This window comes from Microtus pennsylvanicus, chromosome 18 (genome assembly GCF_037038515.1).
Source record: "Microtus pennsylvanicus isolate mMicPen1 chromosome 18, mMicPen1.hap1, whole genome shotgun sequence".
NCBI classification, from domain to species: Eukaryota; Metazoa; Chordata; class Mammalia; order Rodentia; family Cricetidae; genus Microtus; species Microtus pennsylvanicus.
The window spans coordinates 16,689,209-16,833,387 of record NC_134596.1 but is presented as its reverse complement, the minus strand read 5'-3'; the positions used below and the strand labels follow the sequence as shown (position 1 = coordinate 16,833,387).

At 44.1% G+C, this 144,179-nt stretch overlaps 2 protein-coding genes across 9 annotated transcripts; one reads left to right on the top strand and one right to left on the bottom strand.

The window, feature by feature from the left end:
- Positions 1-37,356: 37,356 nt before the first annotated feature.
- Lins1 (lines homolog 1) lies at positions 37,357-66,418 on the bottom strand. 6 transcript variants are annotated; one of them, XM_075952656.1, is made up of 9 exons: positions 66,185-66,369; positions 57,892-57,972; positions 52,197-52,488; positions 46,429-46,943; positions 46,254-46,343; positions 43,400-43,541; positions 42,037-42,624; positions 40,807-40,978; positions 37,357-38,988 (listed from the first exon to the last, which is right to left on the bottom strand). In XM_075952656.1, the coding sequence occupies exons 4-9, from the start codon at positions 46,837-46,839 to the stop codon at positions 38,118-38,120; spliced, it is 2,274 nt and encodes a 757-aa protein (XP_075808771.1). In that variant the 5' UTR covers positions 46,840-46,943; positions 52,197-52,488; positions 57,892-57,972; positions 66,185-66,369; the 3' UTR covers positions 37,357-38,117. The 6 variants fall into 6 exon arrangements, with proteins under 6 accessions (XP_075808771.1, XP_075808774.1, XP_075808769.1 ...); XM_075952659.1 differs by lacking the exon at positions 52,197-52,488 and having other exon boundaries at positions 66,185-66,331; XM_075952654.1 differs by lacking the exon at positions 57,892-57,972 and having other exon boundaries at positions 66,185-66,331.
- Positions 66,419-66,538: 120 nt separating this feature from the next.
- Positions 66,539-113,003, top strand: Asb7 (ankyrin repeat and SOCS box containing 7). Of its 3 annotated transcripts, none has more exons than XM_075952450.1 (6): positions 66,539-67,155; positions 67,351-67,493; positions 73,314-73,433; positions 75,842-76,103; positions 96,664-97,269; positions 111,254-113,003. In XM_075952450.1, the coding sequence occupies exons 4-6, from the start codon at positions 75,893-75,895 to the stop codon at positions 111,391-111,393; spliced, it is 957 nt and encodes a 318-aa protein (XP_075808565.1). In that variant the 5' UTR covers positions 66,539-67,155; positions 67,351-67,493; positions 73,314-73,433; positions 75,842-75,892; the 3' UTR covers positions 111,394-113,003. The 3 variants fall into 3 exon arrangements, with proteins under 3 accessions (XP_075808565.1, XP_075808567.1, XP_075808566.1); XM_075952452.1 differs by having other exon boundaries at positions 66,553-67,155; positions 73,314-73,428; XM_075952451.1 differs by lacking the exons at positions 66,539-67,155; positions 67,351-67,493 and adding an exon at positions 68,977-69,059.
- The last annotated feature ends 31,176 nt before the right edge of the window (positions 113,004-144,179 follow it).

The following is a 144,179-nucleotide window of genomic DNA, read 5'->3' as shown; positions in this document are numbered from 1 at the left end:
CGGCTGAGCAAGCCAGAGAAGCAAGCCAGTAAGCAGCTCTTCTCCACGGCCTCTGCATCAGTTCCTGCTTTCAGGTTCCTGCCTTGTTTGAGTTGCTATCCTGACTTTTTCTTTAAGTGATGAACAGCAATGTGGAAGTATAAGCCAAATAAACCCTTCTCTCCCAACTTGCTTTTTGGTCGTGGTGTTTCATTGCAACAATAGAAACCCTGCCTAAAACAATTATTAAATGCCATGAAGTTATCCTGAGAACAAGAGGAACTAAGTGAGCTTCCACATCCTAAAGTGTATAACTGGTATCTGTTAAATTAGAGATTATTTAAAAAAACATTTGTGCTACCTCTCATACAGTAACACTCTTATATTTATTTGTTAGTGGTGAAACATAAATTATACCACCTTCTTGGAAATTAAATAATTTTAAACCTCTAAAATGTTGAAGCCTTGCCTAGGAATATACATAAGAATCGATCTTACATAAAATATTAAAAATAAGACATAAAAATTGTCTTATTTTTCCCCTACTGTTGTTCAAATCAATGACCTTCTTCATACTAAGAAGTCTTACTTATATGGCTGAAGTTCACACCCAGCTCCAAAATTTTTCTTTAAAAAAAAACTATTAAAACTATATATCTAAATAACTTCAGTGTTAATAATATTAGGCTTTTTGTTGTTGTTGTTTTGTTTTTGTTTGTTTTTGGTTTTGGTTTGTTTTGTCATGATAAGGTGTGTCTCTGTAGCTTTGGAGCCTATCCTGGAACTAGCTTTGTAGACCATGCTGACCTCGAACTCACAGAGATCCATCTGTCTCTGCCTCCCAAGTGCTGGGATTAAAGGCCTGCACAACTACCACCCAGCATAATATTAGGCCTTTTTAAAGAAAAAATATTTAGTTAGCAAGATGGCTCAGATGATAAAAGTGCTTTCTGTGTAAGTCTAATGATTTTCCTGAAACCCAGGGTAGCAGGACAATCAACACCTGAAATTCAGAGTTTGACCTCCACATGAGTGCTGTAGTGGAATGTGTGTTCCCACACAGACCCTGGCACCACACACACACACACAGACCCTGGCACCACAAACACACACACACACAGACCCTGGCACCACAAACACACACACACAGACCCTGGCATCACACACACACACATACATACACATACACAGACCCTGGCATCACAAACACACACACACACAATGTTTTTTTAAACAAATTTGAAAATTAATTACATTTACATGTCTGTGTGCACGCGTGTACACACATGTCCACTCGTGCCACTGTGCATGTGTGGAGCCCAGGGGATATTCTTCAACCAAAAGTTTCTCTTTCCATCGTGGGAATTCTGGGGCTCAAACTCAGGTCTTCAGGTTTATATGGTGAGTCTCTTTACCCAGTGAAATAATGCAAAAATGTCTCCATTTGTTGCTGTTGGCTTAATATTTGAATTATTTCTCATTGGTTTATTGAAAGGTTCAAATGAAAGTCTTGTTTTATTGCTTCATCTGAGGAACCGGGCAGCTGGGACTTTCGTAGGCATTCAGTTCCCTGACTAATGCAGCCACTAAGAGGATCTGTCTCTCATGAATATTTTTACAAGATGCTAACTTTTAAAGTAAATGTTTCATTTACAGAAGTGAAAGGTTGACTTGAATAAGCCATGTTGGTTACCTATGTAAAAAGGTATCACATCCTTTTATACATTTAGAGTTAATGACTGCTGGAATCTTGTGTTCTGATGAGATCAGAACAAGAGAAAATGTAAAGTGTGTTTCCTTCCTACCTGGACAACACTCTCCCGGGATCTACCTACAAACCAACGACTGAAGTCATAACGAAGACCCGAAGTTCAAGAGCTGTTTTCCCAAACAGTCCTCCTGCGGGTCTTCCTCCTACCTGCTTGGATACTCTGGCTCATTCCTGCCCTGTCACTAACTGGCCAGACGCCAGCACAGTCCACTCAGGACTGAGGGAGATAAGTGAGCCACAGACTGAAGACAGGAATAGAAATCTGCAGAAAACAGGCACAAAGGAACCAGATGTGGGCAAAGCCAAGTTCCAGAGCAGAGCAGGCTCAGGAGGACGTAAATACCAAAGTTCAAAGACAAGACAAGCAGAGTGACTCTGAGCAAGTCCCACTGGGCTGGCAGTTTTCCTTTCAGGGCAGAGTTTCATTAATAGCTCTTCTTGTATTCTGCCTGCTAACTCCAGGATCCTAAACTGTAGATTAGCACCTGGGCAGCCGGACGGTGGTGTTAGGGCATTAGCACATCCCAGTCTAAAGAACAGCATCTTGTCAGCATTTTCTTTCCCACACCTCGTCCCTTTCTACAGGCCCTCCCTTGCCCCGTGAGTCATATCTACTTTGCAGACCATCCTGTTATTAGGCTCTGGCACAGAGAGTGGGTCAGGCAATGCAAGGGACCAGGAACCTGCTGCCTGTGATTCACACGGGGCCAAAGGTGAGTCACCCGCCTCTGCCTCCGTTCTCCAACCTGAGAGACTCCAGATCTACTTAATGTCTTGTCCTCAGAGATCCCGGTGTGCGCTCGAGGGTGTTTCCCTTCTGTTGGGTGAGAAGGAACTCAGGCAGTAAGGCTACCATATAAAAGGCAAGTTGGTAACATGAAAAGTAGCAAACAAGCCAACAATAATAAAACTGTTTGACACACAGCCTCAAACAACTCATTGCCTTTCTTTCACAGAACCTACAAATTAAAGAGATTTAAATTCTAAATGTGAATTCCCCCACCCCAGGGGAAATACAGTTTTAGGGCCAGGCCTGTTATTGAATAACTGAGTAAACCTGAGCCGCCCCATCTCTCTGAACTCTCATTTGCTCACCTGCTAAATTGGGTTAATTCTACTAGTGCAAAGACCTAGTGTAGGACCACGGGGGATTACCTATGCACACAGGCCTGGACACACCAAAGTGCGAGACAAATATGACCTATACTGGCAGCCGACTGCTCTAACCTACTGAATATGAAAGAGAATTAACTGTAAGTTTAGTAAAATACTAAGATTAGACACTAAGTTTAGCAAGATTCTCAAGCAGAATGATGGGACACCCCAATTCTCCATATCTCCCAGGCTGGGAATGGCCGACTGATTTTACATTCTTCTTACAGTAAGGGAAGCCTACATAATGGGTACCAGCTGTGTTAAGCAAAAAATCTGGGCTCAAGTCCTGGAGAGACTGCATATCACAGTGTAATGAAGTTTCGATCCTTCTAATCAGTGGACTTATTGAGGAGGGGTGCTCAGACCTCTCACCCAGCAAACTAGAGTAGACTTGTCAGGAACCAAGGCCCAATAGCATCTTAGAAACATGAACACGGAAACCTGATGGCCACTTTTACCTCTTCCTTGCTCTACAACCTAACGCAAGCAACATTTCCTGAGTTTTGAATTACTCATCCGTAAGAATGCAATTGTGTCTATTTTGTAAGATGTGGGTCAGGACTACAGACAAGGCCACCTGCCTAAATCACTTAGTGTAATGCCTGCCATGTAAGCATCCTATCTCGGGGTAGCACCTGGTTGATGTACTAAGTGCCCAGTAGACTGTAGGGGTCAGTATTGTGGTCACTCCCACCCTTCCTCAACAAAGGCCCTGTGGCCCGTCCAATGGCACAAAGGCCAGTCATCATCTCTGATCTGGGGAGTAACCAGGCCCGAGTTTAAGTCAACCATATCAGGTGTTGCTGGGGACAACTTTTGAATGACTTTCTCGTCACATGCTGTCAATGATGAGAAGACATTTCATATCATGGGAATTGTCTTGGACAGTGTCACCAAATGCATCCCTTTATAGAAGAGACGAGGACCCAGAGGCAGATGTAGGGGCACACCTTGATCAAGCAGGAATAGCAGCATCTGCTGGCAGACCTCTTCCTGTGTAGGAAGCTGAGTCATTTTTAGGGACTGGATTACTGAGGCACTCTGATGAAGTAAGACCCAGTTTTAATATTTTAAAATATGGGCTTATGCAATGCTTAAAGGCAGGGTTTCCTGCTGAACAGCCTGCTGTCCTGACTGCTGTCCCTGTAGAGTGAGGGGCCCCCTGGAAAGAAACAAGATGGCAGACTCTAGTTAGCTCTGATTGAGGATGATGTGGGAGGTGTGGACCCAAGAGGGAAGGCAGGAAAAAGAGAAGGGGGTGGAGGGGGGCAGATACACGGTTTCAACTGTTTTCTTCTTGGTCTGCTAAATCATAATAAAGTTAGAAAATGAAAAACATGATTTTCTTCTGACCCCAGTCTCTGGCATTGGGCCAAGGGACTGGGCTTCTGCTGGGACAGGGGAGGACCTGCCATTTACTTCTCTCCCTGGGCCAGGAGGCAGCTGCCTCCATCAGTGGCCCCGGCCATTAGTGTTTCTTTGCCAAGTGAAAATAAGAAGGCATGCTTAGAAAGAATTCCTCCCCTCCCAACCCAGTTTTAATGCAAGAGTTCACTTAAGGAAGAGAAAATGCTCAGATTTTAAGAAGGTACAGGCAAAGAGGGACAGGATATAAATGTTAGGGTGCTCTAAATAGTCTGGCGTATAGTTGATGTGTTTCCTGGCTCAGTACTCTTGGGAAAGGTCAGATCTATGGCTTTAAGTTTAAAGAGACTTTGCATACAAAAGTGTAAGAAAAAAAAAGCCTGGGTATTCTGTTTAAAAACAACCTATTACTTAAGAAAGAAACGTTTCTCTGGGTTGCCAGAATTTCTAAGTACGCACTTATTTTTAAAAAAGGAATCCTTCAATTTTATTAACATACATTTATATAATTTCTGTTTCATCTCTCTGTGGTCTGCCTATTAATGAAAATCAGCTGGCACAAATGGGGATAATGCTGGACTAACAAAGAGAATTCCCAGTTCAGCACATCCTGAACTCTACCAAGGCCCCTTCCCCGGGGAAGCAGGCAACACAGCACTGTGATGTTCTCATTACCACTCCATCAATACTGATTGGAGTCTAGAGGTCCCCATGTTTTCTTTTCAAAATTTATTTTTGGACTGAAGGTATATAGCTTATAGATAGCACATGTGCTTAGCATGTGTAAGCGCCTCAATTTCATCCCCAGAATTCAAAAGAATTTACTAAAATAAAAGTGCTTCTTTAAACAAACACTTAGGACTTGAGGAGCAGCCCAATGTGAAAGAACGCTCACACTCAGAGAGAACTGCAAGTCCATTCCCAGCACTCCCAGCAGGCAACTCACAACCACCTTCAAGAATCCAGTGCTCTCTTCTGGCCTTGATGGCCTTGTGTGTACACAAGTACACACACACACACACACACACACACACACACACACACACACATACACCATTAAAAATAAAGTAAGGCCAGGTGGTGGTGGTGCACACCTTTAATCCCAGCAATTGGAAGGCAGAAGTAGGCAGATATCAGTGAGTTGGAGGCCAGCCTGGTCTAGAAAGAGAGTTCCAGGACAGCCAAGACTGTTATACAGAGAAACTCTGTCTCAAAAAACCAAAATATAATAGATGAATAAATAAATAAAATCACAAACTGACTGAGTGTCCTTGAATTTCTTTTTCTGCCCAAATAAAGAGTTGGCAGGAGAGCGACTACAAATGACTACTGCCAGTTTTGCAGAGAAGGGACCTGCGTGAAACCCTTTAGGGCTGGTTTCCCTTCCGGAAGTTACATCATCTCATATTCCCAGGCCGAGGGACAGCTATAAGAAAATGGCTGGGGAAGAGAAGAACAGAGCACACACTGTGTATCAAACCGGAAACAGTAGCTGGGGGAAAGCACAGGGCTGGGCTAAAGGCTTTAAGCTGACATCAGTGCTCTGGCCCTGAGCTCTCAGTAGTTTTTATGGTGGGCCTACATAGAGGGCCCCCAAATTGGTCTGCAACTCCAGAAGTTTCAGGAACTTGGGATCAAAGATCAGTGCTATGCTCCAAACCCTCAGACTCTCTGATAAGCCAGCTAAACTACCACTTCCCAGAGAAAGTTCCACCAGGTCATCCGGAGCCCACTGCTCACTCTGTGGCTTCCTGGTGCCTCCCAGATCTTCTCCAGCATCCATCTCCTCACCATTTACTCTCACTTCCACCAGAAAGCAGGCAGGGAGACAAGAGGCTCAGGAGGCAGGCCCCTTCTGTCTGAGTTCTTTACTGACTCTATTAAGGGTTAGTTATGACTGGGCAGTGGGAGGGAAGACCTCGCTCATGTAAACCTGGGATAGCAGGCAGAGGAGAAAGTACAAGATGTGATTCAGCTCTCCAATGCCATCCAAGCCAGTTTTGCAGCTGAGAATCTGGAATAACAAACTGCCTTTCTACAGAATGCTAGATGATCATTACATGATAAGGAGGGTACAGCACATAGCAGATACCAGTTCCCCACAGTGTTCATGCATTACATCCTCCAGTAAGAATTATTCCTACCATTTGAAGGAGAGAATAAAGCTTAGAGCATAGAAGGGACATGCTCACGGCACAGATCAAATTTAGAAATCTGAGCAAATTTCATATTTAGGCATTAGGGGTCAAAACATGACCTCTTTGTGCATTGCCCAATTTTTCCTTTCATTAAAACAAACATCTGCATAGCTTTATACTGCACAAAAGACTGTTTTGTTTTTCTTTGCTTGGCTTGTTTGTTTTGCTTTGTATTATTACTATTACTATTATTTGGTGACAGCAAGTATGTAGGCAGCACTAGCCAGAAACTCACAGGTCCTCCTGCTTTAGCCTCAGCAATGCTGGGATTATAGGCAGGTATCATCATACCCAGCTCAGAAGATCCGTTTTCATTACCACATTGTATGGTTTTTGAAGAAAGTGGTTTTGAATGATCTTCTTGACAGATTAAAAACTGAAAGTCAGAAGCTCCCTGAGCACAAAACGCCCTTTCTGCCACAAGTTCAAGAAGGTCTAATGGAGTATTACCATTAGTGTGGCGGGTGGGGAGGGGGAGAGCTCAGAGCAGTCAAATGTCTACCTGACATCTCCCCTTTGAAAAAGACCACAAACCTCGAGAACCTCAGAGACAATTTTGGGTAGTTGCCTGGCTCAAATATCCCTCCTCTCCAGGATCTGAAAAGTAATGCTAATATAATCAACTTTTGAGTCACACATGTAACCCCCAAGAGTACCTCCAAATAGATACAAAAGAGGCAAAATAAAAATGCAAATGATTATAGTTACCTTGAGGGTATGTGATAACATTCTACCAAAGTATGTGAGCAGTGTGTGTATGTGTGTGTGTTATACATATGTATGTGTGCATGCTTTAGATGTCCTGTTTAAATTCATACCCATAGAAACAGAAAGAGAAAAATGTAATATGTTATGTTATACAAAAATATCCATAAGTTGCCTCCTAGCTTTAAATTTTTAAGTCAGAATTCCAAACTGATGGTAGAACTTGATGTGAGCCGACATTTCAAGCTCAGGGATTTTCACGGAAACCCAGAACTGCAGGAAACAGCCAACTGAGTGACAGCCCTAAATAGGGCAGGCACGCTTTCCTAAGCTGACCCACTGCTGACTCAGGACCTGCAGTTTTCCAAGGATTGAATCCTTACATTGCAGAATTTCTCCCTGTGGACGGAGTCCTCAAAGCCAGAACTTGAGCAACAGAGTCTTGCACGCCCAGGGATAACAGTGAGGGATTGGTCCCAGCAGTGGGCTTTCAAAAGACTGGTTCTCAGTCTCAGCTCCACGTGTGAATTGCTGGCAGACATTTTAGAACTATGCTCTTCCCTAATCTAGACCAACAGGTCAGGGTTTCTGACTGTATAGTCCCAGCATCAGCAACATAACTGTTGGAAAGCAGAGGCGGTAGTGTTGCCAACATCCTGTCATTCCCTTCTGTGCCCCTGTCCCATACTACCCCATCCCCCTCCTCATCTATCCCAACTCCCAGCATCACTGTGATGCTGACTGTGCTGAACACGCTAACAATAAAATCCTACTGAATCCATATCTCAGCTGGGAGGATTGAGATATATCCATGTAATCACATGCAACAGTTGGTCCGTTTCACTGGTGTTTACTATCTCACTATGTAACTTTATTAAAAACGGTTTCCCATACCTGTTACTGGTGCAAATTTGGACTGCTCTGAGTTTGGGGCTAAAACAATTAATGCCAGTATCTATAAATATTCTTGGATGTTTCTTTAGGTACACATATGTAGACATGCCCACAGGACATTATGCTCTAGAAGCAAAAATACCAGGACATAAATCATTTCTATATTAAGGTCCAATAGATATGTCTCAACAAAAACTTTATCCACAAGTGTTACTTATACTGCCACTTGAATGTCCCAGAGTTCTGCCAGAACTCCGTGGGACATTTAGATGCAAGCCTTTCTGGTGGGTGTACTGAAGTATAGGATGATGGTCTTCACGTTCAGTCCCAACGACAACACTGAGAATGCTTCGAGTTCTCAGGCATGCGGCTGCCTGTCTGTGGTGTATGTTTAAATCTCTTGCTTACTTTCCTGTTGTGTTGGCCTTTCAGAACGGACTTGTTTTAGGGGTATGTCAGCATGAGCATGTACGAACGAAGCCGTCATAATGCAGTCTACTAGTGTGTGTGGAACTGGAAACAGTCAAATGTTTTGAGTTGTCTGCATATGGAGGGCATCAGCCTATCGTTGTATGGAAGATATGCGTTTCCTTTCCCTCTGCGACTGGTGTTTCTGCTCAGTGGTATGCTTCAAGGGTCTGAACTTCTTCATCCTAACATAGTCCAATCTAAAGGGTTTTTTCATCAGGCCATTTTGATCCTATTGAACAAACCATGGCTCATGCCAAGGTCATGAACATACTCCACTTTTGTCATCCAGAGCAATGCTGTTCAATAGATGATAAAAATGGAGGACACATAGAGTTTTAAATTTTCTAGTACCTATCTTTTCCAAGTAAAAATAAACTGAAATTTAACATTTTATATAACCCAATACTTCAAAAACATTATCATTTTATGAGCAATCATAAAAATTATCAGTGAGCTACTTTGTGTTTTCGTCCATTTATTATTATATATTTTTATTCCCAGTATGGGTATGTATAATGTATGTGCATGATCATTCTGTGATATGTTTGTGGAGGTCAGAGAACAACACTCAGGAATTGGTTCTCTTCTTCCACCACAGATTCCAGGGATCAAACTCTGGTCATTGGCCTGTTCAGAAAGTGTCTTATCACTAAGCCATCTTGCCAGTCCCATGTTTTTTCTCTATAGGAACTTTATAAAATCTGTGTTGAAGGCCGGGCAGTGGTGGTGCACGCCTTTAATCCCAGCACTCGGGAGGCAGAGGCAAGCGGATCTCTGTGAGTTCGAGGCCAGCCTGGTCTACAAGAGCTAGTTCCAGGACAGGAAACAAAAAGCTATGGAGAAACCTTGTCTCGAAAAATCAAAAATAAATAAATAAATAAAATCTGTGTTGTGCTTTTTACATTTAAGCAATATCTTCGTTATTGGGCCAATCACACTGTTAGACCCACATAGGTCTAGAGGTTATTCTATTTGTTTTTCTACATCTAGATCAATATACAGATCTGCATACATTTTAGCACAACAATCTTTCTTTCCACATGGAGATCCAAACAGCTCCTAATTTCCCGTGGTGCTGAGGTCAATCTCCAGAGATGGCCCTCTAACACGCAGTCCACTCTAGTGCTGTGCTGTGCCTCTCCTCTAACCCCAGCAGATGTCTCCTTCCTATCTAGTGTTAAGAACCATTTCTATGCTGAGCAACTTTATAAAGTGAAAAGGAAGGTGAAAGTTAAGATCACTATGTATCAAGTGATGAAAGTTAAGATCACTATGTATCAAGTGCCCCTTTAGGATACAATTTCAGGAAAGTGGGGGGAGAGGCAGTGGGTTGGTCAGTAATTGAAGTACTGCCTGCCTGAAAAGTATTTCTTACTGTCAATAATGTTTAAAAACATTTGAAAGTGACAGCAACAGTGTATCCTATGAAACAAATGTTTGCCTGTTATTTTTCAGTCGTTATTTCGGGGAGCTACTCTGTTTGGTTCCCACACAGTTCACAGACAAGAATTCCCCTTCCAGCAGACAGTTCTTGGCAACCATCCAGGTAAAGGCAGTTGGAGTTAATGGAACCGGAGGAGCTCATTAGGGGACCCTATAACTTTGACCCAAAGTAGAACATGGCAAGGGTCCTGTAACGTGCACAGCGTCACAGATGAGCATAATTTCAGTTTTCTTCGCATCAGCATATTTTATGTTTTTATAGTTTTATCCCCAGGTCAAACAAGAAAACAAACTTTGAAGAAAAGAAATTGAAGCCAATTTAGATATCAAACTTGAGCGGTCTTCATTATTAAAAAAAAAAAAGAACTGTTCTGAGATTTTTTTTTTGCTTGAATCTTGAAATGATTAGTTTACTGCTAGCCTGTGTCAGGATCAATATAATCAACAAGTATTTATTGACTGTCTGAGAAAATAAGCCTGACAAAAGAATCAAAATAAGACAAATTGGCCTTGTTCCAGCAGACAAATACGCCACGGAGAAATAAATGGTTTATCACAAAAGTATTCCTCATAAAGTACTTCATTTTAGAATATAGATACAGCAAATAATGTCTCGAGCCCCTTAGTAAAATAGAACAGTATAATAGATAATTACTATTTCAAATAACCTTGTAGCAGCCCTGCTTGTAGGTTTTAAATTCTTCTCATCAATGAGAAATATACATATCTTTGGGGTTCCTTTTCTAGTTGTATATATACACACAGGTTGGGCTTGTATATACCAATATTGTGCAGAAAAATTTGAGGATTTTGGTTAAAAAAATCTTAGCTGGCAGTAGTGGTATTTGTTTGTTTGTTTGTATACTGCAGTTTAAGAAGTCAACAGGCTGAAGCAGGAGGATTACAATAAATAACAGGCGTAGTGAGGTCAAGGCCAACCTTAGATACACGGTGAGTCCACCTCAGGAAGCCTGTATGTGTATGTGTGTGCACATACATCTGTGCATGTGTGTGCGTGCGTGCGTGCGTGCGTGTGTGTGTGTGTGTGTGTGTGTGTGTGTGTGTGTGTAACTCAGGAGTACAGGTAAAGTTCAGAGGCAAAGTCATGCTTAGCATGTACCAGGCCTGGGGTTTGATCTCCACCTTGAAAAAAGCGGCGAAAGGACAAAAGGAATGAATGAATTCGGGGACCAGGCCAAGGGAAGCTTCCCTCTCAGCAGTGCAGTCCTCTCTCCACACACCTCCAGCAGGAATGCCAAAGAAAAAAAGGTGAATGGCCGTGAGAACAAAGCACACCCCTTAGCTTTACGTTCTGAGGAGCACGTGGGCCCAGACAATAACATTTTATTTCTTACGCTTAGGAAAGGTAAAATCTTTTGAAAGTCCCCCAAGGCAGGCTCTTTTCTCCCCACAGCTGTCTTATATTTGTCACCAGTCTTTCTTGTGCTCCCAGGTATCACAGAAAACTCTGCAGAGTACGCACTAGCTGGTGAGTCAGCCATCAGCAGAAAGCCCCGGTTCTGTATGAGGTCAAAGAATCTTTTGTGTTTTGTTTTGTTTTTTGAGACAAGGTTTCTGTGTAGCTTTGGAGCCAGTCTTAGAACTCACTCTGTAGACCAGGGTGGTCTCCAGCTCACAGAGATCTGCCTATCTCTGCCTCCTGAGTGCTGGGATTAAAGACATATGGCACCATGGCCCGGCAGAGGTCAGAGTCTTAACTTCTCCACTCCATCACTAGCTGGGGATTATCAGCACTATTTACTTACTTTAAGTAAGTTTTAGCTTAGTTTAATATGCCACAGTTTTAAAATGTTCAGCTATAAGGGCATAGCTTAAGTTGACAAGTTTAGTAAGGCGGGAAAATAAGTGATGGCTTCCCTGAGCTTAGGGAACGAAGCCTCCTTGTCACACAGTGACATGTGGTCAAATGTTGGTGAGCCTGTCTAGAGCAGCACAAAGCTCTAGACTTCCCTAGACGACTGAAGTAGGTGAACCTCACACTTGGCCTATGTGAGGGCAGTGTGGTACGTAACACTATGGAGGCTTTAAGGAGAAGGGAGAAAAGCAAAGTTGGGACACTGAGAGGATTTCCCCATCTTCCTCCCTTTGTCTTTTTGGCATGATACCTGCTGCAGCTCCTCAGGAGTTAAAAGTTAGGAACAGACTGCCAAAAGTACAATTCTTCAAAACATATTACATTTACTTACTCGTGTGTGTGTGTGTGTGTGTGTGTGTGTGTGTTACACACTCTCAAATACATCACAGTGCATCTCTGAGGGGTCAAAGGACAAAATGCAGGGTTTGCCCACTCCTGAGTGCTGATGGTCTTGAGGCTAGAGCACACAGAAAACATTCACCAATAATGACAAAATGGGAAACAGGTACTGTTTATCAAGAGCCACAATCGCCACGGAGAAGACACGTAACATCTGCCTTTCTATTCATTGTAACACCCAACCTTACGTGATAGACATTAAAATAGTATGCTTACAGATGAGGAAATCAAAGTTTGAAGAATTTTACTGGCCCAGCTAAGTCACAGTTAGCAGGAAACAGTGACTCACATTCAAATTTTTCTTGTCTACATTCTGTCTAGCACACCACACCTTCACCCCAATCTATAACAAAATAGGGTTGATGTTTAAGCTTTTTTTTAATAAGTTACTAAGTTGGAATGTTTTCTCATAAGACTCCAATATCTAAAATAATTGACAAAAGGGATTTCCCAGAATTGAAAGAGCTTCTTCACAGCAAGAAAACTATAGGCAGAATGAACAGGCAGTCTGAAGAATGTGAGAAACCTTTGCAAACTATATTTCTGGCAGGGCTAATGTCTAGAAAATATAAAGAACTACGGAAGTCAAATACCACAAAAATGTACCACTCGATAAGTGGGCTATGGAATTAAGCATACAGTTCTTATAAGAAGAAATACAAATTGCCAATACATATTTCCTAAAAGTAATCTTAATCCTTATTGATCAGGGAAGTGAAAATTAAAACAACTCTGAGATTCCCTCTTACCAAACCAGAATGGTTATCAATGGGAAAACAAGGGACAGCAAACACTGTGAGAGTGTGGGAAAGCGCCAGGCTTACTGACTGTTGGTAGGAGTGCAAACTGGTGCGCCACTGTGGAAAGCAGAGTGGAGGGGTCTCACAAGGCTAAAATCAGAATTACCACATGACCCAGCCTCTGGGCATGCACTAAAGGGTGCTATGTCCAGCCACGGAGACGCTTGTGCATCCTCGTTCATTATTGCTCTATCCACAATAGTCAGGAAATGGAACCAGTTGAGGTCCATCAGTATGAATGGATACTAAAAACTGATTCATACAGACAACAGGATTTCATTCAGCGGTAAAGAAAAGTAGAATTAAAAAATTCGCAGGAGGAGCTAGTAAGATGGCTCCACGGTTAAGAGCACAGACTGCTCTTGCACAGGGCCCAAGTATATTTCCTAGCACCATGTCAGGTGGATCACAACCGCCTAGGCAATCCAACACCCCCTTCTGGGCTCTGTGGGCTCCTACAGCTACATGAACATACCTTCATACAGATGTATGCACATGAATATAGTAGAAATAAAATACCCCACTAAAAATGCATAGATAATATTACATTAAGTAAGGTGACCCAGACTCAGGAAGACAAATACTGCATGTTCCTTTAGATGCACAGCCTAGCTTCATTTCTTATTTACACAGAGGTAATTTTGTGCGTCTGGGTGTGGACAGAGGGGTCAGAAAACTAAAAGAGCTGCATGGGAGAGGAGACAGACTAACGGTGGGAGAAGGACACGAGAACATACGTGATACGAAGGGGAAGGTGGAATTACTGAGAGCAGAAAGGGACAGTTCAGGAGAGAAGGGAGATGGCAGCGGGAGCCAACCCAAATTAAACACTCATAAAACACCAGAAGAAAAACTTTTACTTCTCATGCTAGTTTAAATTTTTTTTTGAATGATTCCAAGTTGGAATGTTTAAATGTTATCATGGGCTTTGAAAATTCCAATGTTAAGGACACAGGGAGGCTAATGGAATAAAGAATGAAAATCCTTGAATTTTTGGTATGTAAAAAGGCACAAAAGCTTCGCTTTCCTCACTGAGTGATGCTATTCTAAAACACATTGAAGCTAAACTTTCTCATGTGGAAGGTGCATATATTATAAACTCCATCTCCTTGAATTAAATGAGAAAATACATATACATATAGCAAGGACTGAATAACAAATAGAGATTGTAGCCAACGCAACTAACCAATGTTTAGAATTAATAAATCAATTAATTTATTAATTAACAGTAAACATAGACATTACCAAGAATCATCTTCAAAATTGTGTTACTCAAAAAAGTAAATAAATAAAATAAAATTTAAAAAAATTGTGTTACTCAATTTGGTTGCTATTTTAGAAATATTTAAATAGTTATTACCCATCTGTGTCTACTATTTCCTTGAAGTATTTTTCTTTTGGCCAGCAATCCTATGAATAAAGTTACAACTGAAATTCCCTTTGGAAGAATAAAAACAAAAAGGTTTTAAGGAAGACAGAAAGTAAGAAAGTTCAAAGTTTGAACTCTCGGGCATGGTGGAGAAAGCACACACAGGCTGGGATGTAGCTCGGCAGTAGATCATTTACCCTGCTTACATAAGGGCTTGGGTTCCTTCCCCAGCAAGACAGACAGACAGACAGAGCACACAAAAAGAAAGGGCCTGAGGTAGAGAAAGGGGACACTGAGCATCAATGGTTAAAGAATAAATTAATAATCACCACCTAGACAGTCCCAGAGGTTTCACTCCCTAAAGCTGTGTACAGATTTTCCAGAAATGATAATTTTTTACAAGAACTTCTGTCCTAAGGTTTTGTTCAATTTAGGAAAGACAAAGTTTTGTCTTGTTATGTTGTATGAGGCTAACTGCTTTAGTCTCCGCTAAATCTTTGGAGCCTGACAAGGAGTATTACATCCCTAAAGACAGGTCTAACTTAGAAAAGTTCGTCACGTCTGCTCTCAGCTGAGGGCACTGTGACATGGTTTGAAACGGATTTGACAGGCCACCCAGTCGGCACAGTGGCCACACTGTTCATGTCATCTTGAGTCAGGTTTTCCTAAAACCCAGCTGTGTGTGAGTTCAGTGCCTAAGCCATTCTCCCCATCCCTTTAAGGGATCAGCTGCCACTCAACCTACAGCAAAGTGAGAGAGCCAGGAGCATGGTCTGGACTCCAAGTTTCCTCTCCACTAAGCACGGCTGAAGTCAGTCTTCAAGCGGGAGGCTCCAAACCCCTTCCCAAGTCTCTCCCAGAACATCACGGCAAAGCCAGGCATTTTCATTCTTTCTCTCTGTCCGCTCCCTACCCTACAACCACACACACACACACAGTCCCAGTACCATCACAGAGCTGACACCTACCTTCCCAAAGCGTCAAGCTGCGAAAATGTTCCTCGCCTATGAGAAGAAACCAGAGAGGCTTCCCGTCCCAGCCAGCTCTGTTCCCATCAGAGAGCAACACACCTCATCTGTACGTGAGCCCTGAAATTCTTGCAGAGACCCACCCTCGAAAGTTGCAAGTCAAGATTTCTGACTGAGGGCAGTTAGTCACGTGAGGCAAAGTGACTGGATGGCACCGTCAGGTTCTTCCAGATGGGATGTCGCTTCCTGTTTCACCAACAGGAGAAGCAAAACCCGGAGCCTGATCAGACACTGACTTACAAATGCATCCATTGCCTCATCGCCTCTGCCTCTGGTGTACACAGGCATTAGTCAGCCGCGGAAAAGGTGGTTTCACTGTTTGCACTGAAGGAAAGGAGCTTAGGCTGCTGGCCACGGAGGAACCTGAAACACCGCCGACGGGTTGCACTCTGCTAGGAGCTGGTTCGACAACTATAGAACACTCCAGTAGCTGCAAATCCTAGCAGAGCTTTCAGACAACTAAACCATCACCACTAACACTACTACTGACCGTCAAACTCTTCCACGGAGGAGTGTCAGACACAGAATATGGTTTCTCTCTCATATTCCAGTGATGGGAGCAAAAGATAAATATTTAAAGAAAAAATACAGCAACCAAAATAAATAAATAGAAAGAGGGAAGAAAGGATAGAAGGAGGGAGGGATGAAGGGAGGGAAGGAAGGAGGGAAGAAAGGAAAGAAGGAAGGAAGGAAAGAAATAAGAAAGAAACCAGTCTAGCAATGCTTTCTTTTTAAGCAGTCAGATGTAATTCGCCTTGTTTTTGTTTCGGTCTCATAGAGCAATCACCATAGAGAAACAGGAGTCTAATAACAGGGATCAGGACAGGGCCACTATGCCAGAAGTGCACACATGGTAGGGTTTATTTGAGGTGGCTACTGTGGGGGCAGCTCCACTTGCTCTGGGCTGGCGTTGTTATTTAAAGGTGCTCTGACAGGAAGAAAGCTCAACAAGTTGATTCACGTAGCCTGTAAAGCAGCACGGGCATCCTAGGTGCTTCTGCAGCACCGCCCCCTCAGCCAGGGATCCCGAGAGCACCTCACCAGCTGCCAACTGGTGAAAGCCTTTCCCTTTTTTCTGTCAGCTGCTTAATGATGAGAAAACTTAAAAGACCAGAAGTGGAGATGCCAGTTTCAAATAAACAGAAACTACAAAGCTTCTTGAATTTTACTACCAGATTTAGTTCACGCAATTCTTCCTAGACTTTCTCTGTGCAGACGTTTGCTATTAAAAAGTAAATGAACTTAGCGAAATATTAGGGGTGGATGTGGTTTATGCCTGTAATCCCAGAATATTAAGGGCAAGGGGATCAACTATGTTCAAGGCCAGCCTGAGTTATATAGTGAGTTTCAGGTCAGGCTGGGCTACAGAGTGAGACCCTGTCTCACAAGACCAAAGCAAACATCTTTAGATAGGAGGGCTGAACACCAGGAGGTCACTAGAAGGGTAGATAGTCAATTCAAGTCCAACTGTCTTGACTGCTTGTCAGCTGTCCTCAGGAGACTGCTGTAGTCTTGCCTAGCTCTCTGGCATGCATGCCTTTCCAGATCTAGTCCAACTTCCCATTGCTCCCTTGTTCATGTTCCTAATTAAAGTATTTTTTCTCATCCCTTACTCTTGCTAATAGCCGTGACCTTCCGTCTAGAGGATCAAGAGCAGCCTGCTCCAGGATACCCCTCTGCCCTTTGCTCTCAGGGAGCAGAAGCAAAATGGATGCTTGGGGCTGCTCTCTGTGCCTCTCTCAAGCTCTCTTAGCCAGCAGACCCACTGTGCTTAGACCTGTATTTCCAGACCAGCTGACCTGCCTAACTTCTTCCCATTAGATCAGGGAGCCTCAAGCGGCAAGCCTTCCAGCTCTTCTATTTCCAAGGCTGAGAACAGTGCCCAGCTGGTCAAATACCCAGAAGTAGCCACGCCACACTCATCTTCACACCAGGGATATCTGGGGGACGACAATTTTCCTAAATATTTTTCTGGATCCTCTCCCCAGTTAAACAAACCAAAAGAGAATCACACTTTTTGTCTCTTCTATAATAAAATTTACATTATCTCCTAATGAAATATAATGCTCACATCAAGCAGAAATTATTTCACATGCTCCAGTACATCCTATATAATGAAAAGAATCTTATTAGTGCTATTGACTTTGGGAGTGGTGCTTGGGATTGAACCCAGGGACTTGCATATGCTAAATATGTTGTCTACCAGAGTCCCAGGCCCAGCACCAACTCCTGCCTCTTTTGAGTCACTGTCAAGGAGCAGTCCTGTCTTCCGCAGGAACACATTGCACACTTCACACTAGAGAGAGGAGACAAGAGGACCATGAGGATTTGACCTCTCTGGGGCTGAAGATCTAAGTGTCAGGGTTCTTGCTGTGCAGCTCCTCCTGAAAGATGCCCTCAGGGCTCAGGGGGAGTGTGGTGTGATGTGGGATTCCCTTCTGTATTCTGTGAATATGGTTAATTATCATTGGTTAATAACGAAGCTATCTCGGCCAATGGCTTAGCAAAGTAAAGCCAGGCAGGAAATCAGAACAGAGATAGAGAGAGAGTAGGTGGAGTCAAAGAGATGCCATGTAGCTGCCGAAGGAGACAGATGCCGGACCCTTACCAGTAGGCCACAGCCTTGTGACAATACTCAGATTAATAGAAATGGGTTAATTTAAGATGCAAGAGTTAGTTAATAAGAAGCCTGAGCTAACAAACCAAGCAGTGTTGTAATTGATATAGTTTCTGTGTGATTATTGGGGTCTGGGCAGCCAGGAAATGAATGAGCAGACTCTGCTTTACAGGGGTACAAAAAGGAATGGGAGCCTCTAAAAGTATCTCATGGGAATTCCTTTCTTTATTTAATTTCCCACTTGTGCCCTACTATAGTGTATTCAGTGGTTAGTTGACTGTTAATGGAAGAGAGAACCTCCAAACAAAGACAGAGAGAACAAGGTGCCCATGGGAAAACTGTGACTTAAGTGATGCTCAACTCTCTCATTTTATGAGTGAACTTTAAGAGTGGAGCCATTAAATCCAGGTTCTATTTTGAATTTTCAGTACAGATATTAAGTCATGAAGTCAAGGAGAATATTAATGATTTTAGAGCACACTTTAGAGGCAGCTATCATACCTCTGACAAATGAAATGTAAACAATGAAGCAGGGTTCTAGTGGGTCGATTTTACAGGAGCAAAAGGAGACACATTACAAAACTGCCTAGTTCTTACACAGAGAACAAGCCAATGGTCAAATGGCAACTTAGTTACTCGTGTGATAAGTACCTATCTAGTCCATTTACATAGCGAAGTAGGGAACAAAATAGGCCAACCAGAGGCAAACCCAATTAAGTTTCTGGCGGGCCACTTGTGAACTCTGAAGAACAGGATACAGATGGACTCTGGGATCCAGCATGGAAGAGGACAAGAAAATGCACCAAAGGCTCTGTGCAGGAGTGAAGAGCAACAGCTTCAGGAGTGAGCGCAGGAGAAAGCAGAGGAGCATGCCTGCTAGCTGCAGGTGATGCCCTGAACCAGAGGAGAATATGCCAGGTGAAGGCATCCTTGTTTCCCTGCCAAGACGCTCCACGGAGGCAGCTTTCACCATGCTCTTAATCTAACTGGGCACATGTTCTCAGCTGTCACCATCAACAAACTTGATCTTTGATCTTCATACAATGTTTAATCTTGTCGTGTTTTCACACTTTCAAATGCTAAGGTTTGTGCATAGACAAGACTTTAAATCAAAATGACAGGAGCCCCTGTATCCTGCAGTGCACACATGTGTGAGGCTCCTGCAAGACACGATGAAATGAACACTCTTACCATTAAGATTTAAAAATATATTTTTCGTTCTCTCTCTCTCTCTCTCTCTCTCTCTCTCTCTCTCTCTCTCTCTCTCTCTCTCTCTCTCTCTCGTGTGTGTGTGTGTGTGTGCCATGATTTATGTGTGCAAATCAGAAGACAACAAGCACAAGTCAGTTCTTTTTCCTTTCTACCACGTGGGTCCAGGGACAAAGCTCAGGCCATCAAGATTGCTGGCAAGCACCTTTCCTCACTGAAGCATCTCACCTGACCACAGGATTTCCTAAATGACATGCTTAGACACTCAAACCCTTGGATCAACATCTACACCAAAGACTAGAAAGGTTACATGGTATTGGCACAGACCAGTCACCTCTCCCATCGTGACTCACACAAATCCTCAAGCAGATTACAGGATTACAAAACCTGAATTTTGTCTTTCTCTTCCCACTGTACCCTGTTCCAGCACTTTCCTGGCCTGGTGGTGGAAGGCTCCCTAGCATATAATCCAAGAGGTCACTCTTTGAGGCACATTACCTACAGTCAATGAGCCACAGGAGAGAAGGCTCTAACTCACTCATCCTCCCTAGGGCACCCTCCCCGTCCCTCAGTCTCTCAGCACAAAGCCCACCCACTATCCGGCACCATTTCCCCCTAAGTTACCTAGCCCCATCTAACTTACCCTCTTCCCAGTTTATTCGTACACTCCCCATGTAAACTCTAGGAGGGCTGGGATTTCTGGCTGGCCTGCCTATGGCTGAATTCCTGGGAAGGGAGGAATAAGAGCTATTCCTGGCGGCCCTAGAGTGCACGTCAACAGAGTAGTGTATTTGTCTGGGTATTTCCATTCTACCCCTTCCTCTCTACCACAAACGTATTTGCTCTTTCAGAGGTAGCCACTGGACTCTTTCAAAACCTGAAGAGAGTATTGCACATCGTGAAGAGGGCCAGTTCTGCTGTAGGTTTCTTAGGAGGTGGGGAGATTTTTATCCTCAAAGAATTAAATCTATCACATACTGAGGACTTGGGAGAAATAATTTTTCGCATTGCTCTTCACATCCTCCTGTATATACCCTGTCAATACGAGCATCTCTGAAAGGCCAGTGTTTGGCCAGATGGTCACAGTCACTTGTGCACTCATGTGTGGCCATCATGACTGAAGAAGACATGGCTTAATTAGGTTCCTCTAGAAAATTTTGGCTGCTAAGGCCCACTTGATACAAAAAAAAAGTCTTATTTTTATTAAGTGTGTGACTAAAGATGAACCTCTTAGTTCCTCATACATTCATGTTTCCCAACAGGAAACCAGTATCAACAGCAGCAGTACTAGTGCTGTGAAACAGCAGTCAGTCTACATAAAATAAGCTCCCAAACGGTACTGTATGAATGGAAGCTGTGATTATAACTATCATAATGATTGGTACTCTTAATTTATAGGCTTTTAGTCTTAGGTTATTTTGTAACAGGTTTTAGTTTGTGCATCAAGAATTAGTTTATCCAGTTAAAAATCTTGAGTGTGACAACTGTGTAAAGTCTCCATGTTGCAACCACTTCTGGTCTCTGAATGTCACATTCACTAGCTAATTCCCTTGGCTAATAGTTATTAGGTTCATACTATGTGCCAGACACAACATCTGTTTTGAAGGAGTTATAGATCTCAAGAATAAAAATAGAGTATGACTACCAAACTAGACAGACACACAGTTCCATAGATGAGCAAAACCATTCACAGATATTTCATACAGAGGTGTAGAAGAAAATGGGGTGCATATATTTTTATGCTCCAACACAGCTGCGAAGATGGACTCTCCAACATTTGTCACCTTCAAATCCCAGCTGAAAAGCATGCTTTATGAGCCATGGACTTTAAATAAAGAACTAGGACTATATAATATGGAATCAAGAAACAGATGGAAGAGGGCAGATAAAGTTTCACCGCCTCAAATAACTAATTCCATGACTATCTCAGTATGTAGATGGAACTGGTTAGGGTGAGCATCTGTGGTCTTTCTCCCTGACTTGTGCTGAATCATCCCAGGAAACGTTCCTTGTGCTTTGGATGGACTCACGAGAATTGCATAAGCACTAGCCAGTAGGTGAAATGGGTGCTAAGCAAGGATTAGTGCTCGAGTAAATATTTTTGGCTACTCAATGCCATGTCATGGGTGAACAAGATGAAGAAACAAAATACATTGTATTCATTGTATTTACTGACCCATTTTCATGCAGCACAATGTACAGGAGGCCTTTAATACAGACAGAGATCAACGCAATGACTTTGACCTTGAGGAGATATGATCGATCTCCTCCCTCGTCTTCTCATTCTACTTCCTATCTAGTGTCCTATTATGCCACCTACGCGCACCCACACCCCCTACACACACAAACCAAAAACAAACCAAAACCAACCTGCTTGAGAAACCAAAGATCCCTAAGAACAGATACGTCTCTCTAGCCTATGGATTCTCTAATGAGAAAAAACAAACAAAAACCATGGAGAGCCTATGGAAAACACAAATAATATCATGTGTCATGATTAAAGCCATCCAGGATCTATTCCCAAGAACATGGCACCAATATCTGTTGACTTCTCACAAAGGCTGTGGTTATCCCAGAGGCCCCAAGAGAGCTTCAGATTCAGCTTGAGGACAGGGGCTGTTCAGTGCCTTCTCTCACTTTTTGATGACCTCCAAATTTTCAGGGGAGAGATCTCATTCAAACCTTTTCCCTCATTGGGCACGCTATAGCTTTTAAATATATATTTTTATATATATTCATAGTGACCTGAACATTCTAAGGTGAGTGGAAGTGATGCTGAGATAGATTCCAATACACAAAGTCGTTCCATCGTAAAGCTGCCCACACTTAAAAAACAGCTTCTAGCAAATTGCTTACTGCTGTAGAAGTTAGGCCTCTCTCTCTCTCTCTCTCTCTCTCTCTCTCTCTCTCTCTCTCTTTCTTTCCTTCTTTCTCTCTCTTTCTTCCTTCCTATCCATCCATCTTCTATCTATCTATCTAGCATCTAATATCTATTGCCTATTTCTAGTTATATCTATCTATCATGTATTTATTGCCTCTGTTTGTCTGTCTATCTATGTATCTATGTATGTATATATGTATGTATGTATCTATCTTTCTATCCATCCATCTATCTTCTATCTATCTATCTATCTATCTATCTATCTATCTATCTATCTATCTATCTATCTATCTATCTATCTATCTATGGTGCTGGGGTGAGAACCCAGACTCTTGCACATGCTGGAATATGCTCTATCACTGAACTATATATCCCAGCCCCAAAGTTACTGATTCTCTATGTCAGTTGCATTAAATCTAAACTTCTAGGATTGCTTACTTCTTACCACTTTATGTGATTTCCACCTTATTCCTTATGAGATACCAATACTAATCTCCCCTTTAGTTGATTCAGGGGCAGTACTCATTCTGACCTGGAATATCTCCCATAAGTGGTCCTTATCCAAGACCCTACCATTTCTTCTAGGACAGTGTCTCTTGAACCACCTCTCCCCTTCCTTGACTATGTCTTACCATAGATACAATGCATTTTAGATCATCCTGAGTACTACAGCATGAACTACTATTGTAACACAACTTGATCAGAGGGGATGTGTGTGCATAAATATGTAGGCATGTGCCCTGTCTCTACCAGGCTGTCATTACTGAACTCAAGAAGTCTCTCCCAAGAAATATTACAGGATTTGTAAGAAACACTCGGCATATATCAAGAGTATGAAAACAGACTTCTACCTAAGACAGCGTCATCTGTTATTTTATTTCATGGTAACCCATACATTCCTCCCCTGTTTGAAGCTTTATATTCTCCTTTTCCGCTTCCTCTCTCAGTATATTTCCATTCTTTTGAGAACTGTTTATTGAATGCTTCCCATGTGTGAAAGCAGGCAAACCCTACAGACCATACATTTAAAGTCCCTGCTTTCTACCTGCTTCGAGCTACAGCTTTGCCTCTGCCAATGAAAGGCAGTTGAGTTTCTTAAATGGAATTGCCTTGTTGAGCCTATCAACAGGCCAAGTGAAAGCCTTGGAAGGAGCTAAAGTATAGGAACAGAACTCTACATACCAAGTTGATTATGAGGGCTTCCTTATTGCCTTTCATGAAGACCTTAAGTAAGGAAATCTGTCCCATGAGACTGGTTTTGACAAAGAACTTCTGACATCATCTCACCTGTTTCCCTCTGAGCAGTGATAGAAAGTGTTCTGTGGAATAGGATGCTATAGCTTCACTTATCTTTTTTTAGATGGATGATTCTCAGCTTCCATGAAATAATATTGCCAAATGATAGCTTTCATAAAAGAAACCAGATGCAAAAACAAAGTTTATGGAAAGTGAATGTTCCTAACTTAGTTCAATAAATTAGAATATTTGCTCGTTTATACACTTATTCCACTCCTGCCACAACAGTTATGATATTAGTAAAAAGGGAAATATAAAAATAGTTTGTATGTTAAATTGTCTGTAAGACCCTTGTACATCACAAGATATTACATCACAAGATACTAGCCATCGATAAATAAAGTTCAGATTGAACAGAGTATAAGTAAATACACTAGAAAATTATCTTCTAGAAATATGGTACAAAGTGTTAGTTACTTAAAATCCTTAACATCGAAATTGATCGATGAGTCCATTAGTAAATAAAAATATAGTATATGAAAATAACTGGAGCCAAAGCCTTAAGTACATTAAACTTTAGTAAAAATTAGAGCCATCTTTCATTCACACTGATGTGAATCAGACACTCAGAAGGGGCAGACAGAAAGATCGTGAGTTCAGTGAGTTCAAGGATAGCCTGGGTTACCTGCTAAGGCTTTGTTTCAAAAATAAAATGAAACAAAACAACAAACTGAAATAAAGGGGGTGCAGGCGGGGTTGTCAATAGTAGAGTTCTTGCCTAATATGTGCAGGCCCCGCCCCTGAGCTCAAGTCTTAGCATCAAAGCAAACCGACCAAAAATTAGACTGCCACCAGTGAAATCCCTCAAAGCGTCCTGTGAAAGTAATAACTGGAAAGCAAAATTCTTGGAGTACTAAATGTCTTTACTGGGTTTCAGTGGAGACAAACCAGAGCAAAGAGGCTGTGTGGCCATACATGGCAACAAAAGAGGCAGTGTGCAGGTCATGCATGCTTCCACGGTAACAAAGATGGCTCACAGCTTCTGGAGTTGCCAACCAGCTCAGTGACTCACACACTCAAGCAGTTCTGCCATTCATTCCTCACACGTCCGAAATGGTCTGTACTGATGGTAATGGGTCAGATAACCAAAACCGTGCATGCCAACGCTATGAAGTGTCAGTATAAAGCCTGGAGTCAGCTGGAGACAAAACGCTCTACCTCAGTTTCAATCAAGTAAACGAGGAAGAGGATTACTACTGTAGAGGTACTTTCTGCACGTGTAATGTATTTATTCTGGTCAAAACAAATGACTTAATGCTGAATGCCTTAATTTCTTCAAAAAAGGTTTAAAGCTATTAAGTTTACCCACTGTTGATGAGAGGTGATTTATAGGGGATTAATTTACCATCTCTCCAATTCTATAAATCAACTAGACTTTTCCTCACTGATTCCAGTTGAGTTGAAAACATTTTGTTTTCTTTCTCTTTGGGGGATAGAGAGGATGGGGCCCATGGGGATCGTATCTGGGGCTTCCCCGAGCCACACCTCCCATTCGCAAGCCATTTTCCATTTTCTGAAAAGGTGAAAGAAAGAAGTGGGTAAACAGCAAGTTTGGGGATGATTTAGTCCTCTGCACTGGGACTACAAGCAAACGGGCACAATGTCTCCTTTATCTCAAAGGTCCCAGCACCTAGAATTGCAGTACGTCCTAGGAACATCCCGGGTCTTGAAGCATTTTGAATGAAGGGGTATGTGTAGTGGTGTGTGGAGCTGTGGCATAGGGAAGCTGAAGCGAGGAAATCAAAGCGCACCGAAAAGAGGCTTCGGGGCTGGAAGAAAAGGCCATTGGTGCCATGGAAATTCAAGTAAAGTCTAAATTCAGTCCACCTCCGTCAGTGTCAGGGCTTCCCACTAAATTCCACTTTTTTTTTTTTTAGCAATCAGAAGAAATCTGGGTTAGATCTGCTAACCTAGATGAAGACACAGCTCAGTAACATTTCATGTCATAAGAACCACAGCAGGTGCAGCCAAAAATACAAATCCCCAGGCACAATAGCCTGAGACGTGCCAAGGTCTTTCACAAGGTTGCAGGCGCAGTGGCTACAGAGAGAGCAGGAGGGCAGGCTACTGTCCGTGCCCATACTTGGGGCTTCGAACTGAACCCCAGCTCCCTCTGTGCAGCCACAAGGGCTTTTAGTCTTAGAGTGTAGGTGTTGCCGGCGTAATTTAGTTTGCGACGGGCTGGGGCACAGCTTCTAGCTGTTTAGGGAACAGGGGCCCTGGCCAACATGGACACAGAGCCTAGACATTTAGGGGACAGGGACCCTGTGTGGTATGTGTGGTCCCAGTAATTCCTGGGCCTCTAAGGAATCAATACACAATGTTGGCTTGTGCGAGGACAGGAATCTGCCTCATCACCATGGACCCAAGGACATCTGGGCCTTTTTAAGGACAGGAATCCTGCGGATTGGGGGTCTGAAAGCTGCCTGGCCAGCATAGGCCCCAAAGACTTCCGGTCCTCTAGGGAACATGGACTCCTGGCCCGGCCCGGTATGGGAAATGGGAAGCATCAACCCTAGTGTGGGTCTGAGCTGCACATATACAAGTGGGAGGGCCCGCGGGTGGCCCGTGGGAACATCTCACCTGCTCTAAACCCCTCGGCCTCCTCACCTCTCTCCTGGGCCCTGAGAAGCTGCGACTTGAAAGCCGCGAGGCGGGCTGTGCTGCGGTGCATTCTGGGAAGGCCACCGAGCCCTGGGCTTGGAAGGGAAGTGTCTGCACCGAGTTTAAAGAGGAATTGCTTGGTTTGTGAGTTCATCCCAATGGGAACCTGACTGGCTGACAGAGGCGTCATGAGTGAAAGCTCTCGCTCAAGCTAGGAAGGGAAGCAGCTGGGTTTAACGCAGTGCCGCTAAGTAACCTATTAGAGGGCAAATAACACTGTCAGTGGTCTAGACCTCTGGCAAGCTGGTGAGGAGAGGAAGAGAAGACATTCTAGAATAATTCCATAAGCATCTGTGTGCTCTCTTACCTGACAAACCCGAAAATCTCTGATTGCAAGGTTGAATTAACAGAGACGGGGATAAATAGAAACGGCTGCCGCAAAGGAGATTCTTGTTTTCCACAATATTTGGTTAAAATGAAAATCCCAAGCTATTTATTCAAGAGATAGAAAGTATAAGGGGAAATCAGGGTTAGAACATCTAAATTCTGACTTCACTAACTCTAGACTGTGCTGACCTCCAGCTTCATAATGTCCTTTTAAAATGACGACTTCCTCAGTAAAATGACAGCAACTAGCTTTTGTAGGTCGGGAGGGTTAAATGAGATAATGGTTAGAAAGCCTTAAGAATATTATTTAATATTTGGTGCCGGGCAGTGGTGGTGCACGCTTTTAGTTCCAGCACTCGGGAGGCAGAGGCAGGTGGATCTGTGTTCTAGGCCAGTCTGATCTACAAGAGCTAGTTTCAGGACAAACAGCAAAGCTACACAGAGAAATCCTAACTCAAAAAAAAAAAAAAGAAGAAGAAGAAGAAGAAGAAGAAGAAGAAGAAGAAGAAGAAGAAGAAGAAGAAGAAGAAGAAGAAGAAGAAGATGATGATTTGGTGAAATTGAGCACTCAGGAGACAGTTACTTTAGAGATTATGAGTATATAAAACATATCTGCTTTCTATGTTAATAAGCAGCCGAATTATGAAGTCTTGTTAAATCTCATCGTAAGTTTGCCATGGAGGAGATAAAAAAGATAAGAAGCTGGATAACTGGACAGACATGTCTGAAAAGAAATTATAAGGAAGTAGAAAAATCATGGATTTAAAACCAGCTGGGCTGGGGGGTGCAGAGCAGTTGGTAGAGTGCTTGTCTAGGGGGCATGAAGTCCGGGGTTCCATCCTCAACGCCCCATCAAATGGGCTGTGGCAGCGCAAGCTAGGAACCCCAGTGCTTGGTCGATAGAAGTGAGAGGATCAGAGAATTTAAAGTCATCATTCTGTACATAGTGAGTTCAAGGTCAGCCTGGGCTACACAGAGACCTATCTCAAAAAAACAAAACAAAACAAAAAAAGCCCAAAAGAACAAAAATGCAAGATTAACCTGCTCAGGAGGGGACAAAAGGTAGAGCGCGGAGATCAGTGACAATGGGTTGGCACTGAAGATGAAACTAGGATGAGGGTGTGGGGCTGAGACAGCCTCCCCAAACCCAGGAGGGAGACCAACGATGAGGGTGTGGAGCTGAGACGGCCTCCCCAAACCCAGGAGGGAGACCAACGATGGAGGTGTGGAGCTGAGACGGCCTCCCCAAACCCAGGAGGGAGACCAACGATGAGGGTGTGGAGCTGAGACGGCCTCCCCAAACCCAGGAGGGAGACCAACGATGAAGGTGAGTTTTAAAGGTTGGGGTTAAAAAGCAGAAACAACCTACAAACAATAACTGGAGTTTTATCTCGCTCCGGCCAGAACAACTCTAAGCAATGAAATGAAAATACTGCTGAGAGGGGAAAAGCACTGACAACCAATCTCTGGCATGACATATACACTGCTTGACATGCTATGTAGTGGTTCTCAACCTGTGGGCCATGACCCCTTTGGGTCAAACAACCCTTTCGCAGGGGTAGCATAACAGACATCCTGTCTATCAGATATTTACATCGCAATTTATAACTAGCAAAATGACAGTTATGAAGGAGCAATGGATTAATTTTATGGTTGGGGTCACAACAACATGAGGGACTGTGTTAAAGGGTTGCAGCGTTAGGAAGGTTGAGAACCACTGATGAAAGGGATGAGCTCTCAAAAGAGAACCTGGTCTAGATATAACCTCAGGACAATCTGAATTTCAGGGACAAGAAACTAGGAAGCAGAAATGCTCAGTAAACTTCAAATGCCCACAGGAAGCTGGCCTCGATCTTTTTAAAGATAGTGAAGTCCAGAAACAATGCAGCAAAATGGCAGCTGCTAGAGAAAACAAAATAAAACAAAACAAAAAAACCCACAAAACTAATCCCAGGGTTGGGAAGATGGCACAGTGTGTAAGCAGGAGGGTGCCAGCTCAGATCCCCAGCACCCACATAGAGACAGACCGGCACACACCTGTCATCTCAACACTGGAGAGGAAAAGCAGGAATGTCCTGTTTGCTCAAAAATTAGGGTGGAAAGCGATAGAGGAGGACATCTGACATCAAATCCTGGTTTCCATTTGTGAACATATCTAACTATGTATATACACACACACACAGTCTTCAGACAACTTTGTCACTGAGTAAAACAAAATAAATGGTAAACCAAACATACAATCAGATGTAGAAAAGTTCAGGAAACCTATTCTTTTTTCCTGGGAAATCAGGTAGGGAATACTCTCTGAAAACATCACTCAAGAGAAAAGTCAAAATAAGATTAGCTCTATGGACATTTTATGAGTTAAGATTATATAGTAATACCATAATGATAACAAAAAAGGTTTTTTAAAAACCCATAAATACAAAAAAAATGTAATTTGAATATGTATACTATAAACATTTGTGGAAATAGCCATGTGGTCATGAATTCTGATGCTAGTACAAGTGAGCAAAGCTGGAGAAGGTAGGAAGGTGGATGTTACTAAATGCTGCAGACAAGGAGGTCTATGTCTTCAGCCTTTGCCTGCTTCTGCAACTGGGACTCATGGAAGGTTGTGCAACTGAATGAGAGATTAGTGAAAACTCTGGACAGTAACAAAAGGTTTCTGAATGGGCAGGGGGCAGAAACGAGTCCAAAAGAAATGAATCCAAGATGTCTCTGGCAGCACATGCCTGTGTAGCAGCACGAGATCCCACTGTGGCCTTGTGCTGAATACACATGTCCTTTGCACAGGAATGCATGAACACTCACCCCATAGCACTAATGATCTCTACTGCAAACACCTTGGTTCAGATTCAAAATCGTGTGCTATAGATTACACTGTCTTAACTATATGTGCTAAAATTTCTACTGTTCTGGAATCATAATGGTTCAATTACAGAAAACAAATACTTTTTAAATATTTTCCTATCATTTCTTAGTTAGCATAATTTTGAATTGTATTGTTTTGTATTGCTAACCTTTCTTTTTAAAAATGCTAAGTGGGTTTTGACTTTGGTTTGATTCCTGAAATGGGTCTACTATTTTTGTTCCGGGAGTTTATATGAGATGGCATCCTCAGTACTGATGATGATATAAACAAAACATTGATCAACACAAAATGTTGAAGCTGCCGTGCATTCTGAAGTCTTATTCAGCCAAGATTTCTTTATTATATATAGATTTTTTGCTACTGTGTGTGTGCAGGTACATGCATGCATGCATGCGAGCAGAGAGAACAGAGGTTGGTGCTGGGTGACTTCCTCAGTCATTCTCCATTGTCTTTCTTGAGCCAGGGGGCCAGGGTCTGTCACTGAACCTGAAGGTCCCAGGTTTGGCAAGGCTGTCTGGTCTGTAAGTCCCTGGGGCCCACCTTTCATCACCTTCTCAGCTTTGGGATTACAGCCATGTGTTACCATGCCTGGCCTTTCCGTGGGTGCTTAGGCCAGGACTGGGGCTCTCCTGCTGCATGACCAACACTTTACTAATTGAGCCATCGCCCCAGCCCCCGGTAGTTATTTATATTGAAATAAATATACACAATCATCTCATTTACATCTGTTTGCTATAGATGGTAAAACACATACACAGCAAAGAATTCTTTCAAAGTAACCTTATACTTTGTTACCAGCGAATATGTGATCTGTATACCTATTTTATATATCTAGATATTCAGAATCACATAAACATTTCTTGGATGAAAGAGGGCTATGAGTAAGAAAGAGCCTAAGAAGTTTGAGGACCCTTGGACTATGAGAAAGAATGTTAAGCTCCATTTGTTGTTGTTTGTGACCAGGGGATTGAACTCAGGTTTTGCGCAGTCTAGATAAGTATTCTACCACTGAGATACCCCATCTGTCTCAAGCATGGTTTGGTTGTTTGTCTGGAAAAAGCATAGAAAAGTAATAATTTATACAGTTCAAAATGGTTAAGTATATTTTTCAGATAACTGTTCCGAGTCAGCTTCCACAGCTCCTTGGGTGTAAAGGTGGAGGGAGTGGTGAGGAACAAGAAGCTCATGCTCTGCCTTCATTCCAGCAAGGAGGTGAGCCTTGGAGCAAGTGTCACTTAGGGTACTCCACAGCAGTGCGGATTCGAAAAATGCTTCATTTTAGTCCTTTTCCTCTTCAGGGAGCAAGTGTGAAATTCACAAGAAAAAAAATAACAGTTTAAACATAGGTAAAGATAGAAAATAATTCAATGAAATTTTTCAATTGTGCTTATAATATACAATGGGTTAATTATATAAAATGGGTTTATCAGCTATTTCTTCTAAATGATCAGACCAAAGAAATCATATCAAGACGCTTAGCCTGAAGGTGATATGCAAGGGACGTAGTTCAGTGTTAGAGTACTTGCTTAGCATGCCTAGGGCCAGAGGTTCCATCTCTAGTGCTATAAATTCATTAAATGGACAACTGTGATGTAACGTACTACAGAATCTCAAAGCCTTGTCCTGGATTATCTCAACGCCTTCTCTAGATACCATGGTGTTGTGTCCCCCCACCCCAAGCCCGAAGATGACTCACAACCCAAGCCGTATAGCCTGTATCCGTCTATTACATTAGGCTGGGTTTCCAGCACCACCTGCTTTTGCATGTCACTATTTCAAATGGCATGCTGGTGTGCTTACGAAGACAGCCTCCCACAGTAGGTGTGTCGCCCGGCTCATTTGTAACAACTGTGATGACCCACTGTCTCTGGAGGTGGCCCTTGGCCACCACAGCAGACTATTAACAAATGAAATAAGCAATAATGTTTGTTTGCTTTGGACGTGGAATCCTGGTGACCCATTAGGAACTCAGTGCTCCTTTCAGATCTGTTTCCTAACCTAAAACAAAAGGTAAGCTGTTTGGCTCACATAGACTCTTGAGAGACTTGGGTTGTTGTGACCACTTCCAGACATCCTCCTGACTCAATTATTAATCTGCGATAGACGTCACCAAGTGAAGGGGAGGAAGACTTTATGCTCAGCTTCTTGTCTGCACATACACCACACCATCTGCTGCACATATAAAAGTGTAACACGGGAGGACACATGCCAAGACTTGAGGTGTGACTTAAGGGGAGTACTCCTTTTCAAGGTGCAAATCCTTGGATTCAACATCTAGCATGTCCATCCCAAGAAAAAAAAAATACTATATGCCACATCTAAGCAAGGACTACTACCTGCCAACATTTACTAAAAAAAAATCTGTAATATTATGCAGAAAAGTAGCAAAATGAGAAAAAATTAAGAAGAATGTTCTACAGGCATTCATTTGTGGTTTATAGAAGCAATTAAACAACAAAAATATCCAGAGATTCAGAGATGGAGAAACCTGCCCTTTCTTGCAATTTATTGGATAACTTTTTAACAATGTCACTAGCAATCACAAACGTGCTGGGCTTCAACAGGGATTAAAACATTTAAACACATACCACTCCGACAGTAAAGATATGTACATACATACATACATACAGACATATCTTTGTTGGCTTGGTGATACATGCCTGTAATCCCAGCACTTAGGAGTCCCAGATGGGAGGACGACGTGCTCCAGGCCAGCCTAAACTACACAGTGAGGCAAGATCTGTCTCAAAAAACTCAAATTAAACCAACCAAAAAAGTGAGACACATATAAGCCTATCAGCAGTCTTACCTTCAAGTGTTCTTCACGTAACTCGTGCTTGAAAACCTACCTCCTTCAGCAACTAAGCTCCTAGCTTACACACTAAGCTTTGGAATGAAGAGATGGCTCAGGGACTAAAAGCATGTACTTACTTACTGCTCTTACAGAGGACCTGAGTTCAGTTGCCAGTTGGGTGGCTCACAAGCTCTAGTAACTCCAGCTCCAGGGGATATGATGCCCTCTTTTGGCCTCCGGACACAGGCACTTATATGGTATTCACACACACACACACACACACACACCAATAAAAATACATCATAAAACAAACAAACTTGAGCTTTTCATGATGGAAAGGAAGTGGAACAAAGAGCGCACAGTTTTCAATGCTTCTGTTTAAACCAGAGACCTAAAGCGTAAAAATAAAGCCGAATTCCTAAAAAGGAGAAACACAATCTAGATCTTCATAAACAGCCATTTCACCACATATGGAGACCAGGTAACAGTTAAGTCCAATAACTTCATAAAACTCAGTATCAACAGGGGCTTCTACTGTGCTTAAACACTAAATACACTCATGATGCCATTAGATGGGGGAATACATGGCTTTAACCTAAAGGCCTTGGTCTGAGTTTCAACTCCATCATTCTGAGAATAATCAGAACATTCAAAATTAGTTTGCTATTCTCATCTATGACAATAGAGTTGAGAAAGGCATTTCCCCTACCCCTCCCACCAGAAGAAGAGGAGAAGGAAGGGTTTTAGGAGCCAGACAGGTCAAGGACACCACAAGAAACCCACAGAAACAACCAAACAGGGCTCAGAGGGGCTCACAGAGACTGAACTGACAATCAGAGTCTGTATGGGCCCTCTGCATATACGTTGTGGTTGTGCTTGCTTGGAGTTCCTGTGGAACCCTAACAGTGAGACCAGGGGCTGTTTCTGACTCTTTTGTCAGCTTTTGTGATCCTTTTCCTCTTACTGGGTTGCCTCGCACAGCCTTAATATGAGGGGAGGTACCTAGTCTTGTAGCAATATATGTCATGTCTGGTTGATATCCCTGGGAGCTAGGCCCTTTTCTGAAGGGCAACAGAAGAGGAGTGGATCTGGGGGGAAAGGGAGTTGGGGAGGAGGAAATGGGTCGAGAAGAGAGAAGGGAAGGAAAATTGTGGTTGGGATGTAATCTATGAAAGGGAAACAAAAAAACAAATGAACCAATAAATAAGCATTCACTGGGTGTGGACGTATATGCTTTTAATACCAGCACTTAGGAGAAAGCCTAAATTTATAAAATATGTATATATTTTTTTAAAAAGCCCAGTATATGGCATGGTGATATACAACTTTAATTCCAGTGCTTTGGAAGGTAGAGGCAGGAGAACCTCTGTGAGTTCGAGGGCAGCCTGGTCTACAAAGCGAGTTTCAAGACAGGCAGGGCTGTTACAGAAAGAAACCCTATTTTGAAAAACCAAAATTAAATAGATAAATAAATCAAAATAAAATAAAATTAGTTTGTGATTCTAATCTATGACAGTAGAGTTAAGAAAGGTATTTCCCCCCTCAGCTCAGTTTGCAAATAGCCATTTCAGTAAAGCAAGGTGACTTAGCATGCTGTCATGAATGAGGCCGGTCATAGCTCAATATGTAGGTCACATTTCCAAATACCTGTGCCTCGCAGGTCTGCTGAATGGCACCTCAGTGGGTTGTGTCACAGGATGGGGTATGGGCCCCACACATTAGAGGAAGAGGTGGGAAGATGGGCGGCAGGTATCGTGGGTGGCCAGAGTGGTGTCAGTGGACTGGAATTTCCCTTTCAATGACAGAGTTAAACTGTTTCTGATTTGGATGGCATGTTACTACCCTGTTATATTAGGGTGGCCACCCAAGATTCCAGTATTCAGATGACACAGAAAACACAAAGAAGTTGAAAAACACTGTCCTTGTGTGGACCGCCTTCTCCCTTTCCCTGTGTATTTGGGTCTGACCAAATTGGCTTCCCCAAATGTACCAACCACTAAATCATTTTGAATTAATTTTAATCCTGTTTTTCCACCCCTACTGCTGTAATCTTCCATTTAGTCCCTCTTGTAAAGACTTTCATGCCTTTGGGTGTGTATGTGTGTGACCAACAAATTTAATTAGCTTTACTTAGTAGCTTATCAGTGATCATACTACCGAAAGAAGATAGTCTTCCCTTCCCCCAGAGGCTAATAACCTGCTACTGATCCTTGGAGAAGGGATCTTGTAAGCCTCCTCCTCATAAACATTAGATGAAGAACATTTGTATATTGAGTGGATGTGTACTTGAATGCTCCTGCGAATGTGGAAGACAGAGGCCAGCCTCAGACATAATTCTTTTTTTCAGATTTTATTTATTATGTATATAGTGTTCTGCCTCCATATATGCCTGCATGCCAGAAGAGGGCATCAGATCTCACTGGAGATGGTTGTGAGCCACCATGTGGTTGCTGGGAATTGAACTCAGGACCTCTGGAAGAGCAGCCAGTGCTCTTAACCACTGAGCCATCTCTCCAGCCCCCTCAGACATCATTCTTATCAGTTTACCACCATACCTTTTGAGACATGGTTTCTCACTGAACCTGGAGCTTATCAATCTAGCTAGACTGGCTGGCCAGTGAAGCTCAGAGATCCTCCTACCTCTGTCTCCCAAGCACTAGGTTTACAGGCTTGAACCATAGGGCCTAACTTTTCAGTGAGTGCTGGGAACTGGCCTCAGGTTCGCATGTTTGCATGGCAAGCACTTTACTGAGCTGTCTCTCTGGTGTCCCAGTAGCTTCCTAGTGATCTAGATGTCTAAAAGGCAGCCCCTTCACAGACTGATCATCCTTGCTCCTGAACTCCAGGGGTAGTTTTCTTCCCAGCTCCTGTTGTTTCTCCTTCACTTCCCTTCTACTCAGACCCTTCATACCCATCTTTCCCTGTTGTCTCTGACTGTCTTCAGAGCAAGCAGATCTTCAACAACTGCCATATCTGCATGTAAACAGCTCCTGTGCCTTTTACTAATGGTGACCTTCTGATTTTCGGCAGAGGTTTTCTGTCTGATGGCCCTCATCTTGGGCTGATGACAGTGCTGAAAGTCACTAGGTGAAAATGTGGTTCTTTATTTTCCTCACAAGACTCGTTCTTCATTTATTTGGTGGTCATCACCCACCACCACCACCATCATCATCATAACCATAATCATCACTACCACCACCACCATCACCACCACCACCACCGCCATCACTATCATCGCCATCACCATTACCATCACCACCACCACCACCACCACCACCACCACCACCACCACCACCACCACCATCATAACCATCATCGCCACCACCACCACCATCATCATCACCATCATCATCACCATCATCTCCATCACCATTACCATCATCGCCATCATCACCACCACCACCACCACCACCACCACCACCACCACCACCACCACCACCACCGCCATCACTATCATCGCCATCACCATTACCATCATCACCACCACCACCACCACCATCACCACCAGCAGTGTTGTGTATAAACGTTTTGCAGGTAGATTCCCCTTTCAGTTACACTTGCCCATTGTTTAGACTTCATTTCTCAGTCCTAACACATTTTTCTCGAATTCTTTCGCACTTTTCTTTCCAAGTTTTTTTTATTCCCCTTTCTTCTATGCCCAGAGGGCTCACTTTGTGCCTTTTGCTGGCAGATTCATGGTCCATCACACTGGGTTTCGTGAGGGCATTTTGTACATCTGTGTATCATATTTTTACCCTATCCCCTTCATACCTGCTCACTCTGCTTTCTCACCCTTCCAACGTTGTACTCCTTTTAATTCAACTACTGAACCTTGTGAACTAGTCTTTAGTCATGTCTCTGTCCCGTTTTCCAATTTCTTTGCCCTTCTGCTAAACTTTCTAGGTTTCAAATCAGGACCCTATACATTTCTCTTGAATTTTTCAGTTTCTGTTATTGTTTTAAAAGGTTTTGTTTCCTGCTTACTACCTTTTAGTGTCATGTTGCTTATACTCTTATCTCGGATGCTATTGGATCAACTCCTTCCTCATTTAATATGTTGTGTAGGCTCTGGCTTCCACTTTCCCATCACTCTTCCCAGGGCCTGATGATTGGACTGTTCATGCTTGCATGCCCATTGATATCTGTGCACACAGGGAGGCTTGCCACTGTGGGCTTCACTGGGCAGGACTTGGTTGAGGCATTTCTTCCACTGAGCCTCCACTGCCAATCTCTTCAGATGTTCCTCTTGCTTTGGATTCCTCCAGAAAAGTCTCTTCTAGCTTCCTACTTGGAGTTTGGGTGTCCTGGGAATGCACGTAGAGCAGAATATGGGGAGGAAGGGAGTGTTTTTCAACATTTAGTGTCGTTCCGTGCAAGTGTTGCTCCTAACATCCGTCATACTTGGTGTCGACCAGTTCAAAGACACTCCCTGTGGAACATAAACCTCTATTCCGCTAGCATTGGTTAGAACAGTGTCTTAGGTTCATGGAATGACTGTCATGGAATTTACTTGCATTTGATCAAAAGCCCTGTCAGCTCTCCACTGCCTACAGAGAGGACTCAAGCCCCACAGTCATCTGACCTGGGTCATCTGGGTCATCTGCCCTGACTGCTCTTCTAGACCTTATCCCACCCCCGCCACACTTATCCCACCCTCCCACTACACTTATTCACCCCCACCACCACACTAACAGCTGTACCAATTTCCGCTTTCCCCATATCCACGAAGAACAGGAAACAAATCACAGAGAGGTATGGAAGGATGTTGGGGCCAGAATACCTGGATGCCTCCTCCACTCGGCTCAGCCTATTGCTTTTTCAGCTGGTGATCTTGCAAGTGACGTCATCGGCAAAACAGGGCTAGTCACAGTGCTACCATCCCTTCTGGGAGCTGAAGAACACCTTGACGAGGAGCTGGCATCCAGGGAGTGCATATAAGCTTCAAGTTCTAGTTCTCTGCACATCTGCCTTCCCCAGGACACTCTCCAGCTCCCACAGACGAATCTCCTCTCATTTGTGCTGTCTGTGGCATGACACCTGCTGGACACTGGGGACAATATAAAAAGAACCTGACAGGTGGAAAGACCGCCGACCGCTGACTCAAGTGTAACGTGACAGATGCTATGCTAGAGACAGAATCAAGTGCAGAGAACACAGGGCCAGTCAGAACTAATGGTCCGGAACCAACTGGGACAGCTTCCCGGACCTGAAACCTGGAAGGCCCTTGCCAAAACAAACAAACAAAACAAAACAAAAATAAGGGCAAGCAGCTGAGTGGGTAACAGTGGATGGGAGGCTGTCAATGAGGTTTTTATTAATTGTGCACTGGGGAGGCCAAGGCAGAAGGAGGATAAGCTCAGGACCAACCTGGACTACATAGCAAGTTCATGGCCAGCCTGGGATACATATAAAGACCCTGACTCACAAAGTTTTTCTCTTAGTCATTGCTGTATGTAAATACTTCAGAGAAATAAAACTGAACTGGGCTAGTGTCTCCCCCAAATTCATATCCATCTGGAACCCATGAATGTGGCCTTACTGGGATGTAACATCTTTGCAGGTGTAAAGATGAGGTCATACAGGATTCAGACACGGAGTGGACAGACATGCACACAGGGACTATGCCACATGAAGCGCTGGCTGGAGAGACACAGTTACAAGGGACATTCAGTGCTGTGGTGACCAGCAGCAACAGCAGGGAAGGCATCTCGGTTTAGGCTTCTGGCATCTAGAGCTAACATGGTACAGCTCACTCATTTTAGGCTACACATACGCAGTCACCTGTCACGGCCATTTCTGTGTATTCTGAACTAGCATACTTAAGTTGTTGCCCAGCTGCACCACGTGACCTGCCATGGAATGGACCTTTCTTGGGCTGCTCCGTAAAGCAGAGACTCAGGAAAGCATTTCTGCAGCTTTGATTTGGTTTTATTTAACTCAGATATGCAGTTTATATAAAAAAAAGCAAACCCGAGGACCAACTGCCGCCGTCACCCAGAGCTCACGCTTTATCGCACTTCGCCTCCACCCCTTTCAACAACTTCAGAAGTGCGGCTGGGTTGTAAGGAAAGAGATTTTTCTCTTGCAAACGGTAAATAGCACTCTGTAGCTCCTCCAGGCATTTCACTGCTCTAGAAAACAGTCCCACTTCCCAGACAGCCCCATCGGGAGCAACTTCCCCAGCAGCACAGAAGGGAGGACCAGACTCTTGAGGAAGCAGAGGCCTCAGCTGAGGCTCCAGGCTAAGTTCTTTTTGGTCCTTACATGTCCTAGGCAGGCCTTGAGTTTCTCTGCTCATTTCTGGACATAAAGAAGTCTGTTTGCTGTTTGCTAAATGCTGATTTGTGGCTTCCTCATCAGAATCTTCCGAGCTGTCATAATCTACCAGACTCCGTGGTGTCTGGGAAGGTGGGCCATGAGCTGGCACTGTGTGAGTTTCCTTGGGCATCACCACCTGATTCTGGGGCTCACAGCGGGCATCAGAAGCCCAGGGGACCCATGGGCAAGCATTTCTGTGGCCAACAGGAGAAGCCAGAGCATGAGGTACTGTGTGGCTGGTGCTTCTGTCGTGGACAAGTGGGGGGATAGGATCACGAGTGTTTGCTCCACACTGTGATTCAGCTGCATCAAAGAACTTGCAGACGGACAGAAAGTGATGCCAGTCTTTCTGCAGCAATTTCAAATATTTAACAAAATATTCAAGGAAACAGGTTTCGGAGGAAATCAAGAAGTCTAGAAGAACTGTAGAGTCGAACACTATGTTCTTTAATAAGAACAAGAAAATACAGTGTGGATTACAGCCATTGCTATGAGTGGAGTAGGTCCATGCTTCATCTTCTTGAGTCAGGCTTCCAGAGGTGTCGTCCCTGCCTCTGCAAACACAGACAAGGGAGAGCTCAGGATGACGGGGCTTTACAGACACCAGCACTCACCCGCCAAATCACTTTAAGAGGAAATCAAAACCAAATCTGCTCAAGACCAACCAGTTTCAGATTTTGTCTGCACAAGGGTCCTTTCCTTAACATCAGCAGCCCCTCTTCATGATGACAATTTATTCCATGTTTAAGGTGGGGCTCAAGACTGCCATATCAGGGTAGACATGTGACCCCAACTGACCAATCAGAACATGGCTTCACAATCTTATCTTCTCCGAGATATCTCTATGGCTAAGGGAAATTTCGATTTTAAAATTGATGAAAAGGAAGGGTGAAGCTTCTCATGTTCTCATGGCCAGGCCTGAGAAGGAATCAGGCTGTGAGAACATAAGCAGGGGAAATAATGGCTGGCATGATTTGAATACATGGAATACACACACACACACACACACACACACACACACAGAGAGAGAAAGACAAAGACATACACACAGAAAGATACATACACAGACACACAAACACAAAAAGACATAGACAAACAGAAACACACAAATGCACACATACACACAGTGCTATATCTGATGTCAGTTTGATGCCCTTGAAATTCTCAACTGGCTGGGTAGTAGTGCACACCTTTAATCCCAGCACTCAGGAGGCAGAGGCAGGTGGATCTCTGAGTTCGTGGCCAGCCTGGACTACAGAGTAAATTCCAGGACAGCCAGGGACACACAAAGAAACCCTGTCTTACAAAACAAAACAAAAAACAAAAAACTTTCAACCAGGCCTCAAAACATTCTATTTTTGCTTAGACCAGTTTGAATTGGTTTCTGTCATTTACAAACAAGAAAACCTTAACAGGATGGCTTTTTTTTATTATTTTATTTTTTATTTTGAACTCATGGCATAAAAATCTACCTCTCTGGAAACAGTGACCTGAAGGGAGTGAGGCTCATGTAGAACAGGCATAAGAAGGCAGTGCTGAGTGAAATCAACACATACTCTTGAATATGTAGTCTAAATTTGTAGGAAAATCTCACTATCTTTGAGCCTAACTGAAATCACATGTAGGAATTCTGTTTCTCGAGTAGAACCTTTTGAAAACTGGCCCCAAACACTAAGCTATTGCCAGCTGGGTCCTAATGTAGCAAGCACAAGGAAGGCTGTGTCGCCAGTCATCAGTGAGACAGCCCTTCTCCCAGGCCAGGGGAGAGGGAAATGAAGCCGAGCAGACAGCATGGAAGGGCTCATTGGCTGTCAGCTTCAGAAGCCATTCCAGACACTGCTGCAGGTGTAAAGCAGAAACAGACTTGGGGCAGCAGCATTGTAGCAATGCGCCTCCAGAGGGAGTGGCCTGGAGGAGTGGAGCATCGCAGCAATGCGCCTCCAGAGGGAGCAGCCTGGAGTGCACGTCTGGAGAGGCTCCGCTGGCTGCTTCCATTTGTATTCTCTTGACCAAGGCAAGGGTCACCAGCTAGAAGCTTAATTCAAACAAGCAAGTCTTGGAGGCTTTAAGAACATGGTTCTTAACCAGGAGCTGCGGTTCAGAGAGGGCACTGGCTTACCTTGACCCCCATAGGCAACACCAGAACCCAGGGGTTCTGATCTTGCTTTACTATCCCTGTGCTGCTTGCTTCTAAGGATAATACACATAGCATCCATTTTCATGTAAGGTGGAGTTAAACGGGAGGAAACCATAAATAGTTCTATCCAAGTAGAAAACAAAAATAATGCACCAGGCATAAACACATTTTCTGACGTGCATGTCTCCTGATTCTCTGGCTTGTAGGCAGTCAAAAGTACTTGAAATACACAAACCTGGTCAACTGGAGGTAGATGCTCAGGGATGCTTTGGCAGCCTCCAGCATGTCATCATCCTGCTCTATGAAGACCCTAGACAGCCATTCACACGGGTTGAGGAATTGTAGAGGGGGCTGAAGGTGAGGCTTTAAGAAGGTCAGTAACTCGGACATGAACTTCTGCAAGTCAACTTCAAACAACAGCGATTTCAAAGGGCAGGTAATGTTTACAAACACAAATAACATCTCGTCTGTATGCAAATCTGTCAGTGCACTATCGTAATCCACACCTTCGGGTCCTAGAGTCGGGATTAGCTTTTTCACAAATGAAGACCTGAGAATAGCAAGGTGACTCATGGAGGAACACTTGTTCAAGACATATAGTCAGGGTGTCCATCTGCCAAAAACTAGTCACAGTTTGTCCACAAAATAAATATGTGATTTCAATACGAAAGCATGTCTACTGAGTGGACAACAATAATCTCTTCATTGGCAAGCCCAGCTTTCTGCTAACTACAGACCGCTAAACCATAAAAAGAAATGGCTTCAAACACAACAGAAAAATCTTCCTTTTGCTTGATAAAGAACTAAAGTATGGCAAAAACCCAGACAGGACCTTGGAGTTTAACTGCAATGCAAACCTCTGAATTATGTAACAGATGCCACCTAGTGTCATAAACTGTAATTGCGCTAATGAGAACATCCTTGAAAATGATGTCTAGGAGAGCCCCAGAGGTCAAGGTGGCTAGCTGGAGACAGCCACTGTCTGCTCTCCTCTAGAGATGGAAGACACATCCTCTACAACACCCACACTGAAAGCCGCTCCTCCAGTCATGCTGAGCTTGTCACCCTCAAGTTATGTGCAACAAGTCCTTTACCTACAGAACTTTCCGTACTAGCTTCAACACAACTTCTCATTATCACTAACGAACGTAGTCATAGAGCTTTTATGAATAATATTATTAAATGTCAACTGACTTCTACTTGCTTGGTAGTGACTCAAAAGCAACTATTTTTGTATTCATTATTCTATGCATATTAATTATACAAAAAAGCTAAGAAGCTTCTTAAAATTCCAGTCCCCCACAACCCTGTTCCCTTTGAAAAAGTATTTAGTAAATTTAATCAGGAAAATATAAATAGATTAAGGAAATGGCACTCGCCTTAAACTCAATAATCATGAGTCACTTTTTTTAAGTGAACAATTAATTGCATAGTGCTCTGACTAAAAATGAGTCTGCAGAATTACCTTCCATTTCAGTTGCTGAGGTACAATTCTGGAACTTGATTTCCAAGGATTTCAAAGTAATTAAGCTTGCTGCTCTCAGGGTGACGTGATCAGGGCCAGGCCTGGGTCGGCATCCAGGTTGAACTTCGTCTCCTCCAAAGCAGGAAGGCTTTCCAGGAACAGACAACTCCTTCCACAACCCCAGATGTACCCTGTACAGAAGTGCCTCAGCTAAGGCCAGCACGTCACTGTCCAGAAGATAGTCTGGTGACACCAGGGCAGGCACTGATCCACGGCAGAGGTCCTCTCCCATTTTACCAAGGAGGCACTTTTTGATGACTATAACCAATTTCCTCTTAACAAAAGCTGGAATAGGCCAGGCAAGAATATCTAGAGCACGGGGTTTCAAAAATAGTATCTTTTGGCTTCGAAAGTGCAGTTTCAGGTGGGTTCTGGAGGCTGTGAGAAGTTCTAGCAGCTCCAGGAAGCACACCAGGATGTTGACCACGTTAGCGAGATTCTGAAAGTTTCCAAAATGCTGAGAAAATAAGGAATTGTAGAACACTTCAAAAGTAATGTCAAAAGGAGCCAAGAGCTGTTCTAGGATTTCTGAAATTAGAAAAATAGTAGTTAGAAGAAACAGGAAACACAAAAGTTTTCTCTAAACACAATTTTACAATTCAATTGGCATGTACATCACTTTGTAAGATAAAAAAATAGGTTTAAGAACAATCACTTCTAATAAGACCACATGAAGGTACCCAGATTAACAGCTAATCACAAAAAGTTAATGTTTGCTTTATAAATATGGATAGTATCAGACTATGTAAGCAATATTTAATGACTAAGTTTTAATTTCTTTCTAAAAAGATAATCTTCAGTGCTGGGGAGATAGTTTATTTGGTAAAGTGCTTGCTGCATAAGCACGAGGTCCTGGATTAGGATCCCTGGCACCCATGCAGAAGCCAGACAAGGTGGCACACATCTGTAACCACATCTGGGGAGGTGGAGATGGAGCTCATTGGCCAGGCAGTCTTGCCCAGTTGATGAGCTCTAGAGTCAGTGAGGGATCTTATCTCAGCAAGCAAGGTGGAAAGCAGTTGAGGAAGACTCCTGACATTGCCTTCTGGCCTCCCGCACACACACGCACGCGCACACACGCACGCACACACACACACGCGCCCGCGCACACACACACACACACCCCACACTAAATACGTACACCACACACACCAAGGTTATGTCCAATTAAAAAATTCCGGGGAGCAATTCTCACATTCTTCCATACTTCCAGAGTGAAGAGGAATAGCATACATTTTATTCTTCACTTTAAACACACTGCTGCTGAGAGAGGGAATGAGCCTTAGGACAGTGCCATCTCTACCTGCTTGCTGGGACTGTGCATCTTTAAAGGCTTCTTTTATTACAACTGTGAGAATCCAAAGGCAGTGCACTGCTTCTCTACTTTCAGAGCATTCAGAGAGATGCTTCTGGCAAAAAGTGACCCAGGGATCACTTAACATCATCTACAAATGAGAAAACAAAAGGGTTGTTATAATTGTTTTGCCAATAAAATTAAAAAATTACTTATTACACAATACAATACCACAAAACGTTGTTTACTTGTTTATGTGAAAAAAAAGCATGAACATACTTGACAAAACAAGGAAAAAATATTCTAATATTCTTTCAGGCAGGAAAGTAACACACCATGTAAGCGAAGGATCAAAAAGACCATGAAAAGATCCACACTGTTTATAATGGTGTAGCAATGTGTACGCCTTTCTTTAACACTATCCTTCTTTCCAAATGTTCTGCCATAAACAGTATTCACATTCAAAGGACTACTTTAAAAGCAAGCAGTGAGAGTGTGGAGTTAATAGGTCCTGGATCTGTGTGCACTCGCAAGCCCCTGTGTAACCACGTGTGTGGAAGTACACCAGGCAGCCAGAGGCTGAAACCACGTGTCCTGCTCAATCACTTTTCTCCTTATTGAGACAGGATCTTATTTTATTCTTATTTTTTGTTGTGATCCAGCTGTCCTCACTCCCCCTGACTGACAGCGGAACTTCCTTGTGGTCTGTAATTGGCAAGAATGTTTGTGTTCTTTCTGGCTGGAGGTTTTCCACAGAAGCACTAGAGGTATAAAAGGCTTTAGGTCAGAGAAAAATTAAGGTTGCTGTTCTTCCACCTGAAAGGAAGCCTCCGTGTCTCAATCCTGGCACCCCTGCCAGTCTTGGCTATCCAGGCTGTGCTGGTGCGGCAAAGTGGAGGTCCTATCGAGATCTGGAAAGTGGGATTTGTGAACGAGATTGCTCCGTCTGCTGGCTAAATCGAGGAGTGCATTGGGAAGGTAATTTTTTTTTTCATCCCCAGAGATACTCTGAGAGACACCCTCCAAAAGACTAGCAAGTACAAGGAGGTGTGAGGGTGAATTGTAGGCCTCAAAAAGTAACTGAAACTCTTAAAGCAACAAGGCACCGAAGTAACAAGGAAGACAGCCAAAGATTTTGTACAAACAACAGCTCAAGTTAGCCCCTGATTTATTACGGGAGGGGGCTTAAATGTTAATAAGCCAAGTCAGAGTATTTGTTTCTTCATCCCCAGAGATGCTCCAGTGACTGGCCAGTAGGGAAGTAATAAAGAGGAGACAATACGGTGAATTGAGGCCCTCAAAAGATAGAATATGTACAGATGTATGTTATTGTGTTGATTGTGTTGTCTTTTGTGTTCTGGACTGGAGAAAGACATTTGATTCTGGGAACTGCTAAGACTTTAAAATATGGGCCTAATGATTTGATGCTTTGGAAAAGAGGTTTTGCTTTTGTCTCCACAGAGAATGAGAACCTATAGATTCTTGCAAGACCTCCTGAAATGTTGACGTAAAATACCCCTAAGAATGCAGCACTCGCCACTCAGCAGGAAATAGCCAAACAGGTTGACGATGCCCAAATTCCCTAAAAGATTGTTAAGGTTGGGCCCCTTCAATGGGTCTGGAGCAGGAGCAGCTAGCCTACTTCCCTGAGTTCTGCTCCTCTTCGTACAGCAGTTTGGACCCAGAAAGAGTGCATCTGGGGCCAGAAGGCAGCTGGAGCAGAGCTTTGCTAGGCATGTTGCCCTGGCCCAGTTGGTGCCCAGCCTGGGGGACACCATGGAGGTGTCAGGAGTATCAGAAAACATGGCAAAAAGTGCTGGACCATAAAAGATTGGCAGAAGAGGGACCTTGGAATCACTGCAGCTGTGATTGCCATTATTGCTATCTCTGCCATGGCAGATACTGCTGTCAGAGTTGCTCTTTCCCAGACTGCAGACAACTGAGACTGTCAACTAGGTAGCTGAAAGAGTCAGCAATGCTTTGGATATTGACCTTAAACCAACAAGTGGCTCTGGTTTAGAAGCAAGACTGATCTTTGGACTTTTCAATGGCTAGCTCTTATCATGTTATGTACGTTACTCATGGCACTGTATTGCATGCTTCTGCTACTGTTATGGCACTCAACTGTCATATGAGAGGGGTTTGGAATACTGCTTTTGTTAATTTTACCACCCAGTTAGTGCATGCTAGATGGTTGCAGCGCTGGTCTGGCTCGTTGGCACTGTCAGTCCTGGAGATACTTGGTTTAGGGCTATGTGCCTGGGTAGCCACAGAGAGGCAATACTTTGAGGGCAGGATGCCACCTAAGATAGGGAATATTAGAGGGCTATTCCCCACCTAAGATAGGGAATATTAGAGGGCTATTCCCCACAACAGACAAGATATTCCACCCAAAGTAACAATAAAATAAAGTGGGGGGAGTTGTTGTGATCCACCTGCCCTCACTCCCCAGACTGACAGCAGAACTTCCTTGTGGTCTGTAATTGGCAAGAATGTTTGTATTCTTTCTGGCCGGAGGTTTTCCACAGAAGCAGTAGAGGTATAAAAGGCTTTTAGTCAGGGAAAAATAAAGGTTGCTGTTCTTCCACCTGAAAAGAAGTCTCCATGTCTCAATCCCAACGCGTATGCATGCACACACATACACGCAGACACACACACACACACACACACACACACACACACACACACACACACACCGCCACCAATCTTGGCTATCCAGGCCACTCTGGTGCGGCAATTTTTGAATTTGCACATTATGGTGGGTGCGAATAGCTTACTAATTCAACTATTTGAAGGAGTAAAGTCAATGCTAACGAGCAACTTGAAAACTGAAAGAGAAATAACTATGCTATGATTTACTGACCTTCTCTCTCAGCTGGAAATAGAGGAGCGATGAGAGGCACTTGGCAGCCATGTGAGACAACAACTTATCTGAGTTCTGGAGCATGCAGACCTGCAGCAAAACAGGCACGGGTCATCACACTGCTGACGCCTAAAAGCCTAGACACCGTATCCAAATCACTGAAAACGTGGCTGACCAATTTGGAATCGACTCCAGCTGACTGCAAAAGGGCTTTAGTCAGCTCTCTGTACCCCTTCCTTGCGTGGGCCTTGGTTTCAGTAGACAGCACTCGGCTCAGGAGCAGGTCAATCACTGTTAACTGAAGGAGTGCCACCTCCTGGGCCCTGCTCATCTGGAAGTGTCTCTTCGCACACTCCCGTGCTTCAGGAAGGGTGGTGGATTCACTGGAAGATGGTCTATGCTGGCCTGGCACACCATGAAGAGCATCATTAACATCTGACCGCGCTAAAGAGGGGGTTGTATAGCCAGCTTGCTCTGAGAGGTTTGGGTTGAGATAAAAGATGTAACCATGGATGTCATCCTCAAGGGTGGCTCCAAGAAGTACTTTCTTGTATAACTGGTCCAAAATTTCTTCAACATCTTCCATTTTGATGTCCAAAATGTATATGGTAAGAGGGTCAAAAGTCCTGAGGGGTAAATATTGAAGACTTAGAAATACAATGACTCTCTAAGATGTCCCCTCACTGAAGCCTGAAACAGAAAAAGTAACATGATTTTAAGTATTAAGCTGTATTACAAGTGAAAGAAAACTGTGTTCACTTAGCCTCAAGTTAGAGATAATGCTAGTTGCTGAGCTCAACCTCTGAGCTTCATCCCTATCCCTGTCTATCACTTGTTTGGAGATAGGGTCTGTAAGCTGCCCACAGTAGTAGGCTCACCTTGATCTCACTCTGTAGCCTAGGGAGACCTTGAACTTGTGATCCTCCTGCCTCAGACAAGCGAGTCTCTAGGATCATGAGCCGGCATCACCAGCTTTCTTCTAACAGTTCTAGGTGGCTGCCTCATTTCTCACTCTTGGCAACCCTGAAAGTGGAGCCAGACTCCTCTGCATGGGGAGCAGCACCACTCTTTAATCTGTTAAGCAACCCCCACCCCATCCCCACCCTACCCTGCCCAAACCCCTACCCTCTCCCAGCCAAATGCTCCCAGCATCATCCACCAGATTCTGATGACCAGAAATGTCTGCAGACACTGTCAGATGCCCCAGTTCAAAACCACAGGGATAAATCAAAAATTTTAAATTTCACTCTGATTTATAGATTAAAATCTGAAGTTACATTGCTATACGGCTATTAACTATTAAATTCCAACTTAAAATTATATATCGCATTAAATAACAATGATATTAGGATCCTAAGTCATCTCCTCTGTAACTAAGTAAAAACATTTTTTTTTAAGTGCAATCCCAAGAAAGTCAAGAAGGGAAGGAAAAGCAACCCAAACGGAGCAGACTGTACTTGTAATTGAACAGAAATGTACACATTCAGGTTGTTCTAGAGTTCTCTGGCATGATGAAGACCAGGGGTGAGACACATGACACATTTAGGAACAGACATGGCTTTTAAAGCAGAAATAGGGGCAGCCAGTCAATGTCGGAGGAAGCATGCTGTCACTGGTATAAGCAAAACAGAGGACTCGACCTTCTTCCAGTGAAATGCTAGAGCCTCTGGGACTCTCCTGGACCACCTTACTCCTCCTAAATACAGAGCTTAAAGCCACATACCGACTCCTTTGTTTGGACAAGCAAAGACTCCTCTCCTACTGGGGAAAAAGAAGCTTTGTGCTTCTTTCTCTAAACTCACTTGAATGCTCACATCCTCCACATAAATTCAGAGTTCTCTTACATTAAATGGGCTGTGACAGCTGCCTGATTCCCTCATCAATTCCTAAGTTTTTTAAAACCACAACAGTTTTACTCACATAGGCATTTTCATGGATCCTGACTGTCCTTTGTAAAATTTTACTTTAATTGTATGTATATGGGTGCTTTGCCTGCATGTATATCTAGGTACCATGTGCATGCCTGGTGCTCAGAGAGGTCAGAAGAGAATGCCCGATCCCCTGAAACTGAAGTTACAAATGGACGTCAGCTGCTATGGTGGCTTGAATGAGAATGGAATCTAAAGACTCTTATCTTTACTTGTATGCTTGGTCAGCAGTTGGTGGAATTGTCTGGGAAGAATTAGGAGGCATGAACTTACTGGAAGTGGTGTGTTATTAGGGGTGATCTCTGAGGTTTCAAAGTCCACGCCGTTGTCAGTTACAGCCTCCCCCCCACCCCCCCCACCCCGCTTGCGGATGGAATATAAAGTCTCAGCCATTGCTCCAGCGCCATGCCTGCTGCCATACTCTTCATCATGACAGCCACGGGTCTAACCCTTGGGAATCATGAGCACCCAAACTAAATGTTTGTTTGTAAGTTGCCCTGGTCATGGTGTCTCTTCACAGCAACAGAACAGTAACTAAGACACCTGCCGCGTGGATGCTGGGGCTCAAACCCAGATCTTCTGGGTGAGCAGCTGGTGCTCGTTACCACTGAGCCATTTCTCCAGGCCCTGTTGAGCCACCTCTGCAGCCCTTGACTTTGTCTTAGTAAAATATACTAGTTAACAAAACCCATGGACTCCCCTTGCCTACATAACTCAGGTCCAACTGCCCCAACACGCTGAACTTCCCTCCTCACAGCAGAGCTTATGAGGGTGACCACTCACTCTGTGCCTCCCTTCCACAGCGTGGCCCACGCATAGGTCCTGACTTTCTCATCTTTTATGAAATCTGACATGTGTGGGTATTTTGCCTGCAGGTATGTCTCTGCAGCACATGATATTTTTGCTCTTTTGTTTTCTTTTCTTTCTAGTTGGCTTGGTTGATTGTTCTGCAGCAGTCTCACTGTGTGACCCTGGCTGGTGTGGAACTTGCCATGTAGCTCAGGCTAGTCTCACTCACAGAGACACGGCTGCCATTCCTCCGGAGAGCTGGCATTTGAGGTATGTGCCACCCCCAGCTCAGCCTTTTACCACTTATTTCTTCCCTTCAGCACTTACAGAATCTCAACCGTGGCCACCTCACAGACACAGTTTGGTTGTAGAGAAATAAAATAGAGCAGCTAAGTATTAACAAACCTATGGATTTTAAATGTATGAACAAAACTTTTGGTTAAGTCTTCTCTGAATGCTATTTTAAGATTTATTTATTTTCTCTTTATTTATGTGCACGTTAGTGTCTGCATGTGGAAATTTGCACCACAAAAACAACAGCCTCTAGAAGAGGGCATCAGCTCCTCTGGAGTGTAGTTATGAGTGACCAGCATAGGGAATGGGAACTGAACTCAGATCTATTGCAAGAGAAGCAAGCGTTCTTCACTCCCTAGGCACCTTCCCAGCCTCTGAACACTACTTGCAAGCTGTAAGGTGCATTTCATACAACTCAATAATCCAGACTTCCTAGCTCCCTTCCATGGGACAATGCTGAGCTTTCCTGTACACACAAGCAGCAATGGTGAAGAAGTTCTGTAACTTCGGTATGCTAACACACAGCTAGCCAGAAAATAGCTGGGATGACAGGGTCATATCATCCCTTCTTTCTATGGCCATCCCTACCGAGAGGTTTCCTATTAGAGAACACTCTCCCAATTGCAATGGCCAGAATAAAATCAGCTATTGGCACAGTTTCCCAGTTACATGTCAGAAATTGACTTCCACATTCTACTTTAAAGTTGAAATCTCTTTTCAGAACAGGTTTCCTTTCTTAGTATGACTAATACTTAGAATACTTAAGGCTTTAGTTATTATCATATGCTCATCTCTTGTCACTAAAATCCTCAGCAACGAATGTATTTTCATTCCAATTATTTATAGCAATAAAAATACTTAAAACAATATTTCTGTCACCTCAGATTTCCTAAGCAAGAGTAAAACCCCAACTTGGTCATTCTTCACTGCCATCACCTCACACCAGGGTGAAGTCAATGCCAGTGAGGAACAGTAGAGGGGGTGGCACCGCCTGGTTCCTGGCAGAAATGGATCCAAGAAATAAGACTAAAAGTTTGTCCATTTTAAATTAAGAAATACATACGCAGGGACAGTTACATAGTTATATGGCTACAGATAGCCTGGAGGGTAAAGGAACAGTCCTAGTTACTTTTTCTATTGCTGCGATAACACACCACGATAAAGAAGACTTACGAAAGCCTTCACCTGGGTTTATAGTTCCAGGAGGGTAACAGCCCTTCACGGCAAGAAAGCTTGGCAGCAGGCAGCAGCAGACACGACAGCGGGAGCAGAAGGGCTCACATCTTGAACCCCAAGCAGGAAGCAGAAAGAGCAAACTCAAAACAGCACGAGTCTTTAAACTCTCAGAGCTCGCTCCCAGTGACATACTTCCTTCAACAAAGCTATGCCTCCTAAACCTACCCAAACTGTGGACCAAGTATCTGAGCATCTGATTGAATGGTGGACTCAACCCATCCAAAGCACCACTGGTGTTTGCTACAGGTGCCTACTGCCAAACCTTAAGGTAGAATTCAGTTCCTGGGTCCTATGGTGGAAGGAGAGAACTGACTCCCACCAGCTGTTCTCTGACATCAATGCATGCATGCATACACACAAACAAATACTACAATACTAATACATATCTGGTTGGGCAGTGAAGCTTGGGAGTAGGGCATTTACTACGTGTGGGTGAGGTCCTGGGTTCAATCCTCAGCAACATAATAATAAATATTATAAATGTTTATAGTTTTTATTTATAATTTTACTTACAAATAAAAAAATAAGTATTTATAAATAAATATTCAGATGGTTGTTTTACAGCTGAAAATAACAAAACAAAACACAGACATCAAATACTCAGGGGACAGGCAAGAAACAACCGACTGAGATTAGTTAAGTGCTGGGATGCTTCTACTGGGGCTGGCACAAACCTTCAACTGCACTTTTGATTCACAGTAACCAAATACACAGACGCTCCACAATAAATGTTTGTAGGCTGCCTGTTAAACTCCACCCCAGAAAAAAAAGTATTAAAGAAAAATCTGAAAAAGCAGACTAAGGAATCAACTGGCTGTACTATGTCCCTCAAGTGATTGCCCATGGGCTGGTTCACTGCAAACTGAAATGCCATGCTGGCCTGGAAAGACATGTGCCATTGAAAACCATGCCTGGTAAAATGTGGTCACAGCTGGCTGTCTACTACGGGGCCCTCTGTATGTGGTGATGCTTTGAAACACCTATACAGAGTCTAAAAGTGAAGCCACTACCATGGAAAAGAAATATTTGGAGATGTTTAAATAGGACATGATCATAAAGAAATTATTCCTTAGATGATGTTGACTGACAGCTGTTAAATTTTTCTGATGTAAAAAAAAATTATCCTTTTAGAAAAAGATGTAATAAAAAATATTTGGGATCAAAGACCTTGGCCTCTTCCAAAAGTAAGGTACATAAAGCAAAAATTGATATGCTAGACTCCAACAAAATTAAAACATTTGCTCTCTAAAATATTCTATGTAGAAGCTGAAAGATTGCTGAGGGATAGAGCTGAGTGATAGAGTCCTTAGTCAACACGTGTGTGATTAGAGATTCAATCCCGGTAGAGGGAGGAGAAAAGAAAGAAAGAGAGGGAGGGAGGGAGGGAGGGAGGGAGGGAGGGAGGGAGGAAGAGAGAGAGAGAGAGAGAGAGAGAGAGAGAGAGAGAGAAAGTGAGAGAGAGAGAGAGAAAAAAGGTAAGTTACAAAGAGTAACATCAAAACTCTCAACAATCATGAATGTTGTACACGGCTCTTCTTGGAAAATCAGTTCTTCAAATGCAACCAGATGGCTTTGACAACTGCAGACTGACTCAAAGACACTGACACTGGGTGTTAGCAGATCTGTAGAACCAGAACCAGATCCCTAGCAGCCTTGCCTCCCCCGCAAATGGGATCAGACATTTGCTGGTACTTACCTGTCTTGGAATTTGCAGAAGCTAGAGGAACAAATTGGTTTAGACACAGAAAGGAGGCCACAGAAGCAGGCTGATTTTGTAGCTGAAGACGACACTGCACAGAGCTGTTGCAAGGCACAGAAGGGTCCCCCGTGGAGGCTGCCCTTTCGAGGTGTTGTCTAATCATGAGTGTAGAGCTGGGATTTGCTGCCTTGCTAGGGAACTGCCTGAAGATCACCATGGAGAGCACTGTCCTTTTTGTGGCCACAGCAGTCACCCTGGAATCCCTTCACTGACTCACTTGTGCTGGGCTCTGGAGGACAGAACAGAAAAACAAGCCAACTGTGATGCAGAAGAGAAGAGCAAGGCAGATGGCTGATTTTAATGTTGAAGACAATCCCAGGGAATCCCATGTAGGTGCCAAAGAGGCTTATTCTGCATATTTAAAAACCAAGGGTGCAAGCTGACCAGAAGGGGGATTATCCCTGAGCAGGCAGTTTCAGGAAGCATTGAAGACGCTCCCTGGAGGACAGCAGCGCACCAATCCCTCTTTCCCGGCCAGCATGGGTGTCACCATAGCCATTTCACCTCTTAAGTGAGTCACTGAAAGCGTGCATTAAATGGATTAAAAACTTTGGCTTTGGTACGCATCTCCCAACCGCATTTAGGTCAATAATTACAGAAAAGCGACATCCAAGGTGAGGTAGTGTCTCCAAAAATAGCTGAGCCCTATATAAGCTAGCGCTGTCATTTTTAAGTGTCCTTTCTACTCAGCTACACAACAGGAAACAAACAAAAACATAAAAGAACAACAAAAATAACTATAAAGAACGCCAGCTCTCAGAATAGCTGCAGTAACACCCAGAGACATCAAATGCTGGCAAAGATGTGCAGAAATGAGATCTCGGTCAAACAGCTACTCTGCAAATTAATCTGGCAGTTTCTTAAAAAGCTGAACATCTAGTCACCAGATGACCCAGCAACTGGGAAACTGGCACTCATGCCAGAAAAATAAACCATTCACACAAAACCTTGTACAAGATGTCCTTCACGGGGTGCGTGGTTAAACAAAGTGCTGCCAACACACCATGAAATACTTTTCATCATCAACAACAAAAACCCTATTGCTACACGAGATGACTTAGATGACTCTCAAAGGGACTGTGCTGAGGGGAAAAAGGCAATCCTAGAGGCTGCACATTATTTCTGTTCCTGAAGAGCAAATGGCAACTTAATACAGAAGGAAGTCTGCCTGCCGCTGGCCGAGGCCCCATCTCCTTGGTAGGCGGGGCTATGATGGACCACAGGAGTGCAGTGCTAAAGTATGGACGGGGGAAAGAAGAAACTCTATGTGACAAAATCACCCAGAACTACGCACACATTTAAATAAATGCATACAGATAAAGAGAGGAGTCTGGGGGAGGCTGATGTGTTGTGTCAATCAAGATCGGGGGCTGTGTTGAGCAAGATGCTGGAGGAATTCAGGAAAACGGTTACACTGTCTCACTGCATTTTCTTCAAACTGCTTGGGATTCTACAATGACCACAAAGCATAAGGAGTATATTTAGCCAGGTAATGTAGGACCCAGCCCTGACAAGCTCAAAAGAGGCCCGAGTCTCAGTAATTTACCCTGAGGCAATACCTGGTTCCGATAAAGATCATAAACTGAGACCACCCAGGTACCACTCAGGAACAGACCATCCAAAGGAAATTTCTAATACTCCAACCACTGTAGATAGGATCAGCTGCCAACACACACCAATTGCTTTTCACCAAGACACCCCTAGACAAATGTCAGTCAATCAGGGGTCCTGAACCTTAGAAATCCCTCACACCACCTTTATTACTATAAAAACCCAACTCTTAACTGAGCTCAGCACTCTCTGATTATTCCAATACATTAGACACATGTTGAGTCAGAGTTTGCAAACTTGTGTAAAAATAAATTGCTTTTACATACAGGACTCGGTCTCCTATTTGGTTTTGGGGGTGGGGTGGAGCTCCATGATCTAGGCATAACAGTGCAAGCAAACAAAATAAACCCCTTCCAAAATTTTTAGGATATAGATAAAACTTTGAAGTCTTTGTTAGAAAATGTGATTTCTCATCACTTAACTTCAGAATGATCAAAACTGCCCCTATTTCTAGTTCCATGGCCAGTATTACTAAAAGTAAAACATTGACTCTCCTTTTACAAATTTACTAGTATGCCAAGCAATTCAGGATTACACCTCAGCTTAAGTCAACAATGGCCCAATTTTAACCACAGCCCAAGTAGCTACATAGTTCAGATCCTGTCTATGACACTCAACACAGACGCTGAAGCACTCAGAGCAAAGGCTGCCCTCCAGGATTCTGGTTCTGTCCCCATTGAGACATTATAAACTGTGGGGGGACAAGCAGGCTGAGTGCCACATAGGAATGACTTATCAAAATTAAGCAGGCCCAGCCCAGAGTGAACATCAACCAATCGGAACCGCCCTCATTTGCATACCACACTCTACCATCTTGGGGCAGACTGTTCTGTCCTTGTCCAGTCCACTGCTCCCTTGAAGGATTTGTAAGGTTATCGTTTCTACTCTGATATGGATTGGTGAATTCTTTTTACCACAAAGGAATCTGACCCATATCATATTTGTCTGCATGGATTCTGGGGTACATCAAATGCCTGCTTCCGTTCTTCATGATTCTAGGTAAGCTACATACGTGCTTGGAGACAACTGACAGCCTCTACCTGGGGCAGCTTCTCAGTAGGACCAGGTTTCCATGCTCCAAGGCATGTTCATCTTTGTCCTCTGGGAGTTTCTCTGTCTCAGGACGCTTGAACAATTCCACTAAAAATGAGGAGAGCTAAAAGATTCCTGGCTAGGTAGGACCAGGCCCTTGTGGAACAAAGGCTTCCCTTCTCTCCAGTCCTCCAGTGGCAAGATACCAGAGTTGTCTTACACTTTTCAACAGAAGGGCCCACCTGCCGTGGTATCTGACAGACCCCAACTAAGGACAACTCTGGTGGGATCTGAAGGCTTGGGGTCATCAGCCTAGTCTGTAAGGAAGAAAGGACTGTTTTCTGCTCCTCCTCCCTCGTGTGCCCAGTGCTCAGTGCAGCAGACCACAGCAGCTCTCCCTGAGTGAATCCACATACACTGTGAGCAATACTTCTCAGGCCCTATGGCTTCTCTTTCCTTCCTTTCTGGCTGTCTTTCCTGAGAATGACTCCATTCATCCGATGATTCCCCATGACATCAGACTGTAGAACCTGGACTGTGAACCCATGTCTCTGACCTTTTAACTGCTGGCAGTGCCAAGACATTCTTTTACTACATTAAATGCCCTCTTTGACATCTGTACCTCAAGTCTCTTGTAGACATCTTCTCAGGAAGTCCTAAAATAAGGCGAGCTATCCCTTGTTGTTAGTGTGGGGAACTGATCTCCCCAGTGTAATGGTTTAATTAAATGCTGCAGGTTCCCAAGTGGTGGCAGTGGGCAGCGGAACATGAGACCATGCGGCAGGTCCCCAAGCGAGTGGGTCCTGAGACCACAGCAAGCCACGAAGGCAGCCAGGTCCCTGGCAGGAAGCCGCATGGTGGGTGAGAGATTGAGATGAATAGGCACACCATGTAAAGTGAAGTTAGATATTTATTTAATGGGTTATGGAAGGGAAGGGGAGAAGGGGAAAAGTGGAAAAAGAGGGAGAGTGGGAGAGGAAGAAAGAAACAAAGAGGGGGGAAGGGGAGAGGTGGGGAGAATGGAGAGACAGAAGTTGCCTCTGAGAGAGAGAGAATGGGGGGAAGGGACTCAGGCTGGAAGCTGAAGATCAGCTTGCCTCAGAGGACAGGGGAGGGTGTGGGTGTGGCTTGTCTCCTAAAGAGACAGGGCAGACCATTACATCTAGTCATGAGACAGTCACCTTCTTCAAACCAGACTCACCATTGGGGATGGTGTGTACAATTGTCTCATGGCTTGGCCCTGAAGACAGAGGCATGGCTCCTAATCAGTATCCTCAACTGCAATCTAATCTCCAGTTTGCTCTGTTCTCTTAAAAACATTTGAAAATGATTTCATATTCACCAGAGCCATGCTATCATGTCCCCTTCTCCCAGCTCCAAATCTGCAAGGAACCTACTGTGGGTGTTGGCCAGGTTCTTCGGGTCTTTAGGAGGGCAGGAGTTGTCCCACCTCATCCTACCAACCACTATCCACACCCACCTTCTCAATAGAGCTCCCCCACATCCTGAGGCCTTGCCACCCTCTCCCTCACCTGTTTGCAGAAAACCTTCAGGGAACAAATACCTCCCGCTGGACAGAATAGGCCTAATATCCCTTCAGTGAGGGGCCAACAGAGAACTGGAAACCATCAGAGTCCATGTTCTCTTTCCCATACCTGTCTCTACCCACATAGAAACTGAACAGCTCTTTTAATCAATACCCCTTCATTCATTAAAGAACTTCATAACATATATAAACTGTCTCCTTGACTTAGTTAGGGTTTCTATTGCTATGAAAAGATACCATGACCACAGCAACTTTTAAAAAGAAAGCATTTAATTAGGACAGCTCACTTATAGTTTCAGAGGTTCAGTTCAGTATCATCATGGTGGGGAGCATGGCAGCGTGCAGGCGGACATGGTGCTGGCTACACCTTGATCAGAAGGCAACAGAAAGTGGTTGTGATACTGAGCAAAGCTTAAACAAAAGAGACTTCAAAGCCCACCCCCAGTGACACACTTCCTCCAACAAGGCCACACCTTCTTCAACAAGGCTATACTTCCCAATAGTGCCACTCCTTATGAGTTTATGGGTGTTATGGTAAAAAGTAAAATGGCGCCATTCCCCGAGTGGCCCATGGGCCACAAGTGGCAGGGAGCCACATGGCAGTTGAGAGCCACTCGGCAGGTAAGAGACAGAAACCTATTAGTCATGCCACGCCAAGAAAGTGGGTATTTATTTAGTGTGTTATGGAAGGGAAAGGGGGTGAGAGGAAAAGGGGGGAGAGCAGAGAGAGAGGCAAAGAGAGAAGTGGGGAGAGGAGAGGAGTCACAGTAGCAACTACAGAGACAGAGAAGGAAAGGAAAAGAACTCAGGCTGGAAGCAGAAGAAAGATCTGCTTGCCCCAGTGGAGGGGAGGTGGGGAAGTAGGCGGGGCTTGTTTCTTAAAGGGATAAGGACAGACCATTACTATGGAGGCCAAATACATTCAAACGATCACACTCCTATACATGAGTAATTTGGTTGCAAGCCAAGAAATGGGTCAGTGATACTCATGCCTATAACCCCTGTGCACTGGTTAGATTTTTCTGTCAACTCGACACAAGCTAGAGTCATGTAGAAAAAGGGAATTTCAATTAGTATCATGCCTCTATAAAGAAGGCCTGTACCAAGTCTACAGGGTATTAGCTTGATTAATGATTGCTGTGGGAGGGCCCAGTCTGGTGTGGGTGATGTCATCCTGGGAAAGTGAGCCGGAGGTAAAAAAGAAAGCAGTTTAGCTGCCCATGGAAGATAAGCCAGGAAATGCATTCCTCTGAGGTCTCTGCTTCAATTCCTACCTCCAGGATCCTGTCCTGACAGACTACCAGATACAAGTCTAAAATAAACTTTCCTCCCCAACCTGCTTATGGTCCTGGTGTTTATCACAGCCATAGGAACCAGACTAAGATGCCATGGAAGCCCCTCCTGGGAAAGACACAGTTTCCAACAGACCCTGGGTTAACTTACCCAGATAAGGCTCTAGATGGGGGAGTCATAATCACCTGTGCCCATGGTTGGCAGAAGAGATGAAAAGGACCACAAGGAAACCTACGAATTAAATCAAATTGAGAGAAGTGAAAGAGGCCCAGTGAGGAACCAGCTTTGCTTCATTCCGGAGTGGCCATGAGTACACACACACTAACCTGGATGGAGGAAGTCCCACAGGCTTTGCCAGCCTAAAGGCCCATTTCATCAGCCAAACTTCCTTAAATATCAGACAAAACTTTAGAATCTAGACAGACCCAAATTCCCTTGACCCACTTTACAAGATATATATAGCTCTTTAAGATATTCACCAATGGGGGGAGGCCTCAAGGACCAAGAAGAAAAGGCAGTGTGACAATCAGCAGGCCCAGCACATAGGAGTAGTCATAGACCACGCCTATGCCAGAGCAGCCCTAGGTACCTTCCCCATATGGTCCCATCCTGTATGCTAAAGCCCAAGTTGATTAAAACTTTCCTAATTTACAAGAACCTTCACTGGGTTGTTACAACTGCTGCCAAGTAGGACACGTCATTCACTGTCAAAATCCATGTGCCCACCACCTTGCTCATAACTGGAACTGTAGGACACTGAGAAAGGGGTTGCCCCTGCCTGGCTCAGGAGGGGGCCCATCTCAACAACAGAAGGCCACAGGGCTCTATGGCCAGAAGGACTGACAGTGACTTTTGATTCTGTTTCTTTGTTATAAGGCCACTGTGGAAAGGAGCCCTCTTCAGCTTGACCGCTAAGAGCCCAGAGGCTGTACAGACTCCCAAGATTTCCCATCTCTATGGAAGAGCCTTGAACAACAGTTTTGTTCTTAGGAGCTGGAACCAGGGGGATGGCAGCATCTACTACAAACTTGATCCTTCCTGGCCAACTCTGTCATTGCAACTGTCCAAGGGCTATCTGTTTCTAACGCACCACAGACTTAGACTGGCATCAGAAAAGTTTTGAGCCAGAATACAGCTCAGTGGTGGGGCATGCGTCTAGTATGTGTGAGCTCCTGGGTTCTAGTCCAGAACTACCACCACTGCCTCTCAATTTAGTACTAGAAGAATCTCAAATATGATATAGGCAATATTCTCAAATTCGAGCATCAGAATTCCCCAGAAGACTAGCTAGAACATGGGCAACATGCTCACCCTCGACCCCAGATTCTGATTTTGTGGGTCTGGGAAGGTTCAAGAATTGGATCAAAGATGACACTAAAATTTTATGCTCAAGCTTTAATTTATTGATGAAAAAGCTGAGTTCCCTGGTTTCATATCAAACTGTGCTAAGCATTTTCTAAAAATGGAACATCTTATTAAAATTAAAAGTGATGGTTTTCTACTCTTAGTTACTCATGATTAAGCTTCAAAAATCAATCTTCCATGGGAAAGATTCACAGTTCTTTCTCACCCCACATCTTAACTGTCCCTCATTTCAGCATCCTGTTTGCTGAGCCAGTGTGATTTCTCCACTCACCCCCACCCCTCTTTCTACCAGGTATAGCTGGATTGTGGCTACAAGGATGTCACTGGGTGACATCTGGTCCACTGTGGTCCTATTCATAATTGCCAGATCCCTACACAGTTCCATCCAGAATGGTACCCATCATTCAGAGCACAAGCTACTATTTTTCTCTACTACCAACTGCTTTAGAGACTATACATGGCTTAAGGGGCAGTATCCTACATAGACAACATAAATTATTAGGAAAAATTTCCAAGCCCCAGATTCTAGAGAGTAACCAAATTATAGTTGCTACATTTGGGGTTGGAAATTCCTCCAATAAATCACTGTTTAAGAATTGAGTATTTAACCACTGAAAACAAAAAATAAACAAACAAAAACATGTTGTTTTATAAAAGATCCACTAGTTAATATTCTTTTATGATGAACCAAACACTACACACACATAGGTGTGCACACACAAAGATTCATGTGTGTGTGCCACATGTTCAGGAGCCCGCAGAGGCCAGAAGAGAACATCAGATCTTATGAAGCTGGCATTACAGGTGGTTGTAAAGCATCTAAAGTGGGTGAGAAACTGAACTAAGGCCCTTTGCCAAGCACTGTATGCACTTGAGAAGTCGGATTTCTGAGGTACACTGGCCAGTCAGCCAAACTGGTGAGCTCCAAGCCATTAAGGATTTTGACTCAAATGAGGCTGATGGTGTTTCTGACACCCAAGGTTGTTCTGTGGCATCCATCCAAACAAGCACATGTATAAACCCACAAACACACACACACACACACACACACACACACACACACACACACACACCAACAAACTGGCTTCTGCAGGCCAGGGAGTAGTCAAACGAATCTGGTTAATTCCTGTGACTGCTTCTTCAAGGACCGAAAAAGCCCATCATTAAGATAAAGGTGAGGTTTTTCCTGAGGTTTCTCAGGACAAGGAAGAACAGCCCAGGTTTCCTTCAGCAGGAACTGTGAACTTCAGTGGACTCGTGGCTTATCTGGTGAAAGAAGACCCTGGGGTTGTCTCTCTTCTCTAGCCAATAGTTCGCAGGAAGAACAATGTCTGACTTGGCTGCAGCATCCAAGTGCTGCCCTCAGTGAAGTCATAAAGTGGCTTTCAGTAGTAACAGACAGGCGGGGTCAGAACAATCAAGAAACAAGGTTTTAAGGCAACAAGGAAATGAACCAGAGAAACAGGAAAACCAGTTTATTACTAAGGGTGTAGAGGCCTGGCTACCACACCTGCATCAAGAGATGCTACCTATGAAGGAAGGAGCGTCGTTCCTCACACGTCCCTGGACGGCAAGGTTCTTAAGAGCAGGTGTCTTCTGACAACTGTGGATGACAGAAGGAACAAAACTGCTTCCTCCTGTGAAAAGCCATATGATAGTCTAGGCTGGGGCGTGGGCTCAGAGGTATACACACTCGGTGCTTTGCAGAGGACCTGAGTTCCGTCCCCAGAACTCACAGTGGCTCAGTGGCTCACTCACCGCCCTCTCTGTAGCTGCAGTTCCAGGGGATCTGACACCCTCTTCTGGCCTCATGTGGTGCACAGACACGCAGGCAAACAACCATTCCCATAAAACAGAAAGAAATACATCTTAAAAGGAAAAGTGCAACACTGAAACCCCTAACTGCCTACTTCACAGCAAAGTGAAAAAACACCCCAGGAGTGGCTTCCACAGCAGGGGGGTCAAAGTGCACCCAGGAAGGATGTCTGCCTTGCTGCATTCAGGACCCATTCAGTTACTTTGGTAGCATTATTTAAGAACTGGGCATAACATGATCCCGTATAAGGATATTACACTTAAAAAAAGGTAGGGCTTACTACTAGGAGCTAGAAAGACCAATCATTAAGTTTTATTTTGAAATAAATACATGCAGTTATTGTATAATGTCGAAAAAAACCTTGGAAGTTTTAAAACATAGTAAATAATCAACATTAAGTCAGCCTCTGATCTCCATATGCAATCATATACACACAAAATAAATGTAAAGTTTTTAAATTAAAAACAATCATGCTATATTAAGATAAAATCATGAAATTAAATCAGGGTTTCTTGTTGAAATACACTTACTATGTTTATATTTTGAGAATATTTGTAGTCTGATTTTAGGGGTAAGAATCTTTGTATTGTGTTTATATGCAATCACTGCCGTATCTTCAAATAAACAGAATGGCACACAGGTATTTGTATAGCTGCTTAACTGGGAATAGGCATGGAGCTGGCTAATTTAAATTCACTTCTTGTATAGAGTACTAATATTTTCCATTTTGTAACAGTTAACCCTCTGTCATCTTCTAACTATTTCTAAAACAAACAATAGGGTAAGGCTGCCTAGCAGGTGTGAGTCCCTGGGTTGGATCCCCAACACTGCAATAAAAGCAACCAAAGAGAAAGCAAGTTCCACCTGTTCCAAAGCTGTGTGAGCTGAACTGCCTTCAACTCACAGAATTATAATTTAAGAATTAGAAAATCTGATAGCCGAGGTCAATAACGAACTCTGGGTTCTCCACTAGCATAACCTGCAAAATTCTGGCTATCTGATGTTCTTCCTGTTATCTCTGTATCGTTTGTAAAAATTGTTGCAACTCAGCTGTGAGATTTTAACAGGAAGATGGCTGAACAAGCCAAGCAGAGAGAGCACAGTGACCCTCACAGGCTGCTGCCAGACCTCCCTGTCTCCGAAGCAGCAGCGGCATCTGGCCTGAGCTCTGCCACTGTGCTCTGTACGGAAGTGTCTTTTCCCTACCTCACACACCGAATCCACTTCTCTCCTCCTCTCCTGCCTGATGCTATCCTTAGCAAATGTTCTAAAAACTAACTTGGAAAGTACATCCGAACTATAAAAACTTTAACAAATATAGAGATCTAATAGATTTTTACCCATGATTCACAAATTAGGTAATATTTCATTTACTGATTGTTCTCTTCTTCTCTTTCTTCCTTTTTTTCCACCTGTAATGCTCAGGATTAAGCCCAATGCCTTGCACATGCTAGGTAAGTACTCTACCCCGAGTCAAACTCAAAACATCATATAAACATATAGAACAGGCATTCTAAGGACCTGTGCTCCACAGGAAGAAAAACAAAAGCAAAGTACAAAAGATGCTCACTTCTGAGCCACTTTCTTTCTTCCAAGCTAGCTCAAGTACAGTGGATTCCAGTGAGTCCCTGTTGTACACCTTGAACTTTTTATTTTTATCATTATTAAAAAAAACTGGCTTATTTCAAAGTTCAATTTAGTTACCTGTACTTAGTACCAAAGACTCGTATGGTTTGGTCTAGCGGGCTGGTTAGGCCTGGTGCAAAAGCAAAGGCCTCCAGCAGGTTTCTTTCACAAGACCATAAAACAGTAGCAAGCCATTGTGAGCACATCTTAAAAGCTCTGGGCTAGATTATTTCTTGTAATTCTCAAATCCCGTAACCCGGAGAGCACAGGAGACTTCACGCAGGGCCTTGGGGGGGGGGGGATTACTCCCATTACAATCACTTTCAGACAAAGCCTAGGCTAATTTGTAAGTTTGTTCGTGTTTTAAATGCACTGAAAGGTAAAGGAGTTTGGCTAAAGCCAAAGTGTTCCGGTCTCCAAACTGTCTGAGACACTCCTTTGTTTTTACAGTACATCACTGCAGGGCAAAAAGATGGCATGCCACCAAACAGTCTTCGATAGAACTGGTTTCTATTTATATGTCAGGCATCCATTTTAAGCAGAAATGTCAGTGTTTGAAATTACAGCAAGCTGACTGATTGACAGGGAGCACCAAGGATAAAATTGAGGATTAACAGGCTTTGGAAAATATGTGGAATCCTTCAAAATAGTTTGTGTCCCTGCTGCTGCTGCTGCTGTTTGTTGCTGGGACTCTGAAGCTGCGTGCGGAGTGGCACACAGTCCGAGGAGTAAGCTGCGGCACAGCTGCGGGCTCTACAGACATTTGGTCTAAATTAATAGCCAGAAAGAGATTGAAAATGTCCCGTCTGACAACCTGGTTCTCACGGAAACAAAATGACACATTTTCTAATCTAATTAAGCAGTTATTAAAGATGTCCCCTTCTGGGCTGGCAAGACGGCTCGGCGGACAAAAGAGCTTGCTGCCAAGCCTGATAACCTGAGTGTGATCCTTGGAACCCACACAGGGCACAGGGAGAACATCCTCCACACATAACACTGTGGTACATGTACATCCCACACAAACACACACAATAAAATAAGTGTAAAAAATAACTAAAGATGCTCTGAGAACTTGTATTCTCTGAGAAGCTTTATATTGAAGGAGGGAAAGAAACCTGTGGGGCTCACTAAGGGCAACAGTAACTTAATCGTTAGCGCATACTGGTCATATGCCCTGATGCCTGGGACGCAACCTTAAAAACAAAGGCCTCTACTACTCGTCCCTATTATTTTCATGCAAACTTAAAATTTTATCAATAGGTCTCCTGGCCAAGGGGACAGATTCTCTAAAGGGAATGTAGGCCTGCGTTCACATAGGTAACAACTGTCCATTTTTCCATTAAAAAAAATTAAAAAAAAAAAGGCTGCCTTTTCTAAAAGCACACTGGCTTTTGGTAAGGCAGTCTGTGACGGAGCTCCTTCTCCATCACCCTCTCAGGATCCTCTTCCTCTCCTGGTCTCCTGTCAGGACCCCTCAGAGCACAGCCCTCCCCACCCCCTCTCTCAGAATAATTCCATGAACTTCTATGTCTTCATTTTTACTTCTGCAAGTGAGAGGTTAGCGCCTTTCTGGGCTGTGCACAGAAACTCCTTGACGTACCATGGGGCTGCATTCCAGCAAACACACCAGAAGCAGAAAACCCACTTATAACCTAACTTACTGACCATGTCTAGCATACTCAGATGCTAGACATCTCATCTAATACAAAGCACTTTATAATGGAGTCCTTTAAGTGGTGTGCCACGGGAGAAACCATAGCTGTCTGTGTATAGGATGCTTAGGGAAGCCTACGACAGATATGAGGGGATGTGGAAACACAATAACCAACAGATACAGGAAACTCTAGAGCATTGGCAGTTTTCCCTGGTGACAGTGCAGCTGCCTGGGAGCCATGGCTAGCCACCACTGCCCAGCATCTTATCGGACTGGCTATCTTTACTCCAAGAAAAAATTTACAAAACGTGAAGTTAGGCTTCCATTGACTGCTAACAGTGAGCCTGTGTTTAAGTGCTCACACGCCTCCTGCAGAACTCCACTTGGAGATGCCACAGGTACTCTGACCACAGACGCGACTCATTCCATGCCCTTCACGCTCACTTTTCTCTCTACTCCTCCTCAGCTGGGTGTATGGAGTCCGCAGCAGCTACGTACGGAGGCTGGAAGCCTTGCGTTTTGGAAGCCTTCCTTACTCCACTTCCCCTGTCCACACTGCCACTGCTTCAGTCAACCACTTCTACCCTACACAGCCCATGGATTCGTTCCTAAAGATGTTTTATCTTGGCTCATCCGGCATCCATCCACACACTGAAGAATCGATTTTGCTTAGGATAATGTCCCAAACTCCAAAAACGCATGGCCTAGCAGGGCCCTTAAGACCTACCTATTTGGGTCTCTTTACTTCTGTGCCCACAAACTAATTTGTAAGGTTTTCCTGAGGTCCCCAAAGACTCTACAATTGGAAAATACCCAGGCTTTCACTAACCCCCTTTCTGATAAAAGCATGTTCTGCAGTCTCTCATCTACTCTCATCCCTAGAAACATTGTATATACTCAAGTCAAGGCTCCTTGTCAAAACCACAGTATTTACTTCACTGTATTGTCCTCTGATGTTTTCAGTTTTGGTCTGTCCCCCCACTCCCCATCCCTGTCTATGACCTTTGCTGGGAATGAATGAATCTAGTTCATAGGTAACTCCTATGGAAGACATAGGGGTTTTGAATAAATGAGTAACAGCCCAGAAGAAAAGAACCAAAAGCAAATTGAACACTTTGACTCCCACCTGCTGCAAAATATCTCAATAAATGCAACAACGCCTGCAGTAATCCAGTTCCCCATAACAGCTTTCTCTATGGAGTTATCGTTCACTCTATAATCCTTCAGGCATGACCAACAAAGTCCTGCAAAATGTGCAGCCTGTCCACACTCCCTAATCCCATTTCCGTCTTTCTCCCCTTTACTCTGCTTCGGCCACAGGCTTTCCTTCCATACTTCTAAACACCAAAGCTTATTCTAGTTCCAAAGGCTTTGTGCTTCTGGTTAGCTCTGCCTGCAAAGGACTTCCCTCAGGTTTTTATTGGACTAGTTTTTTTTCCCCGTTCAAGTTGCACAAATGTCATTCTTTGGGAGTCATCTTCTGCCAATCTGAAAGAGCCCATCACAACCTAGTCAAACTGAATTCCATTACTTTGTGTGCTTTTTTTTCCCTAGTCATTTTGCGGTTTCATCTTTTCTTGTTAAGATAAAAGCAAAAGATGGTTTACAAAGTCTCTCCAACAACTAGAGCAGTACCAAGCAACCAGCAAACACTTGCTAAACGAATAAAGCACTTAAACACATATCAATATGCCCACTCTGAATCTCTCCCCACCCCCACCCCCGCTCGTTTCATTCACAGGAAATCGCGAGGACCGCTATCCTCGCAGGAAAGCCCTCGAACCCTCATCGCGAACCCAAAGAGCGTGCTCCCTTGCAGGCTGGGCAAGGCGTCCACAGCCTGGAAGCTAACCGGGTCTCAGAGACCGACAGATGCACCAAGGACCCGCCACTCGCTTCCGAGAAGCGCGGCGGAGCGGCGGCGAGTCAGGGCCCTCCTCGCTTGTCCTCGGCTCTGTCGCCACGCCAGTCGCTCAACTTACCGCTTACACACCGCTGTCGAGCCCAGCTCAGCCCAGGCTCCGGGTGACCTGGCTGCCAGCCGGCCGGGCCGCGCTGCCATCACCCCGCCACTGGCGTCCGCCGCTGCCCGCTCCGGGCCACCGTACTCCACAGAAGGCCTCGCCAGCCCCTCCCTCAGCGTGCGTGCCAGCCCCATTCGTAGTACAGTGTTTCTTAGCAACCGCTTCGAGTCTCCAGGCCGGGGGTGGAGCCTCGGAAACCACCGCGGGGAAGCGGAGGGACGAAGCGAGAACGACCAATAGGAGACGAGTTCCAGTCCCTACCGGCCCGCCTCCTCTGACTGTCGCGAATCCGCAGGCGGCTTTACGGCAGCCAGGGGGTGGGGGCCTCTGGGTGAAGAGAAGGAAGCAACCAACCAACCAAGTCGCCCCCACCCCGTACCCTCACCTCCACCCACCGCGGATCTGGTTTACGGCTTGGAGCGCAGGCTCCAGTGCGGTCGCTGATTGGTTGCCGAAGGCTTGGTCCCATCCCAGTGACCCCAAAGTGCTGGAAGGAGGGGGCGGGGGTGGCCCAGTGCAAAGTGCATCCCGAAAGCCCCCTGTCGGGACACCCCGCTGCTGACACTTCGGACCTGGTACGATTTGGGGTCTCCCTGTCCCCAGACCTCTTGAGTCCCTCGGTAGCTGGAAGCCTCCGGCCCGGCGCGCGGCAGACCCCTGGTCTGAGCCCCTGGACTGGGACTGCCCCCCCACCCCAACCCAAGCCGGCACTTCCTCCCTGCACCCCTTCCCGGAGGCTGCCCCTGAGGCCAAGACCGCCACCTCCAACCGGATCGGCTATCTGGATGCTCTCCGGGTTGGGGCCGTGAAGCACCGAGGAGGATCAGGAACACGGTGTCCGGCCCTGCCTGGGGTGTTTCTTCAATGGAGAAGTTGGTGAATGTGGAGGAGGCTGAAAGGAGAGAGAGGAGCTGCAGCTGAAGGGACAGGTAAAGTCAGTTTCTTCCTCCCCACTGCCCCCCTCGAGGGGAAGGGGCTGACTGGGTGTGGGAGGAAGGAGAAGAGAAGCCCTGCTTTCGCCTGCCTGCCCTTGCCACTCTCCAGCCTTTCTTAGCTCCCCCATCCTCAGAGCCCTCTCCTCGTCCCTGGACTCACTGCACCTCTCATTGGTTTCTGTTTTCCAGGTTTGAGCTGGCTGGAGGACACTCGTGAGCAGAAGGGGACCTACCCACCCACCCAGGGACCTACCCACCCACCCAGGGACCTACCTACCCACCCACCGGAGAAGCAGCGGCGGGACTGCTTTGGACCGGCATCCTCTCTAAAGGTAAAGACCAGGCCGCCCCTCCCCCATTGTTTATTCCTGGCCCCTACCTCATTAAGCAGTGCTTTATTTTCAGGGTGGTTGCCTGGGAAGGCAAGCTTTCCTAGACCCTAGGTTCCTAGCCAAAAGAGAAACACAGCCCATGTCCGATCCTTAACATCTCAATAACTTCTCCAACCCAGAAACATCCTCTGGTTCCCGTTCAGACCGTTTCCGTGTTTTGCATTATCTTTTGGTGCACTGTGTCATTTACTCTGCTCTGAGGCTTTGAGACCTGTCGGTAGCTCCCCGCCTTCCTTACTCTCATAGGAATTCCTCGATTCCATGTTAATTGCTTGTTAATTCTGAATGATGCTGCTTTTAACTAAACCACAGTTTACTGTCGTCGTCCTCCCCCCCCGCCCCCCCCCTCCCCGCCCCCGTATGGTTTTCTCTCTGCCTCCATCAGGAAAGTTTCAGAGTTACCTAACTGATAATGGCTTGGCAGCAGAAGGTGAACTGGAGGGCTGAAACTTAAGGGTTTTGAAGAAAATAATTAAATAATTTGCTTTAGTTTTCCTGGGAAAACCGAATGTGTGTAGCTAACTTCATAGGAGCTGTATAAAAGCAATTAGCCCCTGAAACAAAGTATCTGGCTTACCCTTTGGGTTTTTGTGCATGACAAAATGGATGGACAGCAGAGTTGTTATAAAGTGATAGAAATATTAGTTACATCTTTGGGGTTCTAGGTGAATTTAGAAAAATTTGCTTTGTACCTCCTTGACAATAGTGGCACAGTCAGGAAGTTGAAAACAAAGTAGCGTCTTGGTATGTTTAGCTATGTGGGGCTTAGTTTTGGCAGTGGTCATTCTTGTTTTCTCATTTTAAAACCCTTACAGAGAACTTGCTAGATTGAAATGTAAGCACCTAGTTCATGTGGTCACATTTCTGCTGCCTATTTTGTTGCTGCCTCCAAAAATGCCCTCAAGGTAAGTTTAGACCCTTAAGGTAAAAAGAGGATATCTGCAAACTAACCATATAGAGAGAAGTTATACAAAGGACAGCAGAGAGACTGCCTAATGAGGAACTCTATAGCATTGGCTATCACAAATAAAAAGTGACCCATTTATCTTAATAACTCAAATGATTTTGGAATTTTCAGTGCAAAGAAGTAATTAAAATGGTCGACTTTTTACTTTGTTCCTTTAGATTTCATGTGCCTTGTGCACGCACACACACACATACACATACACACGCACACACCTTTTGAGTCTACTGATCCTTAAGACTTAAAGATAATTTTAAAAGATTCTGAGGGATTGTATATTTTTTAAAACTTGAAATTAGATTCGAAAGAAAGAGTATTTTTGATGGAATTTAAAAGTAGTATATATTAGCTCCATGCAATAGAGCCCTCTCTCTAATTGCTATACTTACTTATTTTGCTTGTTTTTTTGTTTTGTTTTGTTTTGTTTTGTTTTGTTTTGAGACAGGGTTTCTCTGTGTAGCCCTGGCTGTCCTGGAATTCATTTTGTAGGCCGGACTGGCTCCGAACTCGGAGATCTGCTTACCTTTGCCCTGAGTGCTGAGGTGAGAATGCTGGGATTAAAGATGTGTACCACCACTACTGTTCTTTCCAGGCTGAGGCCGTAGGATGGAGAATTTGAAGTGAGGCTGTTTGCAGAGTGAGACACAGTTTTTAAAGAACCAAGTGAAAGAAAGCAAAAGGAGGGGGGAGCCCCTAATATTCGTCAGTGACTGTACTATGGAGAAAATTTAGGGTAGTGTTCTTACACACACACACACACACACACACACACGGAATTAAGGAAAGGTCTGTCAAGGTAAAGGGTAGTTGATACTACTTAAAAACAGAGCTCAGGGCTGAAGAGGTTCTGCAGTTAAATGGGGATCTCAGCAGTGTGCTGCCTTCTGAGTACCTTATACCTTTTTTAAAAATGGTAATAAAATATTTGGAGTATGTTTCAAAGGTAAAAAGCAGTATATATTTTGTGGTCTAGCCTCTTTAGTGGGAGTGTGTGTGGGGGGTATTTTCCTCTTGAGAGTTAGCCTTGGGATGTATTTGCTAGGGTTCCTAAGTGAGGCCTATGTTTACCTGAGATTATAAATGAGGAGCACTTGTCACAGTTGTAAAGATGGATATTCCTCTGTGCTGGTTTCCAGCCAGGCCATTATTGCTACTTAAATCACAGTGCGTGAATCTGCTCAGCTAGCAATGGTTTTCCTAAGAAAACACACACACACACACACACACACGGAGTGGAGGTTGTAATAATTAGTATGGTTGAGAATGTTTGGTTTAGGTTATGTCAACACATTTAAAATTTATTTAATTTGGACATTTACTTAACAACGTGGCCATCTTGATATTTATATTTCTGTATCTGACAGTCAACTTGGTGTTAATTTTATTGTGAGTGACATGGGGAGGGCACTAATCTGATCATTTGGTAACAAAATACAGATTTATATCACAAAAGGAGAGTTATTGATGCTACTTAAGTATGTGCTACATCTTTAGTATGTTACGACCACTTCTATCTTTTATACCTAAAATGATGTCATTCATTCACAATTAATTCTATTAGATTATATGCACACATTATATATAAAGTAAATATATCTTATTTTGTTCACATGTGTGTGTGTGTGTGTGTCCTTAGCTTGTTTACATTTAGTGTATGTGTAGTCTCTGCTCACATTTAGCCTTAGTGATTCCCTTCTTAAAGTGGGTAAATAAAGTCAGATAATCTGGATATCTAAAACCTGACCTTCAGTCTTTCATTTTCACGTGAACGCACTCCCTCAGTGTAACTTCCTGGCAAACTTGTGAGGCGCTGGCTAAGTTTGACTTGGCATGACTGCATTAATAGGGCACTCTTGGCAAAGCACTTCTCATACCCGTGGTTTAAGCTTTCAGTTGGATCTCTGTCACTTCATCTGCATTTTGTGAAAATCATTGGGTTTTCTCCTATAGTTTATGTGAGTCATAGGTAAGCTGTGCATGACAATCAAGCTTTTTGTCACATAGAGGTCCAGTCCTTTGGAGGAAATGCATTGTCCTTCTTTAGGGACATGAACGCTATGGTATGTTGAGTGATACCAAAATAACACCTGCTTTATTTGGGCGTCAGGCCCTTGATGGTATAAGTGGAGCCCGGCAGCCTGCCTGTTGGCTGTATTGTGTACTTTGATCGGACAGAGTACATTTTGGCTTCTCTCTGGGGTCTTGTGAGCCAATGGTAGATTTTTAATTTTTGTCCTCAACCCAGTGTCTTGAAAGTCGCTTATTTCTTTCCTTATGATTTACTCTGCAGAGACGTGCTCTGTGCTGTTCTAAGTCAGGCGCTGTGTGACCTTATTTCTGTTGGTTTGAGACCAGGAAACGGAGGTCCCATGTGTGTCCCTTCATAAGATGTTGCAGAAACAGACAGCAAGCCTGCAGTCCTGACATGTGGGAGCTAAGGCAGGAGGGTCCCAGGTTGCTAGCCATCTTGGCCTTACAAGGGGGGCTTGGTATCTCAACCAAACCAAACAAAAAAACTGTGGAAGAAAATAATATGCAGGAGTCATTAATACCCAATCTTGTGCCGAAGGAAAATGTTGAGACGTCAGATTTGTCGAAGGCTATGTATTCTTGGGCAAATTTCTACCATATCTTGATTAATGTGTATATTCTACTTTGGTCTGTTATCTCAGTGTAGATTTTCTTTTAACTGTGGGAGGTAATTCTGATTTTAACTGAATGAATTTTACTTGTCCACCTGGAAAGAAATTAGGCAGCAAAAAAAAAAATGGTAGTATTCAGTGTGGGCAACTGATAAAAGCGTGGAGACCTAGGTTGTTATCTTTTGGCTTTTTTATAGTAGAAAAGATGAGTTTGCCAAATGTAAGCATAGCATTAACATTAAGTAGTAGGACTACTTTAGAAAATGATATGCATTGGGGAAAAAGATTCATTTTGACACTTCCAAAGTCTTCCATGTTTGTTTATTATTTACTTACTTTATTTCCTGAAACCCAGAATGTGATTTCTAGCAGTGAATCTGATTTCAGTGGTTGCTGGAGTCTGCAGCCATCATTAATTTAAGCAAACCTTCCGTTGAATGTATATTATTTAAAAAATTGCCCTTTGTCATGACTCCTATTTTATAGGTGATTTCTGAGAGCCATCAGGATTTTGAACTTGTATTCCCTACAGAAAGCTTGGCTTTTCCATTCCCACCTGTGGCTTTTCTTGATGACTTTTTTTTTTATAGACACCTGTACTGCTGAAGTTGTATTCGTTCTTAAGGTCCGTGGTACTTTTTTCCCTCCAGTGCCCATCAAGTTAACACCAAGAGGAAATTAGCTACTAGGCGGACACCTCGGACTTTGGGGGCCACTTTGATAATGCAAACAACAGAGATCATGTGCACATGGTACACCATGTGCGTGTGCTCTCCCCTGTAATGCAGCTCATGCGTGTATGGAGTAGCTTTCCAGTTTAAAGTCTGTGGTCTTGGAGAAATGGCTCGGTGGTCAGTGGTCTCTGCTGGCGGAGAGCCCTTATGCTGGTTCCTTTGTCCAGGCGGTGGTGGCTTTACAGGCTTGTTTTCTTTGAGCACTTTCTTGCCTTCAGGCACTGTAAGATGCTCCAGGCTCACCTTGCAGCCTTCCTGCTCTGGTCTCCATCCATTTCTGCAAGGATTGTTCTGTGGTATTTGTACTTTGCTTTGAAGGAGTTGTTCTGACCCTGCCTACTTCTTTTATTGGGAAATAATAGGCACAGGTCGCACTCAGAATTTAGTTCCGTGTGCATACAAGCATTTTGCTGTTCTTAAAGACTTACGACAAGGGAAAATAAAACATGAAGAGAACAAAAGGGACGCATGGATGATTCTCATTTGAGTTGAGTATCCCCTTGCACAGCCAGCAAGCCTCTACAACTGCCACTCGTCCCCTGCACATGCCTGCTTGGCAGATGGCCTGTCCCTCTTCTTGTCTGAAAGTTTAAGTGATAAAGGCTCTGCACTCCTTCCCCCAGCTTGAAGGGGTGGCAGGTCTCGCAATAGGCTAATTCGTAGAGTGATCTCCTTGTGATATTGGGGGAGGCGGGGGGTCACTGCTGTCCTTAACCTGAATGGAATGTACAGAACTGGGATTCAGTGGGAATGGGGAAAGAGTCCTTTTAGCTATATAGAGAGAAAGAGGTTGGGTTTTTAGTGTTTTGTTGTTTAAGAATTCATCAGGAGAAGCTAGCAAAAACTCTGGCTAGTTAATGTTTTAAGTTGCTGCATTGTATGCATGTAAATGTTATTGACTGGATGCCTTTAAGGCATATGAAGAGCTACCATTCAATGGCATAATCTCCTTTTACTTACCATAGTTTACATTGGCCTTGGGCAGCTGCTGTATTGAATGCACATGTTTTTTTCTTTGTAGTCCTGTTTTTAAAAAGCAGGTGACTGATGGTGTCCTTTAAAAAGTAACTCAAAGAAGCAGGCCTGAAGATACAATCTCAGTAGAAAAAACAAGAATCTCAGCTTGTATCCAAATTCCAAATGTGTGATTTGTTATTTTCCTTATTTACTTTTTTTCAAGAAGCTGGAGAATGGGGAGCAGGAATAGAAGGGCACAGAATGCCAAAAATAAATCTTATTTGATTGCATCTTGGAGATTGTTGTAAGCAGCAAGATCATTTTTTCCTAAACTGTCTCTGAGTTCTATCAGTTTGTTATAAATTCCTGAAACCTAAAGTCTTCAAAAAGTAGAATTTGCGAACAGCTGTGGTCCTTTGTTAGTTTCGGAGACTCCCATGATGGTTGTTTGATTTGTTTTTAGGTGAAGAAAACTCTTGCTCCGAGGCCTGGACACGCTGGGAACCCCTTCCCCACGATGCTGCTTGTGCACAATGGTCATTAGGCGACCTGTCTACCAAGAGAAGAGTCATTCTTCTGTAAGGTAACTCTGGGCCATCAGTCGCTGATGCCGTTTTAAGGAAAATGACACTTAACTTTTACTATTCCTCTTGAAAACTGCTAATGAGTTGGTTGGGGCTGCTGCTTCAGTAATAGAGTATATGCTTAGAGTATAGGCTCTGGGCTCAGTCTCTAGCAGGAGTAGAATAGAGTTGAGCAGAAATGAATGAGTGAAATTGTGATTTAAGAATAAACTAATATATCCACAGTGCAGCAGGCACTTGAAAGGAAAACCTAAGTTTGTTGTTTCAGTCTTTTTCCTGCATAGTTGATCTCTTTCAAGTGCCAAGATAATCTGTCTGAAAACACTCTTTGGGGGCTAGGGCAGGGACTTAGTGGGTAACTTATGCTTGAGCGTAAGTGTGAAGATTGAAGTTTGGATCTCCTTTTACTCATGTAAAAGCTGAGCATGGAAATGGACACCTGTAACCCCAGCACCAGAGTGCAGAGCAGAGAGGATCATGGGGCCTAGAGAGCCAGCCAGTCTAGCAGGAATGGTGCAGTGCAGGTTCAGTGATGGACCCTGTCTCAAAAGACAAGGTGGAGAAGAGACCCTAAGAGTGTGCGTATACACAGACACCCTCAAAGCTCACTCGGAGCCAGTATGGTGCCACACACCTGCAGCCTCATCGTTTGGGAGGTAGAGATGGGAGGATCAGGAGCTCAGGGCAAGCCACTACTTAGCAAGGTGGCAGGTCAACCTGAGCTAAGAGAGGCTGACTCAAAAATAATAGTAAAGTAAATAAAAATTTCAAAAGCATGGTGGTCTTTAACGATGGTGGTCTGAATAATAGACAGTAAGAGCTTCCATGAATCTATTCTGGTGAGTTTCCATACTGTCTCTTAAAGCACTGAAACTAATACGAAACTATTCTGAAAGGTATTTTCTATGTTAAATTTCTAAGCCAAGAGACTGAATTTCAAGGGAGTAGTGAAGTGAAGAAACAAAAGGAAACTTGCTTATCAAGAGAACAAATTATCGATAAATTTCCCCTTTCCCAATTTTCTCGGAGGAAAGAGCTATTTGAGGCAATAGCTTGACATTTTTAATTACATCACTTAGTGATATTGCTAAGACTGTAATAATGCCATTTTTATGTACAAAAGCACATGAGATGTTTGTGATCCTAACCTGTGTTGGTTCTGCCAAGCTAGGCTTACTTTATTTGTGTATAGTCCATGGTGAGAAATTTTACAAGAAAAATTATTGCTAGCAAAATTATCCTGAGATGTCTAACCTACGTATGAGAACAGAATATTTTTAAAGGGCTTTACCACCTTTTTTTTTTCTTTCAATCAAATTTACTTATAGAAATGGAAGTTAGATTAGTCTAACTGCTTCTTTCCGTTGGAATGTCTTCCCAGGAACTTGTCAGCTAGGTTTCTGTGTATATTTCAATGCTTAAAAGCACACAGACAGCTTGTACCCCCACATGAGAAGTAGAGAAGTAGCCATTTTACTTTGGATTTCCTTTGTGTGTAAATGAGCTCATTCGCTGCTAGGTTTGAGGATACACTTCTCCATGACCTGCAGAGGCTGTGCAACCCTCAGCGGTATTGTTCACTGAAGTCGTTCATCCTGTGACTAACCAGCAGGTTCTTTATGCTGCTTTGAGTGTTTTCTGAAGGAAAATTGGTACAGAGTTAGAAAAAAAAATGTTTTAAAAGGATGTGACAGCAAAAGAGAGGATGAAACACCACGATCAAATAGTCTGAGGTGGGAAAACCAAGAAAAAGAAAGACACACACACCTATATACACCTATATATGTAAATATAATCTACTTTGCTCCAGCTTAGTTTGCTCAGCCTGCTTCCCCCAAGCTTTGTTACCTTGCATTAAAAATAAAATACCTGGACTACTTCTGACACTCGGCCTGAAGTATTTTCCTGATCACAGGCTTTCTTTAGTGTGCATAAAACAACAAGCTGTTTTCTAGTACTCCATATTGATTGGCTCTGACTTGTGAGAGAATCTTTGAGTAGTTTGTGACTTAAATCTTGATGGCGCATCATATAAATCCGACTTCCCAAGACCAATACCACTCTGGCCCCTCTGGCACCGCATCTTGGCTTCTTGCTGCCACTCCTCATTGTGTCTAAAATAGAGCCGTGATGGGGAAATGTAGTTTCAAGTTTTCAAAGGGATGCAGAAGAGAGTTTTCTGTTAATTCAGGAATCTCTATCTGGCTTTCAATTAATTCAATTTATTTGTAGCCTTAATGCAACTATTGAAAGTTTTGGTCTTAGCATAAGCATTTAGCCAGTAGTATTGAAGTGCTGTTAATTATTGCTGTGCTGATTTAGGAAGTAGACAGTTCTGTGGTAGTCAGTGGCCACAGTGCAAAGAGCCACATTTTCTAAATTTCATGTGTTCTACCTTCCCCGAAAGGCTGATTCCTTTGACCTAATGACTGGTTGGTGAAAAGCGGACTCTGCTAGGATGTTACACCACCACTGTCGGAGGAACCCTGAGCTCCAGGAAGAATTGCAGATTCAGGCTGCAGTAGCTGCCGGAGATGTTCACACAGTACGGAAGATGCTGGAGCAAGGCTATTCCCCAAATGGCCGAGATGCCAATGGCTGGACCTTGCTCCATTTCTCTGCAGCAAGAGGAAAGGAGAGATGTGTTCGGGTGTTTCTAGAACATGGAGGTGAGTTTACTAGATGCAAGGAGAAACTTGCAATGGTGTTGAGTCGAAAATGCACTCATACACATTTGCATGTGATTTTTAATGCTTCACTTGCCTTAATGTTCAGTGTCATTTTTTTCCTCTTTGCAAAGATTTTTGTGAACTAAACACTGAGTTTTGTTTCAAACCAGATTACTGAGTGGGCTTTACCTGGCATGTGTAATTTCTACAGGGACTCAAGCTCTCCCAGGTCTTCCAACTCAGAACCTTTATTGGGGCTGGCAGCCACTTGGGTGGCATCTACCACTGGGGAGTTACCCAGGTTTCCTTTTTTGGAAATTGCTCAAGCAGAGGAACCTAGCACAGGTCCCTTTAAGCATCTTGGTCCTCCCCATCCCTTAGATTGTGGATTTGCCTCCCTTTCCTCTTGGATGGTTTCTCTTGTTCTTTTAGAGCTCTTTCCTTTTCCAGAACTTACAGGGTGTATAGGCATGCCACAGAGGGTGCTTGTCTGAGGTCTGAGTCTGTAGACAGCCGTAGCCAGTGACTGCACTGGCCGTTTCTATAAGGCTTCTTCTCAATTGACTCCTCTCTCCAGGGAATTTCAACTTCACTCTTACCTTGAAGCTAGGAGGCTGTGATGTGTGTGTTTGTCTGTTTTACATATTATTTATGTCTACATTGTCTATATATTAGGGTGTGAAACAACTTTTCTGGACTGTTTTAGGGCCCGGATCATTCATCAGCAGTGGTTTTGTTTCATTCCGAGAGTGCACCCTGAGACGTGTACTGGTAAAAAGACTGGCCAGACTTGCTTGCCTTCTGAAGTACAGAAATGTTAGAAGTTCCACAGCTCTCCTGCAGGCCGTGTGAATTAGTGACTGTATGGATGCTAATGCTAGGCTGGCCCCAGGAGAAAGCTAAACCTAAGCCCCGGAGTGACCATGTGCCCCAGCGGCCCAAAATGGGATTTATAAGCCCCACATTGTTGGCTGTGGACAGAGTCCCTAGTTCCCCAGCCTGTACCCACTCGTGGCTGTCTTCCGTGTCATTTTACCCTCTAACTTAACAGACCTCAGTTCTGCAGTTAATGAAGGGTACGTGCATGAAATGTCAGGAAAAGGGATCAGAATGAATTCTGCCCGTAGCTTGGTAAAATTAAGGCTGAATTAATTAATTAAAAATTAAGGCTAAAATTAAGGCTGTGACTCACGTTTGCTTATTTCACCTAGTCCAAGTGCCTTTCAGCTCCTCAGCCTCACTTAATAAGGAGTATGTCCACATAGTAACGCACGGACAGCATCTCCTTTAAACAAAGCACACCCTCACACACTCCGCACAGAAGCCAAACCCTACACGGCCTGCCCAGCTCCTGCCTGCCACTACTCAAAAGTGCCCCTGACTTGGGTGACTCTGGGTGCTTAGCCCTCTTACTCCTTCCTCACACACTTGTAGAAATTGTGTTTCATGTAGATTTTAAACTAAAGAGCGTACTGGCTTCCTGCTCTGCCACAGTTGTTTTTCACTGAACCTCATGGAGCATTGTATTTTTTCCTTAACTCTCTGGGGTCTGCTCTTGTAATGTGTGAATGTGATATGACACAGAAAGCATGTCATAGCTCTCTGGCTGACTTCCAGTCGGACTTTTTGTATAAGTCAATGAGTGATAAGGGCGGAAAGGAAAAGCTAATATGAGCCGGGTTTAACTTGTGGGCTATAGCTCCTAAGCATCTCCCTCTCCTCCACCCCACGGATGATAACTGGCAGGGCCGAGGGTGGTTGTGCAGTGGAGTGTATATCTAGTATATTTGAAGCCTAGTGTTCAAGTCCTACCACTGCAGTAAAAGAAAAGTGGGTGTGTGCATGCTTGTGTGTGTGACAAACTGCAATTCATGAACCCACACTGCACAGTGTAGTGCATTTTAGTGTATTTGTAGAATTGGGTGTCCAGCCCCACAATTAATTTCTAAAGTAACTGTTACATCTACAGAAAGAAACCTCGGTGATTCTGTTAGTAAGATAGTTAGACTTACCTTGTTCCTTTGAGTACAGTATTTATATTAACACGCTTCCATTTGGTTATTCTTTCAACTTTGTTCCGTTTAGTTTCTTTAGCAAGCATGAAACGTTCTCAGCAGACTTTTGAGAAGGTAGTGCATATTAGAACTGCTTAAAACCCAGGTTGACATTCTTTGGGCTGCGCAGGGTAGTGGCCACTAGCCGCTCTTTACTACCTGACTCTCCTTCCAGAGGCCATGGCTTTCACTGGCTCCTGGTACGGCTGCAGAAATAGCCTGTGCCCCTAGCTTAAAGGTTTTCAGCCTCTTCTTCTATACCGCAACTCTTCTTAATGTTCTGTTCAGTATCTTGACTTTCGTTACAGAATAGCTTCACCATGAAGGTTCCCTGTCGGAACCCAGGTCAGCTTCAGATTCCACTGTCTGGGTACAGTTGAATTGCACTTTAAGTTATGGGGCATTTGAAATTGTTTGAATTTTTCTTCTAGGGCCAATATTGCAGGAAGTGTTCTTTTTTTTAACCTTTGTTAGAGTTTTGTTTTTTTTTAATTTCTAGAAGTCCTTGCCAAGTCAAACAGTATTTTATGGATGCTGACACATTGCCCTCCAAAGAGCCTGCAGTTGCCTGTGCCCTCCCTGAGTGGGTGGGACACTTCACCCAGCCACGCATTGCCAGACGGCTGGCTCTTCCTTGTGTGACGTGCTTACCCCCTCCCAAGATGGCGTGCGAGTATCAAACTGACAAGCCTGAGCTTGTCCCTCTCCTGCTCACTTTTGGCATGTTCAGGTGTCTTCTTCGTTTGTAGCGATCCCACGTTCCTATTGTCCTCACTCTAAATTGGGCATGTTTTATTTCGCTTTTGCCTGGGTTGTGTCTCTTTGTTCTTGGTTAGTAAATCCTCCATACTGCAGGGTCATTATTTGCCTATATTTTCTTCTCGGGATTTTGTAGCACTTGGGTCACCAACCTGCCCATAATTGGCATTTGTGCATGGCATGAGATCGCTGCTACAATATCACTGCTCTTTCCCACAGAGATTGCCTAAACTTCCCTTCTTTCCTCAGGGCTGCATGCTGCTAGGTCACATACACAGGTTCAACATCCTGGCTTCTACTGAGTTCTTATTTAGTGCCCCAGGACCAGTGTAAGGCTGTTTGCTGTGTTCTCTGAGAACATTACTCCAATCAAAAGAGATCTGTAGAATGCATCCCGTGACTCCCCTCGCCGCAAATTATAAAATAAGTCTGGAAAGGATAGTTAAAAGGAAACTCATAACCCCACCCCCACCCCCATGGTCATCGTCATTCACGAGGCTTCGACACATACGTGCATTCTCCATGTAATGTCCTGACACATCTGGAAATGGCCCTGCAGCCTAGAAGTGCCATGCAGGAAAACTACAGATCGTGCTTAGCACCTTTGCCCTCACCTGTGACCAGTCGCTTGAGCTTCTGGATTTCTCCTCTGCTGACCAGCTGTCCTTTTTCTTCGCCTCTTTCCACGGAGCCACTGTTCCACTCTGTGGCAAGGAAACCCCTTTCTCATCAGGATTGTGCATAGATCTCATTCACCCCACATTATATCTCCCTGTCCCAACCCAGTCTCCAATTAACGTGACACTTCTAAGTAGAAATGGAAATTAAATCCAGTAGGGGCGTCTTGTTTCCTTGCACAGAACCTATGGTCGTGCGCTCAGCACAGCGGTGGATCATCTGACCCCTGCAGGTGCAGCTCTGTGCAGCAGCCCCTCCACCTTCTTGGGGGTCTCTGAGCTTAGAGGCATGGTCACAGAGGTCATTATAAAGCGTCCGCCATCATGTTTTCTTTCCTTTGCTTACACCTGCTTCCCCTTTAAGTCTTCTCAGCACTTTCTCTGGAATACCACTTCTTCCAACAGACTAGGTCAGGTGGAAACTTCATTTTTGTCCCGTTAGATGCTGCCACCGCGCCCTGGATGATGCTCTCTCTACCCTGTGGGATACTGTTTCCTGGAATAGTTGTAAGCATGCTGAAGGGCTTTAGCGTTCTCTTCAGGGTCTGTAGCTCTAGTTCACCTGAAGGTGCTGAAGACAGAACCACATGCATCTTTGTTCCCAGTGAGAAAGAACAGAAACTAGCGATCTAAACTGATTGCTTCCTGACCTTGTGAGCTAAAACTGATCTTTGATGATGCTGCTGCTGCTTAAAAGTCAGTCCCTCGTTGGGTCAGGATTAGAAACTGCTGAGATTCATGACAACTGTTCTTCCACAATCACCATATAAGTGAAGGAGGGAAAGGACTTAGAAGCAAGGTAGTTCACTTTGCCCTCTGCACTCCTTCCCTCTCTGCTCACTCTGTATGTGTGACAGTGACTCTGAGATGCATGAGGTGGCCATTTGGTTCCAGATAAAGCGTTCGCTCATCTTCAGAAAATGCAGCTGAGCACCCAATGTGTTCAGACCTATTGTATGCCAGGCCCTGCCTTCAGCAAGCTGCAGCGGTAAATGGCCCTGGTATTTCATAGCCCAGCAAGTGGATGGGTCGGGAGCCATGTTCCCTGGTGACATGTCCTATGTGGACAGTGCTTTTAGCTTTTAGAGAGTGATGCTTTTAGTTTTCCCATTGAAAGATGAGCCACAGAAGCAAATGTCATTCAGATACCCCAGGTCTTCCACCTTGATGACAGCAGAGCTAAGCTCCAAACCATCATCTAAACTGTGGTTCTGTATTGCTTAGAAAAGAAGCCAGGCATTCCAAGAGAGCAAAGTGCCCTGTGTAACGGGGCCCCTCTGCGTGTGAGGTGGGAGAGTCCAGGATCTCCCCAGAATGCAGGGCTTGGGTGAAGTTCTTGAAAGGTATGAAGTAGGAAGGGCTGGAAACGTGGTGGAGTGGAGACACCGACGGTGGGGGTTGAAGGAGGGGAGCATGTGTGGTTTTAGGGCCGGAAATAGTTGAGTGTGACTGGAGGAAGTCCAGCAGTTTAGGGATGCTGGGCAGGGCAGGGAGAAGCGGACAGGGTAGTAGGAAGTTCTCTGGTTAGTTTCTGAGCTCATCAGAACAGCCCAAGACCTAACGCAGGAAGAGAAATCAAGAGCAATAGAAGCTTCAGGTCAAGAAGAAGGGAGAACTTCTTGTCACCACTTCCTAAAAGGACATAGCTGCCTCAGGAAGCAGGGGAAGGGGCAGCCAGATGGAATATGAGAAAGAAGATGTGGAAATCTCAGCCATTTACACAACCAGAAATTGTTTATTTAAATATTCATACATGAAAGGATACAATGTGAAAAATACAGTTCTACCTGTCAAGTCCACAGAGCCACATGGTGATACCAAGACACAGAGCTAGCAAGCTCAGGACCGAGAATCAAGGGGAGTGATGTAACTCCAGAAAGAAACCTGCTGGGAAACAGCTGTGAATCCAAGTTCGCTTAAAACAACAACAAAACTGTTTGAGTCGTATAACACAAAAGTGGTGGTGGGCTGGGGCATGGGGTGGTGCCCAGGGACCCTAGTTTAAGCCTGTGCTACCTGTGGCATGAGAGGCTATTGCATTACAGTGAAAGTACACAGAGTCAATCCTTGGTTTCAGGACTGACCACATTCTAAGTGCCTAGTAGCCACATGTGCTGAGTGGCACTGCATGGTAAGTGACATTTTGTTGTCTTACATCTGCTTCAAAATAATGAAAATGTCAGGTTTTCAACTGTCTAAAAACTTTAAATTTTCAACACACATGGCAGTATACCATCATACCTCTGCACAAATTATGGTAATTGGGCCAGTGGGATAGCCCTGAGGTAAAGGCACTTGCCATGTAAGCTGAGTTCAGCCCTCACCCGATGTAAATGTGTGGGGAGGGAAGTGACTCCACAAAGTTGTCCTCTGACCTCCTCTTGTGGCAGGGGTATGTGCATAGCCACACTAATAACCAATAGAAACATGGTGACCTTTCTGAGAAGGTTAGAGAGCTCTTGGATTGAGAGTTTCCTACAGAAGCCAGGTCCCCTCGGGAAAGCAGGCAGCATCCTCTTGAAAGACACATGGAAGTAAGAGAGAATATAGCATTAGCCAGGCAGGGTGCAGTAGGAAGGAAGATGAAAGGGTTTGCAAGAAAGCCCCAGGATAAGTAAAACAAGTATATGATGTGGATTTGTGGAGACACTTTTGGAAAGCAACTTTGTAGTGTGTATTAGGGTGTTAAAAGTGGTAAATTCTTTGCCCAGTAAACCTATTAGTTTAAACTTAATTATATAATAACTAAGATTTATTAATTTATTCCAAGGTTAGACTCTTAAAAACAGGAAATATTTTCACATAAAAATGCCACACTTCTTTCTCTTGTTTTTTTTTTTTTTTTTTTTTGCTTTTGTGCTTATTTTATCATTGGCAATGGCATAAAACAAGATGTTTGGGAGTACTGTTTAGCTGTGTGTCTGTCTGTCTGTCTGATAGTATAGCACAGGGAAACAAGGTTATATTAAAATAGTTTTAAAAATATTAGAATTAAAACCAGAGTGCAAGTAGGAAGGAAATAAAAAGATAGAACCTCTCTACCGAACCTTCTCCGAGGGTCTAGCCTGGTAAGTCTCCTTGAGCCTTCCTACCCATGCTACATGCCAAACCTGTCAGATCTAGTTTGGGTCCAGTGCCCCAGCCTAGTCTGGCCACCCCTGTCTGTGCCATAACCAATCTCTAGTCTCTGCCAGGACTTTATCTACCTAACCCCCTACCCAAGGCCAACACCACATCCCGCCTTTCCCCCCATCCAGAGCTACCTCTACACTCTAGGCTGGACCAGGAGGTACATCCTAAACACCATTCCAGTCCCTTCTCTTCACCTGACCACTTTTTACTCAAGCCATTTCCAGCCTCTGGCTCAACCTACCTGTATATCTGCTCTTCTTCCCCAACCTGCTCTGTCCATCAAACTTACAAGTCTATATGCTCATCACAAAACCACCAGTATCTTCTCTCCTCAGCCTTACAGTCCTATCAAAATGTTTGACAATGAGAATTATGTAAATGAACACCAGGACACAGAACTTAAAAAGAATGATCATAAGCTTCATCAGAGAATTCAAGAATTTTTAAATGCCACAAACTGTTGACAGAGGTTTCTGTCCCAATTGGACCCATAGCCATTCTGTCCCAAAGAAACACACAGAGGTCTACATTTATCATAAATTGGTTGGCCTATTAGCACAGGCTTTTTATTAACTCTTACATCTTAAATTAACCCATAATTCTTATCTATGTTAGCCACGTGGCTTGGTATATTTTATCAGTGAGGCATTCTCATCTTGCTTCCTCTGCACCTGGATCACGACTGCAGACTCAGCCTTTCCTCTTCCCAGAATTCTCCTGTTCTGGTTGCTGCACCTATACTTCCTGCCTGGCTACTGGCCAATCATCATTTTATTAAAATACAAATAACAAATCTTTATAGTGTACAAGACCATTGACCCACAGCAGCAAACATCACGCTGAGATCAAGGAGAAAGAACTTGAGGAAAATAAATACCCGAATGATGCCCAAGAAAATGCAAACATAAAGCTGTTGGAAATGATGAGTACCAGTCAGGACTTGCTAATGGAATTCAGTAAGGAAGTAGTAGAAACACTGAAGAGAACTCAAGGCGACATGATGCTGGAATTGAATAACCCAAATAACTTAACTACAAACTCAAAGGAAAGCCTGCAAGAAGAGTGGATCAAGCAAATGATGAAGTATCAGGACTAGAAGATAAAGTAGAAGGTCTAGATCAGATACTCAAGGAATATGACAAATTAAAACAGACAAACAAAAATAACAGAAAAGGAACATGGAAATGTGGGACACCAGAAAACAAAACAAAACAAAAACCTTTGAATTACAGGCGTAGATGAGGGAGAAAACCTTCAAAATCTCATAAAAGGAGACATCTCCAAACTGAAGAAAAGACACAGAAGATCAAATAGACAAGAACAGAAAAGAAAATTCCTGCAGCATATAATAGTTAAAACACAAAGCAAAGAAAGTATATTGACAACTTGAAGAGAAAATTCAAGTCACACATAAAGGAAAAGTCATCAGAATAACAGCTGGTTTCTCAGTGGACAGCCTGGAGCAATGCGTTCTGAACCCTAAAAGGTGATGACTGCCAGGGTAGACTAATAGATAACAAACAGTCCACCATTAATGAAGGAGAAAGAAAAACTTCCCACAGTATAAACATCCTAAAAAGTTTGTAGCCAACAGGCTAAACCTAAAGAAAATACAGGAAACAATATTTAGTCCAAAGAGAGGACTGAAGGATAGCAGAGAAGCTATGAAAAAAAAAAAAACAAAGCCATGATTAGGAAATACAGAAACTACCACTGAGAACACAATGCCAAAACTCAACAGCAAAATGGGCACAATTAGCACACATTCCGGTAATAACTTTAAATATAAATGGCTTAAATCCTCCAATCAAAAGGCAAAAGCTTACAAAATGGATCAAGAAACAAAACCCATTTATTTGTTGTCTATAAGAAACACATATTAGCTCTAAATAGGTATCACCTCACAGTAAAATGATGGACAAAAGAACTCTAGTGAGATGGGACCAGGAAATAAGCAGGCATTGTTATCCTAGTATTGATAAACTAGACTTGAAACTAAAATGACTCAGAAGAGATAAAGAGGGATATTTCATTCTAATCAAGGGAACAGTTAACCAAAAGGACATTATGATACACACACACACTAAACTCCTGTGTACCCAATTTCATTTTTTAAAATGTATTACTATCTTTAAAGATAAGCATTCAAAAATCAATAGTAAGTGATTTCAGTGCCCCTTATTCTCCACTTATTAGGTGGACCATCTAAACAAAAATAAACAGAAACCTCAATTATTTGGCATTATACATCAAGTGAGTTTAGCAGATACTGATAGGATATTCTAGCTAAATACTAAAGAATACACATTCTACTCAGCAGCACATGGAAGCTTTTCTAAAATAGACCACATCCTGGGACACACAAAAAAATTATTAACAAATTCAAAAAGCTTAAAATAACTCCTTGTATCCTACCTAATTACAATTCAATCAAACTTGAAATTGACCAAAAACAAGTCTTTAGGAAATGCATAAATCGTGGAGATTAAACCACTTATTACTGAATGATGAATGTGTCAAAGAAAAAAAATCAAGAAAAACAGTATCTAGAACTACATGAAAACAAAAGCACAGCACAGCAAACCTGGGGCACATTCGAAGCAGCCTCTCAGAGACATGCATGGTCCTGTGTATCTGCATCAAAATAACTGGGACCAAATAAATGACTTAATGATGCAACTCAACAATTTGGGAAACAAGAATAAATCGAATCCAAAGCCAGTCAACAGCAAGGAATAATAGGAATCATAGTAGAAATTAGTAAAATAGAAGCAAAGAAACAATGCAAAACTCAACTTATCTAAGAGTTGGTTCTTTGGAAGATAAATGAGATTGATAGACCCTTGGCCCAACTAACCCATATTAACAGTATCAAAAATGTACAGGGAAGCATTACAGCAGATACCAAAATAAATTGAAAATATAAAGGAATTTTTATATCTACCTTATCTTTTATCATAACTAAGGAAAACTCTACTTATAACTATATATTTTTCAACTCCATCAAAGACTTCAGAAGGACATAATATTACCTAAGTAAACAGGAAGTACATTGTAAGCAACTTCCAAAACTCTAGAATTGACAGAGACATCTCTTTGCCTGGATAGTCACCCAAAGTTCTTCTGTAACATTGGGGCATCCATCTTCAGCCTACTGACCCATAGTATTTGGGAGACTTTTCCATGAAGAAGGAAATTTTAATACAGTTTCACCTTTATTGGCAGTTTGTCAGTCACTTTCCTCTGTGTCCTGCAGAATGTTTGGCAGACTCTTTCATGAAACAGGAACCCCGAAGGATGGTCTCACTTTTAGGCAAGTTCAGCAGTCATCTCTCTGTGGGTCCCACATGTCCAGCTCACATAGCATAAGATCAAGCAGTCCAGGCAAGAACAGTCTCTTGCCCAAATGGCCAACAAAGTCCATAAGGAGCCTCTTCGGTGCCCATCATCCTCTTGAAGTAGCTTGGTGCTGCAAGGAGCAGATGTGTCTCGCTGTCATGAAAAGTCCTTAGTTTTTAAAACCTTTTTTTAAAACTTGTATGTCATTAAAGTGGTAAATTTGAAAGAAATGAATTGATTTCTAGATTCAACCAAACCACCAAAATTAAACCAAGAAGCCAACCTATAACAGACCCATAGCAAATGAGGAGATTTTAATAGTAATAAAAAAATCTTCCATCAAAATAAAAAAATGTGGAGCCAGATATAGTCACTGAAGATTACCCACCATTCAAAGAGATCTACAGCCAGTCCTCCTTAAACTACTCAAAAACTAGAAAGAGAAGGAGCACTCCCAGCTCCTTCTATGGAGCCAGTGTTAGTAACATCAAAACCAGGAAAAGGTGCAACAAAAACAACTGCAGGCCCCTATCCTTGATAAACATAGGCTGCATAAAGCTCAATAAAATACTTGAAAACAAAGTATAGAAATACATCAAAGATTATCTGCCATGACTGAGTTGGCATTATCCTGGAATGTAGGGACAATTCAACATAAGCCAGGAAATCACATGATCATTTCAATAGACACAGAGATTCCTTTGAAAAAAATCTAACATGCTTTTTCGATTAAAAAAAAAAGTCCTAGAGAATGTAGGGCTACAGTAAACATACCTCAACATAATAAATCTACACATGAGAAGCCCACAAGAAACAACATCCTAACATGGAAAAAACTTGAAGCAATTGCACTGAAGTCAGGAATGAGACATGGATGTCCGCTATCCTCAACTCCTTTTCAACATTATGCTCAAAGTACTACCTGGAGGCAATAAGCAAGAGAAGAAAATAAAAGGGTACACATAGGGAAGAAAAAGTCAGATTATCCCTATTTGTAGATGACATGATACTATATATTAGATATCCCACCAGAAAATTTCTAGAAACTGAACAAATTCAGCAGTGCAACGGGACATAGAATCAAACTACACAAATCAATATAGCTTTTCCATACAGCAATAATAAACGTAAAGGAATCACGACACACTTCCATTTACTATAGTCTGAGAGAAAATAAGATATCTGGGAATAAACCTAATCAAGAAAGTGAAGGAAGGACTCTTAACAGTGAAAGCTGTAAAGCTCTGAAGAGATAGACTAGAACATTGAAAAACAGTCCATGTTCATGTATTAGTAAAATTAGTGTAAAAATGACTTACAAAAGAAACCTATTTTCACATTCATTGCAATTCCAATGAATCCCCCCCCTATTTCATTCTTTGCAGAAATAGGAAAAACTACCCTAAAATTCATATGGAACTTTATAGCCAAAACAATACAGAAAACAAAAAAGTACAAGCAATTTTCATTCCAGATCTTAAGATTATATTACAGAGCCATAGTAATAAAAACAGTATGATACTGGCACAAAAACAGACATATAGACTGATGGAACAGAAACAGAGTCCTCTTCCCAGCACTTGGGAGGCAGAGGCAGGCAGATCTCTGTGAGTTCAAGGACAGCCTGGTCTATAGAGTGAGTTCCAGGATAAGCTCCAAAGCTACACAGAGAAACCATGTCTTGAAAAACCAAAGAGAGAGAGAGAGAGAGACAAAGACCTCTAAGATTAGTATAACTTCAGCCATTTAATATTTGGCAAAGATGTCAAAAACATATACAGGAGAAAGAATCTACGACAGATGGCCACATGCAGAAGAATTGAATTAGATCTGTAACTATCACCCTACACAAAAACTAACTCTTAAATAGATCAAAGACCTAAACACTGAACTAGCTAGAAGAAAACAGGTAGTACCCACATGATACAGGTGTAGGAAAAGGTTTTCAAAATAGTAGTCCATTTGCCCAAGAACAAAGGCCAACAATTGACATGTGAGATTTTATAAAACTAGAAAGTTCTGCACAGCTAAGCAATCAACCGGCTGGGCAAGGTGGCATAAGCATTTGTAGGGCAGAGGCAGGTGAGTCTTAGTGAGTTTGAGGCCAGTCTGGTCTACTGGGCAAGTTTAAGGCAACCAGGGCTATTATCCTGAGAAACCCTGTCTCAAAAAACAAAACAAAATGAAACAATTAACCAGGTGACCAGAAAGCCTGCAGACTGGGAAAGAATCTTTGCCAGTTATGCCTCTGACAGGATTAGTATCTAGAATATACAAAGAATTCACACAAAAAAAAATAGGTTTATTTGAAAAATGTGCCTGAGGCTTGGAGTTCTCAAAGGAAGGGGAAAAAAATGGCTAAGAAGTATCTCCCAAAGTGTTCATTGTCCCTAGCAATTAGGGAAATTCTAATCAGAGTGACTTAGAAGTTTCCTCTCACCTCAGTAAGAATGGCAAAATCAACAAAACAGCTGAGAGCAAATGCTGGTGAGGGTACAGGAAAAGAGAATCCTCATTCGCCATTGGTAGTATTGCAAACTGGTGTAGCTGTTATGGAAATCAAGATAGGGAATTCTTTTAAAGCTTAAAATAAATCCACCTGTAATTGGAGACTGCTTTGGTTTCCCAGCTGCCTAGACCTGAATAATCACACGGAAACTATATTAATTACAACACTATTTGGCCAACGGTTCAGGTGTATTCCTAACTAGCTCTTGCATCTTAAGTTAATCCATTTCTATTATTTTATACTTTGCCATGAGACTTATGGTTTGATTCCTCATATCTTGTTTCTTGGGTGGCCACGTCTGCCTTACTCCACCTTCTTTCCTCCTCTGTATCTGCTTGGATTTCCCACCTTGCTGTATTCTGCCCTGCCATAGACCAGAGCAGCTTCTTTATTGACCAGTGGTAATAAAGCATATTCACAGAATATGTAGGGAATCCCACACCATCTACCATGTGACCCAGCTGTCCTGTCCCTTCACATATGCCCAAAGGACTTGACATCTACTCTTGTAGGTCCTTACTCAGTCATGTTCATTGCTATACTATTCCTAATAGCTGGGAAATGGAAACAACCCAAATGTCCTTTAATCCATGAATAGGTAATGAAAATGCGATAGTAAATATATGCTATGGAATGCTATTCATAAATAAAGAAAATTGAAATCATGAACATTACAGGTAAATGAATAAAACCAGAAGAGTTTTTTTTTTGAATGAGTTAACTCAGACTCAGACAAATGTCACATATTCTCTCTTATTGGAGGCTCCTACCTCCAAATCTTCAGATGTGAATATAGATCCTGCAGAAACGGAGAAAGTAAAAGGAGACCATTCATGGGGAGTTGGGGGTGGAGGCACATTAGAGAGAATAGCAGGGCACAAGTGATTTGAATAGGGAAAGGGTGAGCTCTAATTAGGAAGGGAGAAGAGAGATAAATACAGAAGGAGGGAGGAGGGCAAAATAACAGATGTCTATAAAAGTCATAATGAATTATCTACATAAAAACATATACATATAGGTCTGTGTATAAATATGTATAGATATTTTAAGTGAAATTTTCTTATTTGGGCTAACAATACTCTTTTTTAAGAGCCAATCTAACAAAAATTCTTAACACCAGGCGTGGGGCACCCTCTTTTGAGTTTTTGGTCAAGGTTGTCCAAGAGACTCCCAAAACATCGCAGGCTATTGTTATTACCCATGGTTGCTCCCCAGAGGTAGAAGTAAGTCTTAGTGATGAAAACACCAAGCGTTTCAGACCCAGAGCCTAAAAGCCCAGATCTCTAACTGACCCAAAAGTCTCTGTTCTGAGGACGCAAATCTCTAAAGGAAGGAAGCAATCAATAGTCCTGCTATGATGCCTAAGAACCACAACAAGCAGCCTAGCATGATAGCCTTAAGGGTGCAGTAGTGCCGTGTCTACCTTGATGGTAACCAAGAGCTCTCTAATTGGACTTGAGACACTCTCAGCAAGAGGAAGCCAAGCCTGTCGCTGGAAACCTAGCAAATACCAAGACTTGTGAAGTCATGATCTGGAAGGAGAACCTTCAGCTGCCACTTTACTAGACCAGCACAGCCCTTCACTACACTGCAAACATTTGTCCTCACCCCTCATCAAGGAAACTTCTCTTTGCAGCAGACTAGTTGTGGATCCCACTTCCAAAGGCTCCATCTCCAGTACAGCTCCCCCTGCTATGGCTCAGTGAATCTTCAGACACAGGGGCTGGAAAGATGGCAAAAGCAAGAGGAGGAATTGGCTGTGAGATTGTGTTTCCCAGTATTGTCAGAAGTACCAGCCTTACAGAGTTCACCAGCATGAGCTAAAATAAACAGCCAAAGTGGACAGCAAGACCACAAAGCCTCAGCTCTGCACAAAAAATTACAGGCATCAAAAGAATGCTGAAATTGGGAGAAATAGTCATTCCCAAGAATGAGCACGCCAACTACTTATCTAATAGTCAACCCAGAGTACATATATACAAGTAACATTATACAGACCGAGCAGGTTTTATTTAGGTATATTTATATGCACATATATGCATGTAAGAACCGTTAACGGAAAAAAAAGGAGGCCATGAATTTAAAAGGGAACAAGGAGGGATATATGGGAGAGTTTGGAGAAAGGATAGGTAAAAGGGAAAATGACATAATTGTGTTAAAAATAAAAGGTACTTTAAAAAAGAAAACCAAAAACCAGTATAATAGAAAGGGAGCAAATTGATGGAGCTGAAAGAAAAAAAGTAATTCTTGAAAAAGATAATATAATTGAAAATTCTGTAGCCAGACTGAAAATGAGAAAAGGCATAACCAGTTTCAGGACTGGGAACAGATGCTGGCCTGGATCCTACAGATGTTAAAAAAGACATGAATACGGTGAGCTTGTCATGGAGAAGAATCCAATTCCATGACACAAATTGCCAAAACTGACCGATAGCAAAAGAATGATTTCATCACTGTCTATAGCGCTGAAAGATTGAGTTCCTCATTAAACGTCTGCTAAGAAAGCCGTGGGCCCAGCGGCTTTGCTCTTGTTTTGTGCATTGCGCCACATAGTGAGTGGTCCAGCACACAGTCTTTAGAGGAAGTACTGCCGCTAAGTCAGTATGCAAATACAATGTGCATCCCCTGCCGCAAAACCCAAAACACAGGCGGAAAAGAAAGTGCAGAGCAATAGCTTCTACGACAGCAGACACAGGATCCGACCTAAATGCTAACTAAATGATCCGCCAGTAGCATTTTTCAAAGGAAGTTACAGTGTGGCTATGTAGTGTTTATCTCAGGAGTCAAGGTCTGCCCACAAACCTTGTGGGGTTTGCCAGGCTAATAGGTCCAAAGACAAGTGCCAAAGGGTCACTTCAGAGCCCGGGACAACACTACCCATCCAAAATGACTGAGCAAGCCAGAAGGCAATGCAGCACAAAGCTGCAGCATGTTTTGTGCTCGATGCTGGACTAAGTGCTTTTCCTCTAATCATGGATAGAAGGCTGTACACTTTGGCTATTTTGATACAGCATTCTCTCCTAGGTCCTAGCCGTTGGAGTAAAAGAACAGTAAACAAATTGGAAAAGAACAAGTAAAACTGTCGTGGGCCAGCGAGATGGCTCAGCAGGTAAAAGTCCTTGCAGCTGAAGCCTGTTGGCCTGAATTCCATCCGTGGAAGGAAAGAACTGACTCCTGAAAGTTGGCCTCCAGAGGCACACCTTGGCATATGTGCCCCCTGATACATACATGCTAATAATAACACATAGAAATGTATGAGTGAAACTATCTTAACTGGACGTGTGTGTGTGTGTGTGTGTGTGTGTGTGTGTGTGTGTGTGTGTGTGTGATGTCTACAAAGATACACTAAAGCTAAAAAGTGAGTTGAACTAGATTGCAGATCAGTGTTTGAAAACTCAAGTTCTGCCAACAGTTAGCGTTTGTCAGCAGCTCACAGTAGGAATAAGTTCAGGTTTTTAATAGTTATTTTCATTAAATAAATATATAATCTATTCTGAACCATTGTTGAGAGGGATTAAAGAAGTCCTGAGTAAGTAGAGAAGTGTTCCATGTTCATTAATTTTCATGGAAAAATTAGTATTATTTATATCATTGGAGGAGCTTGCTATCTGTAAAGTTGGTGGAATCAGCAGTAAAAATCAAACCAGAAATTAACAACCTATAATTTTTTAGAAAGGTTGGAAGAGTTACCTGATTATCAAATACACTATAAAACTACAGTAACTAAAACAGTCTGGACTTGGCATATAGAAAAGCTTGTTATTTGTTTGTTTGTTTAATTGCATTTTTCCTATGGTGCTGGGATTGGACTGAGGGCCATGTCCATGCTCGGAAAGCCTGCTGCCCCTAAGCTGCATTCCTGGCCCTTGATTTGAGATAGGGTTTTGTTATATAGCTCCTTCTGACCTTGAACCTGTTCCCAGGCTGGCCTCAAACTCTGCATTTTTCTGCCTCCCCCTGAATGTGTACCACCATACCCAGCTAGAAAGTATTTTTAGGTAAATGCACAGAAATGAAATGGTTCAGAAATAACTACACATAGATGGTAAGTTGAATTTCAGCAAAAGCAGCAGAATAAATCGAGAAGAAAATATTTGTGTGTGTGTTTAGGAGAGTGTGTGCATTTATGTGTTGATGAGAGTGTATGCATGTGTGTGTTCATGCACATGTATGTTTATGAGAGTACGTGTGTGTGTGTTTATTAGAGTGTGTGCATGTGTGCACATTTGTATTTGACAGAATGTGTGTGTGTGTGTTTCATGAGAGAGAGTGGGTGTGTGTGTGTCAGGGCATGCATGTAGTGATGAAAGGACACTTCAGGTGTCTGTTTTTTTCCTCAGGGAGATTTGGAATAGAATGCTTGTTGTTGGGCTATCGGCAAGCACCTTTATCTGCTGAACCATCACGGCCCCCACCCCACCCCGCTCTGTAAAGAAGATATTGTAGCAAATAGTGCCAAAACAAGTCGGCAACTGTATGGCAGATGATGAACCTTGATCTTCCTTTATACCACACAGAAATATTCAATGGTAGTAGATCATTACCTAAATGTAAGAGTTTAAAGTGCAAAATACCCAGACGAAAGCAAATGTGTTGTGTTGTGTTGGGCGGTTTTCTCCCGCAGAGCAGAAGTCTAGTAAGTGGTTGAAAGAAGAAAGTGATAATAGACGAAGTCACGAACCAAGAGCTGAGTGCAGATCAGTGGTGGAGCGCTTGCTCTTGTTCAGTCTCCAGCACTGTGAAACTAAGTAAGTAAATGAGCATGCTCCATTTGGCTCCTGTGCTGAACATGCAAAGACTTTTACAACTCCACAGTCGGACAGCCCAGCAAAACTGAGTAAGCAGTGTGACAGATCACTCACAAAGAATGTGTGCAAGTAAGCCAGCCCTCGAGTTCCTTGGTTAATAAGTTACTTGGTAAATTAACAGGACAGGGAGTCATCACTTACTCTTTTAATGAGCAAAGTTACAAGTGGTGGTGACACAGATGGGCCATCTGCAGCTGTGGTACATGACTGGCGAGGACAGAGGGCAGGGCAGCTTCTTAGGAAGTTAAGCAGTAGCTAGCCTCAGTCCACGCTTACAAAGTGAAATGATAATAGGACCGTGGTAGGATCGCTCAGACAGTCTCAACTCAGCCAGTCCTGCAGACACACACAGAAAAGGGTGCATGAGTCTCAGAAGCATCATCCGAGTTAGATGGTCCCAGAGATCTGCAGACCTCCAAGGAGTAGCCAGGCTTTGTCTTGGTTGACCAGTGATTTACCTGGATCCCAGAGTCTCGGTAGGAAATGAGCTGTAAAGAGACAGGAAGGAACTTCGAGGTGACAAAAGTGTTATGGATGTTAACTGCTTTTAGTTAACATGACTGTTTGTATGAATTCTTGGAGCTTGTCAGTCTGCACTTGATGAACGGATTTCACTTCCACTTGACAAACCACACACAGCAGAGTAATGTTTCTTTATTTTTAAAAGTGTTTCTGTGTCTTTAGATTAGATTATGCTACCATTTGTTTAAAATGGTCTCACTGGGGGGTCAAGTATCTGGTAATGGGAGGAAGAAGCATGGCAGGGTTGTTTCTTTATTCATTTGTTATTTATTTTGGTTTTTCAAGACAGGGTTTCTCTGTGTAGTCCTGGCTGTCCTGGAACTTGCTCTGTAGAGCAGTCTGGCCTCGAACTCAGAGATCTGTCTGCCTCTGCCTCTGCCTCTGCCTCTGCCTCTGCCTCTGCCTCTGCCTCTGCCTCTGCCTCTGGGTTACTGGGATTAAAGGCGTGCGCCACCACCTTCAGATGGGGCTGTTATTTTAGAGCACTCGGGAAGTCTCGCTGATAAAGAGAAATTGTGCAGATTGCACTGGAGGAAGTTAAGGAAATCCAGCCAAGTGGATCTCACATGTGTGTTGCGCGTTTCTCACTGACCTCGCCACTGGTCTGTGGGTTTCACTGGCCTTGCGTCGACTGATCCTGACTCTGTGGTACCTCTCATTTGCACCTTCGTGTGCTTTGTCACTTCATTTCATCCTGTCACTTTTTCTTGGGGACAATAGCTATAGTTTTTATGCATTTTCACCTTATGGTTCTTGGCTCTGTGCTTTGCTTGCAGGATGTGGTCAGTTAATGGCTTGGGCTGAGATGAGTCAGGTCGCTGTGTATCTTCATCTGTGTTTCCTCCGTTCAGTATAGCACTAGAGTGTAAGTGAACCTTGAATAGACCCACAGAGAAAATCAAACATGCAGGAGCCGCTCTGGGTAACAGTGTTTTAGCCTGGCTTGTCGAATAGAATAGGGTGTAAGGGTGCTGGCACCTTCAAAGGTATCCCTGGTGGATGAAAGGTAGGAGGGGTGAGAGAAGGGGTTCCCAAATTTCGCTGACACAGGTGGCTGAAAAGAAGGGTGGGCATTTATCTCTTCCGCCTGTCTTCATTTCATCTATTCTACTTATTTATTCACTTTCATTCAATTATTTTTATTTATATGTGTGGGGATATTGGTTTGTGTGCATGCATGCAGTGCCTGCAGAGGCCAGAAGATGGCGTTGGATCCCCTGAGGCTGAAGAAGCAGGAGTTTATGAGATGCTGATATAGGTGCTGGGAATTAAACTCTCAGAGAGCAGCAAGAACTCTTAACACTTCATCTATTTTACATATCAGCCGGTTCTGTAAGGTCAGTTTGGTCTGAGAGCTCAGTCATCTAAGTGAAAGCTGTCTGGTGCATGTTCAGCCGCTTCCAGTAGGTGGCAGCAAAGTGCTGTGCTTTAGTGTTCTAGCCTGGCTTGAGGGTTGCCTAATCCTAGGTATTGAATATTCTTTTAGTTAAGGCAGTTGCTGATGCCTAAAAAAATTTTTTTGTAGACAGATCAAAGTGACACTGTGGTTGTTAGCTGTCACTTTGTATCAGATGTTATGAGGAGCTAAAGTAATAGTTTACTTTGTATAGGTTTTGTCTGCTAACAACCCTTTAACTGCAGTTTTCACTCACTGCAGTATGATTAATATTTCAACATATCATTTCCTGCCTCCCAGCCGCTTATAGAGAGTCCAGCTGCTGTAGTCTGGAACTGAATAAGATCTCATTAAGTAGTGCATAGATATTTTGTCATAGCTTTGGGGGCATTTTGTGTCTGTGTAAAACATTCACATTGTTTCCTTTTGTAAACAAGCCCAAAGCTGAGTTTCACAAGAAACATTTTAATTCTAGTAGTTAGGCAGGCTGGTTTTTCTTCCTCGTTGCTGTGTTCGCTTCTAGGAAGCAGTGTCCGTACTGTGGGTAGCCCATGGCCCTGTTCTGCCTGCTGCCCAGGAAGGGCAGTGCAGTGTGAGCTACAAAGTGGACCTTTGGAAAGGCCGGAGCAGGAGGCAAGTCTGTAGCATGATAAGCCACTTAGCATAATTCTTATGAGTTTTTCTTCCTAGGGAATCTGTTAATTTAGGAGAGAGTCTTAAAACTATTCTTTAAAAACAATGTAGTACTGAGATTTCTCCCATTTTTCCCTACATAAAGTGCTTGCTGATCCGTGTAAACTCACAGGACCATCTGTAACTGAATTTGAAGTCCTGTCTTATGCATGCAAACATGCTTCATCCGGGGCGTGTCATGCAGCATGTGTCTCAGAGACTGCCTGAGTCTTTGCCTCCCCCCCCCCCACGCTAACCCTATTCAGTTCTAAACCAAGTCCGGCCAAACACGGGACACGGAGTCAGAGCCCCAGTGCCGCCACATATGCTTCTCTTTAAGCCAAGAAGCAGCGTGAGAAAAGCACAGCAAATCGCTGAAAGCAAACGAGATAAGTGGGCTAAGGCTGCGATGCGTGCTAAGCAGACACCCTCCCTTCACTGGGCTGGAGGGTTAGGTGCCGTGGGGCCGGGTCTTGTCTTAAACCTGTTGCTCTTCCCATTGACTTGGGCTTGATAAGTTCCTCCTAAGAATGTATTTGCCTGAGACACAACCTCTGCTAAACCTGGGGAAAGGCCTCGGTTGTTGCTCGTGTTTGACCCTTCACATAGATGCTGACGGCTGAGCCACACTCCGCTGATAGAGTTGCTTTGTGTCAGCAGCCACTGATGTTTTCGTTTTGGTTTAACCCTAGCTGATCCTACGGTTAAGGACTTAATCGGAGGCTTCACCGCTCTGCATTACGCAGCCATGCACGGCCGGGCCCGGATCGCACGCCTGATGCTAGAGTCTGAATACAGGAGTGACATTATTAATGCAAAAAGCAATGATGGCTGGACTCCTCTCCACGTGGCTGCCCACTATGGTAGGGACTCATTCGTCCGGCTCCTTCTGGAGTTCAAGGCTGAGGTCGACCCCCTCAGTGATAAAGGTACAACCCCTCTTCAGCTTGCCATCATCCGGGAGAGGTCCAGCTGCGTGAAAATCCTCCTGGACCACAACGCCAACATTGACATTCAGAACGGATTCCTGTTGCGCTATGCTGTGATCAAAAGCAATCACTCTTACTGCCGCATGTTCCTTCAGAGAGGGGCAGACACAAACTTGGGGCGCCTGGAAGACGGACAGACTCCTTTGCATTTGTCTGCCCTTCGCGATGACGTGCTCTGTGCACGGATGTTGTATAACTATGGAGCGGACACGAACACAAGGAACTATGAAGGGCAGACCCCACTGGCCGTCTCAATAAGTATTTCAGGAAGTAGTCGGCCATGTTTGGATTTCTTACAAGAAGTCACAAGTATGTAACAATTACTACTCTTATTGCATCCTTTCCTCTTACTCGCACCTTCTGAGTTGCTTGAGATATTTTTGTAATACGCGATGACTAGACATTAATCATTCTTATAAGTCCTGCTTGGTAAGTAATACTCATTCGTCCAAAACCCAACTGTGTTACTAAAAGTGGGTAGTAAAATTTTGAGGAAATGACAGACATTTTTTTCAGGATGAAGAAATTTTGATGTTAGAACAAGTCAGTTCCCTCCGGTCCAAACAATAGCCTGTCTAATACTGTATGGGATTCAGATTGAGGAATTAGAAGGAGAATTTGGGGTTTTAGATTCCTTAGCTATAGAGCTGGTCCATAATTTGCACTTCCCTGCTAAGCTCCAATGAAAGGAATGCCACTTTGGCTTGTTTAAATACCCCAGTAATGGAGACTTAGGAGCCTAGAAATTGTTCTGAGAAAATGCTAAGAAACTGGCCCTTTGTCCCCAGGCCACAGAGCCTCCATCCATGTCTGCCCAGTTTTTGAGAGATGCTTTCTCTGCACGTCCAAGTGTCTGAATCATCTAACAGAAGCAGTGGCTGTCCACGTTGCTTTCTGAGGGCAGTGTTAGTCTGCACAGACTTGGCCCTGCTTCCCTGGAGCTGGCCAGGTGTGTGTACCAGAGGTTAAAGTGCGAGCCAAGGAGCTGAGGTGTGTAGGCGCCATTCATTTCCTCTCAGCCGCACTGCCCAGTGCCTAGCTGCCCTCTCCCACGCCATCTTGATTACAGAAGAAAGGCCGGCTTCTGACTATGGCATTTATGATTGGCCAATTTTAGTTTTGAGTTTTTAAATCTGGAAGCCAGGGGATGGTGCCAGTAAACTAGAGGACATAGAGCCTAGAGTACACACGAAGGTGTGTCGAGTGACAAGTTGTCCCGGTCATAGGACAGACAGCTCCGAATCCCAAGGAGATGAACTGCCCTTTCTCCTGTGGCTAGGCTAGACCAGATAGAGTAGAACTGTTTGTCTAGGTGTCATGTGGACATCATTGTGGAACCAGGAAGATCGTGGGTGTTTGGTCCTTTGAGGTTGGGTTACAGCTCTCTAAGGAGAAAAGCAGACTATGGGAATGCTTGCCCCCCTCACCCCCCCCCCCAAAAAAGAAAAAAGAAACCTTATTTATACAAAAAAAAAAAAGGGAAAGCTGAAGAAAGATTGTTGAAACAGTGGCACAATTGTGTAACTTGGTAAAATTACCAACGTACAGCATAACCTGAGGGTATGGTTGGCTACTAACAGAACCTGCCATAGAACTGATTAGAATTTAGCGGAGATGAGATTTTTGTTCTCATCATCTTCCTTCCCATGTAAAGCTCAAGTTAATCGATAACTACAGACTGTAGCATTGTTTAGCGTATGGAATATGTTTTTAATTTTTACTAAATGCGTATGGTGTTTTGCCTGCCTCTCTGTCTGTGTACCGTGGAGAGCATTGGGTCCTCCGGAGCTAGACTGACAGGAGAGTGTCAGCTGGGAACTAAACCCAGGTCCTCTCCACGAGCAGTGCTGTCAGAACATAAAGTCTTCTGAGAAAGACAGAAATTTCATAGAGGCCCTACCCTCAGGGAGTGACTAACAGGGACTTTGCTATTGAAAGATGAGATTTTAATCAATTCATGCCTGGAATTTTATTCACAGAGAAATTGTAGTCCCATGCGAAGGCCCATCTAGAAATGCTAGAGCAAGGATTATAGACTAGATCACTGGGTACATGGCCTCTACGCCGTGACAGCCACCTCTGCAGCCGGGAAAGGGAATCGTTGAAAAGAGCCGTGGTGGTCACACCCTTAATCTTAGCACTCAGGAGGCTGAGACGGAACTTTGGGTTCAAGGCCAGGCCAGGCTGTGTTGGAATGGCTACAGTCACAAGATTCTATCTCCAAAAAGCCCATTCAGTGAAGAGCTGGTGGCTCTTTTACCTGCAGTTGCTCGTGCTACAGTCTGATAGCCAGCGAAGTGCGGACCTGAAAGGAAGCTGCTCTGCAGTTGCTTGCTAAGACTGCGGAAAGCTGCATACCGCAGAGCCTTTGTTGTGAGCATTTCCCCTTGGGTAGGAGAGGGCCATGTTCAGGTGACAAAGTAGAGCCAAAGTTAGGGCCAGGCAAGTGGAGTCAGGCTCTCCTCCTGCGCCTCACTCTGCCAGCTCCATCCATACCTGCTCTGTGTGGGACCCTCAGCTCCGCAGAGCTGCCGCCTCTTTCTGGCGTTAGTCAGATCTCCCGCACTCTGGTGTTTCCATTAGGTTTAAATGAATACTCATAGTGCTCCAGGTTCTCTGGCTTACAGTAATGGCCACATCTGTATCACATCTAAATCCCGTTCTGACACTAGCTCTGTCTCTTTGCCTGCCTTTTATCCTGCCTAGTATGCTACATTTTTTTAAAGTTGAAGCTAGGCATGATGTGAAGAGCAGCAAGAATTCAGATGATAGTGCACCCACCCACCCCCCTTTTCTTGTTTCTGTTTTGGCCCTTGGGAGACCATCTTGGCTATATAGCTCTGCTTGACCTGTGACTTGCTGTATTGACCAGGCTGTTCGCAAACCTGCAGTGGATTTCTCTGCCTCTGCCTCCCTAGATCTAGGATTGGATGTGTGAGCCACCGTACCTACTCTCTAGTAGTCTTCCTTCCTGTAAGGCTTCCTGTGACTCTGGCTAGGCACGGGGTGTGACTACGTGTAACTACAGAGAGCTGGATGGGCAAAGTTCCCCAGCATCATCGTTTCTCCCTCACCAGCATATCAACCCTCATGCCCTTGACTCCCTCACCAGCATATCAACCCTCATGCCCTTGACTCCCTCACCAGCATATCAACCCTCATGCCCTTGACTCCTCACCAGCATATCAACCCTCATGCCCTTGACTCCCTCACCAGCATATCAACCCTCATGCCCTTGACGCCTCACCAGCATATCAACCCTCATGCCCTTGACTCCCTCACCAGCATATCAATCCTCGTGCCCTTGACTCCTCACCAGCATATCAGCCCTCATGCCCTTGACTCCTCACCAGCATATCAACCCTCGTGCCCTTGACTCCTCAGGTGTGCTGACTTTAGCCCACTGCAGCTGCAGTGGGACCCTGTTGGTGTAGTCTTCAGGTGTGGTGGTAGGCCACTACCCTGCAATTTTCTAATTAAATTCCAGTCTTCTAAACAAGCCTGTGTCCCCAGGCTGGAATCATCATATGTATTTTCCCTTAGGTTTTTTCTTCCAGTCCTGTCAGGTGAGGTAGGAAGGCCAGTCCTGAGAAGTGTCTGTTCCCTGGGTGAGCCTTTTCCTTTGGAGAGCAGCCTTAGTTACGGAGCGGCTTGGGATGCCAGTTGCGCATCCCCTCCCCTGCCTTAGCCATCAGGGTCTTTATTGGTCTTCACTTTGAGGACTGGCAGGGCCTTCTCAGACTGGCTCTTGGCGTTCTGTCCATCCGTGGTCTCCATTGCTTCTGTTTGTGAGCTCTGTGGCTTCTGCCCGGGTAAGTGTGTGTCAGCCTCGGTGCTCTGGGTCTATCATAATCTCCAGAGCTTTTGATAAAGGTGCAGCCTCCGTCTTTTTGATTGCTCCAAGATAAGGCTTAGTTTGTAAAGTTGTTCAAGTTGTTCTTCTTTCAAGAACTCAGGAGTGATGATGTCTAAGCTCTAACATGCTAGAGCTATCATGGGACTGCCATCTGGTTTCATCGTGGTTTTTCATCTGGAGTGTGAAAGCGTCCTTGCTGTGGTTCTCTGAGTGGAGGAGGCTGTTGCACGCTGGAATTAGAGGCTCCTTTCTCTGCATCATCAAGGCTCTCAGCTGTGTTCGTATCAGATGCTGTTAAACCAGTGGAGTGGGTAGTGCAGAGGGCCCCAAATGACTTTCCTAATAACCTTAGACAAGGTCTTCAGCTTCCAGCCCCACCCCACAGAGGGAGGGAAGGAGGGAGGGGGGAGGAAGGAAGGGAGGGAGGAAGGAAGGAAGGAAGGAAGGAAGGAAGGAAGGAAGGAAGGGAGGAAGGGAGGAAGGAAGGAAGGAGGAGAGTGGCAGGCAGAGAGGGAAGGAAAGAGAGGACCCTATAGAACTTGTTTTATTTGTTGTTTTTTCTCCAAGGATGGGCTTTTAGGAGTCCACAGGTTGCCTTGGGCTGCCGGAAAGTCCAGTTGCATATCTGCAGCTCTTTCCCTTTGCACTGTGATGACTTTTATGCTGGTGATGTGTAAGCTCTGGAGGGAAAACTGCTTCCAGGTTAGCATGACAGACGGCCAGGCTAGGATGCTGATAATGATCGTTTGCTGCACCGCCAGGAGCCTCAGTCATGAGTAGTCCAACCCATTTACAAATGTCTGCGACAAAGCAGTAAACATAATTGAATTACATCTTGTCCCTTTGTGCACATACTTTTTAAATGTTCTGTAGATGAAAATAACTGAGCGGCGGAGAAGTGACAGGTTTGTTTGAGCTGCACCAGTAGCTTTTTCCATGGAGAACCACTTTTCCTTGAAGGACTGAGAGCCAAAGTATACCATTTAATCACGGGCACTTAGCAGGCATTTTCCTGGAAATGCGCAAAGGTCACTTGTCACTCTAAGGGAAATGACCGCAGTATTGATGAGCAGCCAGATCTTGTCACTCTAAGGGAAATGACCACAGTATTGATGAGCAGCCAGATCTTGAGCTTTGAAAACTTGGGTTTACCACTGTGAAAGTCCTACTATGTAATGACTTTTGTCTGAGATCAGTGGAAATATAAAGAAAAGTAATTTTTTGTATCATTTAATGAAATTGACTAACAATTTGAAGACATGCATAACCTAGTATGCCATGTATTTCTGATGACTAATTTATATTACTCTGTGTATGGATAAATGATCCACTAAAAGTTTAAGATATGCCAGTGAACTACAATCTGAAAGTACAAAAAGCTCATCAGTGTAGTTTCAGGTTCTTTATCACAACTGTTGGAGCTGGGGAGGTGGCTCGGTTGGTAGTGCTTGCCAAGTAAGCATGAAGACATCAGTTTGGTTACCCAGCACCCACATACAGAGTTGGACATGGTAGCATATTTTTGTAACCCCAGCACCGGGAGAATGAAGACAGGAGGACTCTGGGGCTTTTTGGCCAGCTCTCCGTCAGTTGGTGAGCTTCAGGTTCCGTGAGAGACCCTGCCTCAAAAAATAAGGAGCAATCAAGGAAAACAATAGTTAATGCTCACACACACACACACACACACATCAAATATAAACAGAAAAGAGTCCCTTGTCCCATTTTAAGAAGGTTCATAGAGTATCTAAAGTTGTCTGGAAGAGCCATTCTGAGTTCTTGCTATCCCAGCAGCGTATCTGAGTGGAGCTAGCTCAGGGGTTCTCAGCCTTCCTGACGCTGCTGCCCTTTAATGCAGTCCCTCTGTGACCCCCAACCACAGCATTATTATCATTACTACTTCATAGCTGTAATTTTGCTACTGTTGTGAATCATAATGTAAATTTCTGTGTTTCTTGGTGGCCTAGGAGACCCCTGTCCAAGCATTGGGTCGTGACCCACAGGTTGAGAAGCCCTGAGCTCGAGTTCTTCCTGTTCTGTAGTGAGGACAGCACACGGACTGAACTCAGCAGGTGGAGAGCAGACATTAAGAGACGCTTGTAGGAAGGAGAAATGGGCGCCACATCACGGCCTTCTTGATAGTTCAGAAAATGATACTGATTTTTGTTTGTTTTCATAAAAATTATTTCAGCTGATGAACTGCTATTTTAAACAAGTCAAAATGTTCCTGAAACTTCTAATTATCCAAATATGGTAAACATGGGCAAATATAATCTACATAAGCAGAATTCTTTGAGAGTCTCCCATTTTCAAGGTGCAGAGGCGTCCTTCAGCTAAGGCGTGGAAGCCTAGCAATGTGGAGTTTCCACATTCTCTGGGCTAAGGATCCAAGTGAGGGCCATGGGCGTGCTAGGTAGTCATTTTTTTTTTAAGATTTATTTATTTATTTATTATGTATACAGTATTGTGTCTGCCTTCAGGCCAGAAGAGGGCACCAGATCTCATTACAGATGGTTGTGAGCCACCATGTGGTTGCTGGGAACTGAACTCAGGACCTCTGGAAGAGCAGGCAGTGCTCTTAACCACCGAGCCATCTCTCCAGCCCCACTAGGTAGTCATTCTGTCATAAGCTGCATGCCCATCCCTACATTCAGGATTTGTTAGGGGAGTCCTGTCAACCTGGTAGTTTAGGATTTGAAGAATCCTTAATGTATTTTCAGTTGAAGTTAAAACCTGGGTGAGCTGAGAGCTTGCCTCGTGCTTGCCTGTTCATGGCTCAGGCTCTAGAGAGGCCTCATAGTCCTGGACGTTGTCTATGAAATTGTGACCTTGCTGACTTGGCTTAAATGGTTCCTAACAGTTGGGGATTTGAGTACCTCAGGTCGCAGAGACATGTCATTCATAGAACATGTCCAAAGTGCTGGCTCCTCGAGTAAACAAACCATCCACCTTGCCTGTGTGGGCTGCTCCCAGCGTATTCTCACACGACATCTTTTATTCTTAGGTTGACTGAGCTTATGTTTCCTATCCTGAGATAGCTGAGCTGAGGCAGTGACCTGTGTTCCAGAAATATCATTCCAAGACTAGAGTCACCCATCAGCACGCTTTCAGGGCTGTATAAAAGATAGGCCTGGGGTTGATTTTGATTTGTGTGTTTTAAGGGATTAAATAGCTCATAATGCTAAAAGGAAAAGTTGAAGTGGCTGGGAATTGAGTTGTATAAACTGTTTCACAGGAGACTTAATCTGTCAAGTACTTAAGTTGCTTGCTGGAACAGTAATCACAGATGTTTAAAAATGCTGTTTTATAAATATCTAAGTAACCAGAAATATGTTTTTGTTTAGATTTCAGTAATAGTCAAGTACTATGTTACTTAAAAAAAAACAAAACAAAACAAAATGAAACGAAAGTACTATGTTTACAGAAATAAGATTTGAAACGAAGGGAAAAAAATGAAAACCTGAGGGTGTGTATGTGTGGAGGGGGTATGTGGCTTAGTGGCTGTGCAGTGGAGACATGCTTAGTGTGTGAGAGGCCCCGGGTTCAATCCCTGGCACCACCAACATACACAAGCAAAAAGCCTTTAAAAACTACAGGCTAGGGAAAGGCAGGCTCCCTTGGTTTTTTTTTGTTTTTGTTTTTGTTTCTTTAATTTTAAGGAAGTGAAAAAGTCTGTGGTTTCCTTAGCTAAATCCAGCACAGAGTAGGTACGTGCGTATATTTACTCCCAAGACGACCTGGATGTCAACAGCCCTGACCTACTATGCTCCTTCCCAATGCCTGTATTGTTACTTTGGTGAGATTTCACTCTGTGGAGAAATTCATGCAACACATTTTAACTAAGTTTTTGTTCATATTTTTCCTAATTAATTGGAGATTTTCGCCAGTCCATCTGCATTAGAGTCTTACAGGGTTTTTTTCTCTTAACTTATTAAAAGCCATTTTCAGAAATGAAAAGTACAAGGTTGTCCTTCAGAATTTTTAGCTTCTTTGAATAGCAAATGTCTTTTTAAAATAAATTTTAGAATTTAAAAATTTAAATAAATCAGTTTATTCTAACTAACCAGAAAGTATCTTATTCTGTACCTTCTTGTAGTGTTTTTATAGTTCATACTTTTAATGTTGGCACCTGTAGATGTCTTTGTAACATGAGGGCCTGATTGTTGGGGTTTCTGTCTGCCCAGTTCCCCAGTCATTTAGTCCCAGAGAAAATCGCAGAGAGTCTACATTAGATATAAACTGATTGGCCCATTAGCTCAGGCTTCGTATTAGCTCTTATAACTTATATTAGCCCATTATTATAGTATGTTAGCCACATGGCTCGGTACCTTTTTCAGCAGGGTAGGTCACATCTTGCTTCTTCCGTGGTCTGGGCAGGACTGTGGAAAGAGCTTCCTTCTTCCCAGAATACTCCTGTTCTTATTGTCCCACCTCTACTTCCTATCTGGTTTTCCCGCCTATACTTCCTGCCTGGCTATCGGCCAATCAGCATTTATTTAAAATATAATTAACAGAACATAGAATTTTCCCGCACCATGTCTTGCCATTTGTGAGTAAACCATGTATAATTTTTGCTTGACTTTGTTACGTTTTTATCACTGTGGTAAAAGACCATGACTAAGGCAATTTATAGAAGAAAGAGTTTATTTGTGCTTATAGTTCCAGTGTGTTAGAGTTCATGATGGCCGAACAAAGGCTTGGCAGCAGGAGTCACAAGCACCAGGCAGAGAGAGCAAATTAGCAATGGCAGGGGTCTTTAAACTCTCAAAGCCCACCTCCAGTGACGTGTCCACGCCTCCTAAGCCACCCCAAAGAGTACCAGCACCTGGAGACCAAGCATTCATAGGTTCAAGATCATGGAGGACATCTCTCTGAGACCACCAGTGCTCAGTGTCAGAAAGCTGATACTGTGTCCATTTGAAGTGTAAGTGAATGTTGTGATCTTTAGTTTAGGGGAGCTAGAACCTGCCATTGCCCTCTAAAGTAAGAGTTGTTTATCTCCCTTTACACTTAGTCCTAGTGAGAAGCCTGCAGAAGCAGGAGCAAAAGAATCATCTGAGGTTGGCCAGACATGGTAGTGCACGCCTTTAATCCTAGCACTTGGAGGCAAAGGCAAGCGGATCTCTATGAACTGTAGACCAGCCTGGTACATACAGTAAGTTCCAGGTCTACTGGGGCCATACAATGAGACCCTGTCTTTAAAAGTGCACTTATGGTAGAATTTTAAAATGGGAACTGAAACAAAACAGAAAAATTAGGGGACCATTCTGGATACTGATGGAGATGGAGTGGTTCTTTAGGGAATGACAGGCTCTGAAGCCATCCAGAGAAAGGGAACACTCTGTCATTTCTTGGCTCCCTCCCTCCCCCCTCCGTGTCACTGTGTCCATAACCACCAAGAAGCCTAGGACTCTGTCTTCTGTGAGGTTGCCTTTGACTGTTCTAAGTGTTTGGTCTTTGTCTACCTTTATGAGTATGAGTATGTTTTAAAGATTTATTTTTAATTATGTATAGGTGTTTGTGTTTATGAGCACAGGTGTCGGCACTGGATCCTCTGGAACTGGAATGACAGGTGGTTGTGAGCCATCATCACGGGTGTTGGAAGTCCAGTTCACACTCTTTAATAGCCAAGTCATCTTTCCAGTCCCCAAGTCCAGATACCTTTATCCCAAGAAATAAATCAGGTCTCCCTTGTAAAAGCCATGGGGGTGGGGGGTGCTTCAAGTCAGTTAATTTTCTAAGTTAAACCCTTGCCCAGGCATTTTATTCATGCTAAACTTGGCCCTTCAGAGGCAGACTTTCTATTTTGTGCCGACCTGGTTATTAGTAATGATAGGCCTCTCCACAGCCTGGCAAGGTTAGCCCTTTGAACTGTTGTGTAAGCCCACTGTGCAGTTCTTGCTGCATCTTCCACTGTTTGTAATTCATAAATTACAGTCCATGAGGAACCACCCCGTGACCCTCCCTGTTTTAAGCCCGTGGTAGAGCGGTACATATTTATTTCCTAGGATGCCTGGTGGGTGGGATGAGCATTTTTGTCAACACCCCCCCCCATTACTTTTCTTCCTTTTCCCCCTCTACTCCTCTTCTTTGGTCACTGCATTGCTGAATGTTTAGTAGGTGCTCAGGAAATGCTTTTATGTGATCTGGTAACAAATAAATATTCATTTAATCATAGCCTTCTGGTCCCAAGATACTGCCCCTGAAGAGAGACTTCCACGATGTCTGGAGTAACAATAGCACTGAGCTGCCCTTACTGCCCAGCTGTTAGCCTGCTGTTGACTTTGCTGCTGTCGGTCTGGCCGAGTTCAAGTCCGTGTCCTGGTGTGACAGAGAGGATTAGTTAAACCCTCTCGCTGCTGTGCGTCTTTTCACACTAGAGAAGTCTTCATCTCCAGCCCTTGGAAGGCACACGGGTGACTTCATAGGTGACATCATATGGGTGCTGTCCAGCAGTTTACCCAGCTCCTCCCTGATCATGGCTACTGCTTGTGCTTCGTTTCATCTTGGGTTTTTTTTTTTTTACCATCCTCACACCAGGAGATGAAGACCACCATCCGAGGACGGCCTCCTAGTTTCCTGAGACGAGAAAGAAGAAATACTGTCTCTACAAGTGTTTAGCAACCCGTAGTTTTAGAATTTGCTTTCCAGTTTGCTTTGTATTCTTCCCAACTCTTTTGTCACAATGAATGTTTTTTAATTCTTCTGAAATCTTTGTGGTCGGCGCTGTTAGGAGGAAACTAAGGCAGCAGGCTAAACACCTCAGCCTAGATCATGTGGGTGGTGAGTGGCAGCGCCAGGAGCGTCTCTGTCTCTGCATCCAGCACTGTTAATTTTCACCATGACACTGTGCCCTTGTCATTCCAGACGATTCTGTAGTCAGGAGTTACATGTGACTAAAACACCTTTAAAAGACCACATTCTTCCAAAATATCAAAGGATGCCGTGTGTGGCGTGTGACTTAAGAAGAAGAAGAACAAACTGAAAAAGGCTGTCCACTATACTTAGGCCTAGGATTTCCCTGAGTGAAGCGTTCCAGAACATGTAGGCCTGGACGGTCCTGGCCGAGCTCCCAGTGGCCACAGCACTAACCCACTAGCCACCGAGTGAGTAAGCTGTTTCGCAGTAGCACCCCGAAGCTGGTCCGGAAGTGGAGCAAACAGTAACATGATGGAGTGCTGTCTTAAATGGTCGGCTATAGGGGAACTCAGTTAAGTGCTAGTTAGCGACAGGGGCATCTCTGACAGCTTGTAACGGAGAACCAGACCTCATCTTTCCCGAGGAAGGGCTGCTTTGGCATCAGCCTGGGAAATGGAGGACATAGGATCCGTCTAGAGACAGACAAGTGTACGAGTGTCCCTGCCGTGCACGTATCCTTCTGCGTCCTTCTGTACACGTCTGCACCCTCGTCGCAGGCATTTCCAAGAGAGCGGTCACGTGCTGTGGCTCCTAGCAGACCACGTGTGTGGTACTCTTGGAAAGCAGTGTCTTCATCCAGCCCGTCCAGAGCAAGGTCTTCATTCAGTCTTTTATTTTTCCTTCCTCTCTTGGGATACTGGGAATTGAACCTGGAACCGTGCCCTCCTGGGGACTGCTCTCCTGCTGAGCACCAATGATAGACCAGGAGTCTTAAGTCTCACAGCGCTCTTTTCACTTAGGAAGAGTTACTTGATTTGCTTTATCACTATAGAAACAATGCAAGCAAGAGATAAAGTCCTCAGAACACCAGTGCTTATCCAAGTATAGCTTGGGACCCTTCCAGGGAGGCTGTGAGGTCGGAGTGATCTCATAGCAGCCGCAGGGTGTTATCTGCCCTCTTCGTGTTCCTTCTCTCCTGAGACTACATGGTGTGTTTTTTAATTTCCACAGACTGCAAGTGTGCACAAGAAGTTCAGATGTCTGCTATAAAGCTGTGCACTGTAAAGCATGCGTGCACAAGAAGTTCAGCTGTCCACTATAAATCCGTGCACTGTAGAGCAGGCGTGCACAAGGAATTTCAGTGATCTGATATAAAACCATGCACTATAGAGCAGGCGTGCACAAGGAAGTTCAGTGATCTGATATAAAACCATGCACTATAGAGCTGGCGTGCACAAGGAAGTTCAGTGATCTGATATAAAACCATGCACTATAGAGCTGGCGTGCACAAGGAAGTTCAGTGATCTGATATAAAACCGTGCACTGTAGAGCTGGCGTGCACAAGGAAGGTCAGTGATCTGATATAAAACCATGCACTATAGAGCTGGCGTGCACAAGGAAGTTCAGTGATCTGATATAAAACCGTGCACTGTAGAGCAGGCGTGCACAAGGAAGTTCAGTGATCTGATATAAATCCGTGCACTGTAGAGCAGGCGTGCACAAGAAGTTCAGCTGTCCCCTATAAATCCGTGCACTGTAGAGCAGGCGTGCACAAGAAGTTCAGCTGTCCCCTATAAATCCGTGCACTGTAGAGCTGGCGTGCACAAGGAAGTTCAGTGATCTGATATAAAACCGTGCACTGTAGAGCTGGCGTGCACAAGAAAGTTCAGCTGTCCCCTGTACAGCCATGCACTGTAGAGCAGGGCATACTGTGTGTGTGTGTGTGTGTGTGTGTGTGTGTGTGTGTGTGTGTGCTCGCGCGTGTGTGTGTGCGCGCGCGCGCGCGTGTGTGTGTGTGTGTGTGTGTGTGTGTGTGTGTGTATGTGTGCGTGGGGTGCAGGGGTTGTACTAGTTCCTTTCTGTTGTTGGTTCGTTTTGGGAAATATTGTTTTCATCATATATTGTTCATTTTAATGTGTAATTAGTTTGTTTTAATTACTCTTTAAATGAATTAACAGGTATTTATAAAATTTCTGTTGTAACTTCTGACGCGGTTTTTGCCATAGATACTGCTCACATCAGAGTTCTTTTATATCCTCAGTCATCTTTAAAAACATAATGGAATTTGGGACTCAATGTTTTATAGCCACTGAAATACACTATCTCCTTGACTTTTGAAGCTTGGTACTTAATCTCTCTGAGACTGCAGTTAAATGCAGTGATACCTTGCTTGTAAAAGGATTGAACAGCTCTATACTCGCCGGAAGCTTCTGTTGTACATGGAACAGCGGGCATTTGATACGGGGTAGCCTCTCCACACTGTTAGTTCTGTGTGGCTCCAGGCACCTACTGAAGCATTGTTAAAGAAGTTTTCCTTGGGTTAGTAATGATCAGTACTGTTACGGTAGAAAAACAAAGTTGTTGAGAGAAACAGAATTGGACTTTATCGCGTTCTTTTGGATTCGCTGACAACAGTAGTTGCAGGAGCTCCTTCCTCTCCTTCAGCCAATAGCCGCTGAGATACCAGCCCATTGGGGCGTGGTCTCTCAGCCGCTATTGGTTGAAGGAGCGGGGAGCTCCGCAACAAACAGTGGTTGGATGATTAGGGTGTGGATTCTAAAGGGAGCTAGAGATGCAGACTAACTTGAGTTACCTTTCAAACTACCCTGCTGCTGGACCACCCGGCCTTTATCCCTAATCCAGGGTCTGCTCTACCATGGTGACAGTGAAAAAGGAAGCAGGCATCATGGCATAGAGATGGTGCTATGTCAAGGCTCAGCATCTTAGCCTCAGGGTCGAAACAGTCCACCTTCGCGAACATCCGTTTCAGTCCCTGCTTTTCTTGTGGAGAAACTGCGGCCCAAAGAAACTATTTCCTCACAGATGCTCACCTTCATATTAATCTCATCAGGATGGATCCACAATTCTTTGATTTATCATAGAAAGAATACCAGGCTTGGAATCAGAAAGACTGTCCTCAGAATTATTCTAAGCTACAATTGGTTGTCAGATAGTGGCCAGTATACTTCAATCTCTCATCCTGAGGACCTTGTTTGTAAAGCAGAGATGGAGGCATCTGCTTAGTTGCTTGTTAGTTCATAGTGACCCAATTACCAGACATAGGCTACTTAGGAGAGGAGAGATTCTTTTGGACCACCGTTTCAGAGGGTTACATCCACAGTTGACTGTTCCCAAGTGTGTGGACAGAAAGTCAGGACAGTGGAAGCTGTTCCTGCCACAGTAGATAGAGAAGAGGAGACAAGACAGAACACGATCTAGGGATAATAAACTCCCAATGCCCCGCTCTGGGTAACTTTTATCCTCTAGATAGATCTTACCTCCTAGGACTTCCACAACGCTCGCCAAAACAGTGGTGTGATCTAGGCACGAAGCATTCTTCTTATCATGTGCCTGGCAGGGTGATTACATACTCAGACCATCACGCTACCAAGTAGGTGAGACACTGCGCAATGGTACTGATGACACTTGGGTTTCAGTCAGTCCAGTGTTTCCGCCCTTTGTCTGTGACGCCCGCAGCAGGCACGTCCTTGGAAAGCAGTCATTTTGCCCACGCCAGAGGCTCTCCCTCGTCAGTGCTGTGCTTTGTAGCTTTGTAACCTTGTCTTTTTTCTGTCATTTTAGGACAACCCAGAACCCTGCAGGACCTGTGCCGAATTAAAATTCGACAGTGTATAGGCCTTCAAAACCTGAAGCTGCTTGATGAACTACCAATTGCCAAGGTCATGAAAGACTACTTAAAACACAAATTTGATGATATCTGATATACCTGGACTGTGAACAAGATTAAGAGTTATTCCAGACACTTAAGAGGCTTTGGGCCTTGCACAAAGTATATCCTATGCAATTTCTGATTTGCTGTGAAGTCAGAAGGCAGGTATACACTTTTAGGGTTTTTGTTTGTTTGCTTTTCATTTTAGGGGAGGGATTTTTTATACATATATAAACACACACACCACACGCTTGAAGGTCTTAATTTGGTTTTTTGGTCCAAGTCTATGAGGTCCAAGCCTTTCTATACAATAATGCATTTAGAAAAAATGGTTTTTCCTAAATGCACCAACACAGGCAGGTTTAAAGTGGAAGGTTTCCCCCTTAGTGCTCCGGTTTCATTGGTGAACAAGGTACTAAGAAACCAATAGAACACTTGTCAAGTCTGGAGGTCTCGGGCTTACCCAGCAGATCCTGGGTGATGCTGGAAAATTCCCTACGAAGAAACTTACAGTGATGCTATCACCTCCCTCATCCATTTTTAATGAGTACAGATGAGCTGTTTAAAAATTCTTTTTTCACTTCTAATTAATGTAGCTTTCCAATGGAAAAAAAACAAACCAGTACCTCTGCTTCCTTTTGGTGTGCGCTTATTTTTAAATTATTCTTTTTAAACAACTGTAGGACACTATTCTGAGACATTGTGTTTCAATTCCTCTCTCTCTTGTTGAACTGTACTTTTAAAACGAGATTAACGGGGAACAGAATTAACTTTTTAAAGCCAGTGTCTTCTGTTTTTTTTTAAAAAAAAAACCAGTGCCTATTGTGCAACTCTCTCTGTGTAGTTTCTCGATCTCTCACCCGTCCCGTTCCGCCGGCCTCCACGCAGGACCACCCCTTCCATTCCCACCGCAGAGCCGCAGTGTGTCACCTCAACCTCCATTTTAAGTTTTGGTTTTCATTTCATTTTAAGGAACAAATTTCATATCCTGGTGATACAGTGTTCCCTAGAAATAGCCCACATTCTTGCTAAACCATTTGATTTTAGTGATTAAATAATTTGGGGTAGTTTCATGGTGGTTTTTTTTCCCCCTTTTCTGGTAATATGTATACATTTATATTTTAAGGGTAAAAATCTCTAATGGGCACTCTTTTGTGAGCCTGGCAAATTGCTGGTATGCTAATTAAATATTTCCTGTTTGGAAGGTAGGTACAGTAAAGCTCTTCAAGACAAATGTGTTCTTTTCTTAGTTGGTTGTGCAAGATAAACCCGGATGTGGTGAAGTACCAATAGCAAGGGAGGAGGTCCCGTGGGCCCAAGGCTTCAGGGATGTGCCCCCCGACACGTGCTCACTGCTTCATCCGTCATCACGTTAGTGTAAAGAGATCCCTTCCAAGTGCCCCATGTCATTCTTAGTGCCGTGACAAATTTTTAAGATATTTATAACTGTTGATAAATTTGCTATCAGAAGTTTGCAAGGTAAGGGCTTCTCCTTTCTTGTCAGAACTGCCAGTTTGGGGGCACCAAGCATAAAACTCTTTTACCCCAAAATGTGAAACTCAGCTTCACCGGTTTCAGGCCAACTGTGGCTGTCTTCTTAAGCCCAGCATTTGTCATTTTGGCTGCAAAGTAGCTATGCCGTCAGAACATGGACTCTGCATACACCTAGATGACACACAGACTCCCAAACAGGCAGCTGGGGCAAGAAAGATGATTCAGGGACTCGCTCTGAGTGGCCCGTAGACTCCTTCAGCAAGCCAGGGAGCACACAACCAGAGTTAGAGCTGGCCCCTAAGTAGAGCTGGGAACCCAGTAGACAGGCCTGGCTGTTTGCTGTGACCTTATCTGGAAGGTCATCTCCATGGAGATCCCCCTGCAAAGACGGCTGTGCAGCTGTGTTCTCATTCTTTATTCAGGACCCAGATCAAGCCTGGAGGCTCATGAACAGCCTGAGGAACACAGAGTGACCAGTTACCTGAGTATAACTTCTACTAGAACCCCAAGCCCAGCAAGGGAAGTGGAGGGAGGGAGCCTGGAGTCTGTACTCTGAGCTGCCATGTTAGTGACCCAGTTGCACAGGACTCGTGTGTGTGTGTGTGTGTGTGTGTGTGTGTGTGTTAATTTATTCAGCAAGTTGAAGACACTCATTCCCCAGCCATTCAGAGGGTTCTGAACCAAGCCATGAGATTGAGTCAGGGAATCCCAAGTAAAAAAGATCATATTAAGGCAAATTCTTTGTTCTGTGTGCTGCTGTGACTTCAGAAAAAAAAATTATGAGCGCTCTTCCTGAAATTGAAAATTCTATTTAATGAAGAAGTGTATAATTCCATTATTTATTATTTGAGATTTGATTTATCTGGAAGCGTAAAAGAATGTTCTTTGTTTATTACTAGAACCCCAGACATACACTGTATCTTATGGTGACTGAAAGGCTGTATAGTTGCTGATGTGGCCCAGATGACATGCAGGTCTGCACTTGACTCTGATTATCCAAGAAATGGTCTCTGGCCATGAGGAGAGAAAAACAAGCGTTTTCCGAAGCTTGGCCTATTGGCTATTCCAGAATCTTGACTCAAAATTTGCCACTGATTCTTTTGTGTTTCTTTTGAAATGTATTATTTAAGCCTATTCCGAAAACTTTATAAAATGCATTTGGCAAATACACCAAAGAAACCAGCTCATAAAAGATTATGATCATTAATGAACTGCAAACCTCATCTTTTGCAAACAAGGGTGTTTCTTTGTAAATATTTGTGTTTATAAATGTACAGCAGAGTAAGAGTGGTTTTTTTTTAGATTATTTAATTCCCATATTTCTAAACTATTTACTACAGAATAACCCACGCTCATTAGTTTGGACAACTTGATTGTTTGTTTGTTTTTTTAATTCAATATCAGTCATGCTCGGAACAACGTCTTGCTGGAGAAGGCAGCATTGTGGCAGTGGCGGGAGTCACTGTTGGAGCATGAGGGAGTCTAGACTCACACCCTCGTAAGACACAAGAAAGTGTAGCTTAATGACCAGAGCGGACCATACGAAAGCGCCTCTAACTTCCCTACTGAATCACTCGTTAGCCCAGGATGGGATTGGGACAAGGCCATTTGCCCACAAATTTAGCTTTCGTGTAACTCCCAGTGTGTTGTATCATAATATATTCTGTTCTTTCTTTGTAATGTAAGTTTTGCTTTGGGTCAATTTGAATTAAAAAAAAAATCTTAAATCTGGTTTAAAAAAAAAACATACTGGATTTGCGTTTTCTTTCTACTCTGCCTTAACGTCTTAACAACTCCAGGTGTTTAGTAAAATGAAGTCAAGCTGTCTTCATCAGCATGTTCTATCACCAGTGACTGGGTAAAACAATGATTTCTAAAACAGCTCCATATTTCAAGTCATTTCTTATCTTCCTTTTTATTTATTTACTTTTTAGTATTTTGTTGCATTTTTTTATTATTTACTTACTTTGTGGCGGTCAGGGCCAACCTTCAGGAGTCTGTTTTCTCCTACAATGTGGCTCCTGGGGGTCATGAGGCTTGGCTGCAAAGCCCGTAATCTTCTGAACCTCTCACTGCTGCCATCTCCTTTTTAAGTACATTCTGTGACTACAAACGAGAAAAGGACTCAGCCTTGAGGGTGTCTAAGGAGGCACTTGTTGGTTCCCAGCTGCTCAGCCCCAAAATAATCACACAGAAACTATATTATTGAAATCACTGCTTGGCCCATTCGCTCTAACTTCTTATTGGCTAGCTTTTACATCTTAATTTAACCCATCTCCAGTAATCTGTTTATCACCATGTCGCTGTGGCTTACCGGGTAAAGTTTCAGCAGGTCTATCTCTGGTGGGGCCACGTGGCTTCTCCCTGACTCCACCTTCTTTCTCCCAGCATTCAGTTTAGTTTTCCCTGCCTACCTCTTCTGCCCTGCCAGGTCCAAGACAGATTCTTTATTAACCAATGGTATTCACAGCATATAGAGGGGAATCCCACATCAGGTGTCGCTCCAGCATGAAGGCTTCGTGAGTCACTGTCACTCTCTGCCACGTCTTGATTAGGAAGACAGGTTCATTAGCTGCTTCTCTGTAGCTGCGCTGGAACACCACAACCAGGGCAACTTACAGAAGGAAGGGTTTTAAAAGGTTCTGAATGACTGTGGTTCTAGAGGGATAAAAGTCTACAAGGAGGGCAAGCAGCAGGCCTGGAGGCTGGAGCTGCAAGCTGAGACCTTGCATCTTAACCCACAAAGAGGAAGCAGAGAGAGAAAGAGAGAGTTGGGAATAGGTCAAGTCCTTAAAGCTCGCAAAGCCCGCCTCCAGTGACATACTTCCTCCAACAGGGCCACACCTCAACCTCCCAAACTTCCCCAAACCGTGTGCTGATAAACTACGGAGGAAATCTTTTTATTCGAACCACTAAGCAGGAGAGCAACTGCAGGGACAGCAGAGCTGAGGTTTGTTAGCCTGCAGGAGACAGCAGCATAGCCCAGAGTTTGCACTTCTTCTGTGTAGCATACGCACAGCGTGTTTAGGAGCAACCTCTAGCTCCAACGCATGATGGCGTGATGTGAGGAAGGAAGAACTGGCTATTCAAGTGCCTCGTGGGGGACAGTGATTGCTGGAATTACAACTTGGTTGCATGCTTCTCCAGGGTTCGGTGCAAATAAAGGCCAAGAACGGCACATTTAAAATCATTTGTAATGGGTAACAGGGGAGTTTGAGTTTGAAAAATAGCTGCATTGCCCGGAGATCTTGGAGCCATTCCTTTTCTGATATGATGTAAGGAGTGTGTTGTTTTCTCAGCCGAAGGACAGATTACAAAAGTGGCTTGCTAGCTGTTGCTAGAACATACCATCTGCTCGATAAGAGAAATATCTCCACACCCATGTAGTTGGATGTCCAAGATGAAAGGATGTGTGTCGCCTCCCTCTTTCTGTAACTTATGCAGCTCTGTGTTCCCTAAGGAGAAGAAAGGATACTTTCCATTCTGATACTTTTGAGACAGTGTCTCACTGTGTGCCCCAGGCTAGCCTCCAACTCATCATCGCCCCGCCTTAGCCTCCTGATCACAGGATTAAAAAAACAAGCTTCCACGCCTGACTTTAATATTAGTATTGTCATTCAAAACCAGTGGAGACGTTATAAGCATCCGCTGCTAGATCCTGGATTATAGAACAGCTGGTGAAGGCTCCTGCCATACAAACCGGTGCTTCTTTATTCTTGCCATTACTATGCTGGCACCACCTACCTGGTAAGTGTTAGGTAATCAGAGGGTCAGCCAACACAGGGTGCCAACTGGATCAAGCGATTTCCTGAATATCTGTGGTTCCATGTTGCAGACTACTGTACATTCTACAGACAGTTCTATACTGAATATGTTGATAGAGTTCTCATTCTCTAGGGACAAGTTATACTCTTCACAGACCAGAGCACATTTGAAAAACCTGAGGCTTTGTCAAGAATCTTCTACTAGAAAATGTCCATGCAATAATATACCCATGGACCCCAATGCTGCAGCTGACATGTTTGGTCTCTTTCAGTCTTAAGTGGGGAACTTTCACTAAGTGCCTAGGTGTCATTCATTCGGGAGTGTGTGTGGTGTTGTTGTTGTTGCTGTGTGTATCTCTAAGCAGAATAAGTTTTCAATCCTGAAAACATGATACATCAGACATAGATGATCTGACAGGAGCCTGAGAAAGGACTCATCGGCTAAGAGAAAGACTGAATTCAGTTCCCGGCACCCACATGGTGGCTCACAGCTATGTATAACTCCAATCCCAGGGGGACTCGATGCCCTCTTCTACCCTCCTCAGATGCCAGATATTCATTTGCTACACATACATGCAGGCAAGCATTCCTGAGATATTTTTGTATATATAACTAACTATAAAAATTAGTTTTCTGTTGTAAATCATGACTTTTAGAAAACTAGTAGGCATTTGTTGTTCTTTCCTTTTATTGAAAGTAGATTTTTTTTCCCCCTTCACATAACATATCCTGATTACGGTTCCCCCTCTCTCTGCTTCCAGTTTCTCCCCCCTCCCCTCCATCAGGATCCACCCAACTTTCTGTCTCTAATTAGAAAACAAACAGACTTCTAAGGGGTAATAATAAAATAAAATAAGATATAAAACAAAAGTGAATACATTAAGATTGAAAAAACAAAACAGAAGGAGAAGAACAAAAGAGAAAGTACAAGAACCAGAGACCCACTCTTTCTCATACTTCGGAATTCTGTAAAAAACTAAATTGGAAGCCTGGTGCAGACTCATGTATGCCCTGTGCATGCTGTTTCAGTCTGAGTTCATATGAGCTACGATCGTGTTGACTTAGAGGGTCTTGTTTTGGTGTCCTCCTTCATCTCTGGCTCTAGACCCTTTCTGCAGGGTTCCCTGATCCCTAAGGGATTTGATGGAGACATCCTGTTTAGGGCTGAGTGTTCCAAGGTCACTCCTTCTCTGCATAATGTCTGGCTGTGTGGTCTCTGTATGTATTTTCTCCCATCTGCTGCAGGAGGAAGTTTCTCTGGTGATGGCTAAGCAAGGCACTGATCTGTGAGTATAGCAGAATGTCATTAGAGCCATTTTACTGCTACATTATTTGCTTGTTTTTAGCTGGCCATTAGAGAAATGCAAATCAAAACTACTCTGAGATTTTATCCTACACCTACCAAGACCAATTTAAAAAAAAAAACAATTCATGCTGGTGAGGATGTGGAGTACGGGAAATACCCATTGATTGTACCACCATTATAGAAATCAGTGTGGCGATTCCTCAGGAACATGGGATTCGGATCTCCCTCATGATCTGGCTATACCACACTTGAGCATATAGCCAAAGGATTCTGTAGCCTATCACAGAGACACTTGTTCAACTCTCTTCATTGCTGCTCTATTCAGAATAGCCAGAAATTGGAAACAACCTAGATGCCCCCAAGAGAAAAATAAAGAAAATGAGGTATATCTATACAATATTAGTATTAGTCACTTTTTTAAAAAAAAATGAAATTGTAAAATTCACAGGTAAATAGATGGAACTAAAAAAATAATCATCCTGAGTGAGGTATTCCAGAACCAGAGAGAGAAATATGGTATGTATTTGCTTCTATTTGGATGGTAGATGTAAGTCCATGATAACGAAGCTACAGTTCATAAAACTATAGAGTTGGGCATAGATATAGAGTAAGGGACTGCCTGGGGAGGGGATGCAGATAGCTCTCTCTAGGAAAGGAAAATAGAACACATAGTTATGGGTGGGTTGGGGAAGGTGCTGGAATAGGAGGACCAAATGGGGAGGGGGAGGGAAGAGAAGGATGATGGAATACAGGGAGAGACAGGTAAAATTACAGGACATTTTAGGGATAGTATAGAAACAATACAGTAGACGCTTCCTAAAACATACATGAAGGGGATTTAACTGAAATCACCAAGTAATTAAGGAGGCGGAGCCCCAGCTGGCCACTTCTTGTCACCAAGTGAAGCTTCCAGTGCTTGGATTGTGTTACATCTAATTGAGTTGTTGGCCAAAAGGGTCCCATGGGAATCCCTGAACAACCCAGGCTGTTCCCAAGATTATAGGCTGCTCTCCGTGCGCTGACAGCAAGGCAATACCTATGCAGATCACAGAATGCGATGAAGTTGTGCTGGTGTCTTCTTCCCTGTGTCCTAGTGGCTTTGTTATAGCTAGGAATGCTACCAAACGATTAACATAACCCTCAAGCCAACCGCAAACTCTTGGCTGGGCAATGGTGTCCTGCCTGCATGATGTGCTGGTTGGTGCAGTGGTCTCACAAAGCTTGTGGCAGTGATCCACGGGTATCAGGTTTGACTCCAGGTCCACTCCCTGAGATGGAACCCCCATACCAGACTTGCTTGAGTGACCAAGAACCCTGATAGCCCAGGGACTAAGGTAAAGTCAAATACCACTGTTCTATTTATTTTTTAAAAAGTAGTCATTTGTAATTGTCATAAATAATATTAAAACTTGGCTTGTTCTAGGATTCAAAAATCGCATTGGAAATGTGTGTGTTTGTGTATATGTGTCTTGCATGCAAGTGTGTATGCAGATATCCTCATCTTTGCAGGTCAGAGATTGGCACTGGGATTTCCTCTATCTCCATCCACCTTAATTTTTGAGACAGGGTCTCATTAAACCTTGAGTTTGAAGTTTTGGCTAGACTGGCTAGCCAGCAAGCCCCTGGGTTCCACTTGTCTGTGCCTCTGAGGGGCTGAGCTCCGGGTGCAAGCCATTACATATGGGTATTTATGTTTGTTCTTCTGTGTGTCCTCCCCCCCCCCCTTTTGCTTGGGAGACCTTTAATATAAATGTAGTTTAAGTCATGTGGAGAACAATGAAGTGATTCACTTCTCAGGGAAACCAAGATCAGATGGGGTGGCTGTGCGTGGCAGTGGATTCTGTTTAGGTTGAGAAACTGGCCTGTTAGGAGACGACTTACCCTCCCCCGACACGGTGGTGACGCTGCTGGAGAATGCCTGTTTTATCTGGCAAGCCCAGTCCTCTCTGTCCCACTGCTCAGCTGTGACCTCACGGTGCTGTTCTTCCGCTGGTAGTTCTGGGTCAGGTTGTAGCTTCATTTTCGTCGTCTTTCCCAGAATAAAGAGCGCTTGGAGACCAAGGAATTACTGTATATGACTCTTACAGATGCCTCCGGAGTGGTGGTTCTCAACCCATGGGTCACAGCCCCTTGGCAAACCTCTATCTCCAAAAATATTTACTTTATGATTCATAAAAGTAACAAAATTACAGTAAGATAATTGCACGGGGTGGGGTGGGGGATCACCACCACAATAGGAGCTGCCTTAGCGGGGTGCAGCATTAGGAGGGCTGAGAACCACTGCTCCAGAGCGAGCACTTCTAGATTTCCTTCTCAGTCCCAGTCCCCTGAACCTTCGGTGAGTTACAGGCTGTCGGCAAGGAATGGCCTCACCCTCAGCAAACTGCACTAGGGTTGCTTCTGAAGTCCTAACCGGCTTGCTTCCCCTCCCGTAATTACCAGAGTAAAACGACAGCTCAGTTTTAATTGGAAAGAATGGCTAAGATCTGGTGTGGGCCCGCAGCCGTCTTCCATCTTAAATGTACGCAGAAGCAGGTTGCATTTCTTCCTGTTTGACTGTGGCTGCTCATAAGAAATTATTTTCCCTGAGGCAACGAGCTTCTTGACACCCAACTCCCTGGGGGTCTTACCTGCCTATTTTCCATTTCCAGTGTTTTATTTGGCTGTGGTAGTCATTCGGTATTTCTTAGCCCATGTCTATCCCTCAGTTCTACAAAAAAAAAAAAAAAAAAAAAAAAAAAAAAAAAAAAAAACAGGACCAAGCAGGTGAGAGCATCCACATTTTTCTCTCCACTGCTCAGGCGGGTTTAGTCCTGACCCCTGCCACTACTGGCTTTGTTGTTCCTCCAGGCCCCTGCCCCTTTGTTTGACCTCTCCTCTGCCCTAGGTCCAGGCAGTAGGTCTACTGGTGGCGGGGAACTTCCACAGAGCCCACCGAACCCCGGCTGCTGAGAGCTGTACTGGGTCTCCCTCTCTGAGCTTTCCCAGCACTTTGGGTTTTTGAAGCATGCAGGGGACAATCTATGAGTGTCCCTCTGGGTTCTCAGGTTGGCTGGGGTGTCCTTACAGGTTCCGGTGCCCTCGGTTCTCAGGGCAGCTGAATGAGGTCTTCAGTCGAACCCTGTCCATTACCACCTCTTGAGTTCTTTTCATGTTTTGTTTGTTTGTTTGCTGCGCAGATGGGATGTGGGGTGTGTGTGTGTGTGTGTGTGTGTGTGTGTGTGTGTGTGTGTGTGCAACTCTGTCTGCAGTACAGGCAAGGTGAATAATTGTGAATTAAATCCTGAAGTCAATCGTTTTCTGCAAATTATTTGGGCTATGATTTTGCCTCTGCCAGTGATTTGCTGTGTTCTGACGGTAGTAGAGCGCCATATATGTTGACGAAGTTTTCAGAGCTTAAGGTTTCACCCGTTCCCTTCCATGATTAAGGTCCATACCAACTGCCTATCCTGATGGCCTTGCCCTTCTCATACCTATTTTTAAACTTTTGCAATTTTATTTTAGCCAGGTGTTATGGCACACACCCAGTACTTGAGAGACAGAGGCAGGCAGAGCTCTGTGATTTCAAGGAGGCCAGCCTGGTCTGCTTTGCAAGTTCTAAGCCAGCTAAAGTTGTATAGTAAGATCTTATCTAAAAAAAAAAAAAAATCTTTTTGAGATGGAGTCTTCAAATCCTGCAAATCCCTAGTGCTTGCATAAGCAGTGCCACCACCACTTTCAGCTTAAAACAAAAGCGTCTTGAGGTAGAGGGACCCTGTATCGTGCCCTTTGCCAGTCTGGGAACCTGGCAGTGCGAACTACTGTCATTGTACAGCTTTGTCCTACACTGTCTTTTCTAGGTGGCTTGGATAACGGAATCTAGGCGCTTGTCCAAAGAAGCCTGTGATGCGCCATCTGCTTTTTTACTTCGTTAGCTTTCACAACAGCTGAGGGTGTCATGGACGCCCAGCCTTCTGTCCTTTGTTGCCGTCTGAAGGCCTGCAGGTCTGCACTCATTTGAACTCAGGCATGCTAGAAAAGGGAGGCTGAGGAGACGCTGGAGAGCACGGACACTTAGTTCATGAGGCTCTTGCTGCTTCTGAGTTCCCATCCTGCTAGACACGGGACCCCTACCCAGGATGGCAGTCAAAGGCTGCCTTGGGCCATTTCTCCAAGGCCTTCCTGCTTTAGTCAAAGCACAGCTTCCCATCTGTGGGTCCAGCTGTGGCTTTGGGAAAGCACTGGCTGGAGGAACTGCGTGGAAGCTCTTTCTAATGGGGAAACCCATTAGCTTAGCATCCACCTGTCATGCCTGAAGCTTCTGGAAGACAAGATTTATCCAGCTGTGGGCCATGCTGCCCAACAGCTAGACTGGCCCTGAATATGGTCACTGGCAGGAGGTGTCTGGTGAAGGACAAGTGAGCGTGGCCTTGCTACAGCCCTGGCACCAGGTAAGAGCCAGAGGGAACCAGAATTTGATCAGGTACCTGGTGCGCGACAATTGTCTGTAATCTGTCAATCATGCTTTAAATAAACGCTGATTGGCCAGGCAGGAAGTATAGGTGGGAAAACCAGACAGGAAGCAGAAATGATGCAATGAGAACAGGACAATTCTGGGAAGGAGGAAGCTGATTCCTCCCACTCCTGCCCAGACCACCGAAACAGCAGGATGTGATCTGCTCCACTGAAAAAGGTACTGAGCCACATGGCTAACATAGATCAGAAAAAATGGGTTAATCAAGGTGTAAGAGTTAGCCAGTGAGAGGCTAGAGCTAATGGGCCAATCAGCTGATAATTTATGGAGACCTATGTGTGATTTTCTTTGGGGCTAAACAGTTGTGGGGTACCGGGCGGAACAGAAACCCCAATAAACAAACAGCCTGTCACCCCCTCGTGTTACAGGTACCTACTGTGTAAAGCCACTATGCATTCCTTCTAGGGCTTCTCATCTCCTCCCTATAAGATAGTTTTATTATCTCCACAGAAGTTGAGGCAAGACCTCTGTCCCCTCCCTGGAACTGCCCTCTGAAAGACTTCAGTCAGCTTCTGAGCTGGCCTTGCTCACCCTGACCAGAGATCCCATAGATATGCCCCATACCACATGTCCCCACTACCTTGTTCTTGTGTGTGCCTGTGCTCCCAGGGACCCTAACCCCCCTCCAGGGGGGAGGTTGTACACAGATGGAGAATTACACAGAAGAGGATCTGTGGCATTGCCAAGCCATCAGAGGAGTTGAGAGCCCGAGCAGTGTTCAGAGGTAGTACATTTGAGTGACCCTCCATCGCTCTCCAGCATCTCTCCAGCTGAGCCAGGAAAGTGAGCTGCACATGGTCTCCTGTCCCTGGGGCTTTGATGTCCCTGCCTGGCTGACACTCAAGCTTGTGTTACACAGCACACGCTTGCTTCTCACTTCCTGTTTGTTAGCTTGCCTGTGATGATCAGCTCGTAGATAAAACAGATTCTTTGGGCTCAGGTTATAGAGATCTCAATCCCTTATTGGTTGATCCTGTTGTTGTGGGCCTGTGCCAAAGTACATCATGGTGAGAGCAAAATCACCCATACAAATGCATGGGAATCAGAATAGAGAGAGGGAAGCCAGGGTCTTTCAATTCCCTTTGAGGAGGCATTCCCAGTGATGAGAGGACCTCCCACTAGGTTCTACCCCCTACACACACCCTACCTCCCCAGAGCACACCATGCTAGGGACCGACAGGAACCATTTCAGTCTTGAACTATTAGCACTTGGCCAGCTTTCTTCTTTCTGTTCCTCTCCCCAGTTAATTTTCCCCACGAGTCCTATCTTAAACACAAAGGTCTTAGGATACTGAAAGAGCAAATAAGCTCACAGAAGCCTCGCAATCTCACTCTGCAATCTGGTAAGGAAGAGGCAACCCCGAGACTAGAAGAGGCTGGGGGGCTTGTCCACATGCTCTGCCAGGGGTCTGGTGATGCCCCCCAGCCAGAGTCTGCTGTCCAATAGCAACATCTGGCTACTGTACCCTAGCTCTTCTTTGCCCTGACTCCTGGCAGTCCTGTGTGACTCTGCAGAGGGCTTTACAACCTCCGAGGAGAAGCAACAACACAGCAAAGTGTCCTGGGTGAGCAGCTGATGCTGTCTTCTGAGGGGCTCACCAGGACCTCTGGCGGGCGGCCGGTAGTGTAACTAACATGGAGCTACAGTGGTCCATCAGGCAGGGTGGGAATGTTGACACTGAGTTCACACGTTCCGCTGGTTGCTTCATCCCTGAGCCAGGCTGGCTCCCCTGGGTGATTAATTCCTTATTGCATCCTCCTCTGGACACCTTTGTGCATGAAGATAAAAGGGCTAGTATATAGGCTCCAGCGTGGAACATCTAAACCCTATATTATACAAGGGTCCTCGTGATTCCTTTGAGAATTCATAGAAACCCTGGCAGAGCCTATAATTAAGTAACTTTGGTTAGCTTCATGGAAACGCTTGATGTTTAGGAAGCTATTAGGGTGTTTAAGAAAAAAAAAAGAGAGCTCTACCCTAAGATTAACTGATACCATTGCTTCCTGCTCCATTTAATAATTGTTTTAAATTAAAAAGTGCTTTAATCACCTTCTGTTTTAACGGGAAGTAATAAAATGCCTGCTTAGCAGAAGCCTGTCTTTGTGGGATTCCTAGGTTCACACTTTACTCAAATCAGAGTATGGGCCCTGGAAATGGTAGAATAAGGACCCTCAGCAGGGTCCCTGCCGCCCTTCTATGGTGAATGGGAGATCGTGGTGTCTCTGGACCATGCTCACCAGATTCTAAGAGGGTGTAGAAAGGCTAGAGCTTGATTGCTCATTCAGTACATTGTTTTTGAGTGGCTGTGCTGAAGGACAGAATAGGGACAGCATTTAGAGCCACTCAACTGATGGACAAGGGAAGGTCGGGATTGGCTAAGTAGGGTAGGAAGCGCAGTACATGCATGGCCAGCCAAGGAACTTCCACTTTGCTGGTCCAAGAGGAACTGCACGGCATTGTATGCAGGAATGCAGGTGAGCGAGCTGCAGAATCCCCTAGCAATATTAAAATATGGCTCGTGGCTACCTCTTGTCTTGCAGCAGGCCTGGGGCAAAGCCCAATTAATCTGTCTTTGTTGATTTACGTTGTGTTTTGTTTTGTCTACGCTAGGGACAGAACCTGGTACCTCCTGCTTGCTAGGCAAGTGCTCTAGCCCTGGGCTATAGCTCAGGACACAGTTCAGTTGAGTTCTCAGGCTGAGAGAGGTACCAATGGCCCACGGGCTGTACTTAGAATCAGTGCATTAGGGAATTTGGTCTCTTACATAGTGAAAAGAAAAGACAAGATGTCAAGTCTGGTGATCTCTAAGAAACTTAGAGAAACCATCTATCACCATACTTGCCCCTGAGGGGTGGGCAATAGGAATTCCAGGGATTCCCACAGTCCAAATGTTAAGTGAGCCTCCTTATTTTACGGGCCAGGCTATAATAGTTCTGTGTGTTGTGCTAACAAAGACTACAGATCTCTGCTGCCACATTACAAGCTGACTCCACGTCTAGACCTTTATGTCTCCAATTATCTCTTGCAACTACTTAATAAGTTGGGCACAGACAAAACCGGTAGCATGTGGTTCTCTCCTGTGACTGTTGTCTTTAGCCTAGTTTAGTCACTTGTAAATAAATATGTGTGCCAAGCATCAATAATGACAGCCTCAGCATGCTTGAGGGGAGGAGACTCTCGGCACCTCAGCCAGCATGGGCCCTGGCTCTGCCCAGGAGGGAGGCTGCCAATGACGTGTCCCTAGGAAGGAAACATTGTCACATTGTCGGTGTTGTTCCCAAGGCTCATAGCAGCTGGGAAACACCTTGCCACATTCACCTGGCTAAAGCCAGTGTCGTCGGAGGGAATCACAGCACCTGACATCCTGGCCCAGATTTCAACAGTCTCCTAACACACACGGTGGGACATTTTCCTAAAGGAAACCACAGTCCCCAACCTACTAGCTGAGGATCACAGACAGTGTCTGGCCTGTTGCAATATTGAGTGTATGTTATCTGTTTGGGACCGGGAATAAAAGCCATGGCTGTCTGTGCTATTTCGTGAGCCTCCACTTTAGCCTTACTCCCTATTCTAGTTTTACACCACAACTAAAAGCGACTTGGGAGGAGAGGGTTTCATTCCAGTGTACACGGTACAAGAAGTCAAGGCAGGAGCTTGACGAAGCAGAAACCAGGCAGGAATAATGCTTAGTGGCTTATTCTCCACAACTTACTCAAGTCTGCTTTCTTATGCAATTCGGGACTACCTGCCCAAGCGGGCACTACCCACAGTGAACTGGGCCCTTCCACATCAATCATCCATCAAGGAGATGACCCACAAACATGCCCAACGGGCCAATCTGATGGAAGCAAATTCCCCAATTGAGAGTCCCGATTCCCAGGTGACCCTAGTTTGTATCAAGTTGGCGAAGAGGAACCAGAGCACCCCCAGATGAAAACCGGTGGCTGTGCTGAGATGCCAGAGCAAACAGCATGAAAAGAGGACTTGTGTATCTATCTGCTCATGGTCTCGGAGGTCTTGTCCACTGTGGTGGAGAGGGTGTAGCATAGGCGCTGTTGACCTCATGGTAGACAGGAAGCAGAGACTGGCGTCTACAAGATACAGACGCAAGGACACACCCTCAGTGGCCTACTTCCTCTAACTAGATCCCGCCCACTATTGCTTCTAGAAACTCCCAACATTTCCATCATTTGCAAAGCAAGCACTGAACACATGCGCGCTGGGGGCGCTCTGACGCTCAACAGCGCAGTCAGATGACCCGTTTGATTGTACATGTTGTGTGGACAGGGTCTATTTTCCCTTCAGTTTTGAGTCCGGGCACAGAGCTCAGCATGTTACAATGATCTGGGCCTTTCTAGATATTTCCTCGACTCTGATTTATTTGTTAGGCTGCGGAATTGCCTGGCAAGATTCCTATCTCCTTCGACACCGTTGCAGCGCGTGTGCGGCAGCTCGTTCTGAGAGAGGAGTGTGATCCAGAACTAGCCTTCTGAGAGACAACTTGAAGGGGCCAGTTCCAGGAGGTCTTCAGCTAAAGGGCTGCCACAGCCCTCACAGAGCCGCGCCACTTTCTGAAAGGGTCCCTGGCATGGGGGTTCTCATTCGTGGGGCTAACATCCAGCTTTGGTGGTGACGGGAGACACTAAGGACTCCGTGATCAACCTTGTGCTGCATGACTCTAACATTCCAGAGAAGCCAGAAGGGCAGCGGACAGGCACCCAGGACCAGAGTGCAGGCATTGAGCATCTGGCCAGCTGCGTCTGTTAGCGTCCCCCCACTCATGTGCTCACCCTATCACAATGGCTTATTAGAGGGGGTTTATGCAAGCCCTGGAATCCGTGCTCCAGGGCCCCGTGGCTCTGGCGGAGGCTTTAGCCCCAGAAAGCCTCATTTGTGAAAGTGCAGCAGCTGTGATAAATACGCTTAAGCCGTGGTAACCACTTTTTCACTTTCGGCAATTACCTTGGGCTGCTTTGTGACAGGAGTTAATGCCGTATGGATTTCCAAGGAGCCTCGTTGGCCTTGTCTAATTAAATTAAATACTTGAAAGGTGATTCGCGGACTGATTCTCTCCCCCGTTTAGTCACCTGAAAATTACAGGGCCTTTTAGGAGTTCAAGTCACCTGACTTGCCCGCTCAGCCTCTGGGGTCAGAGTCCTTACCTAGGACACTCCTGCCAGCATCCCACCCACTGGCTTTTGTGTTTGACTGTCCCTAGAAGGGATTCTCAGATGAACGCTGCCTGGGAACATTTAGGGAGGCCGTGCCTTGTTATTTTTCTACCTGCAAAATAATCCATTCAGTATGTCTTTGTCTCCAGTTTTTGATTTTTTTATGTCTGTTGACTTAAAATTTTTATAAGTTAACATGAATTATATTTTGGAAGTTCTGTTTATATATATATGCATACATACTTAAATACATTATCAATCCAGACCAGGGTTAGCATATTTGTCTCCTCAAACACTCGGTATTTCTTTATGATGAAATCTTTCAAAGATCTAGCTTTCTTGAAACAGGTAGGCTATGCCTGTTATCTGTAGTCCCTCTACATCCAGCAGGACTGACTGCCCAGCTTCCTATTCTGCTCTGGATACAGCGAAGTGTCCCGTTCCCAGGTTTTCAGTATCCCCCACATGAAGCTGGTGCGTTCAGAGTGAGAACCCCAAAGACCAGCCACATCCTGCTGACCCATCATTTTTATTGTGAAGTGGTCACAGGATTCCCTAGGGTTACATTCACGGAGTCAGCATCACTTGTCTCCTTCCATGGCACTAACTTGGATTATTGAGCAGCCACAAGATGCTAGCAAATTCTTTTTGTGGTGCCTACAGGATGCTGGGATTAGAAACTCACAGTTCTCTGATTTCTCTTCTCCCTTGTCTTTCTTAAATGGACACAGATGTACTAGAATGAGCGCTGTCCTGGACACGGCTCTTTTCTTGGATGCAGAGCTTCAAGAGCGTCTGGGAGCCTCGGTGATAGGATGTGTGTAATGAGCTGGCCATCCCTGGACACCTAAGGCGTCATCAACTGCAAAGTAACTTTGTCCTGGGCAGCTTCCATGACCAGCACTCCTGCTGCCCTCCCAGGCCACCCTTCCAGATGTGTATATCATTGTATTCGTCTTTAGAGAAATCTATTTTATTTCCAAATGAGTGCATGCCGTTAAGTGTCATTAGTGAGCATACACATGAAGGGAACAGTGAAGCCCCTCACACCATCCCTCTCTGTTCCAAATGTGTGGCTTCTTCCTGCTTCTCTCTGTGCGGTTAACTTTATAGGAATGCACTCTCTCTGCCTCTCTCTTCCCCTCCCTCTCCCCCCGTTCTGTAGCCTGTTTGTCTCCACCCACAGAAACATCTCAACTACTATGTGCCGAGATATCTAGTTCTTACTGTGGCTAAAAGTTTTCGACATTCACATTTCCATTCTAGCTAGACTCTGCTCTCTCTGGTCTATTCTATCATCTCTCTCTAGCTATTCTATCATCTAACTATCATCTATCAGTCCATCCATCCATCCATCCATCCATCCATCCATCTATCCATAAAGTACCTTCCAGAAACTGAAAACTTCCCTAGACTACAGCTAGAGCCGAAATGAGTTCCATGTATTATCCTTTTCTTGTTACTTTCTTTCTGAAATCTAAAATTTCCAACCCACTTCTTAATAATCAAAGGCTTTTATTTTCTCAGGATGAAATTGGCTTGCTATGCATTTGTTTATGCATCCATATTAAAACAGAAATTGCAAGGGCCCGGGGCACGGCCTGTTCTCTTTACTGATGTATCCTCATTAAGACAGTCTTTCCTCATACCAGCAGCTCAAAAGCAGTTGCTTCTGCAGTCAGCTGTATTGATGCACACTTAGAATCCCAGGACTCTGAGTCTAAAGCAGGACAAACGCAGGTTCAGAGGCAGCCTCAACAACAAAGCAAGCTTCTGTCCCACCAAAGTAAATACACAAAAGCAAGACAATAAAAGAATTTTTAAAAGCGAACAAAAATGTGTTCTAATGGGCTAGAGATGTCGCAGCCTTGAAATGCACATGCATTCTTGTAGAGAGGTTCGATTCCCAGCACCTACATGGCAGCTCACAGCCATCTGTAACTCTAATTCCAAGGGATTCAATATCTTCTTCTGACCTCAGCAGACATCATATATTCATGCAAGAAAAACCCTTATACACACACATTTTTTTTTTTCATTTTAAAAGCCAACAGCCTTCCCTGGAACACATAAGGGGCTTGTCCTGCAAATCCAAAGCTGCGGGATCTCTAGGGAAGCAGCAGGATATCCGAGAGGGTCCTAGCGAGGGCCCAATATCAATAGTGTAACAGAGCCAGAACCAGACCAATGACTTTGTGCAATGAACACTTATAAGTAAAGATACATGGACTAAAGAGTATATGTGTGACTCTCTGCAACACACTGCAACTCTATGATAACAGTTTTCTTTTTTCTTCTTTTCTCTTAAATTTTATTTTATTTCAGGGGGAGATTGCAAGGGCAGGGGACAGATATAAATGGGATTGCGATGCATGATATAAATGCCACAAAGAATAAATTAAGAATTAAAACAATTTAAAGCTATATAATAATGCTGCTTATTAGCTATACATAGCTAAGTAGACAGATGTATTGATAGGTGGAATGGATGGATGGAGAGATGGATGAATAGATGTTTTCCATGGATAAAAGCAGCTGTAGAAGAAATAGAATTCCTCAGTGGTATCCTTGGTTGTGTTTCTTTAAACTTCCGGCTCAACCTGGACTACTTTAGACAACTCAGTGGAGGCATGATTTATTCCTATTGTCATTATACAGTTATGTCTATACCTATATTTTGTTACAGTATTGACTCTGTCCGCAAGGAAGTCATTCATGATCTGAGCCTTCCAGTGTTCCTGCTTCCTCTGACCCAGCCTCCTGGTCTCCAGAGACCTTAATCAGACTCACCTGCTTTGGCTTTGGGCCCCTCTTTCACCCTGAGCTGTCTTCCAGCACCAGCATTATTCTGTCTATCAGTCCTGTCCATCATCAGTCCTGTCAATCATCAGCTCTGTCAATCATCCGTTCTGTCCACCATCAGTCCTGTCCATCATCAGTCCAAGCTCAGCCCTAAAGGCACCTTCCCACCCAGAGAGCTTGACCTAAAGTTGGACTCTTCTGCTTCTAAGATTCTTGTGTTTTACATATTTCCCCACAATATTTGCTCAATGTGTGTGTGTGTACCTGGAGTGTAGCATACCTTCTGTATATATGACTATGCTAGCTAGTTCTATGTCAAATTGACACAAGGGTCGTCGGGAAAGAAGAAATCGTAATTGAGAAAATACTATTATTAGATTCCTATAGGCAAATTTTTAGGGTATTTTTTTTTTAAATTAGTGATTGATGTGGGAGGGCCCAGATCACTCCAGCCGATGCTACCCATGCGCAGGTGGTCCAATGTGCTACAGGAAAGCAGGCTGAGCAAGCCATAGGAGCAAGCCAGTAAGCAGCACTCCTCCATGGTCTCTGCTTCAGTTTTCGCTTGCAGGCTCCTGCCGTGAGTTCCTGCCCTGACTTCCTTTGATGACGGGCTGTGATATGAAGCTAGAAGCTTGAAATAAGCCCTTTCCTCCCTGAGTTGCTCTCAGTCATGGTGTTTTATCACAGAAAGAGAAACCCAAAGACAGAAATTGGAACCAGGTTTGTGGGGGTACTGATGTGACAGACCTAACCATGTGAGGTTTTTTTTTGGGGTGGGGGCGCATTTGAACTTTGAGCTGGAAAAAAAAAATACTTAGTGCCCAGAGTTTTGTGAGCTGCCGAGGAAGCTAAGAAGATAAAGCTGGAGCAGTTGAGGTGATCAGGGCCTGGCTTGGAACATTTCAGAGGGAAGTTTGAGAACTGCTTAAGTACTCTATTGGAGCCATCCAGTATTTTGAACTTAGATTTTGTGGCTCTGGTCAGAAGCGGGGGGGGGGGGGGCTAAAGAATCAGTTGTGATTAAGAGGGGACCGGAACCACTGCAGCAAAACATTTGCCTTCCTGGGGAAAGCAACGCTGATCATCTGGAGTCAAGAGATTAATTAGTGGACAGTAAGAAAGGACCAGCATCAGTGAGCTGAAAAATTCTGGCAAGTGTTTCCTCAGAGTCAGAACACAGAACTGTGATCCAGAGAGGGCCTGGGCTTGCCCCTCATGCTGACAGCTGAACTTGATACTCCGTGACAGTCATCCAGACCCTGGTTTCAAAGGCATGTCGAGATCATGGAGAGCAGCTGGTGCTTGGCCCCGTGAGAGGCCGCAGGAGTGTGCTGGTGGGTGTACACCCTCAGCTGAAGTTAAGTCCTAGGATTGATGGCTCCCGGGGAGACATTGAAGCTTGCCACCAGGTGACAGGACTTGAGTCCCTCAGGAGAGCCCAAGAAAGGCTACTGGCGAAGGTGCAGAGCGGTCCCAGCAGACCATAGACAACCACAGAACAGGTATAGGGACAGCAGCAGCTGTGCGGTGGAGCTGGCCTGAGCCTATGACGTGCGCGCATGGCAAACCCTGTGGAGTTTAGACGGCCGTGGGTCCCAGAAGTCTGACCCTGAGCTGCACACGGTTGGACCTCGGTTTTGCTTTGTCGTGACTGTCACTGTGCTGGAGTTCTTCCCTCTTGGAGTAGGAAAGCATTTAACTTATTTTTAATTGCACAGAAATCCACAATTAAGAGGCTTTGGAATTTTAGAGAAATTTTGGATGTTTAGGGTATCTGAGATATTTTGAATGTGTTTAAAGAGCCTGGACATTTGAAGTCTCTGAATTTTTAAAGACTGGGGCTTTTAAAGTACAGAATATATTTTATATTTTAATATTGATGTTGATAGGGCATCTTAGGGATAACAAGAAAGAAGAGGTTATGGCTTAACTGTGATGTCAAGTTGGCAAGGGGTCAATTTGCTCGATAGTTTTATGTTAACGTGACACAAGCTGGGACCATTTGAGAAGAAGGAATCTTAATTGAGAAACTATGTCCATGTGAAGGCCTGTAGGCACACATGTGTGGGTGTTTTCCTGACTGATGTTTGCCATGGGAGCACTCAGCTCACAATGGGGCTACCTGGGCTAGTAGCCTGGGGTGCTATAAGAAGGCAGGCCGAGTAAGCTTTGAGGAACCAAACCATGGAGCCCTCCTCCATGGCCTCTACTTTAGTTCCTGCCTCCAGGTTCCTGCCTTGAATTCCTGTCCTGACTTCCTTCGGTGATGGACTATGATACGGAACTGTAAATCTGAAATACCTTTTACTCCTCGAGTTGATTTTGGTCATGGGGTTTTATCACAGAAATAGAAACCCCAAATAAGACAATGACATGTATATATCTTACATGTGTATCTAAAGTTATCAACTGTCCTTCTGTATTCATGCATATGAATAAAGATGAATGTATAAAGATAAATGAGCCTGTCTGTCATCTCTCTGCTACCTGTCCATCACTTTCTTATCTGTCACCTTTCATCTACCGACATCTACCCTCTGCCATGCATCACTATCTACAATTCTGGGAAGAGGATTCTGCATTCTGGAGTAGTGACAGCCATTGAGGAAACAAGATGTGACGGCCTAGCCAAAAAAAGGTGCCAAGCTACGTGGCTAATGTAGACAAGAATTGTGGGCTAATGTAAGTTATAAGAATTAATTAATAAGAAGCCTGAACTAATGGGCTATCAGTTTATGACTAATGTAGACCTCTGTGTGATTCTTTGGGACTTAATGACTGTGAGAACCAGGCAGGACGGAAACCTCAGTCAACATTGTGCATGAGCATATCTTTTCTGGGGACTTGGGGATCAAACCCAGGCCTTGTGTTTTCCCGGCCAGGCACTCTACCAGTCAACTGTATCCCCAACCTTCGTGTGTTATTTTAAAGTCCTAGATACCACAATACTTCATTCTGATCAAAGAACAAAGACATCCTTCAGTCTAGCTACAGCTCCAATATCAATCCTAAGAAAATAGTGGTAACTCTATTATATAATCTATGGCCCATATTCAGATTTCTCCAGCTAGATTAAAACTCTTTTTTTTTTGTTTTGATGGTGTTACTACTGTTTTGGTGTTATTAATGATCAAATCATGTTCTAGTTTCAATGTGCATATTGTGCCCCTTTGATCTCTTGTATCCTAAAACAGGACTTCTTACAAAAAAACAAAACAAAACCCAAAACAACAACAACAACGGAATCTATTGAAGAGTCGGAGCAGAGGAGCTGTCTTAGAGAATGTTCCCCATGTTGGGCTTGTGTTTATTCCTAGTGTATTGCGCTTGTTTCTTTCTCTTCAGTGTTTCCTGTGTACAAGAGGTTAGTGGCAGCCAGGCTGGTTGGATGAAGCGTTCTTGGCCAGAGTGCTTCCTAGCTGAGTCATTGTACAACAGCACTTAAGCTGAGAGTTCTGTCTCTAAAGGCAATTGAAATCAGACAGTCCCAGGCTTCCAGAGCGATTACTAGTAGAGTTGAGCACTAAACAGCCAAGGCTCATTTCTGCCCCAGGAAGGCCCTAATGGGGAAACCATCTGGCCCGTTTGCAGAGGCTGGGAAATGCTGCGTCCCTTCCAGGAACTGAGGGTGGGACACAGCACGGTGGCACTCTATCTGAATCACCTTTTCCTACTTCTGATGTGGGCTTCATCATCCTGGAGGGGCCAGAGAGTTTGAGTGAGGGATTTTCTTCTTTTCTTTCTCCCTACCTGCCTTCTTCTCTATCTCCCTTGCTCTTTTCCCCTCTCTCCTCGGGGCAAAGACTCAATAACAAAGTTAATGGGTAGCCCAAGTTGGCTGGTTGACAAAGTGGGCACTGACGGGGCACACTTGAAAATTCCTTACCCTAGCTCTCACATGCTGGGACACAGCTTTGTTTGTGTAAACTATGCACATGGGTGCACGCGGGCACATGCACACTCCTCACAGAGAAGTGAAGGGGACATGGACGACAGAGGATCCGCTTGTCTCTGTGTTCTCCCCTAACCAACACGGCCATTTCCAGATGACATTTTATCATTGTTTCCTTCCTATAGAGCAGTGCTTCTCACCTGTGGGGAGTGACCCACACAGGGGTCGCATATCGGATATTTACATTGTGATTCATAATAGTAACACAATTACATTAAGAAGTAGGGATGGAATAATTTATGGTTGGGGTCCCCACAGCATGAGGAACTGTAAAAAAGGGTCGCAGCAAGGGGAAGGCTGAGAACCACTGTTGCAGAGGCTCCAAGACTGAAGCAAACCTTCTTCACCAAAGCTCAGAGCTGTTGGGATCTGAAAGAAAAACCATGGGGCTGGGGCCGCCGGGGACTCTCTTGGAAGTGGTGAGGCCTGAGGACCACGTTTAGCTCTGCCTCTGTCTTGACAAGGTGGCCATTGTTTCCCCATCTGGTCCTGACTACCGAGGAACTGATCACGGAAAACTGCAGGACTGTGCAGGGGAGTTGACAATGAACGCGCTCACTTTTACTCTGTTTCCTTTAACTCTCGAAGGAAACTGAGGCACACAGAACACACTGGAATCAGCAGAGGGGATGGTGGCCCTTGCACATCTGTCCTAGCTACTCTCAGGGACTCCTCTGCAGAAGGAACACTGTTTTAGGTCTCTGGATGTCCCTAAACTGTCTGTGGGTGACCCAGATGTGGGGTTCCAAACTGTTGGCCATCCTGGTTTGTTTATGAGGGAAATAAATTATGTCTGCCTCAGACCATGCTGTGAGGCTTCTGGTCTACAGTGGCATCACTCCAAGTGCTGTGTGTGGCATTTAGTTCGGTGCCAGCAGGGCCAAGGAAAAGCTAGATAAGTACTGGAAAGCCCAACTGCCAAGCTAACTCCAGCAACACTCGCAAAGGAAATTCACTAATCTCTTCTTCCTTGACAGACCTGGCTGAAACTAGGAGGCCATATTGACGTGTCCAGGAGGGACCCTTCTGCTCACTTTTGTCCCGTCCCCCAACCCCAGGAGAAACTAGTCATTGTGATCCAGTGGCATCCAGCAGGATTGAGACATGTCTAAGTAGGCAAACAACTCCAACCTCGGTAGTAGGGAACTCAGGCCATGTTGTGCTTTGAATGCTCCCTCCGGAATTCCTAAGAATGAATTACTATTTGTGTCAACTTGAGGAAGTGGGACCTTTGAGAAAAGATCAGTCCTGAAGACTTCACTTCCCATGTGTGGGGGAGAGCACTTCCTGTGCACTGGGATGTAGGCGGACTCTTCTGTCCCACCAGCCAGTTCCCAAATAACCACACAGAGGCTTAATATTAATTATAAATGCTCAGCTGATAGCTTAGGCTTGTCTCCATGAAGATCGTACAACTTAAGTTAACCCATTCTATTAACCTATGTACTGCCCCAAGTCTTGTTTACCTCTTCTATGAACTTCTCATGTTGTTTCTTCTGTGTCTGGGTCATGGTGCTGAGACTCTTCTCTGTCTTCTTCCCAGCATCCTCTTAGTCTGATTCTCCTGCCTAACCTTCTCCTGCCTAGCTATAGGCCAGTTAGCTTCTTTAGTAACACAACCACAGTGATATATATTCACAGAGTGTAAAAAAAATTCCACCACAAACATTCTCTCACATTATGGTCTCTGCCTGGTGGGGCGAGGGGTTCTTACCAGAAATTAGCACCTACTTATTGGACTTCTTGGCCTTTACATCTGTAAGCAATAAATTAATTTTGAAAACGAGTTACCTAGTCTGTGGTATTCTGTTACAATAGCAGAAAACTGACTAAACGGGGGTGCATTCTGTATAGCCTCAGGCTGGGATTGGCACTAAGGGCCACATTGAAAGAAGGGGTGATTTTTCTATATTGAAAAGGGGTCCCTTTCCTTGCAAGATATCTTGAGAGCTTCCAGGTAAGCATGGCAGAAGGTGTCGTGTCATTCTAGACTGCACTATTTTAATATTACTTTTATTTATTTGTTTATTTTTATTTGTTTGTTTGGGGTCAGACTCTGTTGTGTAGTTCTGACTTTTTTCTCTTTTTTATTATTGATTTTTATTGAGCTATACCTTTTTTCTACCCCCCTTCCTGACTCTCTCCTCCCCTTTAACCCTCTCCCAATGTCCCCATGCTCCCAATTTACTCAGGAGATCTTGTCTTTTTCTACTTCCCATCTAGATAGATCCATGTATGTCTCTCTTAGAGTCTTCATTGTTGTCTATGTTCTCTGAGATTTGCAGGCTGGATTAATTTATTATTATTATTATTATTAATTATGTATTATTAAATTTATGTTTAAAAACAACTTATGAGTGAGTACATATGATAATTGTCTTTCTGGGTCTGGGTTACTTCACTCAAAATGATGTTTTCTAGCTCCATCCATTTTCCTGAAAAATTCAAGATGTCGTTATTTTTTTTCTGCTGTTAGTATTCCATTTTGTAAATATACTACATTTTCCTTATACATTCTTTGGTGGAGGGGTATTTAGGTTGTTTTCAGATTCTGGCTATGACAAATAAAGCTGCTATGAACATAGTTGAGCACATGTCCTTGTGGCACCATTGAGCATCCTTTGGATATGTACCCAAAAGTGGTATTACTGGGTCTTGTGGAAGGGTGTTTCCCAATTTTCTGAAAAATCATCATACTGATATCCAAAGGGGCTGTACCAGCTTGCACTCCCACCAGCAATGCAGAAGGGTTCCCTTTATTTCACAACCTCTCCAGCATAAGTTGTTATTTATTGACTTGCGTATGTTAAACCATCCCAGCATCTCTGCAATGAAATGGAAAGTCTTTTTGATGTGTTCTTGAATTCAGTTTACAGATATTTTATTAAGAATTTTTGTATCTATGTTCATCATGAAGATTATTATTGGTATATGAGAAGATTGATTTTTATGTCAAATTTGTATCTTAACACTTTTCTAAAAATATTTATCAGATGTAAGAATTTTCTGGTGGCATTTTTAGGGTCTTGTACATAAAATTTTCTTTTCTCTTCTCTTTCTTCCTTCTTTTCCCTCTCTCCCTCCTTTCTTCCCTCCCTCCCTCCTTTCCTTTCTCTCTCCCTCCCTCCCTTCCTTTATTTTAATTTGTGTTTGGTGTTCTTAATGCCTCCTATACCTGGATGAATATCTCTCTGATTTCAGAATATTTCTACTGATTTTGTTGTAAATGTTTTCTCTGCTTTTGGCATAAAATTTCTCTTCCTCCTTGCATGCTCATGATTCCTAGTTTTAGTCTTTTTGTAGTGTCCCATAGATCTCAAATGTCCTGCTGGTATCTAATTTACCTTTGCCATTGTTTGTATGTTTCAATTCCTCTGCCTTATTTCAAGCCTTGATCGTCCATTCTCTCATGGTCTACTGACTGGTGAAGCATTCCACAGATGTTTGTATTTGACTTGCTGAATTTTTTTGTTTCATACATTTTAGTATTTCTCTCTTTACTGAAGTCCACTTCCATATTCCATAGTGATGTCCTTGCTTTATTTAGCTGCTTTTGCTTTTTTTGTAATTTATCACAAATATATTTGTTTCCCCTCTGATTTCTTTGATCGTACTTAATAATTGTTCTTTTGAATCGTTTGTCTGGAATTTTGTGTCACGTGCTTTGTTGTATTGGGACTTGCACAACTGTGGCTGGGCTGTTGGTTGGGTTTTTTTAAAATCATCCTTCTTCCTCCAGTGCAAGTGTTTTCAATGTTCAGGAAGGATGAGGTTGCACTAAGGTTAAGGGGTAACTTGTTTTTTCTCTTAGACTGTGTTCAGGGTATCAGGCTCAGTCCCCATTACCTCTCTTAAAGTAGAAATGGCACACAACCCATCCTTAAACCCACCCATCTCAGGGGACAAAAGTCACTGTTTGTACAGTGCTTATCGTGAGCTGTTAGTTAATGTGAGTATGAGTGAGAAGGGAAAAGCAAAGGAAGATCAGTGATTTGTATGGCACTGATGGAGAAAAAGTAGAGAAAGGAAAATAAATGGAAGCAGGAATAGTAGGGACAAAGGTGGCGGATGAGGCCATTTTGGCTGAAAGAAGAATAAAATGAGAGAAGTAGAGAAATACAGTCAGATAGTCTAAATAGTCACAGCTCTCCGGAGGCTGAGCCACAGAGATCCTGCAGGCTAAAGAAACCCATTTCCTTTGGGAAAGCCTTCTAATATAAAGTTTAAAGGGGGGAAACTAAAAAAAGAGAAAAACTAAAAGAGAAAGAGAGAAAGGATGAGAACATAACAGGACACGGTCTATTCCCTAAATTGTCACTGGGTTTTAAATAAAGGAAGAAAGGACCTAAAAGGAAAGAGCTGGGTAGAGCTAAGGCATCTGGACAATCTTGTCTGACGGCTGCTTCCAGTCTCAACTCTCTTGGTGTTGCTGGCCACGCTCGGATGCCTGTCCCGCTCTGGATGCTCTTTAACCAGGTCAGGTCACAGATCTACTCCCATCAGCAAGTAATCCTGCATAGATTAATTCACAGATTCTGGTTACAGCTCTTGGCACTTCTTCAGAGGCTGGCTGTGGGTGCCTTTCTCGACGCCAGGCTGTTCTTTGCAAGGCCGAGGTCAGCTGGTTCCGTCAGTGAGCGTTCTTCTCAGATTGGCTCACACCTCTGGGTGGTCCTCCAGAATCCAGTTGCAAATGATGGCTCTACCCATGGTGATCCTTTCCGATGCTAGGCATGCCACTTGGAACTTGAGTCTGTATTCTCCTGCTGATGCTGTCTGACCAGGATTCCATTCGGCTGAATACCATGGGGTTCTGATGCAAAGTGTCTTCCCTATAGACTAGAGGAATTCTGTGACTTAGGTTTTGGAGTATAGTTTTGTGACACTTGTTTTGGGCTCACTAAGGCTTTGGGGCCTCCTATCTACTGGCTCATGGGGATCTTTTACAATAGCATGTCACGCTGCTCTAGTCAAGGTCCCAAAGATGAAGGTTTTTCCGGTGTCTTTCCTCCCCCAAAGCTATTTCATTTTATCTTTGCATGCTCCCCCCCCCTCTCTTTAAGATGTCTGTTAATGGGAGGACAATGATGATTTTCCCAGGGTCTCTGTCTTGAACGTGGCTCTAGTTGTTCACTCTCATTGAGAGGAGGGGGCCTCTCAAGATCACACCAATTCCTTTGAATTTTGAATTGAGAGTAACTAACGCTTTGTATTTTACTTTCCAATCAGGCTAGAGGGTTTTGAGCTGTACTTTACGTGAAAACTCCCTCCACACCTCACGTGGGACTGCCTCATCTCTCTGATATATGAGTTACTTCAGACTGATTCCCCCTGAATTCTACAGATGAGCTTTCATCTTTCATAGTCTAATATTTAGTTTTCCACACTTTACATTTCTAAAACAGGTAATAGCTTCAACTTGACAGTGTCTTAGAATCTCTACCGTATGGTAGCCAGCCCACCCTGTATTCCCATGCCGCATTAGTGTCCTGAAGCTGCTTCTGGGGTGAAGTTCACCTTCTTTGTTGCCTCATGGACCCTGTTCACTTCTCTTGACATTTCAGCTATTTCCCCAACCCTGAACCCTACTCTCTCTGCACCTCTGTCACCTGGGTGTGGCCTGGGTCGGGGACTCCATTTAGACTGTCCCTTTTAGAGGCTAAACCCTGGGCATTTTGTAGGTCTTGGCTGAGAAGTTGACATGTTCTCAGAGAAACTTTCTCCAGGCACCATACTTAGACAAGGTAGGCAACATTTTCATGCCCTATGTCATCTCTTGTGGGGGTCTCTGCTCATACAATACTATCAGTTTCATTAGTATAGGGACCTCACTCATTAAGCGCCTGGTTCTTGGTGTGTGTGTGTATGTATGTGTGTGTGTGTGTACATGAATGTGTGTGTATTCATGGTGAGGGATGAGTGTGTGCACTGTGTATTTTATGTGTGGTATGTGTGTGAGTGCATGGATGTGTGCACTCGTGCTCATAAATGGAGAGGTCAGAACAGGATGTGCAGTGTCTTTCTCTATCGCCACCATATTCTCTTGAGGCTGAGTCTCTCAATGAGCCATAAATGTATTGTTTCAGCTCGGCTACCTCCAGGCTCCAATACTGGGATTTTAGATACATATGGCTACTTCCATCCTCCAATGCTGGGGTTATAGATATATGTGGCCATGCCTGACTAGGCGATCTCCACCATCCCAATGCTGGGGTTATAGATTCAACTGAGTGTGCCCCACTGTTTGAGTGTTAGGGATTCAAATTCAGACCCTCATGCTTGAAGAGCAAGGCTTCCTATCCACTGAACCCTCTCTCCAACCTCCCACCTGGTTCTTAATGCAGACATCATAGAAGGAAGGATGGACATCACAACCTTGATGTTAAGACACTTGGAAAGGACATTCGGATGCTGAGAATCCCTCACACAACATATTAGGGGTCAGAGAAGAAAAGGGTAACTGGTAGATGGGGTGAGGACAGTGTTTGGCATGGAGAACGACACCCCTTTCCTTCTAACTAGTGTTCCTTATGGAACACACATGCCCCCTTCACAAGTTTCATATTGGATCCATTCAGAATGCCCTCTGTATGTTATTTTCAAATTGAGAAATTGGTCATCCATGTTACAAATCTTGCATGTGGATGAGACTCTAGGAGTTTTTCTAAGGTGCAAATCTTACGTTTGACTCCAGGCATTCAAACACCTGCTTTGCCTTCAAGAATTGATTTAGTGTTTCCTCATGGTGGGAGGTAGGCCCGCCGCCTTGGGAAATTTCCAGCTGCAATTCCAGCCATGGGAGACACAAGCTCTGCCTTGCATTGTTTGCTTTCCCCATTACTGTAACAAAAAAGCAACGTAAGGAAGAGGTTAGTTTGGTCCATAGCTGGTTTGCACTATGATTTAAATGTAAAACGTCCCCCATTGGTTCATGAGCGGGAACATTTGATCCCCAAACAATAGCGCTTGTTTGGGAAGGGAATGGAACCTTGGGAAGATGGAGCCTTGCTGGAGGAAATACATTATGAAGGGTGGGACTTGGAATGTTATAGCTTGGCTCTACTCCAGTTCTCTCTTTGCTTTTAGAATGCCAGTGCCGCTCCACAGAGCGCAAAGCAGCGGAGATTGTTCAACAGGCAGCTGTCTTCCATGTGTCCTGTGAGGAACCTGGCTCTTCCATTTTGCATCTTGGCTATCCCATGGGCCTTTGGTCATGTTGGTTCTCCAGCTGATGAGCAGAATGAAGACTCTAGACGAGACAGTCACATCTGCATCTTAAGTGACACCCAGAGTGTCTGCTTCTATTCCTCTAGCAAGAGATAGGCTCATCTAGCCTGATGGGAGGATGGGAGATGTAGTCCCCGGAGGGGGTATCTCTTTGTGGTACTGCTTCCCAGGAACCACCACGCCCTCAGATGGGGAATACAAGGTAAAGAGAGGAGCAGGTGATGGTGAGAGAAGGCTGTTGCACAAAGGGCATTTTCTAGGGCATAAAGACACCTTCACACCCCAGTCAGGGAAGTGTGTGGGCTGCAGCAAGCTAGAGTGGGCAAGAACATGACTTCTATTCTATGAGGTGTGTAGAATGTCCTGGGTTGGCACCTCTGTTCCATGGAACAGACTTATTCTCTAGACCTCCGAGAGGAAATGGTGGCCACCTAAGGAGATACAGGTCATTAAGGAACGGCAATCACAGAAGAATCAAGTTAATTCTGATTAGGAACTCCAGGGCCTTAAACACATGTTTTTTTTTTTTTCAGGACAGAGCAGCTCAGAAGTCAGAGGGTTCTCAACAGTAGCTCCATGAGTCCTCTCCAGGAGACAGCTGGGCCTGTGAGCAAGTGAAACCCGGGTCTGGTGGGGCACAGACTTGTCTGGAATTCTTACAGTGTGGTTGTCATAGTTGCTCCCTTGTCCTACCTGCTTAGAAGCTTGGCTATGCTCTCTCACAGATCCTCCAGGAAAGGGGGACTCCTACGGAGCCGACGAAGATGGGTCTGGATTTGAATTGTGCAACTAAGTGACATGAGAAAAATCTTGGAAACCCAGATTTGTGACTTAGATTCCAAACCATCCGTGGATTCCAGGAATGAAGCCAATGATCGACACTTTACTTTGCAGAATGTAGGGTTAATCTTTCTGAGGGCCATTCGGCTCCTTAGATGTGCCAAATGTCAGATTAGTCATTAAGCAAGATCTGTCCAAACTCAATGTCTTAGTTAGGGTTTGTATTACTGTGAAGATACCATGACCATGACAACTCATTTTTTTCTTTTATTTTTTTTAAAAAAAGAAAACAAACTTTTTTCATTTTACATACCAATCCCAGTTCCCACACCCTTCCCTCCTCTCATTCCCTCCACCTCCCCACTCCACCCCCCCCCCATCCATTCCTCAGAGAGGGTAAAGCATATTGCTTTGGGAAAGTTCCAAAGCCCTCCCTATTTTATCTAGGCTGAGCAAAGTATCCATCCAAAGAGAATGGGTTCCCCAAAAGTCAGTACAAGCAGTAGGGATAAATCCTGGTGCCAATACCAGTGGCCCCGCAGTCTGCCCAAGCCATACAACTCTCACCCACATTCAGAGGGTCTAGGTTGGACCTATACTGGTTCCTTCCCTGTTTGGCTGGAGTTGGTGAGCTACCATTTAGCTCACGTAAACTGTTTTAGTGGGTGTCCCCATCATGGCCTTGACCTCTTTGCTCATATTCTCACTCCTCCCACTCTTCAACAGGACTTTGGGAGCTCAGTCCAGTGCTCTGCTGTGGGTCTCTGCCTCTGTTTCCATCAGTTGTTGAATGAAGGTTCTATGATGGCGTTTAAAATATTCATCAATTTGACTACAGGGCAAGGCCCATTCAGGCACCCTCTCCTCTATTTCTTAGGGTCTTAGCTGGGGTCATCCTTGTGGATTCCTGGGAATTTACCTAGTGCCAAGTTTCGTGCTGGCCCTGACCCTGACAACTCTTATAAAGGAAAACATTTAATTGGAATGGCTTACAGTTAGGAGGTTTTGTCCATTATCATCATGGCAAGACATTGTGACATGCAGGAGACATGGTACTAAAGAAGTAGCTGAGAGTCCTGCATCTTTATCTGCAGACAAGAGGAAATGAACTGCCTCACTGGATATAGCTTGAGCATAGGAGACTTCAAAGCCCACCTCCACAGTGACACACTTCCTCCAAAGAGGCCACACCTCCTAATAGTGTCACTCCCATTGGAGGTCATTTTCTTTCAAACCACCACACTCAAGAAAGAAATGATGGAGGCATAAGTGAGATGACCAAGGGAGGAGACTTTTCCAGAAAACTGCCTTTTAAAGGGGAGTATTTAGTTAGTGTTATAGATAGCGCTTAGATAATTATCACAGAGAGAAAAGTTCAAACTTAGGTACACAGTGTGATTTTCAACAGAAAGAAATGAGTTTTTTTGTTCCTTACACCCCTACACACACATACACACACACCCCTACATACACACATTCCCCTACACACCCCTACATACACACACTACTACATACACACACACCCCTACACACCCCTACATACACACACCCCTACATACACACATTCACCTACACACCCCTATATACACACACTACTAAATACACACACACCTACACACCCCTACATACACACATTCCCCTACACACCCCTACATACACACACACACACACACACACCTCTACATACCCCTACATACACACCCCTACACACACACACACCTCTACATACCCCTACATACACACCCCTACACACACACACACCTCTACATACCCCTACATACACACCCCTACACACACACCTCTACATACCCCTACATACACACCC

Bases quoted from the DNA above. Each gene is read 5' to 3' on its own strand.
- Lins1 (XM_075952658.1), bottom strand. From the start codon at position 46,839: ATGGAAGATGTTGAAGAAATTTTGGACCAGTTATACAAGAAAGTACTT. The intron at 46,344-46,428 runs GTCAGCCACGTT...GTTTTGCTGCAG, and splicing joins CTGGAGTCGATTCCAAATTG to GTCTGCATGCTCCAGAACTC. The intron at 40,979-42,036 runs GTAATTCTGCAG...TGTTGTTTGAAG, and splicing joins CTCAGCAACTGAAATGGAAG to TTGACTTGCAGAAGTTCATG.
- Asb7 (XM_075952450.1), top strand. From the start codon at position 75,893: ATGTTACACCACCACTGTCGGAGGAACCCTGAGCTCCAGGAAGAATTG. The intron at 76,104-96,663 runs GTGAGTTTACTA...GTTTAACCCTAG, and splicing joins GGTGTTTCTAGAACATGGAG to CTGATCCTACGGTTAAGGAC. The intron at 97,270-111,253 runs GTATGTAACAAT...CTGTCATTTTAG, and splicing joins TTTCTTACAAGAAGTCACAA to GACAACCCAGAACCCTGCAG.